General features: G+C 48.4%; 3 protein-coding genes and 1 non-coding gene across 7 annotated transcripts in view; 1 reads left to right on the top strand and 3 right to left on the bottom strand.

The window, feature by feature from the left end:
- Positions 1 to 58,210: 58,210 nt before the first annotated feature.
- Positions 58,211 to 100,341, bottom strand: stub1 (STIP1 homology and U-Box containing protein 1). 2 transcript variants are annotated; one of them, XM_038819259.1, is made up of 8 exons: positions 100,169 to 100,341; positions 89,181 to 89,231; positions 75,978 to 76,176; positions 73,539 to 73,704; positions 70,184 to 70,274; positions 67,925 to 67,981; positions 61,376 to 61,492; positions 58,211 to 61,264 (listed from the first exon to the last, which is right to left on the bottom strand). In XM_038819259.1, exons 1-8 carry the CDS (start codon positions 100,280 to 100,282, stop codon positions 61,139 to 61,141), a joined length of 921 nt encoding a protein of 306 aa, XP_038675187.1. In that variant the 5' UTR covers positions 100,283 to 100,341; the 3' UTR covers positions 58,211 to 61,138. The 2 variants fall into 2 exon arrangements, with proteins under 2 accessions (XP_038675187.1, XP_038675186.1); XM_038819258.1 differs by lacking the exon at positions 89,181 to 89,231 and having other exon boundaries at positions 100,169 to 100,338.
- On the bottom strand, positions 80,265 to 80,371 carry LOC119979148. Its single transcript, XR_005463654.1, has one exon. It is a non-coding gene; the product is annotated as a U6 spliceosomal RNA (small nuclear RNA).
- A 555-nt stretch (positions 100,342 to 100,896) lies between the features above and the next one.
- Positions 100,897 to 115,269, top strand: zgc:112496 (uncharacterized protein LOC541336 homolog). The gene is given in 10 exon segments (XM_038819260.1): positions 100,897 to 101,104; positions 103,755 to 103,914; positions 107,168 to 107,261; positions 111,037 to 111,048; positions 111,050 to 111,127; positions 111,130 to 111,199; positions 111,295 to 111,300; positions 111,303 to 111,389; positions 111,392 to 111,445; positions 113,780 to 115,269. Coding segments are annotated over 9 exon segments (741 nt in total). The 5' UTR covers positions 100,897 to 101,104; positions 103,755 to 103,780; the 3' UTR covers positions 113,986 to 115,269.
- Positions 115,270 to 137,260: 21,991 nt separating this feature from the next.
- Positions 137,261 to 144,179, bottom strand: part of rhbdl1 (rhomboid, veinlet-like 1 (Drosophila)) — a 230,785-nt gene continuing 223,866 nt past the window's right edge. For 2 of the 3 annotated variants that reach the window (XM_038820817.1, XM_038820816.1), the window contains exon 8: positions 138,131 to 138,402. In XM_038820817.1, the coding sequence (XP_038676745.1) occupies positions 138,131 to 138,402 (272 nt within the window). Of the gene's footprint in view, positions 138,403 to 144,179 lie in introns of all 3 variants that reach the window. The other variant, XM_038820815.1, reaches the window with a different exon arrangement.

Below are 144,179 nucleotides of genomic sequence, written 5' to 3'. Positions count from 1 at the left end.
GATAAATATTTGATTATTAATTGATGCAAGAAGTGGGTCACAACTTCTGCCAGGAGATGCCCTGCCTGCCACATTGAGAAAGGACAACAAACATCCACTGCTCGTGCCAGGTGCTGGCATCAGAACTTTACTGTTTGTCAATATTGGGCTGGATTTCATGCTCCCCAATCAGTGGGTTTGAAACCTGGAAGCTATCTACTACCCTCCAAATAAAAATCAAAGTGCTAGTGAATATGAGACCAAATCTCCAGTAGATTTTTATCTTGACTGATTAGAGCTGTGAGTACCAGGCTGGACAGTGAGCCTTCATAAAGTGATGATATTAAATGAAAATCACTTATTGTCACGAGTAGGCTTCAATGAAGTTACTGTGAAAAGCCCCTAGTCACCACATTCCAGCGCCTGTTCGGGGAGGCTGGTACGGGAATTGAACCGTGCTGCTGGCCTGCCTTGGTCTGCTTTCAAAGCCAGCGATTTAGCCCAGTGTGCTAAACCAGCCCCTATTACAATCCCAGACCAGACCCCAACAGTGGCTAAGATCCTGGACCGAAACTGCAATATTTTAGTTTATTTGAAAGAATGTGCAGAAAGAATTATTCACTCCAGGAGTGATTGAAGAAATATGACTTGGTTATTTTTGAAACAAAACTTTATTATGAATACAATATTAGACTTTTTAACTTCACACTCAAAAAGAACAGCTTACAATTATCCCTTAAACACTACTTCTCAATTTCCCATTGAACAACAAGAAAAGAAACATACAGCTCTCAATCTATCTTACTGTGGGAGAATTGTGGACTCAGCATCAGGCAGATCAGAATTCAACTCCTCGCTCCAAAGAAATCTGCCTCTCTAAAGCTTTTCAGCTTGTGTCTCTGCCTTTCTTGGCTCCACCCAGCAATGACCTCAACTCCCCAAGCTGAATATAAATTCTCTCTGCAGGCTGCAAAGGCACATTAACCCCCCCCCCCCCCCCCCCCCCCAACCAGGGCCTTTCCCAGTCAAACCACAGTCCATTAGTCCAGACTGAAAAACACATTCCTTTGTCAATTTCACCTTCTAAAAGCACCTAGGCCTTGCAAAACAGAATTTGAAAATAAAACATGACCACTGCAGTTAAACCTCACGCTTTTCCCCTTAAATTTCCCAATGCTTCAAATCCAATATTCCTGAAGTCTTCCAGTCGTCACAAACCACACAGTGTGGGATCTCCCTGTACAAATAGTTGGGCACTGATAGCACGAGATCCACTTGGGCTCATGTGTAGACAATGAACATCTCATTGGAGTTTCATAATAATAATCTTTATTGTCACAATTAGGTTTACATTAACACTGCAGTGAAGTTACCGTGAAAAGCCCCTAGTCGTCACATTCTGGGGCCTGTTCGGGTACACAGAGGGAGAATTCAGAATGGCCAATTCACCTAACAAGCACGTCTTTCGGGACTTGTGGTAGGAAAGCGGAGCACCCGGAGGAAATCCACGCAGACCGAAGCCGGGAATTGAACCCGGGACCCTGGTGCTGTGAAGCAACAGTGCTACCCATTGTGCTACCGTGCCGCCTCTAAGAAGAGTGAGAGGGGATCTCATAGAAACGTACAACATTCTAACAGGATAAGGGGTAAACCTTTTAGGACTGAGGTGAGGAGAAATTTCTTCACCCAGAGAGTGGTGAATCTGTGGAATTCGCTCCCACAGAAAGGGCGAAATTCTCCGACCCCCACGACGGGTCGGAGAATAGCGGGAGGGCCTTCCCGACATTTTTTCCGCCCTCCCGCTATTCTCCCCCACCCCCCGCCCAACTCCCGACCCGAATTCACAGCTGTTCGATGGGCCGAAGTCCCAGCCCTTTCCGCCGTTTTTACGAACGGCAAACACACCTGGTCTGGCCGTTCGTAAAAACGGCGTCACAAACTCGCTTTTCATAACCATGGCACCGATTGGCACGGCAGTACCACGGCCGTGCCAAGGGTGCCATGGGCCCGCGATCGGTGGGCACCGATCGCGGGCAGCGGGCCCGATGCCCGCGCACTATTTGTCCTTCCGCCGCCCCGCAGTATCCATTCGCGGGGCGGCTGAGGGGCATCCCGGCCCGCGCATGCGCGGGTTTCGCGCAAATACGCGATGACGTCATCCGCGCATGTGCGGGTTGGAGTCTTCCAATCCGCGCATGCGCGGCTGACGTCATATGACGCGTCAGCCGGCGCTAACTCCGGCAAGCGGGCTTAACGATATTCGTTAAGCCCGTCATGCCGGAGCCTACGGCGTCGGGCTGCTAGCCCCGACCGGGGACCAGAATCGGTTCCCGGTCGGGAAGGGGCGCGCTGGCGTCAAACCCGCCTGGGTTTGACGCCAGCCTTACGATTTCTCCCGTTTTGGGAGAATCGCGCCCAAAGTATTTGAGGCCAAAACGTTGCGTAATTTCAAGAAGGAATTGGATATAGCTCTCGGGGCTAAAGGGATCAAGGGGTATGGGGAGGGGGAAGGCGGGATCAGGGTATTGAACCTGATGATCCGCCGTGATTATAATGAATGGTGGAGAAGACTCGAAGGGCCGAATGGCCTCCTCCTGTTTCTATTTTCTATGTAGAACAAATATAAGTGGTTGATTGTAACAAAGTACAAACAATCTGAAGAGTTTTGAGGCCGGACCATTTATCACCTATTCATGAGAAAGGTAGGGAGATTCTCCGATGATGTTTGGGGATCTGATTTGGATCTGCACCCTGAATGTGCTTGTTGAAGGAGCCGGCAGTACATTGAACCTGATATCACAGGCTGCCCTCTGAATAATTAATTATTTTGCTGCGTGCGTGCCTGCACGAGTGTATTTCATTCATGCTCCTTTCAGACCAACTGTTCTTTATTCCTGGGGTCCACCCACTGTTTCCAAGTGCTGGATCAGCTTAATTCAAACCATTAGTGTCGGCACTTACACACACAGACCTGGAGTGGAGATACATGAAAGCAGACTCTGCTCAACCTCAGTGAAAATGATTGCTGTCCCTCCTCTTTGTTCATTTGTTTCTTTGAGAGACCAGCCATTGTCCCAGCTCTCTCTCTCTCTCTCTCTCTCTCGCTCTCTTAACAGCTCTGGCCTATTGAAGGTTCAGTATTTTCAGCTCTATCCATCTCCAAACAAATGATAACCATTAAACTGTCAAGTGTTGTGCGGGGACAAGAGTAGCGGGAGAGCTCGCTAGTGAAGGCTTCCTTCAAATCCACGCTTATTAAAATTTCATTCAGCCTCGTTGGCAGAAATTAAAAATGAATAAACAACAAGGAGAGAGTAGAGTAGAATATAATCGTCCCTTCCACGTTCTTTAATTATTCATTCCTTGCTGGGGCTGTCGTGAGATACAACAAAAGGTGAACAAATGAAGGGAAGGAAATATTACTTTGATTTTGTGAAAATTAAGGTTGATTCCTTTTCTCAATTGAGACAGGAGATGGATTGTCATTAATGAATTAACCCTTTATTAACTCGTTGGGAGCTGTAAACATTCCCAGGTCAGATGTACTGTGGAATAAGCAGGTTAAAAAAAAGCTGCTCGACACCGCCCACCAATTAGATTGTTGCAGAAAGCCATGTGCAGAGTTTGGCATTGTAACAACAACAACAAATTGCATTCATCTAATGCCTATTGTAAATTGTCCATTCAGCGCTTGATGTCATATTTGACTCTGGTGCAGACATGATGGCAGACATGTTCCGGCCGTTCTCGTCGTCTTGATCTTCAGTTCCCACCAACTGTCCATGTCCTAAATCGCACCAAGTCACGTTCTCAATTCCCCCTGTGCTCGCTGGCCTATACTGACTCCTGATTGAGCAATGCTTTAGTTTAAAATTCTCATCCTTGATCCCTCCATGGCCTCGCCCCTCCTTACCTCGGTGAGGCCGGGATCACTCAAGGGCAAAGCATTTGGCTGTGGATCACGAGGGCCTCTGGTTCAAATCCAGGTTGTTGCCTAACTACCATGTCCACCATTCAGGTTTGTTCACGTTGCACCAGCTCAGGAGTCAGAGAATAATGTAACACAGCAAGTGAAAGACAGAGATCAATAGATACAAATCAAGCGATATGGGGATAGTGCAGGAGAGTGCAGTTATGGATGGATGATCAAGCATGATCTAATTGAATGGCAGAGCAGGGATGATGGGCTCAATGTCCTCCAGGTCCTGTGAAATCTCCTCCCACCCTACAATGCTCTGAGATATCTCATCGTGGGCGGAACGGTGGCACAGTGGGTTAGCACTGCTGCCTCACAGTGCCAGGGACTCGGGTTCAATTCCAGCCTTTGGTCACTGTCTGCGCGGAGCCTGCATGTTCTCCCCGTGTCTGCGTGGGTTTCCTCCGGGTGCTCCGGTTTCCTCCCACAGTCCAAAGATGAGCAAGTTAGGTGGATTGGTTGTCCTAAATTGTCCCTTAGTGTCCAGGCATGTGCAGGTTAGGTACAGGAGTGGGTCTAGGTAGGGTGCTCTTTCAGAGGATCAGTACAGACTCGACGGGCCGAATGGTCTCTTTCTGCACTGTAGGAACTCTATGATTCTATGATCTGCGCTCCTCTAATCCTATCCTCTTGGATATCCTTGATTTTAATTCTTCCTCCAACATTGGCCATGCCTTTAAACTCTGGAATCACCTCTCCGCTCTCATTTCCGATCATCCAAAACTGCTCCCCCACCGCCCCCCCCCCCCCCCCCCGTGTAAATTTCAGCCCGTTGCTCTCTGATTGGATGACTGTCAAAAAAAAAACACAATTATTTTTTGCTGCCCTATATTTTTCTGCTGCATGCTCTCGAGATCAATCACTAATTCTTCGAGACTCCTGGACAGTTTTTGAAGGTTGGCAACCCTATCCTCGGCTGAACCAGACATTGGCTGAAACGGTTGTGTGTGTGTCTCTATTAGATATTAAAAATTACTTCTCACAGCGCAGCCAGGCCGAATGAAATGTGTTATTGAGGTCATTGGCACTGTAATATATCAGACAGATCTCCAAAATGGCATGTAGCCCAGGCGGTCCTGAATGAGAAGCTGCCCCCCTTCTGTCTTGGTGGACTGCTTTTGTCTTTGTCTATCTGTACCGAGCATCTCCTTCGAACTTGGCAACAAAATGGGGAGGTCAAATCCCGCTCTCGACGTAGGAGATGATAAAAGCTGAGGGGAGCCACTTCACAATATCCTGCGTCAAGTACATTAATGAGGACTGGGAGGAAGACTTAACTACAGGAGCCTTCTCTATATCAGGGCTGTTCACTTCGAAAGACTGGCCTAGTTCTCAGGGCCAGGGGACGCTGCCAGCAGCATATTTCTTTGCAAAAATGTCATTCAACTAAAGAGCATTCCCTAGAGTTCTGTTCAATGGGAGGGTTCCGTGGATTTCACGAACAGTCATTTGGATTTTCTACAAGGAATTAAAATCCCCGGGCTGGATTCTCCGGTCGCCGATGCTGAAATCGTGTTCGCCGATCGGGTGGAGAATCAGGGTTCCCGACCAAATCGGGGGAGGCGCCGCTTTCGCGATGCTCCGCCCCCTCCGAAGCGATGTACTCGGGAACATTGCCTGCGGCCTGCCCCCCCGATGCTGCGACCCCTGACCGGCCGGGTTCACGACGATGTGGGTCACGTGTGGGTCCCATCCTGTCGGGAACTCAGCGTGGCGGATGCGGGCTCAGCCCACTGCTGGGGGAGGGCTGATCGGCGGGCGGGGGGGGGACTTTACTCGGGGATGGGGGCATGGTGGGGGCTGGTCGGGGGGGGGGGGTGTAGGGGGTGAGCCGGCACTATTTCAGGGGGCCGGGTCCGCGTGTCGCCTCCGCCTTGCAGCAAGGCGTGGCTGCTGCAGGCCGCCGCCGTGCGCATGCGCGGCCACAGGCCCGGCAATTCTCCCGGCCGTATCAGCAACCAGAGCCGGGTGCTCTATACTGCCGGCATGCTAGCTCCCAGCAAAACGGGGAATTGGTGGCCGTTTTACACCATTGTTTCTGACCGCTTCCATCGCCCCAGAATCGGAGAATCCAACCCCCTATAAAATGCCAGGATCCAGGGGCAAGTGTCTGTGCTGGTCCATGTCCACACCCTATTGGCCAAGAGTTAGCTATGGGATCGATGCCATGTTGGACTGCCTACATGTGGATCATCAGGGGCTGGTTTAGCTCACAAGGCTAAATCGCTGGCTATTAAAGCAGACCAAGCAGGCCAGCAGCACGGTTCGATTCCCGTACCAGCCTCCCCGGACAGGCGCCGGAATGTGGCGACTAGGGGCTTTTCACAGTAACTTCATTGAAGCCTACTCGTGACAATAAGCGATTTTCCATTCATTTCATTTCATTGTGCGGAGCAGGGGGGTATGAATTGGTTTCTGGAAATCCCCTCATCGTATGAACCTGATCTCAGCTGGATTGTTTTCGGGATTCAGGGATGAGGTGGGGGGAGGCGGGATTTCTCCTTGAGGAAGGAAGCCAAGGGAAGGGGAGTAAAGTGAATAGCCACGTGTTAGTGTTGGCGTAATAATGGAAGCACGGTACTTTCAGAAGGCAGAGGCCTCATAGAAACATGGAGCACAAAATGAGGCCATTCAGCCCATCGTGATGGTGCCAGCCTTCCCTGCATGGCCACCTTCCCACTCGCTCGGCAGCACATTACATGGGGAAAGAAACCTAAAGTAAGAGAGAAAATGAATTGCCTTCTAAAATAGGAGGCTAGAAGTAAGATTCAATTATTCTTAACAATAGCTGGAAGTGGTCAATCGCACTGGCCCCGTGCAGGATCAAATAGCACCACAGGCTGGCTAAGGCAAACAGAGAGCTATTTCCCAGTAGAACCAGCAGCCTGGTGACAGGTGGCCTACATATATCATGTTTAGTGGAGGTGAGCTACAGCATTAGTCAAGGCAGACTGGGATATCTCGTGACAGGCTGCAATCTGGTTCAAAACGATTCCTAAACCCAGGAGACAGTACTTAGATCGCCAACCTTCATCATCTCAGAACTGAGTCAGATCTTTCACAATTAGCTTACACATGCCTTCCCAAGATGCCTTGCCAGCTAAAAGCATTATTACGCCAACTGGGTTAGCGAACTCTGATATGAATTTTATTTCTGTCCCCTGTGGTTACAGCCCCAGTCTCCACTCCTGCACTTAGAGGCACGGTAATTACCCCAGGAGGCCATCCTGGACGCTAAATAAAGGAACAGACCTTAAAACTGAATTGATTAAATGTTGCTAGGAATTCCTCCTCGGTCTCTGATGGTCTCCATGAGCATTATCGTTTTCAGTCCCGTAACCCTCTGGGATTATCCAATCTAGTCAATAAATTCTACATGTGTTTGTAATCATTCAGAGGCCACTTAACAGTCCAAAGTGGGAAGCACTAATATTTCATTTTCTGTATCCCCTACTTTCGATGTCTCGTGAGAACATAAGAACTGGGTGCGGGAGTAGGCCATTCGGCCCATCGAGCCTGCTAAACTGACTTTCGATACGCTCATGGCTGATCAGGTTGTGGCCTCGACTCCAAATTCAGTCCACCCCCGATAACCTTTGACTCCCTCATTAGTCAAGAATGTATCTGTCTCTACCTTAAAAATATCTATTGACGCCGCCTCCACTGATTCACTACCATTTTTTTCATCTCCATCTTGAATGGGAGATCGCTTACTTTTAAACTGTGTCCCCCTCGTCCTGGTCTCTCTTCCACAAAGGGAAACATCCTCTTAATCTTCTAAAGTCCACTGGATACAAGCCCAGCCCCTCCAACCTTTCCTCGTTAGACCCCGGCATGAAATCCCATTGCTCCAGAACGTCGCCTCACACCGGTTAGAGTTCGAAAAGCACTTTGTATAACTGCAGTCTGACCCTAACTCGCCAGGCAGGGTCCCCACAGGATTGGATGTAACATCTGTTTTAATCAAGAATTACATCAGGAGAGGGTGGAACTCATTCCCATCAGTTTCCCAACAGGCAGATTGGGTTAAAATTACCCCCACGGAATCTTACGATTGTATCCCAGCTGTATGGAGTGCATAGAAAATGATGATTGATTCTTCTGTCACTTCAACAGATGAGTGTTCCGCAGGTGAACAAAAAGACTGATTTGCAGTCTAGGTTTGATGTCGTCTCATGTGTGAGCACAGTAAGAAGTCTTACAACACCAGGTTAAAGTCCAACATGTTGGTTTCAAACACGAGCTTTCGGAGCACTGCTCCTTCCTCAGGTCTCATGTGTGACATTAGGCCATGTCTTGATTTGCATAACCGATTGCAAATACTCCATATGAGGCCAGTGTTGGAGGGATGGATGGAAGCATTGGCTTGTCCTCAAGGCACTCGTCTCTGTTCCCCTCAAATGTGGAATCCATGATGTTGGGGAGTTTAACCTCCCACCTGTAATCGCAAATACATCTCAGACAGCGAAGGTGGAATTCTTCTATCAAGAGTTATACGGACTCGAAACATTAACTCAGGGCGCGATTCTCTGGCCTCCCCACAGCGTCATCTGGGACTATGTCGACATTCAAAGCATTGTTTGTGACAAGTCCTTGTTGTCAGTGTTTGGGAGGCAAGCACTTAATGGGAAGAGGCAAACTGGTGGAGTTAAAAAGGGGAACAGAATTTTCAAGAGGTGATTCAAAGCAGTGCATGCCAGCCTGATAGTTATGTTAATAATGTAACGACCCAGAGATTGTGAGGCTGCAATCCCATTGTGGCAATTTACAAATTTGAGTGCAATTGAAAGAAACTGTGTATGTGTGTGCCTGTCAGCTACATTACAACACTTGCAAAAAGTACTTGATAATTCGAAGAGTGGATGTGGGAGATAGACTGGTGAACAACCAGAGGTAAAAAGCACGAGAGACATCGGTCATATCTTGGAAGGGGCAGCAGTGTAGTTTGATTTTCATCAGCTGCTTTTCACCTGTCTGTGTGATCCTGAAGATCAGGTCAGAGTTAACTGCTGCAAACTTACAGTTTAAATACTTCAGAGCACCAAGCGTCACAATATGGTTTGGTAACAGAAATCTGTGAAATCTCCTGAGTCATAGAATCATAGCATTTAAAGGGCAGAAGGAGGCCATTTGGCCCATCGAGTCTGGACCGGCCCTCAGAAAGAGCACCCCACCCAAGCCCCACCTCCACCCTACCCCCGTAACCCCTTCTAACTTTTTTGGACAACAAGGACAATTTATCATGGCCAATCCACCTAACCCGCACATCTTTGGACTGTGGGAGGAAACCGGGGCACCCGGAGGAAACCCACGCACACAGGGGGAGGACGTGCAGACTCCGCACAGACGGTGACCCAAGCCGGAATCGAACCTGGGACCTTGAAGCTGTGAAGCCACAGTGCTAACCACTGTGCTACCATGCTGCCCTCAAGTCAACCTTCAATAGAAGCCAAGATAATCTGACACAAAATTCAGCTCTGTATTGTCAGTGGTTTGGTTTATTCGCATCTTTGGCAAGGACATTAACAGAGGCATTATGGGCATGTGGTGAAAGTCTGCAGAGTCAGCGGATTGTGTGACCAGTCAGCACCTAACATTGAGTTGATAATTGGACTCAATTGGGATGATAGAAACAGCGACTGGGGTCATGAGCCTCCTTTTGGACTGCGTTCCAACTACCTCTCCACCCCACCAACACTGGGGCCAGGCAGCGTCCAACCCTTCCCCTGCTATGCCCGTCTCTCCGTCTCCCTCTCTCTCTCTCTGGGGATGGCATTAAAGGAAATTCGAGATGCATGTAACAAGGGTGGGCTACATGGATGAATTTACTGTGCTCATGGTTTGGGCAAATCGAATTAGCAACAATACTTTGGCAGATGAATTCCTGTACAAGATGGACATTTCGACCTGTATGTTGCGGAATCAACTAAGGAAGATGCTACCCTAGATTTGGTATTCTGCAATGAGAAGGGGCTAATTAATCATCTTGTTGTGTGGAGTCCATTAGGGAACAGTGACCATAACGTGATTGCAATAACAGGAGATTTAGAAAATGTGTGTCCCGAATTACGAGTGGCATTGATAGGGTAGATGGAAGAAACCTTTCTCCTCAGTAGAGGGGTCAATAACTAGAAGGATAGATTTAAGGCAAACAGCAGGAGATTTAGGGAGGATTTGAGGAAAGTCTTTTTCACCCAGAGAGTGGTGGGAGTCTGGAACTCGCTGCCTTAAAGGGCGGTGGAGGCAGGAACCCTCATAACATTTAAGAAGCATTTAGATGAGCATTTAAGATGCCATATCATACAAGACTAAGTGCTGGAAAATGGGATTGGAATAGATAGGTGCTTGATGGCCGACACTGACACGATGGACTGAAGGGCCTCTATCCATGCTGTAGAACTCTACGGCTCTACTAGGATATATCAATGGGATTAGACAAAATCAACATGGATTTATGAATGGGAAATCATGATTGACAGACCTACTGAAGTCTATTTGAGGATGTAACTAGTGGAATAGATAAGAGTAAACTAGGGTCTTTGTAGTTATAGAAAGCTTTTGATAAAGTCCCACATAAGGGACGGGGACTCTCCCCTACCCGGCGGGGCGGGGGCTCCCGGCGTGATGGAGTGGCGTGAACCACTCCGGCGTCAGGCCGCCCCAAAGGTGCAGATTTCTCCGCACCTTTAGGGGCCAAGCCCTAACCTTGAGGGGCTAGGCCCACGCCAGAGTGGTTGGCGCCCTGCCGGCCAGTGGGAAAGGCCTTTGGCGCCCCGCCAGCCGGGGGCGAAGGGACTTCGCTGGACGGTGGAAGCCGCGCATGCGCTGGAGCGTCAGCGGCTGCTGATGTCATCCCCGCACATGCGCAGGGGAGGGGGGGGTCACTTCCGCGTCCGCCATGGTGAAGGCTGTGGCGAACACGGAAGGAAAAGAGTGCCCCCACGATACAGGCCCGCCCGCCGATCGGTGGGCCCCGATCGTGGGCCAGGCCAACGTGGGGGCTCCCCCCGGGGCCAGATCGCCCCGCGCCCCCCCCCCCCCCCAGGACCCCGGAGCCTGCTCGCGCCGCCTGGTCCCGCTGGTAAGGTAGGTGGTTTGATTCCGGGACCGGCATGACAGCAGCGGGAATTCCTTCGGACCATCGCGGGCCGGAGAATCGCCGGGGGGGGGGACGCCGACAGGCGCAGCGCGATTCCCACCCCCGCCGAATCTCTGGTGCTGGAGACGTCGGGAGACGGGAGGGGTGGGATTCACACCGGCCCCCGGCAATTCTCCAACCCGGCGGGGGGGTCGGAGAATCCCGCCCAAGTGGTTAGTGTGCAAAATTAAAGAGCATGAGATTGGGGATAATATAATGACATGGATTGAAAATTAGTTATCAGGCAGGAAACAGGGAGCAGCAATAATTGTTTTTTTTTCCCAGGGGCAGCCAGTGACTAGCGGAGTCCCGTGGAGATCAGTGCTTGGGCCCCAGCTATTCACAATATTCATCAATGATTTGGATGAGGGAACCAAGGGAAGGTGAATGAGGAGGAGGATATTAAGAGGCTTCGAGGTGATTTAGACAAGTTGAGTGAGTGGAAAAATATGTGTAGAAGATGCAGAATTATAATAGATGCAGTATAACAGTAGAAGATGCAGTGGCACAGTGGTTAGCACTGCTATCTCACAGTGCCAGGGACCTGGATTCAATACTGACCTTGGGTGACTGTGTGGAATCGTAGAATCATAGAATCCCTACAGTGCTAAACGAAGCCATTCAGCCCATTGCGTCTGCACCAACCCTCTGAAAGAATACTTCACCCAAACTCACTCCCCCGCCCAATCTCATTAGCCCCTAATCTAACCTACACATCTTTTTGGAATCTAAGGGCAATTTAGCATGGGAAATCCACCTAACCTGCACAAATTTGGACTTGTGGCAGGAAACCTGAGCACCTGGAGGAATCCCATGCAGACACAAGGAGAATGTGCAGACTCCCCACAGACGGTCACCCGAGGCCGGAATTGAACCCAGATCCCTGGCACGATGAGGCAGCAGTGCTAACCACTGTGCCACCATGCCACACACTCCCCCCGTGCCTGCGTATGTTTCCTCCGGGTGCTCCAGATTCTTCCAACAGTCCAAAGATGTGCAAGTTAGGTGAATTGTGTTATGGGAGAGGTGTTTTCAGAACCCCAAAATGTATCATGGAGTTCAACCAACCCCCACCTTTAATGGATTGTTGCTTTTGAAGCACACGGCTTGTTCTACAGGTGTGGTATTACAATTATGGACACGTGGGTTTTTAAACACAAAACAATGTTTATTCCATGAATTCAACTTAACCTTTTAAATAAACATTGGATCACTTAACACCCCTTACTTCAAAGAACCCAAAAATAATACAACACTAAATAATCCCTCAAAATGTTCCTTCAAACTTCCAAAAGACTTCACCTTTAACAACAGACATGAGGTTACAGTATACTTATAGTCTTTGGATTTTCAGACATCAACAGACCAGTTCTGTGTTTTCTTCTTGCAGCTTTTTTCAAAACACACAAACACTCCCAGCTTTCTCCTCAAACCTGAAACCAAAAGCAGAAGTGAGCTCAGCTCAGCTCCCCCCACCCTCTGACATCACTTCAGTAATATGAGCTGCTCCATTTCTTAAAGGTACATTGCTTAAACATCCATTTTTTTAAGGTACACTCACATGACAATTGGCCATGCTACATTTCCCCTTAGTATCCAAAGGTTAGGTGGGGGTTACAGGGTTACTGAGACAGGACGGGGGATTGGGCCTAGGTTGGGTGCTCTTACAGAGGGTGGGTGCGGACTCGAAGGGACAAATGGCCTCATTCTGCATTGTATGGATTCTATTATTCCAATATGGATGAATGTGATGATATCCACTTCGGACGAGAAGCAGAACAGCAGAGTATTATTTGAATGGTGATAGATTGGGAAATGACGACATGCAAAAGGACATGGATGCCCTTGAACACCAGACTCCTTATTTAAGAAAGGATATACTTTCCAGAGAGAGAGAGCAACAAATGTTCACCAGACTAATTCCTGAGATGGCGGGATTGTTGGACGCGGAGAGATAAGGTCAACTGGGCCTGTATTTACTTGAATGTTGGAGAATGAGAGGGGATTTAATTGAAATGTATAAAATTGCTACAGGGCTGGGCAGACTGGATGCAGGGATGTTGTTTTCTCTGGGTGGCGAGTCCAGAACCAGAGGTCACAGCCTCAGGATACGGGGTAGCGCGTTTAGGACTGTGATGAGGGGAAATTCTTTCACTCAGAGGTTGGTGAACCTGTGGAATTCTCGGCCACAGAAGGCTGTGGAGGCCAAGTCACTGAATGTATTTAATGAAATGAAATGAAAATCGCTTATTGTCACGAGTAGGCTTCAATGAAGTTACTGTGAAAAGCCCCTAGTCGCCACATTCCGGCACCTGTCCGGGGAGGCTGGTACGGGAATCGAACCATGCTGCTGGCCTGCTTGGTCTGCTTTAAAAGCCAGCGATTTAGCTCAGTGAGCTAAACCAGCCCCAGCCCAGCTATAAGAAGGATATAGATAGATTTCTAGACCCTAAAGATGTCAAAGGGTGTGGGGAGAGTGCTGGAGTGTGGTGTTAATATAGAAGGTCAGCCATGATCATGTTGAATGGCGGAGCAAGCTCGAGGGCCGAATGACCCACTCCAGCTTGCATCGTCTCAGGTTCTATGCCTATTTCTCTGGAACATGGGTTCCTGTTCATGGCCACTTCCCTGAGTCTTGGAGACCTGCCCCGACAATGAACTCAGCTGCGAATCCTCTGCTGCTGAGCTGAAACCGTGCTGAGCCCAACCCCATCACCCTGAAGCTGCGGAACAACCTGGGCACCAAAAGGAGCCACCGAGAGGCCCTCAATCTGTGCTCCCCCTGCTTCCTGGCCCGGGTCCATGAGCTGGCGTGGCTCAGATGAAGTAATGGACTGGCGGGTGCATAAAATAATAATGTTTTTACAAAGTGCTTTAAAAAACAGATTTTCATATTTATATGATGTATCATGCAATAAACGAACTTCAATAATTATATACTGAAAGTTACGATGTTGCTTTATTGCTGCTTTATTTTTGTGAAAATCCTGGGTCATATTGGAAAACAGTTTGGTCTCGTTAATGTTCTCTCTTAAACATGGTCAACTGAAGATGCATTCAGCAACACAGAGGACCCATCCTTTTACCACCAATGATATTTACAGGGATCATCAACAACTAGCAGGTTAGTTGAAGATTACTTTCGACTGGTTCTGATTGAGTTTGTGAAAATGTTGAGTGTTTTGATGGGTTGTTTGCATTGATTAAAGACAGCAAGGAGTGCTGCTGCACATGGGCACGATGTGAGTTGTCACTGCGCGGGACCCTGAACACACCATTTACTAACAGTCCCAGTGTGGGTTGCAGCATGAAGGGGGAGAAGGGACAGAGGCAGCAAGTAAGAAGACAAGTTGCTGGGAGAGGGAGCAGGAGGAGGAGGAGGGGAGAAAGGCTCCCAGAGGGAGACCTTACCCATCCGCGGGAACCTCTCATACCGCCATCTCCAGCGGCAGTGTGGGCGTCTTCTGTACTTTACCGACCGAGCTGCTCACAGGACACTGGCACCTCTTGTAAGCAGCCCTGCAGCCTCAGAGCAAGATGAGGGCAATACTGTCAGTGGCCATGAAGGTGACTAAGGCCTTTGAACGCCTTCACATTGGGATCCTTGCAGGAAGGAGCAAACGATACCTTACCGCTCACTATTCTTTACTGTATTTGAGAAGAGGCAAATACTCTTTATGCCGTGAGAGTTCATTCATGAGGGGCTGGTTTAGCACACTGGGCTAAATTGCTGGCTTTGGAAGCAGACCAAGGCAGGCCAGCAGCATGGTTCAATTCCCGTACCAGCCTCCCCGAACAGGCGCCGGAATGTGGCAACTAGGGGCTTTTCACAGTAACTTCATTGACGCCTACTCGTGACAATAAACAATTTTCATTTTCATTACCGTCTCTCTGAATAGCAAGAAAGGATTACACCAGGCGGCGCTATAATCAAGGGATTCAGATAACATCACGGATTGTGAAACACAAACCGAGATTGGTTTACAATTATCCTATGCACATTGAAATGAAAATCCTGCCTGTAGAACATTGAAGTATTTGAATAATCAAGCTAATCTCCCGTGTAGCTTTTCTCACTGATATTTTGGGGTGGAAACACAGTTGGGATGTTCAGCGACTGAACTGGCGCTGAGCTTTGAGATAACCTATCCCTTCAGACCCATTGCACCGATGCTCCCTGTGGGGAAAGCAGCCAGGACTGTCAAATCCCAGGATGAACTGGAGGTTGGTTGTCATAAAAGGTTCTGGAGATTGACAGCCACACTGTGGAGAGGACTGCTCTTCAAGGTCATCACAACCAGCAAAAGGTGGCAGCTTTCTTTCATCATAACACTTACGACATTGTGGATTGTGATCATTCGAGGTGTGATTGACGTGTTGTAGGAACTCGTAGGTGGAAATACATGAAGAAATTAGGGAGACAGTGCGGCTTTTGTTCCTGGACCTTGATGATATCTCAAGGATTATCCATACTGACATAATCTATGGATATCCTGAAGCTGATTGGCAGAAAAAAGAAATGTTTCTTTGCCCATACACAAAAGGTGTTGCAAGATTGTAAACTTTATCTGCACAGACAAGACCAGGGGGCAACATGTACAACACTTGTGGCACTATTTTGCCTCCTTGATAATCGTGTTGGAATGCACCAATGATTTCAATAACTTTAAAAACTCTTATAGCTCTTTGTCCATTATCCATCAGCTATAGAATGGTCATTCCCTTCAAAACTTTAGTAATATCCTTTTGCTCATACTTCCAAAGTTGTCACACTTTCCATGATATCGCTACATATATCTACCAGTCCAATCCTTAATGCTTCTCGCCTTAACAACATTTTATATATTTGTATGTGACAGCGATCCGATTTCTTTTCAACAGGCAGCTTCAGTTGCTTTGTGACGATCATGGGTTCAATCCCTGTACCGGCTATGGTAGTTCATGGAGGACCCTGCCCCTTCGCCTTGAGTGGCGTCCCTCAAGTTGTAATAATAATAATAATAATAATCTCTATTATTGTCACAAGTAGCCTTACATTAACACTGCAGTGAAGTTACTGTGAAAAGCCCCTAGTTGGCACATTCCGGCGTCTGTTCGTTGCAATTTGTTGCCCATCCCTAAATGCCCCTGAACTGCGTGCCATTTCAGAGGGGGCAGTTCAGAGTCACACATCTTTGTGGATCTGGAGTCACATGTTGGCAAGCCCGGGTAGGGATGGCAGATTTCAAAGAACAAAGAACGAAGGGAACAAATAACAAAGAGAACAAAAAGAACAAAGAACAATACAGCACAGGAACAGGCCCTTCGGCCCTCCAAGTCTGTACCGACCATGATACCAACCTTTGCCAAAACCCTCAACTCTTCCTTGTGCCGTATCCCTCTATACCCGTCCTATCCATGTGTTTGTCAAGATGCCTTTTGAACGCCGTTAATGTATCAGCTTCCACAATCTCCCCTGGCAACACGTTCCCTAAATTACATTAACGAACCAGATGGGGTTTTTTACGACAATCGATGACTGGTGTCATGGTCGCCATTGCTGAGACGCTCTTTGCATTCCCGATTTATTAGTTTAATTTAAATGCCATGAGCTGCCTTGGTGGTATTTCAGAGCATTAGGCTGGCCCTCCGGCTTGCTAGCCCACCGGCATAGCCACTTCACCCCTCTCTCACCTTCGGTGAGGTAAATTCGGAATAAGGTAGAAGGGTATTTCATGGCAGCGAATCAGCGTTCCTGGAAGTGACTGAAAATTGGGCAAGCTTCCTGATTTGGCCTCCTTCGGAGTCAAGTTCCAATAAAGGTCACACAAGATGAGATAAACGGCTCCTCAATGGTTTTCTTCTGTTGCAACTGAAAACCACGGTCATCCCTGTCACGTGTTGGCAGCCTTTCATTTCCTCCTGCTGGTTTTCTTTCACTTTCTCTCCTCGGGATGGGCTGACACAATACCCTGGGAATACTCACAATAAAGCCGCTTTGCTTCATTCATAAATTTACCCATTCGTTGGCACAATTCAGAATGGCAGAATCGTTTATGCAGCTTTCATGGGATACGTTTCATAGGAGATTTTTTTTTCTGGGTTTTTTTTTTCTTTTCCTTTGTGAAGGTTATTACAAATCCCTTCATTCTTGTCGACAACGAAATGCGGTTTCTGCAGGAGCCCCTGTTCCTCGGACGATCGGAATGGTATACCATATAGATTTTTGCAAGCAGGAAGTAGGGCGGCGAAGCATCAACAATTACCCCTTTTACTGAGTATTACCACTCCGGAGGTTGCACGGTTTATTCACCGTACACTTCAAAAAGTAGCGCCCTGAGAAACCCGTATCTGGCAGGCTAAAACGATAAGCTGAATTTACTGACAGAGGTTAAGATTACAAAGATGCAAGAAATGGCAGTGAGACTGATGGAGGTAAATACATGCAAAAACAGCAATAACAGGTATTTACGTAGCACCTTTAAAACAGAAAAAAATAATCATTGCAGTTGACACAAACACCATCAAAGATTGTTGCTAAGCCAGCAAAAAAAATAATGGTTCGGGAGGTAGTGGGTTGAGGCGAGGGGGGGGTGCGGTCACCAAATGTTTAATTATAAAGATTGATTCAATGTCGAAGTGTTTAAAAATCTCTTCTGTGGAACATAATTCTTACCCAGGCAGTGCACAGAAATGATTCGCGGTGTCTATACTTGTACATGTGAGGTGATGACTTTGCTCAGAACCAAGCCGAATCTTTAGAGACAAAGATAAATTGAATCGCAGAATAAAGCAAGCTTGCTGCTCTTCTGCCGAGCAAGCAAGCATTCAATGATACAGATCAAAGGAGGCCCTTTATGCTCAGCTTATTCCTTTGAAGGAGCTCCTGCTTCTTTCTTAACAAACCAGTAATATGTTAATTATCTTTATTAGCTGAGCAGTTAGGGGACAGGGAAGGGTGGGGGGTGGAAGGGATGTTTGCTGGAGGGTTATTCAATTGAACTTGAAACAAAGCTTTCTAGAATTTCCATCTGTCACCGCATTCCTTTATTCATTGAAGCAATCATAGGAACATTGGGGCATAGGAGCAGGAGTCGGCCATTCGGCCCCTCGCGCCTGCTCTGTATTTTAATTAGATTGTGGGTGGCAAGGTAGCACGGTGGTTAGCACTGTTGCTTCACCGCGCCAGGGACCCGGGTTCGATTCCCGGCTTGGGTCACTGTCTGTGCGGAGTCTGCACGTTCTCCCCGTGTCTGCGTGGGTTTCCTCCGGGTGCTCCGGTTTCCTCCCACAGTCCAAAGATGTGCTGGTCAGGTGGATTGGCCATGATAAATTGCCCTGTCGAGTCCAAAGGTGAGGTGGGGTTATGGGGATAGGGTGGAGTTGTGGGATTAAGTAGTCTGCTCTTTCAGGGGCCGTTGTAGACTCGACGGGCCGAATGGCCTCCTTCTGAACTGTAAATTCTATGATTGTATGATTCTAGATCATGGCTGATCTTCTAACGCAACACCATCTTCCCACACTACCCCTGTATCTCTTGCTGTCAGTGGCGTCTGAAAACCTATTGACCTCTGCTTTGAACATGCTCAATGATTGAGCTTCCACAGCCCTGTGGGATAGAGAATTCCACAGGGTCTCCACCCTCCGACTGAAGAAAACCCTCCTCAGCTCCCTTTAAGGGTCATCCCTTTAGTCTGAGATTGTGTCCTCTGGTTCTAGTTTTTCCTACAAGTGGAAACATCCTCTCCACGTCCACTCTATCCAGGCTTTGCAGTATCCTGTAAGTTTCAATAAGATTCCCCCCCTTATCCTTCTAAACTCCAACGAGTACAGACCCAAACGTTCCTTATGCGACAAGTTCTTCATTCCAGGGATCATTTTTGTGAATCTCCTCTGGACCCTTTCCAAGGCCAGCACATCCTTCCTTAGATACGGGGTCCAAAACTGCTCACAAATCTCCAAAAGGGGTCCATCCAGAGCCTTATACAGCCTCAGAAGTACATCCCTGGTCTTGTATTCTAGTAAAGATACCAAAACTGCACACAAAACTCCAGATGTTACCTCAACAAAGCTGCTTGAAACTTACTCATGTACTCGAATCTCCCTACTATAAACACTAATTGCATGTTGCACATATTTGTTAACATCAGTGACTTATGAACAAAAACTCCCGGGCCCCTTCGGTGATTAACGCTTCCCAATCATAGAATTATAGAATTTACAGTGCAGAAGGAGGCCATTCGGCCCATCGAGTCTGTGCCAGCCCTTGGAAAAAGCACCCCACTCAAGCACACACCTCCTCCACCCCTTCCCCTTAACCTAGTAACCCCAATTAACCTTTTTGGACACAAATGGGCATCCACCTGGCAAACGTGCATACCTTATCATTTTAAACAATGGACGTGCCTCAAATTCAGCAACATCAACCCTGGAGCCATGTCAGATTTTGAATCTTCATTGATTTTTTTTGGATTATCCATTCAAATCGCACATTTTTGCCATGGTGAGGTCATAGTAAAAAAACTAACATTTTGATCAGTTCATCTGCAAACCTTTTTAAACACTTGCCCCTATGACCAGCTAGAAGCAAATATCTTTGATCGTGGTCTTGATTGACAAGCTTGACAAGATACAGGCAGGGACTCTCCGAGGTTGCTGAATTGGGCGTTGGGCCAAAAAAACGGTCTCACGCCAGACGCAGAACAGGTTGCAGGCCTCCCAGCCTGCCCCGCCGAGCCCTGACAAACTTCCCGACATTCCCAACAAGGTTCCTGCCCAGGCCTGGCAGCAGCATGCAAATAGCTCATTAGAGCTGCTTTCAATGTATTTTAGAAGCAGGACTCCGATTCACCTGCCTCACAGGATGCTCGGGTTTCCCGAGTAGAGTGTCCGGCTGGCGTGAGTTGGTGCAAGTCCTGCAAAAGCAGGGATCTAGGGGCCTGCAGTTCCCTGGGTGGCAAGGAGGTGAGTACCCTCCCTACTATTGCCTCTGGATTGCCGAGGTGGGGGGTCCTTCATGGGAGGTGAGAGTCAGGGGGGCTTGGCGGGGCTGGAGGGGCTCAGGTCGGGGTGTTCCCTGGTATAGGGGTCGTTTGGCTGCTCTTTCCATTTGCAGCCTTTAAACCCTTTAAACAGTCAGTATCTAAAAAAGTTCTCTCATAATAAGGTGAAAGTGTTCCATCTGCAGCCTTAAACCCTTTAAACAGTCTATCGGTATGCCAAGTTCATTGATCTGGGAGATGCAGGTAAAAGGTATTCCCTTTAATGTGGTGGAAAGCTGTGAAGTGGTTTTCTCAAAGTCAATTCCATTGCACTTTGAAGTATTGAAGCCTGTTTGTGTGCCTCGAAGGCTAAAAGCTTTGAACTGCATTGTTTACATTCAATTTCATGCACCATTGTCTCTTAATAGCTTTTTGATTGACGGGTTGGCAGTATTAAAGGAAGAACTAAGATTGTTTAAGATCCTGATCCCATCTCACAAACTCTACCCCCCCCCCCCCCACCGTGGACCCCCAACCCCATCACAAACTGTCCCTCCTTCCTAAAAGCAACTCGGCCCTCAGACAATTTCCCTCTCTGCAAAGTCTGCCACCCTGGCTAACCCCCGCACACATTCTCCACCCCCCACAACCTCACATTCTCTCCCCACCCCTCATACTCTCCCAGTCTCACAATCTCACGCACAACACTCCCCTGGGGTCTTGAAAGCAGCCTCCTGCCTCACTCGCCATCTCCTCGTGGCTGTGGCTCGATTCCAAGCCTTGTGCCTTGTGTCTCACTGTTGCTGGTCAGCCCTGGGTCGAGTCACGAACCAGCTTGTGCGTGCATGCCGCAGGTTAACCATTCGGACCAGTGTTTTCCCGCTCTTTTAGACTCACCAATCAGAGTCTGATTTCGCTCTGCTGTAGCCATGCTGGCCACGCAAAATGGACACTGAGCCAAACTAAAATGGAAGGCTGCTGAGAAACAGACAGTTCAGCCAGAACAGCAGTCTGCAAAGAGCAGTTTGCATTCTGCAGCAGCAGAAACCAGTTTGGGCTCAGGTGAAAAGACCTTAGCTAGGTGCAAATGGCAAAACGCTTTGCATGCTAATGAGGCCATCAGACTTGAACACTCACACAATAGATACATTTGGTTCTGAATGGACACATTCCAATCAAGACCCAGACATCGAGGCACCAGAAACCTCCGAACAAAAGGACATAAGAAACGCCCCCTCCATCACGGAGACCCCCTCGCATTGGGGAATTAATCCAGTATCGATAAGAAATTGATCCAATAGGTAGAGCCCGCCCGGGAAGAGGGAAGGACAACGGAACCCCTATAAAAGATAGGGACCTCGTGTTGTCCGGTCTGTTAAACCCGTGCTCCGGCCCCGACTGACACCTGGTATCCTGACTCCAGCCGTTGAGCACCAGCCGCCGAAACCGTAAGTTCAACGCTCGCTACGCGATCCAAGCCCGCTAGACTCCCAAGTGCCAGAACGCTTGCTGAAGGCTGCAGACAAAACCAGGACGAAGGCCTCGTTCTCTGACCTTGCCTGTTCCTGTTAGATAAGTATTCTGTTTGCTTATGTTTAGTTGTAGCTTAGTCTCTTAGTGTGTGTGCATGAGTATTTATTATTAACTGTATAATAAATATTGATCGTTTGAACTTGACTAATCGGTGTATCGTCTTTATTACTTTGAACTTGACCTTGGAATACTTGTGACGTTGCCTATACGGCAGCTGGCGACTCCAGAGCTAAATAATTACATAGAACAGAGCCTAGCAGTGTTAAGCACACGTCGAACTCGGAGGCGTGTTAATACACTCCAATAAACGCGTTTTACGCCCATAGTAAAACGTGCAACACTGCCTTGCCTGCCGATAGGCTCAACAATGAGCCTATCAGTAAATGCAGAGTAATCAGGCTCTGATTGGATGCCTGGTGCATTGGCTGGCACAGGGCGTCCCCATTGGTCGATGTGTTTCATTGTAAATCTGCCTCTGAGGACAGCTGCTGACTGCTGGCACTTCTGCTTCATGTTATTTGATGTGGCAGCTTACAAAGGGTCAGGTTAAATTAAAGAAATGTTGAGGTGTGCCCTACAGAGTGCAAACTGTTTGGATTTTGGACAGTTCCAGACAGTGCTGTACCTGTATTACCTAAACAATCTTGAACTGATTAGAGTCCACTCCCACGCTATGAACTCTCTGCAGCTGACAGCTATTTAAGTGCAGAATGCTGGCCCAGTGCTGCTCAGACGGATAATGAGAAATCCTGGCGCTGGCTGATGCCATCTGCCTGTTGTGATGTTATATTGCGACACTGTGTGCTACCGTACAATGTAAAGGATCCCATTTAGAATCTGAAGAACACTGTGGTTCTTGCCAAAACTTAATCCATGGGCAAATATATTTACACCAAGAAGACAGGAATTAGGAGCGGGAGGAGGCTGTTCGGCCCCTCGAACCTGTACCACCATACGATAAGATTGCGCTGTTCTGGGCAGCACGATGGCGCAGTGGGTTAGCCCTGCAGCCTCACGGCGCCAAGGTCCCAGGTTCAATCCCGGCTCTGGGTCACTGCCCGTGTGGAGTTTGCACATTCCGTGTCTGCGTGGGTTTCGCCCCCACAACCCAAAGATGTGCAGAGTAGGTGGATTGGCCAACCTTAAAATTGCCCCTTAATGGGAAAAAATGAATTGGGTACTCTAAATTTATAATTAAAAAAAAGATCGCACTGTTCTGATTGTGGCCTCTATTATTGCGGGTTTATCTTGTGGCTCTTGGGCTTCTTACTCAGGAAGAGATCTTGCCAGGGTCAACGGTCTTTTGTTCGAAAACACTTATTCACCTGCTAACGACTTACAATTGTTAAATAAGACCTAGATTTGCTGGAGCTGCTCTCTGAGATAGTTCGTACTTATCTCCGCTCAGTGACATCGCTATGACACAGAAAAAACAAAAAATCCAAGATGGCGCCGAAGCCAGGCGACTTCTTGAAAGCTGTGCCCAGCATTCCCTCCAGTTCTATCTTTTACTCTCGTTCTATGCTTCTAAAACTTCATTCCAACTCTTTTAAACTCTTTATGGACCTACCTTATATTAAGTTGATCTTTTCTCTACACCCCTGCCATGACTGTAACCTTACATTCTGCAGTCTCTCCTTCCTTCCATATGTACGGTATGCATTGTTTGTACAGCATGCAAGAAACAATACTTTTCACTGTACACTTATACATGTGACAATAATAAATCAAATCAGCTCCACACACACATGCTCAGTAGCTTTCATTACAGTTGACCCTTTACTCCACGTCACCCCTCCCCTTCCACCCCACCGAGTTTTTGTCCCGAAACTATTACAGACAAGTTCTTCTACACTCCCCCATATAGTCTCTCAGAATCATTGAATCTACAGTGCAGAAGGAGGCCATTCAGCCCATTGAGTCTGCCACGGACCTTGGAAAGAGCACCCTATTCACACCCCACACCTCCACCCTATCCCCTTTATCCCCGTAACCCAACCTAATCTTTTTGGACACTAAGGGCAATTTAGCATGGCCAATCCACCTAACCTGCACATCTTTGGACCGTGGGAGGAAACCGGAGCACAGTGACCCAAGCTGGAAATCGAACCTGGGACCCTAGAGATGTGAGGCAACTGTGCTAACCACCGTGCTACCGTGCTGCGCCAGTGACTGTGTTCTTGGCTCGTTTTTGAGTTGTGGGGAATGTGTGCTCCCCAGAATGTTTGCATCAAAGGTATCGCCCTTCAGACAGAGATTTCTGTCTCTGGTCCGCAGTATAACGGCAAAGAACAGAGAATTTCCTTTCCTTCTCCTTTGCTTTTTTCTTTCTCTTCTTCTTGATAGTTTGGGGAAAGGATGGACCGCTGGCTGCTCTTACTCGAAAGAGTAAATTTTGTTCAGCTCCTGTGAAGATTTCTACAGCTGTAGAAGGTCTCCAAACCTCTCCGGTAGTAAAGAGCAAAGTTTAATGTATCCCTCTTCCATGATGGAATCATATGTAGAATATTCCAAAGAAATACTTGCTAATAGCGCTGGAACGTTTCTTTTAATAATAATAATCTTTATGGTTGTCACAAGTAGGCTTACATTAACACTGCAATGAAGTTACTGTGAAAATCCCCTAGTCGCCACATTCCGGTGCCTGTTCGGGTACACAGAGGGAGAATTCAGAATGTCCAATTCACCTAAGAGCACGTCTTTCGGGACTTTGTGGGAGGAAACCGGAGCACCCGGAGGAAACCCACGCAGACACGGGGAGAACGTGCAGACTCCGCACAGTGACCCAGGCGGGAATCGAACCCGGGACCCTGGCTCTGTGACACAACAGTGATAACCACTGTGCTACCGTGCCGCCCATGGTAAATGTTCAGCTTACACACTCTCTTCGGGTGCATTTGCCTCTCAGTGAGCCAGAGCATCTCGACAGTTCATCAGAATGTGTGCCATCTTCAAAAGGTTCAGGATCTCCTCCTGCGACGAACCATCGATGTCAGTGGCAACGTGGTTATCCTCTTCCACTCTTTCCTGCAACGGAAAATGAAGGTTTAGAATGTCACCTTGGGCCTGGTCACCTTCATCCCCGGCGGACCTGTCACTATCCAGCCTCTGCTCAGAGAAAAATAAAAGATCTACAATGTCCTCCTGTGGTGGTAGGTAGGGATGGAGTTGTATCTTTGAGGATCCATTCACAGAATTCTGAGTCAACTCGAATTTCTCGACTGGAGGTTCCTTTGACAGGTTTCTCCTTTGTACTCTGAAAGAGATCTTGCAGGGAGAATGGCTATTCTTTCAAAAACATTTATGTACTAAGGTTAAACAAGACATGACACAGCTGGAGTTGCTTCCAGAGATGCTTCACATTCACCTCCTCAGTCTGTGACATCACTGTGATATAGTTCTTTACACACATGTTACACTTCAATGCGAGGAGCATCAGGAATAAGGTTGGTGAGCTTGAAGCATGGATTAGTACCTGGGACTACGATGTTGTGGCCATTACAGAAATGTGGATAGAACAGGAGCAGGAATGGTTGTTGGAGCTTCCGGGGTTTAGACGTTTCAGTAAGGTTAGGGAAGGTGGTGAAAGAGGTGGAGGAGTAGCATTGTTAATCAAGGATACTATAATGGCTGCAGAAAGGCAGTTTGAGGAGGATCTGTTTATATAGAATATAGAACAGTACAGCACAGAACAGGACCTTCGGCCCTCAATGTTGTGCCGAGCAATGATCACCCTACTCAAACCCACGTATCCACCCTATACCCGCAACCCAACAACCCCCCCTTAACCTTACTTTTTAGGACACTATGGGCAATTTAGCATGACCAATCCACCTAACCCGCACATCTTTGGACTGTGGGAGGAAACCGGAGCACCCGGAGGAAACCCACGCACACAGGGGGAGGACGTGCAGACTCCGCACAGACAGTGACCCAGCCAGGAACTGAACCTGGGACCCTGGAGCTGTGAAGCATTGACGCTAACCACCATGCTACTGTGCTGCCCGTTTACTGAGGTAGTGTGGGCTGAAGTTAGAATTAGGAAAGGAGCGGTCACTTTGTTAGGAGTTTTCTATAGGCCCCCAAACAGTAACATAGATGTGGAGGAAAAGATTACAATGCAGATTTTGGATAGGTGCAGTAGTCACAGGTAGTTGTCATAGGTGACTTTAACTTTCCAAATATTGATTGGAACCACTATAATTCAAATAGTTTGGATGGGGCTGTTTTTATCCAGTGTGTGTAGGAGGGTTTCCTCACACAATATGTGGATAGACCGACAAGAGGCGGGGCCACATTGGATTTGGTACTGGGTAATGAACTGGGCCAAGTGTTAGATTTGGTTGTGGGAGAACACTTTGGAGATAATGACTGCAATTCGGTGACTTTCACTATTGCAATGGAAAGGGATAGGGCCATACGGCAGGGTAAGGTTTATAACTGGGGGAAGGGTAATCACAATGCGATTAGGCAAGAATTGGGGAACATGAGATGGAAACAGGAACTGTCAGTGATAGGCACGATTGAGATGTGGAGCTTGTTCAAGGAGCAAATATTGTGTGTCCTTGTATGTATGTCCCTGTCAGGCAGGGAGGGAATGGTCCAGTGAGGGAACCATGATTTACAAAAGAGGTTGAATGTCTTGTCAAGAGGAAGAAGGGGGCATATGTAAGGATGAGAAAACAAGGTTCAGTTAGGGCACTTGAGGGATACAAGATAGCTAGGAAGGAGCTCAAGAAAGGACTTATGAGAGCTAGGAGGGGGCATGAGAAGTCCTAGGCGGGTAGGATCAAGGAAAACCCCAAGGCTTTTTACACTTATGTGAGGAATAAAAGAATGACCAAGGTGAAGTTAGGGCTGGTCAAGAACAGTAGTGGGAACGTGTGCATGGAGTCTGAAGATATAGGAGAGGCCCTAAATTAGCTTTTCTTCAGTGTTCACAAAGGAGAGGGGCCATGTTGTTGAGGATAGTGCGATACAGGCTGGTAGGCTGGAGGAGGTAGATATTCGGAAGGAAGATATGTTAGAAATTTTGCAAAGCCTGAGGATAGGTAAGTCCCCTGGGCCTGATGGGATATATCCTAGGATTCGTTGAGAGACGAGTTATGAGATTGCAGAGCCTTTGGCTTTGATCTTTATGTCCTCACTGTCTACACGAATAGTACCAGAAGACTGGAGAGTGGAGAATGTTGTCCCCTTGTTCAAGAAAGGGAATAGGTATAGCCCTGGGATTTATAGGCCGGTTAGTCTCATCTCGGTCATTGGTAAATTATTGGACAGGGTCCTGAGGGATTGGATTTATGGTCATTTAGAAAGATACAGCTTAATCCAGGATAATCAGCACGGATTTGTGAGGGGTAAGTCTTGCCTCACAAGTTTGATTGTATTCTTTGAGGAGGTAACTAAGTACATAGATGAAGGTAGAGCAGTTGGTGTTGTATACATGGATTTTAGTAAGGTGTTTGATAAGGTGCCCCATGGTCAGCTCATGCAGAAAGTAAGGGGGCCTGGCATAGAGGGAAATTTGGCCAATTGGATAAGTAACTGGCTATCACATAGAAGACAGAGGGTGGTGGTAGATGGTAAATTTTCATCCTGGAGCCCAGTCACCAGCGGTGTACCACAGGGATCAGTGCTGGGTCCTCTGCTATTTGTGATTTTTATCAATTACTTGGATGATGGAGTTGAAGGTTGGGTTAGTAAATTTGCTGATGACACCAAGAATGGTGGAGTAGTGGATGAGGTGGAGGGCTGTTGTAGGCTGCAAAGAGACATTGATAGGATGCAGAGCTGAGTTGAAAAGTGTCAGATGGCGTTTAACCCTGATAAGTGTGAGGCGATTCATTTTGGTAGGACAAATTTGAATTACAGTGTTAACGGCAGGGTTCTGAAGAATGTGGAGGAGCAGAGAGATCTCGGAGTTCATGTCCATAGATCTCTGAAAGTTGCCATCCAAGTGGATAGAGCCATGAAGAAAATCTATAGTTTTTATAGTATTTATTAACAGGGGGATTGAGTTTAAGAGTTGTGAGGTTATGCTGCAACGGTACAAGACCTTGGTTAGACCACATTTGGAGTATTGTGTGCAGTTCTGGTCACCTCACTATAGGAAGGATGTGGAAGCATTGGAAAGGGTGCAAAGGAGATTTACCAGGATGCTGCCTGGATTGGAGGGTAGGTCTTATGAGGAAAGGTTGAGGGAGCTAGGGCTTTTCTCATTGGAGTGAAGGAGGATGAGAGGTGACTTAATTGAGGTGTATAAGATGATGAGGGATAGATAGAGTAGATGTTCAGTGACTTTTTCCTCGGGTGGATGTAGCTGTTACAAGGGGGCCTAACTATAAGGTTCATGGTGGGAGATATAGGAGGGATGTCAGAGGTAGGTTCTTTACTCAGTGAGTGGTTGGGGCGTGGAACGCACTCCCAGCTATGGTGGTGGAGTCGGACACTTTAGGAACGTTCAAGCGGTTATTGGATATGCATATGGAGTGCACTAGAATGATTGGGAGTAAGTTGATTTGATCTTAGTTTCAGACTAGTTCGGCACAACATCATGGCTGAAGGGCCTGTACTGTGCTGTACAGTTCTATGTTCTAAGAGAATTCCACAGACTGACAACCTACCGAGTCTAAAAAAACCCTCATCTCCGTCTTAAATGGGAAACCCCTCATTTCTAAACTGTCTTCCCTCGTCATGGGCCCTGCCACAAGGGGGGAACATCCTCACAGAATCCACCCTCTGTCAGGAATCCCTCAGGATTTTATATGTTTCAATAAGATCACCTCTCAGTCTTCTCAACTCCAAAGTGTTTAGGCCCAACCTCCTCAACCTTTCCTCATAAGATAAACCCCCTTCATCTCGGCAATCAGTCGAGTGGACCTTCCCTGAACTGCTTCTCCTGTAATGATATCCTTTCTTAAATAAGGATTCCATAATTATACACAGCACACTAGGTGTGGTCTCATCATGGCCCTGTACATCTATAGCAGCACTTCTCCACTTTCATATTCCATTCCCCTTGCAATAAACACCAACATTCCATTTGTCTCCCTAATCACTGGAGCTGTATATTATCTTTTTGTGATTGATGTACCAGGACACTCAGATCCCTTGCACCCCAAGGTTCCGCAATCTCTCTCCATTTAAACAGTATATTCCTTTTCTATTCTTCCTGTCAAAGTGGACATATTCTCACACATTAAGCTCCATTTGTCAAATTTTTGTCTGGTGCCTTAACCTGTCCATGTTCCTTTGTAGACTCTTGACAGCTTACTTTCCGTGTGGAAAAATAGGCATACCGGACTGTATGAGCGGGATTCTTCCACCTCGCCTTCCCCACGACCGGAGAATCCCGCCCTACGCTTCACGAGTGCTTCATTGGTTGTGAAGTGGTTTGGGAATGTCCTGAAAGGTTTCATACAAATAGAAGTGAGGAAGCGTGTTTTTGTGGCTTGGCAGCATGTTCGCGTAGATCCACAATATGAAAGTACTGAATGGGTAAAATAACAGATTGGAATTGCTACGCTGCTCAGCATGGTGAGATCTAACATCAAGGCCGCCACCAGCAGGCATCCAATGGTACTGCAGCAGTTTGAAATGATCCCACAATTTTATTTGGTGTTTTGGCCAATAATTTATCACACATCAGTCCAACGTTTTACGCTTCAGAGATTGTTTGGGCATGATCAGTGTTTGACTTCCCTGCAGCATTGTTGGCTAGCATTCAGCAGAGAATTCACAGGCATTAACGTGATGGAGCAATGTGAGATGGCTAGTCGTAGAGTGGCCACTGTCCAGGGGCGTCATCTGAATCCGGAGCGGCCAGGTAGGGAAGGTGAAGGAGGATCTGAGGAGGTTGGATAGTCTCCCTTTGTCATTGGCTGGCCGGGTGCAGGCAGTCAAAATGAATATTTTACCGTGGTTTCTGTTCCTCTTCTAGCGTCTACCGGACTTCTTGCCAAAGGCATTTTTTCGAGGGCTGGACAGTTTGGTCTCATCATTTGTGTGGGCAGGGAGGGCAGCACGGTGGCCTAGTGGTTAGCACAGCTGCCTCACGGTGCCGAGGTCCCAGGTTCGATCCCAGCTCTGCGTCACTGTCCGTGTGGAGTTTGCACATTCTCCCTGTGTTTGCGTGGGTTTCGCACCCACAACCCAAAGATGTGCAGGATAAGTGGATTGAACACGCTAAATTGCCCCTTAATTGGAAAAAAAAATGAATCGGGTACACTAAATGTAAAAAAATAATTTTAAAAAGAGGGAATCATGGGTTGGAGCCAGAGATGATGGATGCAGGGTTACGGGGGTGGGAGGAGAAAGGGGTGAAAGAGATGCAGGATCTGTTTCTGGAGGGGAGAGTCTAGAGGAGTTGGGGTGAAGTTTGGGTTCAGCGTGAGGAAGGTTTTAGGTATATACAGGTGCGGAGTTATACAAGAAAGATTTTTCCTAGTTTCCCGATGGCGTTGCTCTCCTTGCTGTTGGAGGAGGTGCCAATGGTGTAGGGGGCTGGAGAATGGGGTGGTCTTAACAATTTGTAGGATTATAGAACATAGAACATAGAACAGTACAGCATAGAACAGGCCCTTCGGCCCTCGATGTTGTGCCGAGCCATGATCACCCTACAAAAAACCCACGTATGCACCCTATACCCGTAACCCAACAACCCCCCACTTAACCTTACTTTTTTAGGACACTACGGGCAATTTAGAATGGCCAATCCACCTAACCCGCACATCTTATGGAAGAGGATAAGGAATCTATGGAAGGGATTAAGGCCAAGCGGGAGCAAGAGTTGGGGATGGTGCTGGAAGAAGGGTTATGGTGTGAAGTGCTGTGAAGGGCCATGGCCATGACCTCATATGCGAGGCTGGGGCTGATTCAGCTAAAAGTGGTGTTGAGGGAGCACTTAACAAAGGTGAGGATGAGCCGGCTGTTTGAGGGAATGGAGGATAGCAGCGAGCGGTGTGGAAGGGGCCCAGCCAACCATGTCCATATGTTCTGACCCTGCCCAAAGTTCGTGGGATATTGGGGGTTGTTTTGAGCACCATGTCTGAGGTTCTGCATTTGGAATTGGAGCCGGGTCTCGTAGAGGTCATATTCGGGGTGTCAGACCTGCCGGAGTTGCTAGAGAGGGGGCCGACGTCTTCACCCTTACCTCATTGATTGCTCGCAGGTGGGTCCTGTGGCGTGGAGGCCAGCTTCTGCCCCCAGTGTCTCGGAGTGGCTGGGAGACCTGTTGGAGTTTTTGGCATTGGAAAAGGTAAGATGTGCCCTGAGAGAGGCGGACGAGGGGCTCCATCTGAAATGAGGGTTGTTCATTTTGTACTTTGGAGACCTGGTTGCTGCCAAGGCGTGGACGGGGTGCGGTTTGGGTACTGTGTGTAAAAATGTTCAAATGTTCAAAATAGCGAATACAAATATTGTTCACAAAAAAATGAATTAGGAGCAGGAGGAGGCCATTCAGCCCTATAAGCCTGCCCAGGGGGCAAGGAAAAAGGGAAAATGTTTGAATCTATTAGGTAAGGTGAGAGACGGGTGAGAGAGTTTGAGCACAAGGTGTTAGCTGCCGTGGTCCTTCCACCGTGGCTTGTGTTTCCCTTGAAGTGGGTGTATGCAGCTGATCTTAACTCTGGGCAAGTGGGTTTCGAATCAGTTAGAATCTCACACATATGGAATTCTGAAATGTGAGGTTGTCACCCAGTCAATGGAATCTTGGCCTGGTGCAGAGTGATTACACAGGCTCAGTGCAAACATATGCCTGTGTCGGCTTCCATAATTACAGTGAGAGATGACAATCGACTCCAGTATTGCAGTGAGCTCGCAAAGAGCAACGATGCTGTCAGAACAAGGTGTAAATTACCCAATGGCCACGTCACCACCAAATGCACCAGTGTAGAAATGTAAAATTAGTGTTGCACACTTACTGGTGCACAGAATGGCAAATCGAATTAGCCTGGAGCATTAAGGATGAACGGGTATCAGGAGTTGCAGGGTCCTGAACTTTCTTGTTGAAATTGGCCAGCTTGCAGTGCACAAGTATAAATCTTGTAAAAATTCTTTAATGGGATATGGACATTGCTGGCCGGGCTGGGCCATCGTTTGTTGCCCATCCCTGGCTGCCCTTGAACTAAATGGCTTGCTCGACCATTCCAGAGGGGCAGTTAACCACATTACTGTGGGGTCTGGAGTCACAGGTAGGCCAGACCAGGTAAGGACGGCAGATTTCATCTCAAGGTCATTAGTGAACCAGATGGGTTTTTTAACGACAATGGTTTCATGATAACCATTAGACTTTTAAATTGCTTTATTAATTCCTTTTTAGTTTGTTTATTGAATTTAAATTCAACCGTGGGATTCAAACCCAGGTCCCCAGAATATTACCCTGGGCTGCAGGATTAGCGGACTAGCGACAATACCGCTACGTCACCACCTCCCCATGATAATGCAGCAAGGATATCTACCTCTGAATGCTCAGTACCAGGGCTGGCTCTCTCTCTCTTCTCCAAATAGAACATTTTCCTTTGTGGAAAAGCCTAACCCAAACAGACTAAATGGACACAAAATCAAAGCTTGGGTCACTGTCTGTGCGGAGTCTGCACACTCTCCCCGTGTCTGCGTGGGTTTCCTCCGGGTGCTCCGGTTTACTCCCACAGTCCAAAGATGTGCAGGTTAGGTGGATTGGCCATGCTAAATTGCCCTTAGTGTCCAAAATTGCCCTTCGTATTGGGTGGGGTTACTGGGTTATGGGGATAGAGTGGAGGTGTGGGCTTGGGTAGGGTGCTCTTTCCAAGAGCCGGCACATCTCGATGGGCCGAATGGCCTCCTTCTACACTGTAAATTCTATGAAATCTATGAAATCTCATTACCTGGTCTACAAGAAAGATTAGCAGCAGTGACAGTCTTGTAATACTGAAAGAGAATTCCAAAATTCTTTCTTGATCAACGAAACTTGTGTAAGTGCCACCCATGCAGATATTGTGGATTGGAGGATTGAGAAACTTGGAGAGGCCGCACCTTGAGTGTCTCCTTGTCGAGGGAAGGATAATTACAGGGGCTGTTCAGCTCACTGGGCTAAATCGCTGGCTTTATAAAGCAGACCAAGGCAGGCCAGCAGCACGGTTCAATTCCTGCACCAGCCTCCCCGAACAGGCACCGGAATGTGGCGACTAGGGGCTTTTCACAGTAACTTCATTTGAAGCCGACTGGTGACAATAAGCGATTTTCATTTTATTTCACTTGCCCACAGGAGAGTGAAACGAAGGTTCACTCAGTGATTCCTGGGATTGGAGGATTGAAGGTTCACTCAGTGATTCCTTGGGATTGGAGGATTGAAGGTTCGCTCAGTGATTCCTGGGATTGGAGGATTGAAGGTTCGCTCAGTGATTCCTGGGATTGGAGGATTGTCCTATGAGAAGAGATTGAGTTGGCCAGCCCTACGTTTCCTAAAACTTCGAAGAATGCGATCTTATACAAAGGTACAAAGATATGAAAGGCCATTCGGCCACTCGAGCCTGCTCCACCATTCAGCATGATCACGGCTAGTCTCTTTGTGCTTCTAACTCCACATTTCCTCCTGCCCCCTATAACTTTTGATGCCTTTGCCTAACGCGAATCTATCTCCCGCCACCTTCAGACTATTTAATGGCTCCGCCTCCGCCACCTGCTGAGGCAGCGAGTTTGAAAGTCGCACAACACTCTGAGAGAAAAAGATTCTCCTCATCTCTGGGGCAACAGCTAAAACAGTTCCCACTATTTCTGGAGTCATCCACAAGAGGAAACATCCTTTCCACGTCCACCTTGTCAAGACCATTCAGGATGTTATATACTTCAATCAAATCACCCCACACTCTTCTGCAAGCAAGTCATGTAATAGCATATAAAATTTTCAGTGTGATTGACAAGGACGATCCTGGGAGGGTGACATAACTGTTCCATTCTGGTCCTGTGCCACTTAAGTGACACCATTTGTCCTTATTTCTATGACAGCCTGTGGGAACTGCCTCCTTTTGCCTTTGCCTCTTTGGTTTTTTTGTGAGCATGTGTCAAGGTGAACTATGATCATCACACCCGCCACCCAAACTGTGCCACCCCCCTTCCCACCAACAACCCCCCTCCCTTCGCTCTTATGCTCACACTACCACCCCCCCCCCCCCCCCCCCCCCCCGTCTTCAGTCCCATGGTCAAAGTGCCTCCTGGAGAATGCTTCCTCTCAACTCAGGAGTCCTGAAATAAAGGAGCCATTCAATAAGTGCCCAGTAATTTAATACATTCAAGACAGAAATGATTAAACATTTGCCAGCCAAACAAATTTAAAGTGAATAGGGATTGAGCAGGAAGAGAATCAGCTGATCATATTAACTGATGGATCAGATCTGAAGGGCTGAATGGCCCACACCATCACAGCAAACCTCTGAAGAAATTTCTAATTTCGGCTCCGGTTCTTTCTTAATTGCTCTGGTGGCTCACTTGCTTCAGCAAAACCCCTCAGAGTTTTGAATAACTCTCAGGGTTTCTCCTTAATCTTTTAGATTAGTTTGCAAGGGGAGGCCAGAGGCAGTGCTGAAGGGTATTCTTCAAAGTGTAATATGACAGGGGAGATGAAAGTGCTGGAATTATTTAAGTCGCATTAGTAGGATGAAGTGAGCAAGATATTGCCAGCCCTTCAGGGTTGGCCTGGGATCTCCAGGAATTGAAGATCAATCTCCAAGACACTGCTGTGTGCGATCCTGGAGAAATAACATAAAGACATGAAAAAATTGCTTATCTGTCATTTTCATAGAACATTGCTCTTTATTAGATAGAAAAATATTGAAAGTGGGAGGAAAAAGCTGTTTGAATCATAGAATCCCTACAGTGCAAAAGGGCGCCATTCTGCCCAATCCTTTGAATAAGCACCCTACCCATATCCACCCCACTCTATCCCCATAACCCATCCTGCACATCTCTGGACACTAAGGGGCAATTCAGCATGGCCAATCCACCTAGCCAGCACATCTTTGGACTGTGGGAGGAAACCGGAGCACCCAGAGGAAACCCACGCAGACACGGGGAGAACATGCAGACTCCGCACAGACAGTGACCCACGCCGGGAATTGAACCTGGGACCCTGGCGCTGTGAAGCAACCGTGTTCACCACTGTGTCGCCCCCAGCTGTGAAGCATCATCCAATCGGGTAATGAATCTTTGTGCTTTCCAATTGTGTCGGAAGGCAGTGTGTCCCAAGGGTGGATGTGTTAGTGACTAATGGCTGGAGGGGGGTGGGGGGTAGGGGGGTAAATCAAGTAAAATCTCCAGGAAGCCATTTAATCAAAGTTGGCAACCCTAATAAACAAAATTATTTTAAAATTAATCAGGTGCCAAATGGTCCTAATTTATCATACCTAAGCATTTTCATTCCAGTCTGCGGAATGATTATATGAAAGGCAATTAAAGTGTTCCCCTGATCCTCCTGGAGGTTGGTGAAACTGTTGCAAAACTATTCTGGTGGCCTGAGCTACTCTCAGACACCTACCCAATGGACTACAATTCCCATGATGCCACTGCCCGCGCGGTGTGCGATGGGAACCCAATACCGCAACAGGCAGGTCAAAACCGCCCCACCTGACGCCAGGTAACGCCCCTTCACGCGCGGTGCGCCATGGGAAGTGTAGGCTGGGCGCCGCCCAGAGGAGGGGCGGAGGGACTACAACTACCGTCGTGCCTCTCGGGGCCAGCGCTCCCCTTCTCTTCCGGCGACGCCGCGCCGCGGGTGCCCTGGCAACCGGCTTGCCGGCAACGCGGCCCCGGAGAGCGGCCGACACATGGAGCCTGGGGTCCGGCTCGCACTCGCTCTGCCGGCGGCGGCGGCTGGTGAGAGGCGCAATCCGCCCTTCCATTTCCCAGCCAAGGAAGACTTGCATTTCTGTAGCGCCTGCCACCACTTGGGTGCAGCTGGGATGATGCGGAGTGAGGCCCCTGGGGGGTTGGGGAGTGAGGCCCCGGGGGGGTTTGCGGAGTGAGGCCCCGGGGGGGGGGGGGGGGGGGGTTGCGGAGTGAGGCCCCGGGGGGGGGGGGGGGGGGGTTGCGGAGTGAGGCCCCCGGGGGGGGGGGGGGGGTTGCGGAGTGAGGCCCCGGGGGGGGGGGGGGGGGTTGCGGAGTGAGGCCCCGGGGGGGGGGGGGTTGCGGAGTGAGGCCCGGGGGGGGGGGGGGGGGGTTGCGGAGTGAGGCCCGGGGGGGGGGGGGGGGGGGTGCGGAGTGAGGCCCCGGGGGGGGGGGGTTGCGGAGTGAGGCCCCGGGGGGGGGGGGGGGGGGTTGTGGAGTGAGGCCCGGGGGGGGGGGGGTTGCGGAGTGAGGCCCCGGGGGGGGGGGGTTGCGGAGTGAGGCCCCGGGGGGGTTGCGGAGTGAGGCCCCCGGGGGGTTGCTGCGGAGTGAGGCCCCGGGGGGGGTTGTGGAGTGAGGCCCCGGGGGGGGGGTTGCGGAGTGAGGCCCCGGGGGGGGGGGGGTTGCGGAGTGAGGGCCCCGGGGGGGGGGTTGCGGAGTGAGGCCCCGGGGGGGGGTTTGCGGAGTGAGGCCCCGGGGGGGGGGTTGCGGAAGTGAGGCCCCGGGGGGGGGGGTTGCGGAGTGAGGCCCCGGGGGGGGTTGCGGAGTGAGGCTCCCGGGGGGTTTGCGAGTGAGGCTCCCGGGGGGGGGTTGCGGAGTGAGGCTCCCGGGGGGGTTGGGGAGTGAGGCTCCGGGGGGGTTGGGGAGTGAGGCCCCGGGGGGGGGTTGGGGAGTGAGGCCCCGGGGGGGTTGCGGAGTGAGGCCCCCGGGGGGTTGCTGCGGAGTGAGGCCCCCGGGGGGTTGCTGCGGAGTGAGGCCCCGGGGGGGGGGGGGGGGGGGGGGGTTGCGGAGTGAGGCCCCGGGGGGGGGGTTGCGGAGTGAGGCCCCGGGGGGGGGTTGCGGAGTGAGGCCCCGGGGGGGGGGTTGCGGAGTGAGGCCCCGGGGGGGGGGGTTGCGGAGTGAGGCCCCGGGGGGGGGGGGTTGCGGAGAGTGAGGCCCCGGGGGGGGGTGCGGAGTGAGGCCCCGGGGGGGGGGGGTTGCGGAGTGATGCCCCGGGGGGTGGTTGCGGAGTGAGGCCCCGGGGGGGGGGGGGGGGGGTGCGGAGTGATGCCCCGGGGGGTGGTTGCGGAGTGAGGCTCCCGGGGGGTTTGCGAGTGAGGCTCCCGGGGGGGTTGCGGAGTGAGGCTCCCGGGGGGGTTGGGGAGTGAGGCTCCGGGGGGTTGGGGAGTGAGGCCCCGGGGGGGGGGTGGGGAGTGAGGCCCCGGGGGGGGGGGTTGGGGAGTGAGGCCCCGGGGGGGGTTGGGGAGTGAGGCCCCGGGGGGGGGGTTGGGGAGTGAGGCCCCGGGGGGGGGTTGGGGAGTGAGGCCCCGGGGGGGGGTTGGGGAGTGAGGCCCCGGGGGGGGGTTGGGGAGTGAGGCCCCGGGGGGGGGGTTGGGGAGTGAGGCCCCGGGGGGGGGTTGGGGAGCGAGGCCCCGGGGGGGGGTTGGGGAGTGAGGCCCCGGGGGGGTTGGGGAGTGAGGCCCCGGGGGGGTTGGGGAGTGAGGCCCCGGGGGGGTTGGGGAGTGAGGCCCCGGGGGGGGTTGGGGAGTGAGGCCCCGGGGGGTTGCGGAGTGAGGCCCCGGGGGGTTGCGGATTTTTTGAAAAAAATCAAGAGGTTTGCCCTCAAACTCGCCATGCTTGATCTTCAAATGCTTTCGAAATTTTGAGGGTTTTGACCTTTCATTTAACGGTACTTCCCTACACACACCACACATGGGCTTTGCATTCTGATTTGCATGGGCACAATCAATAAAACCACGCCTCAATATAATCATTTTTATACTCTTTTGTTCCCGATTTCAGTTTTTTCTTTGTTGGGTGTTCACCAGAGGCCCTGGAGCTCAAACCAGCACTGCTTTGTCCTGCTATGGGCACTCAAGAACAGTTCTCTCCAGCAGATTTAGTTGTGTGATCCTGGCCTGTTTGTATTTCTGGCCCTCTCTTCCATGTGACGAAACACTCCAGCTGCATGGTAGCATAGTGGCTAGCACTGTTGCTTCACATGGCCAGGGTCCCGGGTTCGATACCCGCTTGGGTCACTGTCTGTGTGGAGTCTGCACGTTCTCCCCGTGCCTGCGTGGGTTTCCTCCGGGTGCTCCGGTTTTCTCCCACAAGTCCTGAAAGATGTGCTTGTTCGGTGACTTGGACATTCTGAATTCTCCCTCTGTGTACTCGAACAGGAGCCGGAATGTGGCGACTAGGGGCTTTTCACAGTAACTTCATTGCAGTGTTAATGTAAGCCTACTTGTGATAATAATAAAGATTATTACAAAAATTCTTCAGTCCGGGTTTTTGCTGGCAGCTACGAAATGGAGGAAACAATCCATTTCGCCCAGGGCACGTGACGTCCGGGTACCTGCTTCTGGTGAGAAGACTCCATCGATTTAAAAACAAAAAATTCTGTTCTTGGGGCAGCGCGCTGACGTACAGAGGAGACGGTCTGCCTCGCTCGGCTCCGGGCCTGCGCACTGCTACATCCGGTTCAGGAGCCACCCATGCAAGGAATGGTCGGCATTCCTGAAAGCCGATGGCGGCCGGCATTTTAAAAAGCCGGTAGTGACTGTTGGGCACTTCTTCCCACAATCGGGAACGCTGTGACCAATCACTCCGCAGCTCTCCAGACACCCGCCGAGGGTGGCATCCCAGTGAGCAGCAACAGATGGCGTCTCGGACAACTCAATAATAAGAAGTTGACGTCCTACCCCACCACAAAAGATCCATTCTTAGCCTTCCTTCCTATTTTCCATCTACTTTGTGTCTCCGCAACATAATCCAAAATGTGATTTCTGTTGTGCATTTCTGGAAATGACACCTAACTCTACCTTGCCACTGCACCGCACTGCTTGTTCAACGTTTAGTACTGTGTTGAGCAGAAACTTCCACCAATTAATTATTAGAAAGACAGGGATCGATTGACTGTCACAAACTCTGATTTTGAGGCACAGACTCCATGTTTCACCCTGAGCTGAGTTACCCATCCCAGATCGTCTCCACCATCAAAACTGTACTTCTATTTCCATAACATCTCTGCCTCAGCCCATTTGTTGCTGAAGCTCAAACCCATACCATTGTTACTAGATTGTCTCACCTCTGAGAACTCTCCAAAACTCTGCTGCACCTCTCTTAACTCGCACCAAGTCCTGTTCACACCTTGCCCCAGTGCTTGTTGACCTAAATTGGCTCCTTATTAAACAATGGCTCCTTTGAAATTCTTATTTTTGTTTTCAAATCCCTCCATGCTCTTGACTTCTCTGTAACCTTCTACAGCAGTCATTTTCAAACTCGGTCGTGACCCGCAGGTGGGTCGCGGGCGGGTGTTGGGAGGGTAGCGGAGCGATTGGCTGGGGCGCTCCCAATTGCGGGAAGTGTCCAGCGGCGGCGACCAGCTTTTAAAATTGTCGGCTGCGACAGGCTTTCACTGCTTTACCACTGGTGGCTGAATCTTCAGCTGCCTCTTCGCTCCATAAATCAGTCTACCTCTCCTCCCTTATAAAGAATGAACGGACATTGCGTGACAATCACCAGGCAGGAATGTTCCCTTCCAGCCGGGAAACACTTCAGCAGTCAAGGGCGTTCAGCCTCTGATCTCCGGGTAAGCGGCCTTCAGGACGCGCGACAATGCAGAATCCTGCCCAGACTGAGCTCCGCTCCTGCCCAGACTGAGCTCCGCTCCTGCCGGGATAGAGACAGAGACTGAGCTCCGCTCCTGCCCGGATTGAGACTGAGCTCCGCTCCTGCCCGGATTGAGACTGAGCTCCGCTCCTGCCCGGATTGAGACTGAGCTCCGCTCCTGCCCGGACTGAGACTGAGCTCCGCTCCTGCCCAGACTGAGCTCCGCTCCTGCCCAGACTGAGCTCCGCTCCTGCCGGGATAGAGACAGAGACTGAGCTCCGCTCCTGCCCGGATTGAGACTGAGCTCCGCTCCTGCCCGGATTGAGACTGAGCTCCGCTCCTGCCCGGATTGAGACTGAGCTCCGCTCCTGCCCGGACTGAGACTGAGCTCCGCTCCTGCCTGGACTGAGACTGAGCTCCGCTCCTGCCGGGACTGAGACTGAGCTCCACTCCTGCCCGGATTGAGACTGAGCTCCGCTCCTGCCCGGATTTAGACTGAGCTCCGCTCCTGCCCGGACAGAGACAGAGACTGAGCTCCGCTCCTGCCGGGACTGAGACTGAGCTCCGCTCCTGCCCGGACAGAGACAGAGACTGAGCTCCGCTCCTGCCCAGACAGAGAATGAGCTCCACTCCTACCGGGACTGAGACTGAGCTCCGCTCCTTCCCGGACTGAGCTCCGCTCCTGCCCAGACTGAGACTGAGCTCCGCTCCTACCGGGACTGAGACTGAGCTCCGCTCCTGCCCGGACTGAGACTGAGCTCCGCTCCTGCCGGGACTGAGACTGAGCTCCGCTCCTGCCCGGACAGAGACAGAGACTGAGCTCCGCTCCTGCCCAGACAGAGAATGAGCTCCACTCCTACCGGGACTGAGACTGAGCTCCGCTCCTTCCCGGACTGAGCTCCGCTCCTGCCCAGACTGAGACTGAGCTCCGCTCCTACCTCGCCTGGCACTTGTGTGGTGCAAATGGTACTTGCCACTTGTCAGCCCAAGCCTGGATATTGGCCCGGGTTTTCTGCATTTGGACATGGACTGCTTCAATATCTGAGGAGTCGCGAATGGTGCTGAACATTGTGCAGTCATCAGGGAACATCCCACTTCTGACTTTATGATGGAAGGAAGGTCATTGATCAAGCAGCTGAAGATGGTTGGGGTCGAAGACCCTACCTTGATGAACACCTGCAGTGATGTCCTGGAGCTCAGATGATTGAACTGCAATCGCCACAACTATCTTCCTTTGTGCCAGGTATGACTCCGACCAACTGAGAGTTTTCCCCCTGATTCCCATTGACTCCAGTTTTACTTTGAGTCTTTGCTATCATACTCCCATCAAATGCTGCCTTGAAGTCAAGGGAAGTCACTCTCTCCTCACTTAGAACATAGAACATTACAGCACAGTACAGGCCCTTTGGCCCTCAATGTTGCGCCGTCCTGTGAAACCCTTCTAAAGTCCCTCTACACTATTCCCTCATCGTCCATATGCCTATCCAATGACCATTTGAATGCGTTTAGTGTTGTAATCCTCTGATAATCTTGTATGCCTCAATTAAGTCACATCTTAACCTTCTTTTCTCTAATGAAAACAGCCTCAAGTCCTTCAGCCTTTCCTCATATGATCTTCCCTCCATACCAGGCAACATCCTGGTAAATCTCCTATGTACCCTTTCCAATGCTTCCACATCCTTCCTATAATGTGGCGACCAGAAATGCACGCAATACTCCAAATGCGGCCGCACCAGAGTTTTGTATAACTGCAACACGACCTCATGGCTCCGAAACTCAATCCCTCTACCAATAAAAGCTAACACACCGTACGCCTTCTTAACAACCCTCTCAACCTGGGTGGCAACTTTCAGGGATCTATGGACATGGACACCGAGATCTCTCTGCTAGTCCACACTACCAAGAATCTTACCATCAGCCCAGTACTCTGTCTTCCTGTTATTCCTTCCAAAATGAATCACCTCACACTTTTCTGCATTAAACTCAATTTGCCACCTGTCAGCCCAGCTCTGCAGCTTATCCATGTCCCTCTGTAATTTGTAACATCCTTCTGCACTGTCCACTACTCCACCGACTTTAGTGTCATCTGCAAATTTACTCACCTATCCTACGCCCTCCTCCAGGTTATTTATAAAATTGACAAACAGCAGCGGCCCCAAAACAGATCCTTGTGGTACACCACTAGTAACTGGACACCAGTCAGAACATTTCCCATCAACCACCACCCTTTGTCTTCTATCAGCTAGCCAATTTCTGATCCAAACTGCTGAATCACCCTGAATCCCATGCCTCTGTATTTTCTGCAATAACCTATCGTGGGGAACCTTATCAAACGCTTTACTGAAATCCATATACATCACATCAACTGCTTTACCCTCATCCACCTGTTTGGTCACCTTCTCGAAGAACTCAATGAGGTTTTTGAGGCACGACCTTACCCTTCACAAAACCATGTTGACTATCTCTACTCAAATTATTCCTTTCCAGATGATTATACATCCTATCTCTTATAAATCTTTCTAAGACTTTTCCCACAACAGAAGTAAGGCTCACTGGTCTAGAGTTACTGGGGTTATCTCTACTCCCCTTCTTGAACAAGGGGACAACATTTGCTATCCTCCAGTCCTCTGGCACTAATCCTGTAGACAAAGATGACTTAAAGATCAAAGCCAGAGCTCAGCAATCTCCTCCCTAGCTTCCCATAGAATCCTAGGATAAATCCCATCCGGTCCAAGGGGACTTATCTATTTTCACACTTTCCAGAATCACTAACACCTCCTCCTTATGAACCTCAAACCCTTCTAGTCTAGTAGCCTGTATCTCAGTATTCTCCTCGACAACTTTGTCTTTTTCCTGTGTGAATACAGACAAAAAAATACTCATTTAACACCTCTCCTATCTCCTCGGACTCCACGCACAACTTCCCACTACTGTCCTTGACTGGCCCTACTCTTACCTTAGTCATTCTTTTATTCCTGACATACTTATAGAAAGCTTTAGGGTTCAATAACACTCAGGAAATGCTTCACAGAAGTGAAGTCACTGATGTAATATAGGAAATATGAGAGTAAACTAGCCAGGAATATAATCAATTGTAACAGTTGGTCCCTGAGACACCGAGGTAGGAGACATTAACATGGGGGATGAGGAACAGGCAGAGATACTGAACAAATGTACAAATATTTTGTTTCGGTCTTCACACTCAAGACACAAATTGTACACCAGAAAAACTAGGATAGCCAAGGCGTGAATAAGAGCGAGGAACTTAAATTAATTAATACAGGCAGAGAAAATATATTGGACAAACCTAAGGGACTAAAAGCTGACAATGGCTGCACTGTGAGTGCTATTTGGATGACCGAGACTGCTTTTGGAGTTGGGTGAAAATGAAAACAGGGAGTTAGGTGAAACTGGAAGAAAGTGAAGCTAAAAGACTTGAGTGCGGAGCTCATTCTCTGTCCAGGCAGGAGCGGAGCTCATTCTCTGTCCAGGCAGGAGCGGAGCTCAGTCTCAGTCTGGGCAGGAGCGGAGCTCAGTCTCAGTCCCGGCAGGAGCGGAGCTCAGTCTCAGTCCCGGTAGGAGCGGAGCTCAGTCTCAGTCCCGGCAGGAGTGGAGCTCATTCTCTGTCCAGGCAGGAGCGGAGCTCAGTCTCAGTCTGGGCAGGAGCGGAGCTCAGTCTCAGTCCGGGCAGGAGCAGAGCTCAGTCTCTGTCCGGGCAGGAGCGGAGCTCAGTCTCTGTCCGGGCAGGAGCGGAGCTCAGTCTCTGTCCGGGCAGGAGCGGAGCTCAGTCTCTGTCCGGGCAGGAGCGGAGCTCAGTCTCAGTCTGGGCAGGTGTGGAGCTCATTCTCTGTCCGGGCAGGAGCGGAGCTCAGTCTCAGTCCCGGCAGGAGCGGAGCTCAGTCTCAGTCCGGGCAGGAGCGGAGCTCAGTCTCAGTCCCGGTAGGAGCGGAGCTCAGTCTCAGTCTGGGCAGGAGCGGAGCTCAGTCCGGGAAGGAGCGGAGCTCAGTCTCAGTCCCGGTAGGAGTGGAGCTCATTCTCTGTCTGGGCAGGAGCGGAGCTCAGTCTCTGTCTCTGTCCGGGCAGGAGCGGAGCTCAGTCTCAGTCCCGGCAGGAGCGGAGCTCAGTCTCAGTCCGGGCAGGAGCGGAGCTCAGTCTCAGTCCCGGTAGGAGCGGAGCTCAGTCTCAGTCTGGGCAGGAGCGGAGCTCAGTCCGGGAAGGAGCGGAGCTCAGTCTCAGTCCCGGTAGGAGTGGAGCTCATTCTCTGTCTGGGCAGGAGCGGAGCTCAGTCTCTGTCTCTGTCCGGGCAGGAGCGGAGCTCAGTCTCAGTCCCGGCAGGAGCGGAGCTCAGTCTCTGTCTCTGTCCGGGCAGGAGCGGAGCTCAGTCTAAATCCGGGCAGGAGCGGAGCTCAGTCTCAATCCGGGCAGGAGTGGAGCTCAGTCTCAGTCCCGGCAGGAGCGGAGCTCAGTCTCAGTCCAGGCAGGAGCGGAGCTCAGTCTCAGTCCGGGCAGGAGCGGAGCTCAGTCTCAATCCGGGCAGGAGCGGAGCTCAGTCTCAATCCGGGCAGGAGCGGAGCTCAGTCTCAATCCGGGCAGGAGCGGAGCTCAGTCTCTGTCTCTATCCCGGCAGGAGCGGAGCTCAGTCTGGGCAGGAGCGGAGCTCAGTCTGGGCAGGAGCGGAGCTCAGTCTCAGTCCGGGCAGGAGCGGAGCTCAGTCTCAATCCGGGCAGGAGCGGAGCTCAGTCTCAATCCGGGCAGGAGCGGAGCTCAGTCTCAATCCGGGCAGGAGCGGAGCTCAGTCTCTGTCTCTATCCCGGCAGGAGCGGAGCTCAGTCTGGGCAGGAGCGGAGCTCAGTCTGGGCAGGAGCGGAGCTCAGTCTCAGTCTCAGTCTGGGCAGGAGCGGAGCTCAGTCTCAGTCTGGGCAGGAGCGGAGCTCAGTCTCAGTCTGGGCAGGAGCGGAGCTCAGTCTGGGCAGGAGCGGAGCTCAGTCTCAGTCTCAGTCCCGGCAGGAGCGGAGCTCAGTCTCAGTCCCGGCAGGAGCGGAGCTCAGTCTCAGTCTGGGCAGGAGCGGAGCTCAGTCTCAGTCCCGGCAGGAGCGGAGCTCAGTCTCAGTCCCGGCAGGAGCGGAGCTCAGTCTCAGTCCCGGCAGGAGCGGAGCTCAGTCTCAATCCGGGCAGGAGCGGAGCTCAGTCTCAATCCGGGCAGGAGCGGAGCTCAGTCTCAGTCCGGGCAGGAGCGGAGCTCAGTCTCAGTCCGGGCAGGAGCGGAGCTCAGTCTCAGTCCCGGCAGGAGCGGAGCTCAGTCTCAGTCCGGGCAGGAGCGGAGCTCAGTCTCAGTCCGGGCAGGAGCGGAGCTCAGTCTCAGTCCCGGCAGGAGCGGAGCTCAGTCTCAGTCTGGGCAGGAGCGGAGCTCAGTCTCAGTCTGGGCAGGAGCGGAGCTCAGTCTCAGTCTGGGCAGGAGCGGAGCTCAGTCTCAGTCCGGGCAGGAGCGGAGCTCAGTCTCAGTCCGGGCAGGAGCGGAGCTCAGTCTCAGTCCGGGGGAGTGGAGCTCAGTCTCAGTCCGGGCAGGAGCGGAGCTCAGTCTCAGTCCCGGCAGGAGCGGAGCTCAGTCTCAGTCCGGGCAGGAGCGGAGCTCAGTCTCAGTCTCAGACCCGGCAGGAGCGGAGCTCAGTCTCAATCTGGGCAGGAGCGGAGCTCAGTCTCAGTCTGGGCAGGAGCGGAGCTCAGTCTCAGTCCGGGCAGGAGCGGAGCTCAGTCTCAGTCCGGGCAGGAGCGGAGCTCAGTCTCAGTCCCGGCAGGAGCGGAGCTCAGTCTCAGTCTGGGCAGGAGCGGAGCTCAGTCTCAGTCCCGGCAGGAGCGGAGCTCAGTCTCAGTCCCGGCAGGAGCGGAGCTCAGTCTCAGTCTGGGCAGGAGCGGAGCTCAGTCTCAGTCCCGGCAGGAGCGGAGCTCAGTCTCAGTCCCGGCAGGAGCGGAGCTCAGTCTCAATCCGGGCAGGAGCGGAGCTCAGTCTCAATCCGGGCAGGAGCGGAGCTCAGTCTCAGTCCGGGCAGGAGCGGAGCTCAGTCTCAATCCGGGCAGGAGCGGAGCTCAGTCTCAGTCCCGGCAGGAGCGGAGCTCAGTCTCAATCCGGGCAGGAGCGGAGCTCAGTCTCAGTCCGGGCAGGAGCGGAGCTCAGTCTCAGTCCGGGCAGGAGCGGAGCTCAGTCTCAGTCCCGGCAGGAGCGGAGCTCAGTCTCAGTCCGGGCAGGAGCGGAGCTCAGTCTCAGTCCGGGCAGGAGCGGAGCTCAGTCTCAGTCCGGGCAGGAGCGGAGCTCAGTCTCAGTCCGGGGGAGTGGAGCTCAGTCTCAGTCCGGGCAGGAGCGGAGCTCAGTCTCAGTCCCGGCAGGAGCGGAGCTCAGTCTCAGTCCGGGCAGGAGCGGAGCTCAGTCTCAGTCTCAGACCCGGCAGGAGCGGAGCTCAGTCTCAATCTGGGCAGGAGCGGAGCTCAGTCTCAGTCTGGGCAGGAGCGGAGCTCAGTCTCAGTCCCGGCAGGAGCGGAGCTCAGTCTCAGTCCGGGCAGGAGCGGAGCTCAGTCTCAGTCCCGGCAGGAGCGGAGCTCAGTCTCAGTCCCGGCAGGAGCGGAGCTCAGTCTCAGTCCCGGCAGGAGCGGAGCTCAGTCTCAGTCCCGGCAGGAGCGGAGCTCAGTCTCAGTCCCGGCGGGAGCGGAGCTCAGTCTCAGTCCGGGCAGGAGCGGAGCTCAGTCTCTGTCTCTGTCCGGGCAGGAGCGGAGCTCAGTCTCAGTCTGGGCAGGAGCGGAGCTCAGTCTGGGCAGGAGCGGAGCTCAGTCTCAGTCCGGGCAGGAGCGGAGCACAGTCTCAATCCGGGCAGGAGCGGAGCTCAGTCTCAATCCGGGCAGGAGCGGAGCTCAGTCTCAATCCGGGCAGGAGCGGAGCTCAGTCTCTGTCTCTATCCCGGCAGGAGCGGAGCTCAGTCTGGGCAGGAGCGGAGCTCAGTCTCAGTCTCAGTCCGGGCAGGAGCGGAGCTCAGTCTCAGTCTGGGCAGGAGCGGAGCTCAGTCTCAGTCCCGGCAGGAGCGGAGCTCAGTCTCAGTCTGGGCAGGAGCGGAGCTCAGTCTCAGTCCCGGCAGGAGCGGAGCTCAGTCTCAGTCCCGGCAGGAGCGGAGCTCAGTCTCAATCCGGGCAGGAGCGGAGCTCAGTCTCAATCCGGGCAGGAGCGGAGCTCAGTCTCAGTCCGGGCAGGAGCGGAGCTCAGTCTCAGTCCGGGCAGGAGCGGAGCTCAGTCTCAGTCCGGGCAGGAGCGGAGCTCAGTCTCAGTCCGGGCAGGAGCGGAGCTCAGTCTCAGTCCGGGGGAGTGGAGCTCAGTCTCAGTCCGGGCAGGAGCGGAGCTCAGTCTCAGTCCCGGCAGGAGCGGAGCTCAGTCTCAGTCCGGGCAGGAGCGGAGCTCAGTCTCAGTCTCAGACCCGGCAGGAGCGGAGCTCAGTCTCAATCTGGGCAGGAGCGGAGCTCAGTCTCAGTCTGGGCAGGAGCGGAGCTCAGTCTCAGTCCCGGCAGGAGCGGAGCTCAGTCTCAGTCTGGGCAGGAGCGGAGCTCAGTCTCAGTCCCGGCAGGAGCGGAGCTCAGTCTCAGTCCCGGCAGGAGCGGAGCTCAGTCTCAGTCCCGGCAGGAGCGGAGCTCAGTCTCAGTCCCGGCAGGAGCGGAGCTCAGTCTCAGTCCCGGCGGGAGCGGAGCTCAGTCTCAGTCCGGGCAGGAGCGGAGCTCAGTCTCTGTCTCTGTCCGGGCAGGAGCGGAGCTCAGTCTCAGTCTGGGCAGGAGCGGAGCTCAGTCTGGGCAGGAGCGGAGCTCAGTCTCAGTCCGGGCAGGAGCGGAGCACAGTCTCAATCCGGGCAGGAGCGGAGCTCAGTCTCAATCCGGGCAGGAGCGGAGCTCAGTCTCAATCCGGGCAGGAGCGGAGCTCAGTCTCTGTCTCTATCCCGGCAGGAGCGGAGCTCAGTCTGGGCAGGAGCGGAGCTCAGTCTCAGTCTCAGTCCGGGCAGGAGCGGAGCTCAGTCTCAGTCTGGGCAGGAGCGGAGCTCAGTCTCAGTCCCGGCAGGAGCGGAGCTCAGTCTCAGTCTGGGCAGGAGCGGAGCTCAGTCTCAGTCCCGGCAGGAGCGGAGCTCAGTCTCAGTCCCGGCAGGAGCGGAGCTCAGTCTCAATCCGGGCAGGAGCGGAGCTCAGTCTCAATCCGGGCAGGAGCGGAGCTCAGTCTCAGTCCGGGCAGGAGCGGAGCTCAGTCTCAGTCCGGGCAGGAGCGGAGCTCAGTCTCAGTCCGGGCAGGAGCGGAGCTCAGTCTCAGTCCGGGCAGGAGCGGAGCTCAGTCTCAGTCCCGGCAGGAGCGGAGCTCAGTCTCAGTCTGGGCAGGAGCGGAGCTCAGTCTCAGTCTGGGCAGGAGCGGAGCTCAGTCTCAGTCTGGGCAGGAGCGGAGCTCAGTCTCAGTCCGGGCAGGAGCGGAGCTCAGTCTCAGTCCGGGGGAGTGGAGCTCAGTCTCAGTCCGGGCAGGAGCGGAGCTCAGTCTCAGTCCCGGCAGGAGCGGAGCTCAGTCTCAGTCCGGGCAGGAGCGGAGCTCAGTCTCAGTCTCAGACCCGGCAGGAGCGGAGCTCAGTCTCAATCTGGGCAGGAGCGGAGCTCAGTCTCAGTCTGGGCAGGAGCGGAGCTCAGTCTCAGTCCGGGCAGGAGCGGAGCTCAGTCTCAGTCTGGGCAGGAGCGGAGCTCAGTCTCAGTCCCGGCAGGAGCGGAGCTCAGTCTCAGTCTGGGCAGGAGCGGAGCTCAGTCTCAGTCCCGGCAGGAGCGGAGCTCAGTCTCAGTCCCGGCAGGAGCGGAGCTCAGTCTCAGTCTGGGCAGGAGCGGAGCTCAGTCTCAGTCTGGGCAGGAGCGGAGCTCAGTCTCAGTCCCGGCAGGAGCGGAGCTCAGTCTCAGTCCCGGCAGGAGCGGAGCTCAGTCTCAATCCGGGCAGGAGCGGAGCTCAGTCTCAATCCGGGCAGGAGCGGAGCTCAGTCTCAGTCCGGGCAGGAGCGGAGCTCAGTCTCAATCCGGGCAGGAGCGGAGCTCAGTCTCAGTCCGGGCAGGAGCGGAGCTCAGTCTCAGTCCCGGCAGGAGCCGAGCTCAGTCTCAGTCCGGGCAGGAGCGGAGCTCAGTCTCAGTCCGGGCAGGAGCGGAGCTCAGTCTCAGTCCGGGCAGGAGCGGAGCTCAGTCTCAGTCTGGGCAGGAGCGGAGCTCAGTCTCAGTCTGGGCAGGTGTGGAGCTCAGTCTCAGTCCGGGGGAGTGGAGCTCAGTCTCAGTCCGGGCAGGAGCGGAGCTCAGTCTCAGTCCCGGCAGGAGCGGAGCTCAGTCTCAGTCCGGGCAGGAGCGGAGCTCAGTCTCAGTCTCAGACCCGGCAGGAGCGGAGCTCAGTCTCAATCTGGGCAGGAGCGGAGCTCAGTCTCAGTCTGGGCAGGAGCGGAGCTCAGTCTCAGTCCCGGCAGGAGCGGAGCTCAGTCTCAGTCTGGGCAGGAGCGGAGCTCAGTCTCAGTCCCGGCAGGAGCGGAGCACAGTCTCAGTCCCGGCAGGAGCGGAGCTCAGTCTCAGTCCCGGCAGGAGCGGAGCTCAGTCTCAGTCCCGGCAGGAGCGGAGCTCAGTCTCAGTCCCGGCGGGAGCGGAGCTCAGTCTCAGTCCGGGCAGGAGCGGAGCTCAGTCTCTGTCTCTGTCCGGGCAGGAGCGGAGCTCAGTCTCAGTCCCGGCAGGAGCGGAGCTCAGTCTCTGTCTCTGTCCGGGCAGGAGCGGAGCTCAGTCTCAGTCCGGGCAGGAGCGGAGCTCAGTCTCAATCCGGGCAGGAGCGGAGCTCAGTCTCAATCCGGGCAGGAGTGGAGCTCAGTCTCAGTCCCGGCAGGAGCAGAGCTCAGTCTCAGTCCGGGCAGGAGCGGAGCTCAGTCTCAGTCCGGGCAGGAGCGGAGCTCAGTCTCAATCCGGGCAGGAGCGGAGCTCAGTCTCAATCCGGGCAGGAGCGGAGCTCAGTCTCAATCCGGGCAGGAGCGGAGCTCAGTCTCTGTCTCTATCCCGGCAGGAGCGGAGCTCAGTCTGGGCAGGAGCGGAGCTCAGTCTCAGTCTCAGTCCGGGCAGGAGCGGAGCTCAGTCTCAGTCCGGGCAGGAGCGGAGCTCAGTCTCAGTCCCGGCAGGAACGGAGCTCAGTCTCAATCTGGGCAGGAGCGGAGCTCAGTCTCAGTCCGGGCAGGAGCGGAGCTCAGTCTCAGTCCCGGCAGGAGCGGAGCTCAGTCTCAGTCCCGGCAGGAGCGGAGCTCAGTCTCAGTCTCAGTCCGGGCAGGAGCGGAGCTCAGTCTCTGTCCGGGCAGGAGCGGAGCTCAGTCCGGGCAGGAGTGGAGCTCTTTCTCTGTCTGGGCAGGAGCGGAGCTCAGTCTCTGTCTCTGTCCGGGCAGGAGCGGAGCTCAGTCTCAGTCTGGGCAGGAGCGGAGCTCAGTCCGGGCAGGAGTGGAGCTCTTTCTCTGTCTGGGCAGGAGCGGAGCTCAGTCTCTGTCTCTGTCCGGGCAGGAGCGGAGCTCAGTCTCAGTCCGGGCAGGAGCGGAGCTCAGTCTCAGTCCAGACAGGAGCGGAGCTCAGTCTCAGTCCCGGCAGGAGCGGAGCTCAGTCTCTGTCTCTGTCCGGGCAGGAGCGGAGCTCAGTCTCAATCCGGGCAGGAGCGGAGCTCAGTCTCAGTCCCGGCAGGAGCGGAGCTCAGTCTCTGTCTCTGTCCGGGCAGGAGCGGAGCTCAGTCTCAATCCGGGCAGGAGCGGAGCTCAGTCTCAATCCGGGCAGGAGTGGAGCTCAGTCTCAGTCCCGGCAGGAGCGGAGCTCAGTCTCAGTCCGGGCAGGAGCGGAGCTCAGTCTCAATCCGGGCAGGAGCGGAGCTCAGTCTCAATCCGGGCAGGAGCGGAGCTCAGTCTCTGTCTCTATCCCGGCAGGAGCGGAGCTCAGTCTGGGCAGGAGCGGAGCTCAGTCTCAGTCCGGGCAGGAGCGGAGCTCAGTCTCAGTCCGGGCAGGAGCGGAGCTCAGTCTCAGTCCGGGCAGGAGCGGAGCTCAGTCTCAGTCCGGGCAGGAGCGGAGCTCAGTCTCAGTCTGGGCAGGAGTGAAGCTCAGTCTCAGTCGGAGCAGGAGCGGAGCTCAGTCTCTGTCAGGGCAGGAGCGGAGCTCAGTCTCTGTCAGGGCAGGAGCGGAGCTCAGTCTGGGCAGGAGCGGAGCTCAGTCTCAGTCTGGGCAGGAGCGGAGCTCAGTTTCAGTCCGGGCAGGAGCGGAGCTCAGTCCGGGCAGGAGCGGAGCTCAGTCTCAGTCCCGGCAGGAGCGGAGCTCAGTCTCAGTCTGGGCAGGAGCAGAGCTCAGTCTCAGTCCGGGCAGGAGCGGAGCTCAGTCTCAGTCCCGGCAGGAGCGGAGCTCAGTCTCAGTCCCGGCAGGAGCGGAGCTCAGTCTCAGTCCGGGCAGGAGCGGAGCTCAGTCTCAATCCGGGCAGGAGCGGAGCTCAGTCTCAATCCGGGCAGGAGCGGAGCTCAGTCTCAATCCGGGCAGGAGCGGAGCTCAGTCTCAGTCCCGGCAGGAGCGGAGCTCAGTCTCAATCCGGGCAGGAGTGGAGCTCAGTCTCAGTCCGGGCAGGAGCGGAGCTCAGTCTCAGTCCGGGCAGGAGCGGAGCTCAGTCTCAGTCCCGGCAGGAGCGGAGCTCAATCTGGAGAGGAGCGGAGCTCAGTCTCAGTCTGGGCAGGAGCGGAGCTCAGTCTCAGTCTGGGCAGGAGCGGAGCTCAGTCCGGGCAGGAGCGGAGCTCAGTCTCAGTCCCGGCAGGAGCGGAGCTCAGTCCGGGCAGGAGCGGAGCTCAGTCTCAGTCCCGGCAGGAGCGGAGCTCAGTCTCAGTCCGGGCAGGAGCGGAGCTCAGTCTCAGTCCGGGCAGGAGCGGAGCTCAGTCTCAGTCCCGGCAGGAGCGGAGCTCAGTCTCAGTCCCGGCAGGAGCGGAGCTCAGTCTCAGTCTGGGCAGGAGCGGAGCTCAGTCTCAGTCTGGGCAGGAGCGGAGCTCTGTCTCAGTCTCAGACCCGGCAGGAGCGGAGCTCAGTCTCAATCTGGGCAGGAGCGGAGCTCAGTCTCAGTCTGGGCAGGAGCGGAGCTCAGCCTCAGTCCGGGCAGAAGTGGAGCTCAGTCTCAGTCCGGGCAGGAGCGGAGCTCAGTCTCAGTCTGGGCAGGAGCGGAGCTGAGTCTCAATCCCGGCAGAAGTGGAGCTCAGTCTCAGTCGAGGCAGGAGTTGAGCTCAGTCTCAGTCTGGGCAGGAGCGGAGCTCAGTCTCAGTCGGAGCAGGAGCGGAGCTCAGTCTCAGTCCGGGCAGGAGCGGAGCTCAGTCTCAGTCCGGGCAGGAGCGGAGCTCAGTCTCAGTCCGGGCAGGAGTTGAGCTCAGTTTCAGTCTGGGCAGGAGTTGAGCTCAGTCTCAGTCTGGGCAGGAGCGGAGCTCAGTCTCAGTCCGGGCAGGAGCGGAGCTCAGTCTCAGTCCGGGCAGGAGCGGAGCTCAGTCTCAGTCCCGGCAGGAGTGGAGCTCAGTCTCAGTCCCGGCAGGAGCGGAGCTCAGTCTCAGTCCCGGCAGGAGCGGAGCTCAGTCTCAGTCCCGGCAGGAGCGGAGCTCAGTCTCAGTCCGGGCAGGAGCGGAGCTCAGTCTCAGTCCGGGCAGGAGCGGAGCTCAGTCTCATTCCGGGCAGGAGCGGAGCTCACTCTCAGGCCGGATAGGAGCGGCAAACACAACCTGAGTTTCATAAAGAAGGTTGGATTCCTGGTCTCATTGACCTCGCAGTCAGCATCACAGTGAAGCATTCGTGAGTTTAAACAGTTTTTTCTGGGGGAAAGGGATTAACTTTGAATCAACAGAAATAAGTGAAAGTCAGGGTCATTATAATAAGTAATATAAGTCAACAAGTAGGGTAAGGGAAGTAAAGTTAGCATAAGGGAGGTAAATTAATAGTATTCTTATATAAGCATAATCTTTTGTTAAAAATGCAAGCCATTGGGGAGGGTTGAAACTAACTTGGCAGGGGGCTGTGATTCTGAGAGATGGTTCAGCAGGGATGGATGCACAACTAAAATTAGAAGCGACATTGAGTGAATGAGGAAGGCATAGAATGTCTGCACCAGTTTACTCACCAGGGAGTTTGGCAAGATTGGATGGTATTTATTTTAATGCAGGGAGTCTGATGAACAAGGCAGATGAGTTGAGGGCACAAATTAAAATGGGGGTATGATGTCATTGCTGTTACTGAGACATGGTGGAAAGAGAGCAGGATTGGCAGCTCAATATTCCAGGATATAGGGTCTTCGGGTGAGACAGGGAAGGAGGTACAAGAAGAGGCGGTGGTGCACTTCTGATCAAAGAATAAATTACAGCAATCAGGAGCGATGGCATTTTAGAAGACTCTTCAAATGAAGTATATGGATAGAATTTAAAAACCAAAGAGGAGCAATCACATTGCTGGGAATGTTTTATTGGCCCCCTAACAGTCCGAGAGAAATAGAAGAGCAAATATGTAGGCAAATTTCAGAGAAATGTAAAAGTAATATGAAGTGGGAATTTCATCTTCCCCCAACATCAACTGGGGTAGTCATAGTGCGAAAGGTTTAGAAGGAGTGGAATTCTTAAAATGCATCCAAAAATGCATCCAGTACGTAGAAGGTCCTGCAAGAAAGTGGGTGGTCCTGGGCTTAATTTTAGGGAACAAAGCTGGACAAGTCGTTGAAGTATCGGGGGTGGGGGGGAGCATTTTGCAGACAGCGATCATAACTGAGTTAGAGTTAAGATTGTTATGGAAAAGGACAAGGATGGGCCTGAGATCAAAGTCTAAACTGGGGGAAGGTTGATTTTAATAAATTCAGATATGATTTGGCCAGAGTGGAATGTAGAGGAGTATAGAACGTGCAAGAGAGAACTTAAAAAGGAAATTAGGAGAGCACAAAGGGGGACTTGAAAGGATACTGGCAGGTAAAATAAAGGAAAATCCTAAGTTGGTTTACAAGTACATTAAGGGTAAAAGGATAACTAAGGAAAGCGTAGGGCCCATTAAGGATCACAGTGGTCATTTGTCTGTGGAGTCAGAGGACATAGGTAGGGTTCTAAACGAATACTTTGCATCAGTGTTCACCAGTGAAAGGACCGGTGTGGGTATAGAAATCAGGGAGAAGGACTGTGATAAAATTAAAGGAATTAACAGACAGGAGCTTCTGAGTGGTATGGGAGGCTCAAAAGTAGACAGATCTCCAGGGCCAGATGAAATGTATCCCAGGCTGTTGAGTGAGGCAAGAGAGAAAATAGGCACTGCAATGGCAATCATTTCCAATTCCAGGGCAGCACGGTGGCACAGTGGTTAGCACCGCTGCCTCACGGCGCCAAAGTCCCAGGTTCGATCCCGGCTCTGGGTCCGTGTGGAATTTGCACATTCTTCCCTTGTTTGCATGGGTTTCGCCCCCACAACCCAAAGATGTGCAGGCTAGGTGGATTGGCCACGCTAAATTGCCCCTTAATTGGGAAAAAATGAATTGGGTACTGTAAATTTTTGTTTTAAAATTTCCAATTCCTCTCTGGTCATAGGAGAGGACGACTGGAGGATAGTCAATGTGGTACCATTATTCAAGGAGGAAGGGATAAACCAGGCCAGTCAATCTAACCTCAGTGGTGGGGAAACTATTGGAAACAATTCTGAAAGACCAAATTAATCTACATTTGGAGAGGCAGGGATTGGACTTGAGCAAGGCTTTTGATAAGGTCCTACATGGGAGACTGATAGCGAAGGTAAGAGCCCAAGAAAATGTAGCAAATTTCATTCAGAACTGGCTGAGTGGCAGGAATTAGAGGGTGATATTGTTGAGGGTGTGTTTTCAAGACTGGCAACCTATGTCCAGTGGGGTCCCGCATGGATCAGTGTTGGGGCTCTTGGTGTTTGTGGTTATATAAATGTTTTAGGATGTGATGGCACTGGAAAGGTTGGATTTACCAAGATGTTGCTTGGGCTGGAGAGTTTTAACTATGAAAAGAGATTGGATAGACTGCGGTTGTTTTCCTTGGAGCAGAGGAGACTGAGGGGGGGGGACATGATCGAGATGTATAAGGTTATGAGGAGCATAGATAGAGTAGACAGGAAGAAACTTTTCCCCTTGGTGGATGGATCAATGACTAAGGTGAGGGGCAGGAGGTTCAGAGGGAATGTGAGGGAACACATTTTTTACCCAGAGGGCGGTGGGAGTCTGGAACTCGCTGCCTGAAAGGGTCATGGAGACAGAGACCCTCATGACATTTAAGAAGTATTTAGATGTACACTTGCAATACCAAGGCATACAAAACTATGGGCCAAGTGCTGGGAAATGGGATTAGAATAGTTAGGTGGTTGCTTTTGACTGGCGCAGACGCAATGGGCTCCTTCTGTGCTGTAGACCCCTATGACTTTATAATCCTCAGGACCTGTGGCCTACATCCTAGGGTTCCAAAAGAGGTAGCTGCAGAGATGGTGGATACACTGCTTGTGATTTTCCAAAATTCCCTAAATTCCAGAACTGTCCCTGTGCGCTTGATATTAACAAATTTAACACTGAGCGTCCTGAAAGGAGGGAGAGAGAAAACTGGGAACGGCAGGCTAGTTAGCCTGACAGCCATCATTAGGAAAGTGCTGGAGTCTGTTATTAAGGAAATCTTAATCCACTAGAGAAAATCTCATTGTAATCAGACAGTGCCAACCTGGACGTTTAAAAGGGAAATTCTGTTTGACAATTTTTGTTTTTAGAGTTTTTTGCTGATTCACCTGGTAGGGTAGATAATGGGGAGCTAATGTACATCGTATATTTGGATTTCCAGAAGACATCTGATAAAGTCTACACAAGATAAGGATTGAAGGAGTTGGGGGTGACACATTAGCATTTTTAGAGGATTGGTTACCGGATAGGGAACGGATATGAATGGAACATTTTCAAGTTGGCCAGTAGTAATAAATGGAGGGTACAAAGGATCAACACTGGAGCATCAACTATTTACAGCTGACCTTCTTAAGGGCAATTAGGGATAGGCAATAATTGCTGGCCGAGCCAGCGACGCCCACATCCAATGAATAAAAAAGTTGACAATTTAGATGAAGAGACAGAGTGTAATTACCAAAGTTTGCTGACAATGCAAAGCCAGGTGAGAATGCAAGCTGTGAGGAGAACACCAAGAGGCTGCAGAGAGACAGGTTACCTCATTGGGCAGAAAAGGCTGAAGGGAGAGGGAGAGGGAGAGGGAGAGGGGGGGGGGGGGGGGGGGGGGGGACCTGACTGAAGTGCACAAAATTATGAAGGACATAGGGTAGATAGGAAGAAAACTTTTCCTCTTAGTCGAGGGGTCAATAACCACAGGTCATAGGTTGAAGGTAAGAGACAGGAGATTCAGTGGGGATTTGAGGAAGCGAGTTTTCACCCAGAAGGTGGTGGGAATCTAGAACTCACTGCCTGAACGGTGGTCGAGGTGGGAACCCTCACAACATTTAAGAAGCGTTTAGATGAGCACTTGAAACGACATTGCATTGAAGGCTATGGATCAAGTGCTGGAAAATGGGATTAGAATAGACAGGTGCTTGATGGACGACACAGACACGATGGGCCGAAGGGTTTCTTTATGCTGTCAGATGCTGACTCGAGTGAATATACCAACCAAGTCGCCAGGAGCTGTCTTATATGATGGATTCTACAAATATAGAATGCCTGGTTTGAATGTTATCGGACCTTGATTGAATTATTGCCTCTAATTTCTTACCCACTGTTTATTATGCGATTGCATAATAAATACTGAAGAGCTGCTGCTAACAGATCCCCACAGGAAGACAGACCAGTTTGCCTGATATCATGTGGTAGTTTTTGGTCTGACAATCCAATCCATTAACTCTGCCTCAGTCTCGTAATGAACACTTGGGTAGTATTCAAATAATGGTTAGTAGCCAGGTTTTGATTTACATCATGATCAATATTAACCAGATCGCAAACTCACGCTGCATAATGATATAGTATCTCTTTCCATTCATCAATTTACCATTTTGTATTCTCTTTAAATCATGTGTTGTGTAAACATGAGGCGCAAATTTGGATCTATTTTGATGATTAATTTTAGTTGATGTAGTTGTAGGGTGAACTTTAATACCTCTTGAGTCTACTCAAAAATATTTTTGTCATTGAAATGGCTGAGTTATCATTAGAAATTGTGAGCAAGTGTAGCCCTAGCTGCTGTGTATTTTGATCAACCACCTTGGCGTTATTTCAGGTGTTTGAACTGTTCTTTCTGATGATTAAGAGCTTGCAAACATTGGTGTTTTGTTGGGTTTCAGGAACAAACTGCTTTCCCTGCTGAAATGTCAGTTTTAAAGATAATTTTGCTTTCTGTACCTGTTAGTCACAATGCTAGAAATATGGACCCGTGCTATGGCTGATTATTATATAATGGTGCTTTGGGAACCTTGCCTGCTTGCTTGGGTATAGTTCAGATATCATGGAAATCATTCACCGCTTCAAGTCCTTGAGAATCTAATTAGAAATAATTATTTTCGGGTGGCTTGTGGCACAGTGGTTAGCACTGCAGCGCTGAGGACCCGGGTTATTGCACATTCTACCCATGACTACGTGGGTTTCACCCCCACACCCGAAAGAAGTGCTGGTTTGGTGGATTGGCTATGCTAAATTGCCCCTTAACTGGAAAAGAAAAATAATTTGGCACTCCAAATTTATTTTTAAAAATTATTTTCAATCATTTTTGTTTGTTACATTTAGAGTACCCAATTATTTTTTTCCAATTAAGGGGCAATTTAACATGGCTAACCCACCTAACCAGTGCATCTTTGGGGTGTGGGGGTGAAACCCACGTAGACACGGGGAGAATACACCGGATAAACAAAATCCAGACATCTTAGCAAGTTATTCCTTTTGTCTTATCCATCACTAGCACTCAAACAGCATTTCACCAAGGATTTTTAGAACCCACTCAATATTATTTTAAGAGGGAAGAGTAAAATCACACAATTCCATTTGTAGTTGGTACAGATCAACGTTTGGTTGCCTGATAACACTCTAAACATGGGTCCAAAGTGTTCTGCAGCTTCATTTGGGCCGTACACCCGAGGTGGAGTTTCAGCAGTTTGCACAGTCCCAGAAGGACAACGTCTTTCATTCAAACAATGACAGATGGAAGATCTCATCTCCATGCGTCACAGGCAGGATTCTCCCATCCCCCAGCCGCGTTGTTTCTTGGGTGACGCACCATTCTCTGGCAGCTGGTTTCTCTCCGCGCTTGTCAATGGGATTTCCTATCGAGGCCCCCCCCCCCACAGGAAACCCATGGGCAGGGGTATGCTGCCAGCAGGAAAAGATTCCCAACAACTGGAGAATTCTGGCCATGCTATCTCCACCCCAGCCTAAACCATGCTCGACAAGCCCAATTTAAGTCTTTAAAAATCTAACAGTGCTCCCATGCGTTATGATTGATGTGGTCAGTCAAGAATAGGTAGGGACTGAAGAATACCCCCCCCCCCCCCCCTAGCATTTGTGTATGCCGGTTTAGCTCACTGGGCTAAATTGGTGGCTTTTAAAGCAGATCAAGCAGGCCAGCAGCGCGGTTCGATTCCCGTACCAGCCTCCCCGGACAGGTGCCGGAATGTGGCGACTAGGGGCTTTTCACAGTAACTTCATTGAAGCTTACTCGTGACAATAAGCGATTTTCATTTCATTTCATGCGTTGGCATATGGGTTAGCTTTATTAGAGCCTGGGAAGTTATTTGCCTGTCTCCATCTGGGATGATGGAAAGGGCAGTGATGAAAGCACACCCAGGCGCAAGTTCCCTTTTTGGTTCAAAAAATAAACAAGACTCCTTCCAAATATACTTTTCACATACAAGAAAAAAAGTCATGGAACAATAAACACAAATTAATTCCTCCCATCAACATGTAGAAGAAACTCCTGTTACTTTATTAGATCACATGGTTGTACTCCGAGTCAGATGTTGATCAGGTAACATTGTCAATCAATTTCTGGAATTCATTACAGAATGTAAAACTTCCTCAACTATTATGACTAGTCAACACACTGTTAATCAAACACCGACTCTTGAAGTCTTAGACATAGTTTAAATCTGATTCAGGATGGGAGGATGGTTTCCCATCTCAGGCAGCTAATTGGACAGAGGCCTCAAACCCACGGCAAGAGGTGACTTGAAGACATCTCATTCAGAAAGTCTAGGATGCAATTCATGAAATGTTTGAGTAGCTGTAACAGTGGAGCAATACACTCAAGTTTGTTCCATACTTGACTAGGATTCATACTCTAGATTCCTGTGCCAGCAATGTTTCCTAGTCGTGGCCAAGTCACCCGAGGATCATTAACCCCAGACTGTGATCAATAGTCCTGGACAGCATTCAGAAAACCTGTTGCAAGTTAGGCTGCCCTCCTTTCTGGACAGTAAGAAGTCTTACAACACCAGGTTAAAGTCCAACAGGTTTGTTCCAAACACTAGCTTTCGGAGCACTGCTCCTTCCTCCCTTTCTGGAGGGACTGGGTGAGAGGAATGGATAAATGAAGTCAGACCAGACACATTCTTTGGCCGCAGGAGGAGCTCACAGAAATGACACACATCTTGAACTGACGTTGGTGCAGTGGAGTATTCTCTCTACAGTTCGAGGCACACAAGAGTAATTTGAGCCATGCTTCAGACTATCCAGACCATCCTACTCACAGTACGCATTAGCAAGTGCATTGCAAACTGTGAATTTGTGCAAATGTTCCATTTTGTGCCTATTTAGTAAAGCATACGCAAAAGAGACTTTACAACCACCTAGAAATCCATAGATAAAATATTTAATCTTCAAGGTAAAACTGAACAGAAATCATAACAGTTGCAAGTCTCCAGTCATTTTTTTACCCACACGTGAATGGATTGAAAGAGAGTTTACATATATTATATACAATGATCAACTAAAACCAAATGAACCATGAAGCTGATGGAGCAACTGCATATGAAGTTAGAATAGCCCATTCCACCAAAACCATGTACACAAAACAAAACTTATTTCTTGGACTGGAGTTCCTGATTGTATTCAGGGATATCATACAGACATTCACTGGCCACGGACTTATCAGTGACCAAAATTCCACTGGAAGCAGATGCAAACCAAAGCTATTACACCCGTAGGGTGGACACCAGTAGAACAACTATCTCCATCTCCCATCACTCCTTCAATGCAACAGGATACCACCCGTACTGAAACCCATATTTTACTGTGGTATCTCACCACCATCTCCATTTACAAGATCACAGGTAAGCAGGAGGGGGGGGGGGAGGGATGGGAGATGTCTCAGTATTGGCAGTTACAGAGCTGAATAACTTACAGAATAATCAATATCCCAATTATTTATAATTTTATTAACATAATGATTACCGTCTTTAAAAGGGACCTAACACCCGGGAAGTGGGAAGATTTCAGTATTCAGATTGTGCCAGATATAATCCGATCTTCTGAGAAGTATCAAAGAAAAGAAAATTGATGGGAATCAGGCTGCTAAGTGAAATACTGATAGAAATACACCCAAGACGGCAATCTCCTGGGCAACAGCACACTTTTCTCTGAAAGCTTTGTAAGATAGAACAAAAACGCCGCATGGGGAAAATAAGTAAGATTTTCACCAACAATTATCCTTGTGTTTAAAAGAGGGAAGGGTAAATTGAAAATATCTATGGAATGGGTTACATACCTGCTTTAGTATTCAGTTACTGCATGTAGACATTTCATACAGATTTGCAGCAAGTGATTAGTTTGTCCTTTCTAATGGACAAAGCTAGTATCTATGTTATTTTCGGCACAAGTCAGCATGTTGCTTCAGTCGCTGATCTAAAATGATCCATGGACACTTGCAAAAATAAAAAGAAAGGAATTTGCACTGAGGTCACAACTTTCTAAAACGTAATCACGGGCGTTATCCTCGATTCACAGATGGCAAGCACTTGCCCTTGTAGCTCCTGGTGTGATGTGCATCGATTAGTTAGGAACTTTTTAGGAAAGAAGGGAATTAAACCACTCAACTAATTCCACGGGGGAGGCCACACAGATCAGCTCCAAAATTTACTGGCTCACATTGACCCCACGCTCCCTGGAGCAGACCCAGGACTAGCACTGAACACAGTCATACATTCCGCTGCCCAATCCTACAATGTCCTCTTGAGATACACCAGCTGATGGTACCTCCATGCAACCATGGAGGACTCTGCAATCTGGATTCTTCCTGAACCAGCCTTCCAACTGAGAGGCAAAGCATTATGGGTGGCAAGCAGATCTAATGGGGGGGGGGGGCAAGGAATTAAATATGAACCGCGCATGAAACAAGTTTAGATCTGCCCTCAAAAGTAAACGCAAGAGACAAATGACACATTCAGTCGCACAGGCTGCTCAAGTGCACATGGATGTCAGGAGCTTTCATTTTTCAATGCGATCAGGTACCAATATTTCACAATCAAAAAACTCATCGCAAAGGTCTGCAGGGCTGAATTCAATTCATCTATCTCTCATCCTCAAGACTAAAATAGACAAAGAATCCAAAACGGTGTGACGGAGACCCCCCCCCCCCACTGCACCAAGCATTATCAAAGAGCCTGTAACACTTTAATAATTGTTCTAGGTTCAGATTTTCTGTGGCAAATGAGATTTATATACATGCACGTAAAGAAACTTAAACACAAGCAAAATGATAAGTGACCCCACAGGCACATCTCCTTTCTCTCCCTCGCTCGGTCTCTGTGGCTCGCTCACTCATCTGGTTAGTACACGTCATCGAGTTGCCTCTGCAGTGCAAATGTGCAAGTCCTGATGATGTTAAATCCAGTTCAGTACTCTTCCACCCAGCCATTTTCTGATATAAACGCGTCGATTACCTCCTTCATGGCCAGATTTGGAATCAGCTGTTCTTGGGTCAAAGGGCTTCGAGTTACAGGATCAAAGTGACCCACCCGCTGCAAAAAAAAAAGAGAAATATATGGATTAAATGCGTTTGCTTTGTTACACAGCAGAGGATCATAATACTCGATAAAGGTCACAATTCATCAATTTTTCCCTTTCTGGACCTGAAGGTGTTCCTCTATATCTTTCCTGTCGTACGTGATCCCACTTGGCGTGATGCACGGCTCCCTCATCAATTCAAAGCTGATCTTTCCACAAAGGTAGTCAGGAATATCCCGCTTCTACACAGAACAGAGTGGGTCACATTAGATACATTATAATAATAATAATAAGAGGAATTTCTGCTCATTTAATATATATTGATTAGCACTCAGTAATTATTCAATGAGCGATGATTGTCATAATTAATACCCAGATTGAAGAATTAATTATGGTACAATTATATTTAGTAAAGTGGAATTAATTTACAGCTTTTACATTCTTCCCAGTTTCAATTATTCACTACATAAATGAACAGAATCCTTTGATTAATTTGCCACAATGTAAAAACTCAAATTATACATAATTCAACTACAGCACTCTGAAAACAGAAATGTTTTAAAATTAAAATAAAAAACACAGGTTGGTTAGCTCAGTTGGCTGGACAGCTGGTTCGTGATGCGGAGCGAGGCTAACAGTGCGGGTTTAATTCCCGTACCGGCTGAGGTTATTCATGAACCTTCTCAACCTTCTCAACCTTGCCCCTCGTCTGAGGTGTGGTGACCCTCAGGTTAAATCACCGCCAGTCAGCCCGGTCTCAAAAAGGGAGAGCAGTCTACGGTCCGCTGGGACTGGGTTCAAATCCCACCATGGCAGATGGTCAATAAATAAACCTAGAGATGACCATGAAAGCATTGCCAATTGTGGTAAAAACCCACCTGGTTCACTAATGTCCTTCAGGGAAGGAAATCTGCCATCCTTACCCGGTTTGGCCTACATGTGACACCGGACCCACAGTAATGCGACTGACTCATAACTGCCCCCTCACTGAAATAGTTGAGTAAGCCACTCAGTTCAAGGGCAATTAGAAGTAGGCAATAAACGTTGGCCCAGCCAGTGACGCTCAAAACTTTTAAAAAGCGCATTTAAAACCAAATGATTTGCATCTATTATAATCACATTAATCACAGTCATGTTGCATTTTACCCAATTGGATTCTCATGTCCCAGTTATTAACTTGAACAGCACAGAACACTCCAGAAGACAATAATACCTGAAGACAAGTTTGATCCATTCTGGTTAAACAACAATCCACTCATAATTAATCTCGAATTTGGCACAGGGTTTATTAATTTATATCAGTGGTAGCTGCAACTTCTAACTATTTTGCTCACCCAAAATTCAGAAAATTGTGGTTTTCAGGGGTTGTGATCCTTACCACACCTCTCACACCACAAGACCTCCAACAGGATTCTGGACCTGAAATTATTCTCCAGTTGCAAGTATGAATAGGAAACCTACCTCCAAATGTCTAGCAATGGTGTTGTTGATCTGACTATTGGGTAACAGCCCAATTTTTTTATTATTCGTTCGTGGGATGTGGGCATCACTGGCGGGGTCAGCGTTTGTTGCACATCCCGGAGGGCATTTAAGAGTCAACCACATCGCTGTGGGTATGGAGTCACATTTAGGCCAGATCAGGTAAGGACGGCAGATTTCCTTCCTTAAAGGACATTAGTGAACCGGATGGGTTTTCATGACAATGGACAATGGTTTGATGGTCATCATTAAGACTTTTTATTTCCATTCCAGATTTTTATTGAATTGAAATGGGATTCGAACCCATGTCCCCAGAACACTACCCTGGGTTTCTGGATTACGAGTCCAGTGACAATACCACTACGCCACTGCCTCCTCTAACTAGAAGCATTAGACAGTCCGTCCTCCAATCTGTGCATGAGTGCCAGCCTAGACAGTCCAGGCAGCAAACCACATCTCCCCAAAAGACTAGACATTAAAAAACAATGTAAAATCAGTTACATGATGCAGCAAGACACAGTCGCACCACCAGCACAGGTGGTTGATTGCCACATTATGGGAGGAACCCCACCCCCCCACCACCTCCTCCCCAAAACTCGCCAATGGCCATCGGCAGGATCTTGTAGCCGCACTATGTCTACGGCGTTGAGTGTGGCTCACCCTACCCGCCATGGGGGGGGGGGCATTGCCTTCCCGCCTTTGGGAAAGGCAGTTTAGTGACCACAGAAGAGTCCAAACCAGAGGCGTAGAGAAACGCTTTTATTGTTTTGTTTTTTTAAAATAATTTTTATTCAAAATTTTCATAAAATATCAAAAAGTAATTTTTTTTTACAAAGAACAGAAAAAAAAGAAAAAAACAGTACCCTCCCCCCCCCCCCCCCCCCCCGCGCATACACAAAGGAAGAGGTAAATTAACACCCGCCATTCGCACAAACCCCCCCCCCCCCCCCCCCCCGTGTATACGTAGAGAAATTAATAAATAAATGCCCGCCATTAGCATAGAGCAACTATGCCCGTCCCTCCGGTCCAAAACAACGTAACAACCCCCCCCCCACCCCGGCTGCTGCTGCTGCTGGCCTTTTCCTATCGTTCTGCCAGGAAATCCAGAAATAGCTGCCACCTCCTGAAAAACCCCTGCACTGATCCCCTTAGGGCAAATTTCACCTTCTCTAATTTAAGGAACCCCGCCATATCATTGACCCAGGCCTCCACGCTTGGGGGCCTCGCATCCTTCCACTGAAAAAGAATCCTCCGCCGGGCTACTAGGGACGCAAAGGCCAGAACACCGGCCTCTTTCGCCTCCTGCACTCCCGGCTCTACTGCAACCCCAAAAATTGCGAGCCCCCAGCCCGGATTGACCCTGGATCCTACCACACTCGACACTGTCCTCGCTACGCCCTTCCAAAATTCCCCCAGCGCTGGGCATGTCCAGAACATATGGGCATGATTTGCTGGGCTCCCTGAGCACCTGATACACCTGTCCTCACTCCCGAAGAACCGACTCATCCTTGTCCCCGTCATGTGAGCCCTATGCAGCACCTTAACGGTTTTATTGTTAAGTAAACTATATACACAGCACAGTTCAGGTCCCAGCCGGGACCATCTATGCTCGGCTCCCACCTGGGCCGGCTTTTAGCGTAGAGTCCATTTGCTCCATTGGTGGACCCCTGCCCCTCCGCGGTGAAGCTCTTTTTAAACGAGGCTCATGGGAAGACTAACTGATCCACCCCAGTAGGTCTCATGCAGATTATAACATCTCCCCCCCCCCCTCCCCAAGTCAGAAGACCGGTCAGAGGAAGGTGGAGTAGGAGGGCATCGCTCTTTTTCTCCTGCAGGACCGGATCAGGGCGTATACCTGGACGGCGAACACCGTCTCCTTGCCAATCGCCCCGGGGGAGCAGTTGTACACCACCCGTTTTATCATCAGAAATCGGAGCCCGAGTCCTCGACCTCTCACATCTCTGCGTTCGGTCCCCCAGGGAGCAACGCCCTAGGATTCATTGGTATCGTGGCTGTCTTGATTTGCAACCAGTACCTCAAGAGGAGGTTCGCGTTGAGCTGGTCTCCTGTGTGAGGTGGTCTACGTGTTTCTGCATCACTCGGTCCTGAGCTCGAACCTGGCATGACACTAGCTCTGCCTGTCGAGCTACCATTCCTGGAACCCACTTGCCGTCATCCCCGAAGTTTCTAATATAAACTGCATCACCTGGCCCAAACAGCCTGGCCCACTTCTGGGCAATGTCCCTCCTGCTCCTGACTGCGGCATACTTTCCCGACAAAATCTGGGAACGCTCAGCTGAGGCGAGTTCGGAGACTTCAACCCATTAAAAGGTAAGCCGGTGCTACGGCATTTGGGGTGGTACTGTAACAAAATTAAAATCTGGCCAGTCGTGTGTCGAGAGACCCCGCGGTCTGTTTCTTCAAGCCTCTTTTAAAGCAAAGTCAACATGCAGCCACTCCCAAGGCCAGCCCAGCCATTCCCATGGGTGAAGGAGCACGGTGGGTGGGTGGGAGCCTCTGTTACTCCAGGCAAACGCCACATTGCTGAGCCAATCTCTCTATATTCGCATCCAGGCCTGACCACCAGACATAGCTTCGGGCAAGCATTTTCATTTTGGATACGCCTGGGTGTCCGTTGTGCACTCGCAGTATAAAATTCTGACCCTTGTGTGGGGCTCCATAAAAGAATGCCATCTTCAACTTTAAATTCTGATATTTCTGTCGAAAAAACCTTTAACTCATTGAGCAGTTGGCAGTGTTGACCACCGTATAGCATAATATGGTGGATTTTGGACAATAAAGGATCTGTTTGTGTCCACTCACCTATTTGGGCCGCCATGGCAGCAGGCAACGTATCCATGAATTTCAAAGTGGCTACTCCTTTGTCGGCTCTGGGGGAGTCGGGGGTCGTGTCGGCAGCAGAAGTTTACTCAGTGCATCTGCGTTTGCAATCTGTGTGCCTCAAATCTGTACTCGTATGCCGACTACAATAGGGCCCATCAGTTGATACAGGGTGGCGCAATGGGCGGGATAGCTTAATCATTCTTGAAGAATCCCAAAAGCTGTTTGTGGTCCACCAGTATTGTAAAACAACGCCCGTACACGTATTGATGGAACTTTGGGACTGTGAAAACTACGGCCAATCCTTATTTCTCGATTTGCGCGTAGTTCCAAAGAATCTGGTTTCAAATTCTGTTGCTCTGTTCTCAAGATCAGTTCCCTTTGGCTTATCTGATGTATCTTTGGTAGTCTTGTACATCTCACCTGGAATCAACTTCTCCAAGGTGTCTCTAGTTTCCTGCTGGCTGTTCACAATGGATCTGCTCTCAACTGATTAGTTGCCCACTCATTGTCAGCCTGTGCACAGTCCAGCTGAGAACCGTCAGTCTTGCCGGTGTCCTGCACAGCTTGTATGCTACTTGTGATCATCTCCTCACTACTTGCAAATAAATAGACCTCCATAGTCATCCTCGTCTGGCTCATCACCAGTCAGATTACAGATATCCGATGTCGCCCCGGTATGCAATTTCCATCTGTTTATCGGTTCCGCCAATCTTTATTTGAATTGTCAACTCATCATGATTGGTCGCGATTGGTGTTTAGCTTCAGAAATTTCCTGTCGACCCGTGTCTACACTTTCCATTGTGTCATTACAGAATGGAGCATCTAATCTGAATATATCTTCCAAATCTACTTCATCTTCTACAATGTCGGGTTTATCCGCTTGATTTTTATATTTGGTTAAATTTACTTCTTGTTTCATGCTGTATACTTCTTGTACAGCTCCTCGTGGAGATTTCCTCACTGCGAGGCAAAATGATTTCGTTTGCTGCATCTCGCGCAGGCTTTGTCGAAGGCTGGGCATTTTATTCTTGGGTGTGCGTGGCCACAACGCGTGCACGTCCGGACGCTCGTGATGTCATGCGCATGCGCAAAACAGTCGACTTGCGGAGCGTGCAGTTTTTTCCAGTGCGTCTGCGCAAAATGGCCGCCGTCCAGATCGCGTTGATTTTTTAGCTGCACCAGATTCAATGGCGTCAGCCACGTTGCGGACTTTCGCACCACATTCCCGGCTGAATATTTCAAAACATTTATTTTTAGCAAGTTCGCTCGCACGGAACATTTTAGCAGGATCTTCTAGCGTTATCTTTTGTTGCCTTTGCAATCTTTCACAAAATTTTTCATTGCTTTTAACCTCACAATGTCTAACAAACATTTCAATAACTGTGTTATAGTGCTTTTTAGCAACTTCATTCTCAAAGTAGAACGAGTTATATATTTCTAAAGCCAGTAGCCCAGCCATTAATAAGAACAGCGCAACCTTTTGCTGATCACTCTCCGCATCGAGGTTAAAGGCTGAGAGGTACAGTTCCAACTGTTTGAAAATTTTCCAGTTCATGTTTACTTTACCCGATGTCCTGAATGGCTTTGGAGTCTGCAGACCCTCCACGAAGCTTCGACTGGGTATTTCTTTTTCAACACTGCTGGTTGTTGCGATCGGAGTCTGGTTGAGATTTGTTTCCCTCCCCCCCCGATCTTTGAGATTTCTTTCTTTCTCTCTCTAAATCTAACCTTGGTGACCATTCCTGGTATCATGTGAGAACCTGGTACCTTAATATTTCCACTCCTGGTAGCATGTGATGTTCTCCGTTGTGTCTATCAGGATGTCTTGAGAACATAGTGTTAACAAAGAACATCAAGCTATGTTACTGAACAAAGCTGATTTATTTACACTACTTAAATAAGATTCAAACAAGTCAACAAGGTAGAAGTTATAAAATTAAACTATACGATATCTCAAACTACATTTGTATGACTGATCCTTATCTCTGGTGGTGAGAAGTATTAACATCAAATTGTTAACCCTTTATATTCCTTACAATACACATTGTTACACGCCCCTCAGCGGTGAAGCTCTTATTGAACGAGGCTCATGGGAAGCTAATTGGTCCGTCCCTGTAGGTTTTGTGCGGGTTATAACAGTTGGAATATTACTTTCCTTTTGTCATCCAGATTCGGCACCATATATTTTCTCCGCCCTATCTCTCCCCACACCTCCTGCTGTCTAGTGCAAGCGTACATTAGAGGAATAGGGTTGTATGAAAAATAAATGTTTTGATGCCAATGAAAACTAGAACCAGTTTGACCTTTATGGTTGGAGCATCAACCCTTAATTTTCCCATTCAGTAACCCACCTTTCTCTTTTCATCCACCTGGGAGAATAAATCATCCATCTCGTTCATGTATTTGTCCTGTGAAATACAAGTAAAACAAATAGTTAAAACAGGAGCATGGGCAGCACGGTGGCCTAGTGGTTAGCACAACCGCCTCACGGCGCTGAGGTCCCAGGTTCGATCCCGGCTCTGGGTCACTGTCCGTGTGGAGTTTGCACGTTCTCCCCGTGTCTGCGTGGGTTTCGCCCCCACAACCCAAAAATGTGCAGAGTAGGTGGATTGGCCACGCTAAATTGCCCCTTAATTGGAAAAAATAATTGGCTAATCTAAATTTAAAAAAAAAAAACAGGAGCATGAACACGTCGGGCGCTCAGTGGCACAGTGGTTAGCACGGCTTCCTCAGCGTCAGGGACCCGGGTTCGATTCCGGCCTTGGGTCACTGTCTGTGTGGAGTTTGCATGTTAGCCCCGGGTCTGCGTGGGTTTCCTCCGGGTGCTCCGGTTTCTTCCCATAGTCCAAAGATGTGCGGGTTAGGTGGATTGGCCATGCTAAATTGCCGCTTAGTGTACAAAGGTTAGGTGGGGTTACAGGGATTGGGCCTAGGTAGGGTACTCTACGGAGGGTCGGTGCAGATTTGATGGGCCGAATGGCCTCCTGCTGCACTGTGGGGATTCTAAGAAGCATTTTACCCACGTTTATAAATACTATACTACTTTGTTTGTGCAGAAAATCTTCAAGTTTGTTTTTCTTTCATTTAATCCTTCCACCGTCATCAAGCAAACAATAGGAATGTGGGACACAATCCAACTACGAGGAGAAAATAATGGGCAGGGAGGCAGAGGACATACTTACTTTTATCTGTCAACAACATACGCTCAACTTGACAGTTTTTTAAAAAAAAGATAGCAGGTGAAGGTTGATCCAAATCTCAGTAGTATTAAAGCCAATGAGGTTGCCAACAAAAATGGAGCACCTCAGTTCAACATTTGATTTGGTTTTGGTATATTTTATTCTGTCACAATCGATAGAGGACTAAACTCAGCATCACCACAGAAAGTGTATCCCAGCTCAGCCGGTACGGGAATTGAACCTGCGCTGTTGGCTTCGCTCCGTATCGCAAATCAGCTGCCCAGCCAACTGAGCTACGCGACCCCTATTTTAGCTCAGTTGGCCGGACGGCTGGCTCGTGATGCGGAGCGAGGCCAGCAACGCGGGTACAATTCCTGGACCGGCTAAGGTTATTCATGCCTTCTCGACCTTGCCCCTCACCTGGGATGTGGTGATCCTCCAGTTAAGCCACCACCAGTCAGCTCTCAAAGGGGAGAGCAACCTATGGTCATCTGGGACTGTGGCGATATTTATAAACTACATTTTGAATGATGAAACTGAATAGGGAGTGCCACCAGATTCAATTTTCCAAGAAACAATGTGATGAGGGTGAAGTCTTGGATCTGGGGTACTCTATTCATGGCAATGTCTGGTTACAGAACATGCCATTAACACAAGAAAAATGTGCTAGAAAAACTGAACTGTAACCCGCATTCAATTTTCTACTGGTTAAAATAAATGAAAGAGAATATAATCTCCATAGCTATGAAACAACAGGGGGAGTTTACAAAGGCAACGGAAGTCTCGGTTGCGGACACTTTGCGAAAGGGCCACCAAACTACAAGCCAATCAGGCAATTCACGGGCCACCAGTGGGCCTTCCAAGGGATCAGAACCCTTGGATGGAAGTCCCACCCACCGAATTCTGCTGGCAAATCAGAGGCCAGCAGCTCCACTGAACAGCAGCGCACACCAGGTAGGCAATAGCTGCTGCCAGAACACAATCCACTGAAGGCCAACGATTGCGGAGTGACTCAAGCCAAAGGTAAGTGATGGTGGGAGGGTTTGAGAGGGTGGAGTTGATAGATGCATTTGCTGCTGGGTTAATGTGTGCAGGAGCGGCAGGAAGAGGCACTCAATTGTTCACTGAAGGAGGTGGACAAGAGGTGGATAGGCTGACCACGGGCCTTCCCAACATGGATTTAATCAAGGTTTCACCACAATCAAACATCCTCCTCGCCTCCGAACTCACCACAGGGGAGCACATAAAATAATGTCTGAAAAGGAAAATAACCTGTACGGAACTGATCCAATTCTCAGTACCATTCAAATAATTTTAACAATGAACAGCATTCCCTCACTGGACTCCTGAAGACCAGAGATTGTACAGCTCTGTTATTCCATTTTAGCACGCAACCAGTGTAACATTCACCACAGTGAAAACAGGCCTTACATGCTTGGCTTCTATCTTTGCAATTTCCATTCGGATTCGGCAATCATCCATGTTCTCTTCATAGTGTTTCCGTTTACATTGTTCCACTTCCCTAGTGAATGAAAAGAATGAATACTGTAACGACCTGTACATCCCTGTGCCACGGAACCTGACACGTTACACTTACTGCAACAGTTTATTTCCTGTCAGCAGAGCGGCAGAACTGCTTTGATTTTGGAGGGTTCTGAAGTCAGAGGCCAAAGATCACAGGATCCTTACTGTGCAGAAGGAGGCCATTCGGCCCACCGAGTCTGTACTGGTTCTCTGAAAGAGCATTCTACCTAGTCCCACTCCCTGCCTTATCCCTGTAACCTTGCACATTCTTTTCAGATATCAATCCAATTCCCTTTTGAATATCCCGATCAAATCTACCTTCCAGGATGTTTGTTCCAGACTCCAGCCACCCTCTGGGTGAAAACATTCTTTCCTCGCATCACTTTTACCCCTTTTGCGAAGTACTTTGAATCTGTGCCCTGTGGTCCATGATCCTCTCTTGTGCAGGATCGGTTTCAGTATTCACCCTGTCCATACTCCTCAGGATCATGAATACGTCCACCTCAGCCTTAATTTCCCCAAGGAAAACTGTCCCCACCTGACCAATCTATCCTCGTAGCTACAGTTCTTTATCTTTGGAATCATTCCTGTGAATTTCCTCTGCACTCTGCCCAATGCCTTCACCTTCTTTCTGAAGTGTGGCCCCAGAACTGGACGCAGTACTCCAAATGAGGCCGAACTAGTGTCTTGTACAAGCTTCAACATAGCCTCCTTACGCCAGGATCCTTCCTACACACACTTACCATAGTACAACCTGAAACGTATCAGAAGAACTCAGTCATTCCTGGATTTGCACTGAGGATTCTAGGAGTTTGTAAAGGCAGCGACGGAAGGTCTTGTGGCGCAGTGGGCATGTCCCTACCTCTGGGCCAGAAGCTCCCGGTTCAAGTCCCACTTCAGAACTTGATGGCAACAGAAGGTGCAATCATCACCTTCAAATAATTATCAACCTGTAAATTCGTCCAATACACAGATGGTTAAGAGGAGAGTTTCCTGGTCAGCCATACTCCATAATGCAGCGGCAAACCACAGCAGTACTTTGCAGTGCTATGGACCAATCCAGTGGGAGTCCATGGGCATCCTCATGGCAGGGTACCCGAGGAGCCTCCGCCCAATACTTACAGGATAGGCTATTCAAGCTGGGGTGAGACCAAAGATTCCCATTACAAAGAGCTCACAATCTAAGGTGGCCATCAGCTGGCACATTGACGGTAGCATGCCAGGCAAGCAGGCTCCAAATGGCACTCACTGAAGTGTCCAGGCTAACACTGGACCGTGAAGATTTAACTCTTGCAATTTTCTTGGAAAATGTGTTTTTGAAAAAAACACATTTGAATTACATAGGGATCAGAGATATCACTTTACCCATCGGCTGTTGGGAAACCTCTGCGTTTAATGGGCACAGTATGGTGCTGTTGGAGGCACAGGCAGGTAACCTTGTTTAAACTACTCCCCGACTTCACCCTCCCCAACTCTGTAACTTCGGGTACCACAAGTATCTTCCCACCATCCCACAAAATACATTGCCTCATGCATTCCCCTGAAATTCCCACCATTAGCTACAGCGCCTTCCTCCTCCTAGGCCCATCACTATCCAAAATTCACGACCTTCCGATTTCACTGACCAAATTTTTGTTCAGCCCTCCCAATATTTTGCTTTCGTCTTGTCACACATTCAGAATGCCTTTGGACGTTTTCACTCCGTTAAAAGATGTGAGATAGATTCACGTTGTCATTGTTGTTGAGTGCTTAAACAACGCACAGCCACAAATGCAAACACATTCCTGGTCGCTGTTCAAACTGCTTAAACCTTTGACACAATGTGCAAAATTAATGCCAAAAGTGCAACGAGAACCCAAACTGAAACCTTTGAAATCTGAACCGGAGGAAAATAAAAACTGCGAGCGTGAATTTGAACAGTTATGGTCGGGCAGATACAACCCGTACATGAAGGGCGCAATCTACCCGAATGGGGACAGAGTCCAATGGCACATGAGATTAGCCGGGTATTTCCCGGCGCTCGGAGTGCTGGGAATCACCCCGCTATCAAACTCCCACCCGGGTAGATATGGGGCTTCAGCGGGAACTCAGTGCAGAAGGAGATCGGGACGCCATTTGTAAATGGCTCCCCACCTCTCTAGCCCTGAACATGACGCCCAAACCCCTCTACCCCAAGCCCCAACTCATTATAAGGAAGTCCCCACCAAGCCACGCCCGCACTCACACGCAGGACACATCCCGGCCCGATCGCCGCCACGCAAAAAATGTCAGCTTGGCAATGTCAGCCTGGCACTGCCCCAGCCAGCTGGCAGTGCCACTTGTGCACCTTGGCAGCTCCAAGGCAAGTGGATTAGGTCCCACGCCTTGGTTAGATCTCGGGAACGTATATTACAGTGAGACTAGCTGTCTCACTCTGAATATGCAGATTTGCCAGAAAGTGATCCCACCATCGCAACATCTTGCGAGACAGCCTTAGGTCTCGTGGGGTGTGGAGAGCCGGGTAAATCCTGGAAATGGGATCTCCTGGCATCTGCTTGTCAGATTGCACCGCGCTGCCTTTCCGGCACAATACGACCGGTAGATTCCGCCCTAAAACTGCAAAACTAAATCACAAACTTAATTCGTTTTTTGTGATTGCCAAGATGATTATCGTCAATGAATATAGGTTCACACTCCTTTAGTGGCACACCCCAAGCAGCAGAATTCCTCACGTAATTCCACCACTAACAATCTGTGGAATGAGTTGGTTAAAAAAAAAGCCAGGAGCAATGGTTTCTCTGCCCCATATTTAATACAGCTTAGACATCTACCTTTCAGATGGTTTCTCTGCCCCATATTTAATACAGCTTAGACATCTACCTTTCAGATGGTTTCTCTGCCCCATATTTAATACAACTTAGACATCTACCTTTCAGATGATCCATTTTCCAGACAACAAGGGTGGCAAAAGCACCCAAAAAAGTCAACAGAAATACTGAGGTCAGAAGTGAAATTGTCACAAAGTGTTACATTCGGGATTAATGTTATTCCCAAGTGTCAAGGATGTTTTTCCTTTCCTGGACCCAATGCCGCACCTTGTCCTGAGAGCGCAGGCTTCTGACAAGGGACAAAAGTGCTCCATTCCACCCCCCGCCTTCTTTGCAATACCCACAGCTTCAATGAATATAAAATTAAACATGCCCTTTCAAGGTATTTGCGACTTCAGCCGTTTAGTTGTTCTCTGTCCGATAAATAGAGGCAATCAAAACAATCCATTGCATACCTTTCCTTTTCTGAGAGGATCAATTTCGTGAGGTAGTCGTGGAGGTCATTCTCCTGTTGAATTCTTTTATCTTCAATGCTGTTCCATCGCTTTTTCTTCGCTATCCTCAGAGCACTTGGAATATCATCCCCAAAATTCAGTCTTTGTTCTTTTGCTAAATTATAAGCTGGGGAAAAGAGAGTTTTTACACAAGCTATAAAAACTGAAAGCAAGAAGTCACCCAAGCCTCCCAAGAATGAGCAGGGCTCAAATAAAGGTAGCCATGACTTAACAGATAGCAGCCCTTTTCATACTTTTAACCAAATATAAACCACGCAACTGCATCAAACGTTACCAAGATCAGAAGTGGAATGGTCAGAAAGTGCTATATTTGGCATCAATATTGCTCGTAAGCAGACAGGAAGTTTTTTTTAATGCATGCAACCAATGATGGACCTAATCTGAGAGTGCACATTGCTGCTGAGGGCAGCTAAAAATGTGTAACCCACCCTCCACCATGCCCAGACTTCTCAGTAACATCAGCTAGCTTAAATGAGAAAACGTACTCTGAACAGAACAATGACGAATTATAATAACTTTTTGGGATTAACATCACCTCAAACTATTATCTCTCTTTAATTTCCATTAATAACAGCAGCCTGTTGGGGTCGGCACGGTGGTTAGCACTGCTGCCTCACAGTGCCGAGGACCCAGGTTCGATCCCGGCCCTGGATCACTCTCTGTGCAGAGTTTGCACATTCCCCCTGTGTCTGTGTCGGTCTCACCTCCACAACCCAAAACATGTGCAGCGCAGTAGATTGGCCACGCTAAATTGCCCCTTAATTGGAAAAAATACTCTAAATTTATTTTGAAAACTGACAGCAGCCTGTTAAAGATTGCAGTACACGCCTATTTAAAATCTCAGGAATACAATCACAACAGCGTCAATTCAGAGGTTTTTTTAAAATTAGAACCCCATGGTCTCTCAAATTTAATCCCTGCAAAATAGTTACGAAGTTTCTCTGTTTTACATTCGCCACTTATGCGCCCAAATCGCAGTGAAATGTCTAAATAAGAAAAGTCCGTGCATGTTTACACACGCAAAATATGTGCATCTAAGTACTTAAAAACAAACGTATTTAGTAGAAACCTTTATCAGTCCGACAATAATGTGACTCCATATGTCAAAACCAGATTAAAGCACCAGGGTCTTGACATAAATAGGACTTTGGCAGCTTGTATATGGCACCCAACTGTCAGTGATAAGGGATTTGCAAAGACAATAAATTTAACCCTTAGACTCCTTGCACTACTTAGCCTGGTCACCAAATTTAAGGCTTCAGTTCACACGCAAAGGCTGGATAAAACCCGGTTACACTGAGAATAACGTGTCTGAAGTAACTTCATTATAACGTTGTCAAAGTACACTTCTGTTTTGTTATATTTTTCTCTAGTTGTTTTCTCCAATTTTTGTTTTAAATGTTGCATAATTTATTACTTTTTTTAAATATGGACTTGGTTTCCTTGCCTCATTCCAGCTTCCTTCCCAGACCCAGTTGGAAAAATCCTGGCTATTCCTTCAGCATCAATATTTGACTTGGTCACATCGCTGAGTGACATGGTGTGGGAGCCACCATAAGTGCAGAAGGGCCTGATGAGATAACTTGTCGGTGGCCTTGAGGAGCTACCCAATGAATTCTGTCCTTTCCCACCCTCATCCACCAATCTGATGGGATAAACGTCATCTGCTAGCGCCGTTCACAGACATCCGGCGACAGCTACTATAGAAAGTGATGTACTTGGATTGTGAGGACGAGCAAAATTGGCAAGACAGAACACAAGGAGCTCTGCACCGAATCTGCCCTGTACTACAGAAGCTCTTGGAAATGCTGGATATTACTGTGAAAAAGTGAGCAAGCACTTGATTCCACATTGCTGATATCCATACACTTATTGAACACAGCAAACTGACTGCACTTATCCAAAGCAGAACTGTATTTTGATCATCACACTTTGATCAAGGTCACAGTGGGAATATTTACAAAAAAGGTTAATGTATTTATAAAAGTCTTGATTGGGGCATGGAGGTCCAATTAATTTAAGTGAGTGCAGATATATTCTTACCCTTACAGACACCCGAATTCAAGGGAGCTACATGGTCGCCACTTCCCAAGCTCATTGCTCAACAGCACTTAAATTGATTAGAAAGTTTCCTTAAAAAGTTTAATGCAATTAAATTATTGTTGGGTCAATAATCAAGGACACACGTTCATGTCAAATGACCAGCTCTATGCAGTGGTACAATCTGCATACATAATCACTGACATGCTGAGTTCCAAGTCGCTAGCAGCTCTTATCTGTAGACCTACAGAGATAAGATTGCTCGTCATTCCTATTGACGTATTTCAGTAAACACTTGCATGCGGATCGGCTAGGAAGAGGAAAAGCAGGACCCCTGACCTCGTTGCAGATTGCCAATAGCTTCGTCGTAATTCTCCATTTCCAGTTGGCACTGTCCCAGGAAGAAGTGGGCTTTAACAGACTGGCTGTCCAACTCCAGGGCATGTTTACAGTCTGCCACCGCCTTATCAAACTGCTGCATTTTCACATAACACAGGGCACGGTTTGTGTAGTACACGGCCACAGATGGGTTACGGTTCTGAAAAACAAAAGCCAAAGAGATGGAAGTAAATACCATGAGGGTGAAGAGGTAAAGTGGAAAGTTACAGTTCTAATTAGCAAACTAAACAGTGCTAACAAAAGGAAATCAGTGTTTTGCTCAGAACAATATTATTAGAAGACGGCGAATTCCCTTGAAATCTTAATCAGGAAGAACTGCAAGTCTTTTGATACTTCCCTGTTTGTTAACTGCGAAAATTGATTTTTCTGTAACCTCTTGTTTCTCATTCTGCCTTTTAAGGCAACAGCAACAGTATAAATTATGTTCTTTGTTTTTAATCAAAGCACAGGAAAACGTTGGAAGTTTCCAATGACTGACAGAGTAGTGTCTTACAACATTGAGTGGAGCCTCTCCAAACCAGCTGCATTGGGTCCCACCTCCGTACACTTCCGCTGGATTTTTGCTTTGGGAAAAGAGAAAATATGGAAAAGGGATGGAAAAAGAAACCTTTTCTCTTTCTCCTGGGCTGAAGATATTGCTTCCCAGGGTGGCTTTTGAGTGAAAGCCTTCATTTCCATCCAGAATTTTCTGTCAAGAACGCATCATCTTACCTATTTCAAAGGACCCAATGATCTTTGGACTGGGACAAAATCCTGAGATACGTCCAACGATAATGTCTCTTCGCTGCATTGCAAATTTGGTAAAGACAACCTCACAAAGTGCCCAACTGCTGCAAGATGTGTGAGAAAAGTCACGGCATCAGGAAATCGGGTACCAGGTTGTATCCGAGACTGAAGTCTACAAACGGCCGGGCAGTAGACACGGTGCAACCTGGACTGACTCAGCAGCCCGGGCAGCATCTGAGACAGACCTGAAACATTAAACTCTGCTTCTCTCCACAGATGCTGCCTGACCAGCTGAGTATTTCCAGCATTTTCTGTTTGTACTTCAGATTTTCAGCAGCTGGCGTGTTTGCCTTTTGAATGGTACAGTCTGGAATGCCTGAAAATAAAAGCTGAACATGTGGTTTGGGATAGGGGGAGGCCACTCGGCCCATTCGAGCTGAACATGCGGTTTGGGATAGGGGGAGGCCACTCGGCCCATTCGAGCTGAACATGCGGTTTGGGATAGGGGGAGGCCACTCGGCCCATTAGAGCTTGTTCCGCCATTCAACAAGATCATGGCTGATCTGACTGCAGCCTCCTGCCAACTCTTAATAATCGCAAGTAACTACACCAGATCCATTCTCGTATCGCTCTCTATATTGGACATAACCAATGTAATTGTTTCTCCGGCACCCAAATGTGTATGTACCTCCCCAGTTCCCCACCAACCCCACAAACAGGTGCCTACTTATGTGTAAAAATAACATTGCTAATTGTACAGAGTTGCTGTTGTTGAGCTAGTGCATAATAACACACCAGTTTTTAAAAAGTTTTCTTCTCTTCTATGTATATAAATGTTATTCTATGCACACAACTGTAAATATACTTTGTTCAAAAACCCAATAAAAAACATTTATTAAAAAAAACTCTTAATAATCTTTCATCGCCTTGTTTATCAAAAATCTATCTAGCTCCACCTTGAAAACATTCAAAGAGTCTGCTTCCACTGCCTTTTCATAGAATCATAGAATTTACAGTGCAGAAGGAGGCCATTTGGCCCACTGAGTCGGCACCGGCCCTTGGAAAGAGCACCCCACTTAAGCCTCCACCCTATCCCCGTAACCCCACCTATCCTTTTTGGACACTAATTAATTGGCAATTAAGCATGGCCAATCCACCTAACCTGCACATCTTTAGATTATGGGAGGAAACTGGAGCACCCGGAGAAAACCCAGACACGGGGAAGAAGTGTAAATTCCAGGCAGTCACTCGAGGCTGGAGCTGTGAGGCAGCAGTGCTAACCACTGTGTTGAGGAAGGGACTTACAAAGATCCCATTCCAGAAACTCTCAGTGAAAAAATTCTTCTCATCGCTGTCTTAAATGGGTGACCCTTAATCGTTATACAGTGACCCCAGCTCTAGATTCTTTCATAAGAGGAAACATCCTCGGGATCTTGTATGCTTCAAACAAGTCGCCTCTCACTCTTCTAAACCCTAGCGGATACAAGTCTAACCGTTCCAATCTTTCCTCAGAAAACAGCCTGCCCATTCCAGTTTATTAATTTAGTAAATCTTCTCTGACCTGCTTCTCAAGCATTTACATCCTTTCTTAAATAAGGAGCACAATACTGTACACAATACTCCAGATGTGGTCTCAAGTCTCCCATACAACTGAAGCACAACCTCCCCACTTTTGTATTCAATTCCCCTCGCAATAAGCAAGAACATTCTATTAGCTTTCCTAATTACTTGCTCTGTCTGCATAAAAATCTTTTGCGTTTTATGCACGAGGTCTCAGAGCTCTGCAATCTCTCACCATTTAGATATGCTTTTTTATTCTTCGTGCCAAAATGGACAATTTCACATTACCCACATTATAGCCCATTGCCCAGATCTTTGCCAACTCGATCAACCTATCTATGCCTCCGTGTAGCCTCATGTCCTCTTCACAATTTACTTTCCGACCTACTTTTATATCATCAGCAAATTTAGCAACCGTACCATCTGTCCCATCATCATCGTGAACACAGTCCAGTCCATTACACGAACACGCCTCCCATCCATTGACTCGGTCTACACTGGATAAAAGCAAATTACTGCTAGAATCTGAAACCTAAGAGAAAATGCTGGAAAATCTCAGCAGGTCCGGCAGCATCTGTAGGGAGAGAAAAGAGCGAACGTTTCGAGTCCAGTGATCCAAGCCGGGAATCGAGCCCGGGATCCTGGAGCTGTGAAGCAACTGTGCTAACCACTGTGCTACCGTCTTTCACGTATGGAACAATCTGTCTGGACTGTACGCAGAATAATACTTTTCATTGTACCTTGGTATACGTGACAATAAATCAAATCAATCAATCCAAGTTGTAAGAAGTTGCGACCCCAGCACTGATTTCGCTGGCACAACACTCGTTACACCCTAACAACAACATAAAAGACTCAGTCATGGCTACCCTGTTTTCTGTAGCTAACCAATCTTCTTTCCATGCCAATATGCTACCCCCTACCCATGAGCTTTTTTCTCAGGAATAATCTTTGATGCGGCACCTTATCTGCTGAAACACTAATAAACAGAGGTGTTTTCTACCGACTTGTCACCCAATCTTACATGCTGAAAAGGAAAATATGTATGCACTCACTGGTACCGCTCAGTAAACCCTTCTCAATTATTCTGTAGACCTTCCTGTCGCTTGCCATTTGAACTCACTGCCCTGCTCTCACATGTCCGTCCTTGGCCTGCTGCAATGTCCCAGTGAAGCCCAATGCAAACTGAAGGAACAGCACCTCATCGTCCCATTAGGCACGATACAGCCTTCCAGACTTAACATTGAATTCAACTTCAGACTGTGAACTCTCTCCTCCACCCTAGCCCCATTTTTATTTCTATCAATTATTTTTCATTCCTCCCATCAATCTGTTTTTCCCTCACCTTGTTTCCCTTCCTTCCATACCACTTCACTAGGCCATCTGCTCCCTGTTCCAAGTTGTCTTTTGATACACTGCTTACCTCTGTTCCGCCATTAACACATTCTGATCTCTTAATGTGCCACAATCAGCATCCTTCTTAGTTGTCATCACCTCCAGTTACATTTCCTTTATCTTTCTGTCCATGACATCTTTGTCAATCTCCACCTCATCACTGGCCCCCTATCCAGCCCCACTGCTTCACAACCCCCCCCCCCCCCCCCCCCCCCCCCCACTACAGTATAAATCTCGTCCCTTTTCCAGCTTTGACAAAAAGTCATCCAGACTGGAAAGGTTAGCTCTATTCTCTCGCCACAGATGCTGCCAGATCTTCTGTAATTGTCCCGCATTTTCTGTTTTTGTTTTAGATTCGAGCATCCGCAGGAATTTGCTTTTATTTTGTATTAATGCTGTAGAACTGGTCGACATGTACAGATTGGACCAGACAGATATCAAAAACTTGAATTGAATCCCACAGACCATTATTCCAATTTATGCCATCAAGGGGACAATTCTCCACTTGTTTTTCCCATTTTAGTAGACCTGTAGATATCGGACACCAAGTATATGGAACGCTTCACAAATTTGCGTGTCATCCTTGCGCAGGGGCCATGCTAATCTTCTCTGTATCGTTCCAATTTTAGTATATGCGCTGCCGAAGCGAGCACTCGGAGAGCAAATATAACAGCAATTCTAATATTGAGGAAAGGAACAAGACAAAAGAAAGGAAATTGTACACCTGCTCCACCACCATCAACAACTGGCATTTAAGGGCAGTACGGTGGCCTAGTGGTTAGCACAACCGCCTCACGGCGCTGAGGTCCCGGCTCTGGGTCACTGTCCGTGTGGAGTTTGCACATTCTCCCCGTGTCTGCGTGGGTTTCGCCCCCACAACCCAAAAATGTGCAGAGTAGGTGGATTGGCCACACTAAATTGCCCCTTAATTGGAAAAAATAATTGGGTAATCTAAATTTAAAAAATAAAAAACAACTGGCATTTAAATCATGACTTTAAAATCACGAATGACCTTCCAAGTGACTGGGACAAAGTGAAATATCGCTCCTTGCCCCCCCCCTGGCCTAGCTACAGGCTTCAACATGACAACTCCACCCTCCTCCAACACCTCCCCACTGTTATCCAACTGGGTGAGACTGCATCCATTCCTTTATCTATCCAGTTGTAACCTGAGAATCGTCTGTAATTATTTCAGTACTCTTCCTGCTCCTGCTATATCATCTCTGGTGACCCCCAAAGATCTATACTTGGCTCCTTCTATTTGTCATCTGTTGATTACTCCTTGGCGACATTATCCGAAAACGGTGTGCCCACTTGCACACCGATAATACCCAGCTCTACTTCCTCTTGACCACTCTACTATCCCCATGCTCACCTGACATCTAGTCGTGTGATTCCATCACAAATCAGTCCTTAGCACTGATTCCATCCCACTCCCTGGCAGACTCAACAGTAATATTCAATAGAGAACTGTATAAATCGCTGGAAAAAATACAAGATTATTGGGAAGGTATGGGAATAACTGGATAGCATTAGGATATCAGCCCAGATCCCAGTTTTTTTTAGGATGCCGGCAATTTGCAGTTTGTAAAACTGTGAGGAATGGATACTTAACCCCAGAAGTGATGACTCCAATAGATATCTTTTATATTAAAACAAAATTTAATTATACACAGAATTTACCACATTATCAAAGAAATAACTTTACAGTTACCAGTCTTAAATAAAAGGAAAAACTTTAACTCACTATCTACACTTGCCACTATATATGTTCCAACCAAGCAACTCAATACAGTTCAAATGCCACTCATAAATAAAGCTAGCAATAAGGGTTCCTTGCTGTTCTTTATGCAGACTTTTGGAGACCCTTGAAAAAAATGAAAATCGCTTATTGTCACGAGTAGGCTTCAATGAAGTTACTGTGAAAAGCCCCTAGTCGCCACATTCCGGCGCCTGTCCGGGGAGGCTGGTACGGGAGGAACAACCGGAAAATCCTCCTTTCTTTTCACATTAAAAGCCCATGGCAAACTGCCAAAAACGGCAGACAGACCTGGCTCCTCCAATGACCTGCTTAGCTAGAACTAAACACCACTCCCTCACAAATTATCTACACCCCAGGGAATCTCCTTTCTATAAACAATATTCCATTAGCCATCTTTATGTAAACAATTAAATGGTTAGAATCACGGTGGCACCACAGTGGCACGGTGGTTAGCACTGCTGCTTCACAGTTCCAGGGACCCGGATTCAATTCCGGCATCGGGTGGCTGCGTGGAGTTTGTACTTTCTCCCCGTGTCTGCGTGGGCTTCCTCCGGGTGCTCCGGTTTCTTCCCACAGTCCAAAGATGTGCAAATTAGGTGGATTGGCCATACTAAATTGGCCCTTAGTGTCCAAAAGGTTAGGTGAGTTATGGGGATAGGATGGCGGCGTGGGCTTAAGTAAGGTGCTCTTTGCAAGGACAGGTGGACTCGATGGGCCGAATGGCCTCCTTCTGCACAGTAAATTCTATGAATGATTCCCTCACTTTAACGTCACCTGAATTACAACTTTAGCAGACACAGAGTTTGTATGTATTTTCAACTAGAGTTTCCAATAACATTACTACCCCAAATATAAAATATAATATACAACAATTTCTTACATTCATCACAATAGGTGTATCAAACAGCCCCGACAAACACTTTGGTGTTGTATCAGTCTATGATTCCAGGCATTAAAACATCTATTGGGGGTCAGTCGGATTTTACAACATCAATCATCATAAAGCCAAACTAAAATCAGTATGGCCTGGATAGAAAAAGCATACATTGTGCTTACATTATTATAGGGTATTCATAGCTAACCATGCTCACTCATCGTGTGAATCCATATCAGAATTCCCCCAGATTTTTATTTAAAATAAGTTCAAGTGACAGTGCCCATGTCACCATTACGTCATCTTTCCTCCTAACCTCCAATATAGTGATAACTTCCTGTTTAGCAGACTAATCATAAATTAAAGACAAAGTTATTATTATGTTTTCCCACTGATGCAGCTACTTTAAATATATAAAACTTTGCACATTTAAAAGTTATATTTAAAATAATGTTTGTGCCAAATTTCATGCTGATGTGGAAAGGAAAGAGATGGAATTTTTTTTAATAAACATTTTATTGAGGCATTTTTGGTATAGTAACAACAAAATAAACAATATACATGAAACCATAAACATAGCGTAAAAGCCATTTACCTCTCATACAGGTCCCACCCTTATTACCCCCCTACACTAATCTAAACTACTCCCCCCCAAAAACCCGGTCTGCTGACGATTAATTTTCCGCAAAGAAGTCAACGAACGGTTGCCACCTCCAGGCGAACCCTAACAGTGACCCTCTCAGGGACGAATTTGATTTTCTGCAAACAGAGAAAGCTAGCCATGTCCGATAGCCAGGTCTCTGACTTTGGGGGCTTTGAGTCCCTCCAAGCTAATAGTATCCGTCTCTGGGCTACCAGGGAAGCAAAGGCCAGAACGTCTGCCTCTTTCTTCTCCTGGATTCCCGGGTCTTCTGACACCCCGAAAATCGCCACCTCTGGACACAGTGCAACCCTTTTTTTTAACACTGTGGACATGACATCTGCAAACCCCTGCCAGAATCCCCCAAGCTTCGGACATGCCCAGAACATGTGGACATGGTTCACTGGTCCTCCCACACATTTTGCGCACCTGTCTTCCACCCCAAAGAACCTGCTCATTCGGGCCACTGTCGGGTGAGCCCGGTGAATGACCTTAAATTGTATCAGGCTGAGCCTGGCACATGTTGCGGACGAGTTGACTCTAGTCAACGTGTCCGCCCATAGACCATCCTCTATCTCACCCCCCAGCTCCTCCTCCCACTTGCACTTCAGCTCCTCGGTCTGCGTCTCCTCCGACTCCGTAAGCTCCTTATAAATGTCCAAGACACTCCCTTCTCCTACCCACTCTCTGGAAAGAGATGGAATTTTATCCAGTAAAATCTCAGCTCAAGTAGTTATGATGTGGTGATTATAAAGTATTTATATATTTAGTCATGGAAGGCACTAGGAATGTTCTTATCTTTAAATCAATGCTTCTTCTTAAATAGGGAGAACATGACAACCAAACTCAAACCAATGTTAACCATTAAAGACAGCAATATTTCTACAGTACACAGGATACAGACACCACCAGTCTCACTGAAATAGTAAACACCAGAAAACGTTATGCAGAAACCCAGACTAGGGTGAAGTCCATTCTGGTATGGCATTAAATGACCTTTGTGAGATTATTAATCATTCGCTAAATGTAATTAATTAAATACAAAATCGCCATCAGCAAGGTTATTCATATACTGACACATTTTCAAGGATACATGATTAAACAGAACCACGCTTCTTTGAAATCTTATAGATCTATCAGCAAGGACAGATTGCAGCATTGTTTCAAAATGTTGGTCACATTACCTTCAAAAAGGCTAATTGATGTTTTAGAGAAAATTCTTAAAAGAGATTGATTCCAATATACAAATGATTATAATAATGTGGCAGAATGTTTTAGAGAAATTTATTAAAAGAGATATTTTAGAGAAAATTATTAAAAGAGAAAGTTGTAGGGCGGCACGGTGGCGCAGTGGTGAGCACTGCTGCCTCACGGCACTGAGGTCCCAGGTTCGATCCCAGCCCCGGATTACTGTCCATGTGGAGTTTGCACATTCTCCGTGTCTGCGTGGGTCTCACCCCCACAACCCAAAGATGTGCAGGGTAGGTGGATTGGCCATGCTAAATTGCCCTTAATTGGAAAGAAAAATGTACTTTAAATTTATTTTGAAAAAAGAGAAAGTTGATTCCAATGTGCAAATGATTGTAACAACGTGGCAGAATGTATTCGGTGGAAGAGTGAGAGGATGCGATCTAGGTATTTAAAACGGGATGCTGTGAATATAATCTAGTTATTTACCTTAAACTGCACTCATAGGGCTAGAGTATGTGACGGTGAAAATAACCTGCTCCAAAACAAAAATAAGGCGTATATATCGGAGCTTCCGCTTATCATTAGACACAAGGTTTCACTAATAAAACTCCTTAAAACAGAGCGAGATAAGAGCTTGTCAACGAAATGGACTGTTGTGTTATGAGGATAATGCAGAGCAGAATTATTAAAAACTCAATGCAACCTCAAGTGTTAATCCTGGGATCACAGGAATGCCATCTCATCAAATAGTCATTAGTCACCAGTCAACATGCCAACCACATGTCAAACTGCTCAAGTAAGGTTTGGCCTAGAGCTCCGAAATCAAATCTGATCTCTCGAACCAGGTGTAAATCTGTAGCTGACAATTCCTCTATTTTCAGACCAGCTCTACTTTTTTGGGTCAATGTTTCAATGACAAGTTACAAATAAAAACCAGTTATGCGGGAAAATTTGACCCCGGCCACAGTGCCACAATAATGGGGTATTAATTATCCATATAGAAAATCACTGGATGCCAGCATTCACCTAAACCAAATGCCAGAAATGTGTCAACATTTTGGGGTTACCAGTAAGAATACGGAAGTATTATATCTGGATGCAGGAGGAGGTTAATACAGAGTACATTTAGTTGGAGTAGAAATCGCAGAAGAGGACCACAGTGATCGCCAGAGGATGGAGTGTCAGCTTAAGTAAGTACTGTAATCTGGGAGTGTGCAACACAGCCCAAATCAGACACTTCCCATTCATAATCAGCCCAGAATCCTTCCTTTCAACCCTTCCCACCAGGAATAACAGTTGATCTGCAGGTGGGCTTGTGGCAGTGAAATAAAATTATCAGCAGTGTTGCCAGCTTAGCCATCACTGGATGAACATGCAGCTCTCATTCACAAGACTCTGACTTTCTTACTTCACTTATACTTTGCACCCCCCCTCAGGAATCTCCAATACTGCAAGTCTCTACTGAGGGAAGAAACCATTGTACCCAAGGTGGCAGCCATTCATTTCATTCTTTAAGGAGTTAGTCATTGCCAGCTGTTATGGGCTTTAGGTTAGTTTTTGTTTTAAAATTAATTAGGTGTTGTGTACGTTGTTGTTTTGTTTTTTCTTGTCTATTGCTTTTATCGGTTTGATTGTTTCGATTAATGTGAAAAATGTTCAATACACATCTACACAGGATTTGCAGCACAGGAACGGGTCTGTTGGCCAAACAAGCCTATGTTCCACACAAACTTACAAGCCTACTTCCCTCAAGTGTTACCTAGCCTCCCCTCAAATGCACCTCTTCCACTTTCTAACCACTCGAGTAAACCAACTTTCTCCTGAATTTCTCATCAGGTTCGTACGGCTATTTCATATTTCTGACACTTATTATTGGACACCCGCAAGTGAAAACACCTTCTTTGTGTCTGGCCCATGAAATCTCTTCCTTATTTTAAGGGCCTCTATTATAGGGCCTCTATTATTACAGCCTTCTCTTTTCAGGGGTAGAGAGCTCAAATCTGTTCAGTCTTCCCCGATTATTATAATCTCTCAATTCCTGCAACAACCTCTTTCGCACATCTTTCCTGCACTTTTTACAGCATCTGATGCTCTTTTTGCAACTGCCCTTTTTGTGTAGATTTGCCTGCAATAGCTGTAGTGCCTGCAGACAATTCTGCAGATAAAAATGTAAAATGTTCCACTTGTGAGCATTATGTAAAGATATATACAAGTTAAATATATCTTGGGGTGAGTAGAGAACATGGTCAGCAAGAGTTGGAAAAGAGCTGTGAAAAATGTGCGGTTTTTTTAATGTCAATTTCAAAATGGACCTGTTTAAAAATCAGGCTAGTTAATAAAGCTCTTTAAAATAATGTCTCCAAAAATAATTGAAGCCAGTAATTCTCTGTAAAAAGTAGCAAGAGTTTATGTTAAGAAAAATCACACCCAGAGGTTTTGAAAAATCTGCAGCACCAAATAAGAAACGCTCCCGGCAAAAAGGTATTTAAACACAGACGGAATAAAAGTTGCCGTGAGCAAGAAGTGGAATAAACCTGAAAAAGTAAAAGATCTTTGCAGTTAAGGTTAAGAAACAAAAAAATCAAGGGTAGCACAAGGTCCGGTAAATGAGGTTGTGTAAAATAAGCGAAGACGTTCAATGAAAGTACCGTCATTAAGTTCCCATTATTAACATTCTACTGGAATCAGCACTGATCAAAAATCTGAACCAGTCACGTAAATGCCATGGTTGCTGGAGACTGCATATTTTGTAGCAAGTGGCTCACCTCCTTATTCTCCAAAGCCTCCACCACTTTAGGAACACAGGAACGGTGGCACGTCACTTAGCCCCTCGAGCCTGTTCTGCTACTCAAGTGGGACCATGGCTGTGACCTAACTCCATGTACTCACTCGCTTCATACCAACGACATTAAAGGACAAAGCAGTCTGCTCGATTGACACCCAATGGATCATAGAATTTACAGTGCAGATGGCCATTTTGCCTCATCAAGTCTGCATCGGCCCTTAAAGCACCCTACTTAAGCCCACACCTTCACCCTATCCCCGTAACCCAGAAACCTCACCTAACCTGTTTTTGGACACTAAAGGGAATTTAGCATGGCCAATCCACCTAACCTGCACGTCTTTTGGACTGTGAGAGGAAACCTATGCAGATATGGGGAGACTCCACACAGACAGTGACCCAATCCAGGAATCAAACCTGGGACCCTGGAGCTGTGAAGCAACTGTGCTAACCACTGTGCTACCATGCTGCCCATATTGTGGGATTCCCCCACATTAAATGCTGCAGGACATCGGCTCGATATAATTATTTTCTCAACATATTATTAGGTGCTAGAAATACACTTTACACCTTTTTTCAGCAAATTTGTAGACGGTGTTCATTAAATAGAGAATCTGTCAACTAATTACTGAACATTGTAGTACTGGAATATCGATAATAGACACTTTGGAGTAATGTTTTTTAAAAAAGAGCATTATCTATTGCAATGAGATATTCGCATTGGTCCAGTTTGTGGCAGTAGCAGGTGGTTATGCTGAATCATGTCAAACAAGCAGACTAACTGCTGTACAAAGCACATCTGGCTTTTACTCAAAGGACACAACTGCTTACCTCGGGTAATTACCCAATAAGTAAGAGCAGCTTCTGTTGAGTACAGTAATATCTGATATATTCACATGCATGACGTAATCTACATTTGATTCATCTGCCTGCCTCTGTCTAGTACTGTCATTGTTATACTGCTTGTAAAAAGGGGTGGGTTACCATCCTAAAATCTATTTCAAACCAGAAAGATCAGAAATTATTTTAAACCCTGGAAGGCTTTAGAAATTTAAATGGCGGGGAAAGTAGACTGACATCTTGGCCAAAGCGCTTTCTCTTTCTATATTGGGAAATAATACTCTTTCCTGATGCAATGTTGCGTTTAGGAGGGCATTCCCCATGCATCGCAGTGCAGCTGCAGTGCAAATGACAAGAGGAAGGGCTGTGATGTTAAAACAATCAGGATCTCTCCAAACCACATCCGTGGCTGGACTGCCTATGTATTCGACGTCAGGGGAGCAACCTTGCAAGATGAGAGACGGTGCTTGGAGGTCCCCATACCAAACACAAAAATTGTCAACTGAAAGTAAAACAAACTAAAGGTGTTTGAAATATCCTCCCTTTTGATTTCCCTTCCCCTTGGAGAGGAGGCCATTCAACCTCTCAAACCTTGTCTGCCATTCAGTCAGATAGTGGTTGATCTGGATCTTAACTCCATCTATCCACCGTGGTTCTGTAACCCTCAATACCCTTGCCTAATAAAATTAAGATAATGAATGTCATCAGGCACATTTAGTTCACCAAAATGGGCTAAAGAACGGAGAGAAAAATCTTCTTGCCAGAGTTGGTATGGGCCAAACGAGGTACATTCTGATATTGTATGAGGTTCCTAATTTCCAAACGATACAGGCTGTAATTATCTTGCAGCCCAGCACTGGCATTTGATATCAGTGCTGTTGGGTGATGCAGGTACTACCCGTGAGAAGAATCACCAAGGAGACTACACAGCAAGTGGCCCTGATATGGATTAGTTCCAACAGGTTGTGCAAAATTCTGCTAACAATCTGTAATCAATAGTGTACTATTGGCCAAGTGGGGATTGTGTAAACATTATGACCGCATTCAGTTCCATCCTGTGCCACTGCCGATCTTCACACCCCCAGTGTGTGTGTGTGTGTGTGTGTGTGTGTGTGTGTGTGTGTGTGAGAGTGAGTGTGTGTGAGTGTGAGTGAGTGAGTGAGAGAGAGTGAGAGACTCCTCTCCCTGGCCCTCCTGAAGATTGTGCACACTGGATAAAAACATCACAGCTAGGATAAACAGTAAGCACACAGAGCCAAAACCTTGCTGTATATTTTCATACAATACATATACTGCGTTTCCGGCTGTGACTTTCTACTCTAAATACAAGAGAATAATAGTAATATTTTATCAGTGCTAGCATGCAGCCTTACCGATCTCCACCAGCAACAGGGGCACTCTCTCCGCTTCAGTTCCTTCCTGACCTGCCGATTTTAAAAAATATTTATATTTATAGTGCCAGGGAGATATAACCTTAGACTGACTCCATGCCAAATCATTCAATGCACACAGTTTGAGAGCACTGATGAGACGGCCTAGGGAAGACCACCTAACCTGGATTATACAAATAAGATGCCACTGAACAACAATGTAGTGGCCCACAAGCGCTCCAAAAGTTGACATCCTTATGTTATCTATTTAGATCCCGATCATACAGTCTAGGATCACACCAGAGCAGAATTACCAAGACATCTAACAATGTTAGCATTCATGTCAAGAGGGCTAGAATACAAGAGCAGAGGTGTACTGTTGAGGCTGTAAAAGGCTCTGTTAGAGCCCATTTGGAGTATTGTGAGCAGTTTTGGACCCCGTATCTAAGGAAGGATGTGCTGACCTTTGGAGAGGGTCCAGAGGAGGTTCACAAGAATGATCCCCGGAACGAAGGACTTGTCATACGAGGTGCGGCTGAGGACTGAGGGTCTGTACTTGATGGAGTTTAGAAGGATTTCATTGAAACTTACAGAACACAGAGGGGCCTAGGTACAGTGGATGTGGAGAGGATGTTTCCACTAGTAGGAGAAACTAGGACCAGAGAGCACAGCCTCAGACTCCTTTAAAACAGAGATGGGGAGGAATTTCTTCAGAAAGAAAAAATGAAAATCGCTTATTGTCACGAGTAGGCTTCAATGAAGTTACTGTGAAAAGCCCCTAGTCGCCACATTCCGGCGCCTGTCCGGGGAGGCTGGTACGGGAATCGAACCGTGCTGCTGGCCTGCTTGGTCTGCTTTAAAAGCCAGCGATTTAGCCTGGTGAGCTAAACCAGGCCCTTAAAATGAAATGAAAATTGCTTATTGTCATGGTTAGGCTTCAATTAAGTTACTGTGAAAAGCCCCTAGTCGCCACATTCCGGCGCCTGTTCGGGGTGGCTGGTACGGGAATCGAACCGTGCTGCTGGCCTGCTTGAAAAGCCAGCGATTTAGCCAGCAGCACGGTTCGATTCAGAGAGGGTGGTGAATCTGTGGAACTCTTTGCCGCAGAAGGCTGTGGAGGCCAAATCACTGAGTGTCTTTAAGACAGAGATAGGGAGGTTCTTGATTAATAAGGGGCAGGAGTTATGGGGAGAAGGCAGGAGAATGGGGATGAGAAAAATATCAGTCATGATTGAATGGCGGAGAAGACTAGTTGGGCCGAGTGGCCTAATTCTGCTCCCATGTCTTATGGTCTTACCTTATCAAAACAGATCACATTTCTGTTCCTCCCCTGCCAAAGGGATTCTGAGGTGTTCACACAGTATTTGCTGCCAGGTTTTGGCAACAAATTGAGTTAGACTTAAACACGCAGTCCAACTAAAATAGGTGGTGGAAACAGCTTTCTAAAAACATTTGTTAAAATGTAGAATTGAGAGAATTTGGGCTGCCACTTTCACTGTGGGACAAGATTATGTTTGGAGACAAAGGGACATAATAAGACGGAGTGGTTAGAACGACGGCAGATGATGATCAATGTGAAGAACTGTGAAGACATTCACTTTGGATTTGAGCAAGACAAATCAGAATCAAGACACTGTCCAGCATTAGATGTGATTCTGCAATCGGACAACACTTACTAAACAATCCTGATTGTGCTAAGAATTACACTGTGGCTCACTTACACATGCTAGAAGCTGCATATATATTCACACAATGCCCTGTCCTTTATAGGCAGAAGGAACATGTCCACACTTGCACTTTTTTTCAACTAAGCAAAGGCTTGGGAACAGTCATTCCATGGCTCATTTCCCCCAGGGCAATGCCTTGACAAATCAGAGTCGACCTGCAAGGTTTGGATTTGAACAAAGCTGCGCAGCTAGCTGTTCCATGCTACATTCTCCATGGCAACACCTCCACCAATCAGAGCCCACTTGCTAACCTATTCAGCACTCTTTTGTCATGCAGTATAAATGGTTGTTCTCCTTTTCTGCTGGTTATTTCTTGCAAGGCGTCCTGATGAGTGCAAGGTGAAAAACTTTGGCAACCTGTCTCTTTATTACAGCAATACTCAAGTTCTGTACTATTAAACAACTCTCTGACAATTTTGTTAATGGTGAGACTTGGAGTCGGGGAGACCAAAGCAATTTGATTTTCCATGTACACAAATCAGCAATAAATTCCACATGCAGGTACAAAGAGCAATCAGAAAGGATACTGGAATGTGGAGAATTACCTCAAAGGGGTGGGAAAACAAAGGATGCTCCATCAGTACAGAGCTATCCGCATTCAGGTTTGGGCACGGAATTTCAGGGGAGCTAGATTTGCCCTGGAAACATTACAACGCAGGTTCAACAGAATGAGACCACAGGCAATATCGTGGAGTAGGTTGCATAAATCTGGCTTGTATTCATTTTAACAGACGAATTTGGGACAGGAGTCGGAGCCAATTCTGAAGCTCTATAAGACATTAGTTCAGCCATAGCTTGAGCACTCTGCCTGGGTAATGGACAACTCATTACACTATCAAGGGTACAGAGGAGGTTTATGAGGATGTTGCCAGGACTGGGATTTGGGGCTATGCGGAAAGATTGGATAGGATGGGGTTGTTCTCCTTGGAACGGAAGAGGCTGAGGGGAGATTTGATTGAGGTGTACAAAATTGTGAGGGGCCTGGATAGTGTGGATGGGAAGGGCCTGTTTACTTTAGCTGAGAGGTCAGTGATCTCAGTGAGGAGAGATGATGTAATATTCTTTCACCCAGTCTGGAACTCACTGCCGAGAAGGGCAGTAGAGACAGAGCCCCTCAGCTCAGTTAAAAGGTGTCTGGATCTGCACCTGAAGTGCCACAACCTTCAGAGCTACGGAACAAATGCTGGAAAATGGGATCAGGCAGGGTGGCTGGTTTTCAGACGGCACAGATACAATGGGCCGAGTGGTTTCTATCTATGCCAAAAACTTTCTATGATTCTAGCTTGGGCGACTCGGCCCCTCGATCGAGCCTGTACCACCATTCAAAACGATCATGACTGATCTGACTATGGCCTCAGCTCTATTGCCCTGTCTGCCCCTGTCGACGGTTGAGGGTCAAGAGATTGAATGTCCTCTTCCTGTTCTAAAGCAGATGGCAACAAAAGCTTCATTCTCACCTAATCCTATGCCACAAATTGCCAAGGGGCAGTAAAATGTAGAAATGTATTACAATCCAGAGGGAAAGAGGAACATTTGAAAAACATAGACGGGACCGGAAGGTCCTCTTACGAGACTGGAATAACCCCCCGGCGAGACTGGAAGACCCCGTCCCAGCGGGACTGGGAGACCCCCCCCCCCCCCCCCCCGGCGGGACTGGAAGACCCCCCCCCCCGGCGGGACTGGAAGACCCCCCCCGGCGGGACTGGAAGACCCCCCCCCCCGGCGGGACTGGAAGACTCCCCCCGGCCGGACTGGGAGATCCCCCGGCCGAGACTGGGAGATCCCCCGGCCGAGACTGGGAGATCCCCCGGCCGAGACTGGGAGATCCCCCGGCCGAGACTGGGAGATCCCCCGGCCGAGACTGGGAGATCCCCCGGCCGAGACTGGGAGATCCCCCGGCCGAGACTGGGAGATCCCCCGGCCGAGACTGGGAGATCCCCCGGCCGAGACTGGGAGATCCCCCGGCCGAGACTGGGAGATCCCCCGGCCGAGACTGGGAGATCCCCCGGCCGAGACTGGGAGATCCCCCGGCCGAGACTGGGAGATCCCCCGGCCGAGACTGGGAGATCCCCCGGCCGAGACTGGGAGATCCCCCGGCCGAGACTGGGAGATCCCCCGGCCGAGACTGGGAGATCCCCGGCCGAGACTGGGAGATCCCCCGGCCGAGACTGGGAGATCCCCCGGCCGAGACTGGGAGATCCCCCGGCCGAGACTGGGAGATCCCCCGGCCGAGACTGGGAGATCCCCCGGCCGAGACTGGGAGATCCCCCGGCCGAGACTGGGAGATCCCCCGGCCGAGACTGGGAGATCCCCCGGCCGAGACTGGGAGATCCCCCGGCCGAGACTGGGAGATCCCCCGGCCGAGACTGGGAGATCCCCGGCCGAGACTGGGAGATCCCCCGGCCGAGACTGGGAGATCCCCCGGCCGAGACTGGGAGATCCCCCGGCCGAGACTGGGAGATCCCCCGGCCGAGACTGGGAGATCCCCCGGCCGAGACTGGGAGATCCCCCGGCCGAGACTGGGAGATCCCCCGGCCGAGACTGGGAGATCCCCCGGCCGAGACTGGGAGATCCCCCGGCCGAGACTGGGAGATCCCCCGGCCGAGACTGGGAGATCCCCCGGCCGAGACTGGGAGATCCCCCGGCCGAGACTGGGAGATCCCCCGGCCGAGACTGGGAGATCCCCCGGCCGAGACTGGGAGATCCCCCGGCCAGACTGAGAGATCCCCCGGCCAGACTGGGAGATCCCCCGGCCAGACTGGGAGATCCCCCGGCCAGACGGGGAGATCCCCCGGCCAGACTGGGAGATCCCCCGGCCAGACTGGGAGATCCCCCGGCCAGACTGGGAGATCCCCCGGCCAGACGGGGAGATCCCCCGGCCAGACTGGGAGATCCCCCGGCCAGACTGGGAGATCCCCCCGGCCAGACTGGGAGATCCCCCCGGCCAGACTGGGAGACCCTGTCGGTGGGAAAGGCGGAAAACTTTGGCCAAACATTTTTGGAGGGACGAGGGTGTAAAGTAAATATATATATTTTTAAAGCTGCTCAAATAATGCATGTTGAAGCATAGTAATATTGCAATGCTGTGGGGAAAGCAGGGCCAGAAAGATGACCAACATTTTAATTAAAGGGTCAAGACATTACAAGAGGTCTTCAAACTTATACTGCCAGCGTTGAAGAACGAGGATTCTATCTGTTCTAATAATGAAAAGAAATGAATAATGAGCTTGCATCCAGAAATAAAGAGGCAAGATTTTCAACAACAAATGCGGCGTACTTTGTTCTGGGTAGAATGACCATGTACTCTTTGTTAAAAAAATGCAACTGTGCACAATTGGCATTGATAACCTAAAAGACTTGTCAAAAATCTCAATGCACTGAGCCTTTTAAACGTATAGCTTTAAGGCTGCACAGTCTTTTGGCATTCTGTCAAGTACTGATTCAGCTGATTTAACAATCACTGTAACAAAGGCACAGATTCTGAGTTCCATGTGGAAATGATGCAAAATGAATCATTCCTCTTTTACATTATTGTCACACACACACACACACACACACAGTCCTGTCTGCCCCCCTCTCCCCCCCCCCCCCCCCCCAAAAGCCTTAGCTCCTTTGCCCAAAAACCTATGTGACTCAGAATTGAATGTAGTTAATGATTCAGCCTCCACTGTTCTCTGGGGTTGAGGATTCCAAACATTAAGAACACTCCGAGAGAAGAAATTCCTCATCTTCCTCTTGAATGGGAGACACCTGGGGTTGGATTCTCCAGTACCCCTGCTGTGTGGTTCTCAGCAGTACGCCATTCGCTGGTGGCGGGATTCTCTCTTCCAGTTGCTTGTCAATGGAATATCCCATTGTAACCACCCCAGGCTGCCGGGAAACACGCACTGGCGACGTGAGAGGAGAATCCCAACAGCCAGAGAATTCCGACCCTGATTCTTAAACTGTGCTAGATTCCCCCAGGAGGGGAAAAATCTTCTCAGCATCGACCCTGACAAGGCCCCCCAGGATATTAGTTTCAGTAAGATCGTCTCTCATTTTTCTCACAACCATTGTATATTGGTCCAAACTGCTTAATCTTTCCTCATAAGACAACCCTTTCATCCCAGGAATCAACCAAGTGAACCTTCTCTGAACTGCTTCCAACCACAAGACCAAATCCATGAACAGTGCTTAACTGTGGTCTAACCAACTGTTGCAGCAAGACATTTTATACTCCGCCCTTTTGCAATAACGTCCAACATTTTATTTGCCTTAATTACTTGTTGTACCTACATGCTAACTTTCCAGTTAAATAACATTCTCTTTTTCTATTCTTCTCACCAAAGTGGGTAACCTCACATTTTTCCACATTATACTCCATCTGCCAATTTTTAACCCACTCAAGTTAATCTACCTACATCTGGTATAAAAGACAGACAGACAATGCACACAGTAAGCGAGCACTTTTCCAGGAGACTCATCCGGAGTGAGACTCATCCAGAGTGGGGGATTGAAACTTGGTAATTTGGTGCAGTGAGGTAATTCGGTGCAGAGTGTGAGCAGGTGCTTTTTAACCCTGGTAAGTGACTGGTAAGTAGTCTCTCTTTTTCTTTTCATTGTCTAATTTATTTATTTTTATTTTGAAATTCTAGTTGTTTAAGTTTACCAAGGGTTTAAGACATGGCAGGAGATCCCAGACCCGTGTCATGCTCCTCGTGTGCGATGTGGGAGCTCAGGGACACGTCCACTGTCCCTGGCTCCTTCACGTGCAAGAAGTGTGTTCAGTTGCAGCTCTTGTTAGACCGCTTGACGGCTCTGGAGCTGCGGATGGACTCACTTTGGAGCTCTGCGATGCTGAGGAGGTCGTGGATAGCACGTTTAGCGAGTTGGTCACACCGCAGGTGAAGGTTACTGAGGGAGATAGAAAATGGGTGACCAAAAGAAAGAGCAAGTGTAGGAAGGCAGTGCAGGTGTCCCCTGCGGTCATCTCCCTGCAAAACAGATATACCGCTTTGGATACTGTTGAGGGAGATGGCTCACCAGGGGAAGGCAGCAGCAGCCAGGTTCATGGCACCATGGCTGGCTCTGCTGCACAGCAGGGCAGGAAGAAAAATGGCAGGGCTATAGTGATAGGGGACTCGATCGTAAGGGGAATAGACAGGCGGTTCTGTGGACGCAATCGAGACTCCAGGATGGTATGTTGCCTCCCTGGTGCAAGGGTCAAGGATGTCTCGGAGCGTCTGCAGGACATTCGGGGGGGGGGGGGGGGGGGGGGGGGGGGGGGGGGGGGGGGGGGGGGTGAACAGCCAGCTGTCGTGGTGCACATAGGCACCAACGATATAGGTAAAAAACGGGATGAGGTCCTACAAGCGGAATTCAGGGAGTTAGGAGTTAAACTAAAAGTAGGACCTCAAAGGTAGTAATCTCAGGATTGCTACCAGTGCCACGAGCTAGTCAGAGTAGGAATGTCAGGATAGATAGGATGAATGCGTGGCTCGAGAGATGGTGCAAGAGGGAGGGATTCAAATTCCTGGGGCATTGGGACCGGTTCTGGGAGAGGTGGGGACCAGTACAAACTGGACGGTCTGCACTTGGGCAGGACTGGAACCGATGTCCTAGGTGTTTTCTAGAGCTGTTGGGGAGGGTTTAAACTAATGTGGCAGGGGGATGGGAACCGATGCAAGAAGTTGGAAGGTAGTAAAACAGGGACAGAAACAAAAGGAAGTAAGGGGAAAAGTGCAAGGCAGAGAAGACATAGTCAGAAATCCATAAGGGCGACAGTACAAGGTACAGTGACTGAGGGGAGCACAGTGATTAGGCCCAGTAATAACAAAAGGAATAAAACTGGAGATGTTAAGAGTCAAAACAGAGGTAAAAAAACCAACATAAGTGTACTTACCTGAATGCTCGTAGTATTCGGAATAACGTAAATGAGTTGATGGCACAAATCATCGTAAATGACTATGATTTAGTGGCCATTACTGAAACATGGTTAAAGGATGGTCACGACTGGGAGTTAAATATCCGAGGGTTTCAAACTATTCGGAAGGACAGAGTGGATGGTAAGGGAGGTGGTGTTGCTCTGTTATTTAAGGATGACATCCGAGCAATAGTAAGGGATGACATCGGTGCTATGGAGGATAAGGTTGAATCCATTTGGGTGGAAATCAGGAATAGTAAGGCGAAAAAGTCACTGATAGGAGTAGTCTATCGGCCACCAAATAGTAACGATATGGTGGGGGCAGGCAATAAACAAAGAAATAACTGATGCATGTAGAAATGGTACAGCAGTTATCATGGGGATTTTAATCTACATGTCGATTGGTTTAACCAGGTCGGTCAAGGCAACCTAGAGGAGGAGTTTATAGAATGTATCCGCGATAGTTTCCTAGAACAGTATGTAATGGAACCTACGAGGGAACAAGCGGTCCTAGATCTTGTCCTGTGTAATGAGACAGGATTGATTCATGATCTCATAGTTAGGGATCCTCTCGGAAGGAGCGATCACAATATGGTGGAATTTAAAATACAGATGGAGGGTGAGAAAGTAAAATCAAATACTAGTGTTTTGTGTTTTAACAAAGGAGATTACAAGGGGAATGAGAGAAGAACTAGCTAAGGTAGACTGGGAGCTAAGACTTTATGGTGGAACAGTTGAGGAACAGTGGAGAACCTTCCAAGCAATTTTCACAGTGCTCAGCAAAGGTTTATACCAATAAAAAGGAAGGACGGAAGAAAGAGGGAAAATCGACCGTGGATATCTAAGGAAATAAGGGAGAGTATCAAATTGAAGGAAAAAGCATATGAAGTGGCAAAGATTGCTGGGAGATTAGAGGACTGGGAAATCTTTAGGGGGCAACAGAAAGCTACTAAAAAAGCTATAAAGAAGAGTAAGATAGAGTATGAGAGTAAACTTGCTCAGAATATAAAAACAGACGGTAAAAGTTTTTACAAATATATAAGACAAAAAAGAGTGGCTAAGGTAAATATTGGTCCTTTAGAGGATGAGAAGGGAGTTTTAATAATGGGAAATGACTGAGGAACTGAACAGGTTTTTTGGGTCGGTCTTCACAGTGGAAGACACAAATAACATGCCAGCGACTGATAGAAATGAGGCTATGACAGGCGAGGACCTTGAAAGGATTGTTATCACTAAGGAGGGAGTGATGGGCAAGCTAATGGGGCTAAAGGTAGACAAGTCTCCTGGCCCTGATGGAATGCATCCCAGAGTGCTAAAAGAGATGGCTAGGGAAATTGCAGATGCACTAGTGATAATTTACCGAAATTCACTAGACTCTGGGGTGGTCCCGGTGGATTGGAAATTAGCAAACGTGACGCCACTGTTTAAAAAAGGAGGTAGGCAGAAAGCAGGAAATTATAGGCCAGTGAGCTTAACTTCGGTAATAGGGAAGATGCTGGAATCTATCATCAAGGAAGAAATTGCGAGGCATCTAGATAGAAATTGTCCCATTGGGCAGACGGAGCATGGGTTTGTTAAAGGCAGGTCATGCCTAACTAATTCAGTGGAATTTTTTGAGGACATTACCAGTGCAGTAGATAACGGGGAGCCGATGGATGTGGTATATCTGGATTTCCAGAAAGCCTTTGACAAGGTGCCACACAAAAGGTTGCTGCATAAGATAAAGATGCATGGCATTAAGGGTAAAGTAGTAGCATGGATAGAGGATTGGTTAATTAATAGAAAGCAAAGAGTTGGGATAAATGGGTGTTTCTCTGGTTGGCAATCAGTAGCTAGTAGCAGAGGATACTGGAAGTCTGCAGAGGGATTTGGATAGGTTAAGTGAATGGGCTCGGGTCTGGCAGATGGAATACAATGTTGACAAATGTGAGGTTATCCATTTTGGTAGGAATAACAGCAAACGGGATTATTATTTAAATGATAAAATATTAAAGCATGTCGCTGTTCAGAGAGACTTGGGTGTGCTTGCGCATGAGTCACAGAAGGTTGGTTTACAAGTGCAGCAGGTGATTAAGAAGGCAAATGGAATTTTGTCCTTCATTGCTAGAGGGATGGAGTTTAAGACTAGGGAGGTTATGTTGCAATTGTATATGGTGTTAGTGCGGCCACACCTGGAGTATTGTGTTCAGTTTTGGTCTCCTTACTTGAGAAAGGACGTACTGGCGCTGGAGGGTGTGCAGAGGAGATTCACTAGGTTAATCCCAGAGTTGAAGGGGTTGGATTATGAGGAGAGGTTGAGTAGACTGGAACTGTACTCGTTGGAATTTAGAAAGATGAGGGGGGATCTTATAGAAACATTTAAAATTATGAAGGGAATAGATAGGATAGATGCGGGCAGGTTGTTTCCACTGGCGGGTGACAGCAGAACTAGGGGACATAGCCTCAAAATAAGGGGAAGTAGATTTAGGACTGAGTTTAGGAGGAACTTCTTCACCCAAAGGGTTGTGAATCTATGGAATTCCTTGCCCAGTGAAGCAGTTGAGGCTCCTTCATTACATGTTTTTAAGGTAAAGATAGATAGTTTTTTGAAGAATAAAGGGATTAAGGGTTATGGTGTTCAGGCCGGAAAGTGGAGCTGAGTCCACAAAAGATCAGCCATGATCTAATTGAATGGCGGAGCAGGCTCGAGGGGCCAGATGGCCTACTCCTGCTCCTAGTTCTTATGTTCTTAGCAAACAACAGCTTTCCTACACATCTTTATATCGTATGACAATACTACTGCGTTAAAACACCCAAGTGAAACTGGACAGCTACAGAATTTAGAGCCTGTCACAACAGTGCGATCCAGTAACGATTTTGATGACATTATCAACATCCAATTAGAAACCTTGGGTAAGTTTATGATCAGCGCTTATGATCAGCCTGCCAGAGCCTTCGGATTTCCAAAACCACACAGCCTTCAAATCACACACCCTACAATGATGCAGACAGATCTTTCGATTGGTACCCACTTTGGATCAGGCACAATATAATTTCTGTTGTCATTTAGAGCATGGATATTTCCCTATGTGCACATAGGTACAGAATAAATCTTCTGCTATCATCACTAGACCTCTCCGAAGTCCATGTGCTGGATTTTGAGCTGTCAGCTTTTGGTTACACCTCCACTGCAGATGGCAGAACTAACTGGTGGACTGTAGATGGGAATATCCAGCGCCTGAATGTTAATGTCAAACCAGCACGAACCCTTTTACCCTGACGTTTGACATTCAATTGCTGCAAGGCGGGGGTGACAGGCGCCAGCCACCGCGTGTGCTGGGAGCTGTGTAGCCAGCCTGCCCGGGGCTGAGGGAAATACTCACTATGGCCTTGCTGTAAGAGGCCGCGGCTTCCTGGTACTTCCTGCTGAGGAACAGGCGGTTCCCTTGCTCCTTCAGCTCCTGGGCCGTCAGGCTCTTCTCAGGGCTCCCAGACATGTTGTTATTCTTCCTTCTCCCCGGGGTGAATGCTGGCTTTGGGGGGGGGGGGGGGGGATTGGGGGGAGGGGGACGGGGAGAGGAAGGCGGCGGCTTCCAGCAGCAGCTAAGGGGACTGTAGTCAGTGGGAGAGTCCCAGGCTGGGGCCTGCAGTCAGTGGGAGAGTCCCAGGCTGGGGCCTGCAGTCAGTGGGAGAGTCCCAGGCTGGGGCCTGCAGTCAGTGGGAGAGTCCCAGGCTGGGGCCTGCAGTCAGTGGGAGAGTCCCAGGCTGGGGCCTGCAGTCAGTGGGAGAGTCCCAGGCTGTGCGGGAGGGGAGCAGGCCCGGTGTGTGAGGCGGGGTCTCCGGGTGATCTCAGGCCGGGAGGGTGGGGGATCGGGCCTGCGGCCTGGGCAGTCCTGTCGCCGGGGGGGGGGAGAGAAGCTCCAAAGCGGCGGTCGCTGTTTGTGTACAAACCGCAGGTAACCAGCCGCGTCATCCGCCGGCGCCCGCCAGTGACGTCACACGACCGCCGACGCCATCTCCGTGCGCCGACGCCGGCGGGCGAGCCGGCTCAGGCCCGGGGATGTCATCTCCCAGCGCCCGAAAGGGTGAGCGAATCAGAACGCGACGCGGCCAGTGAAGCCGGGGCGCCGCCATTTTGATAATGGAGCCTCTCTCCCCTCCCTCCCTCCTTCTCAGATTGCTGGCTCCGGAAAGCTCGGCAGCCACTTTGCATTAGGCGCGCGATTTTTGTTTTGTTGTGTACCCGGTGAATTTATGTTGTGCAAACTCTTCATTGGGAGCAGCTCAGATCAAACCCCATCCCCTAATTTTAACCTGAGGTTGGATTATGTTTATTGGTGTTTTTGGCGCAATTTTCAAACCTTCAGTATTGTGTTGGGGATTAAAAATTGAGGCCCCAATAAAGAAAGTGTTGTTGGAGCGCAGTCAGGGGGAGGGCGGGCTGGCACTGCCAAACTTTAGTAACTACTACTGTGTGGCAAATATAGGAATGATTAGGAAGTGGGGGAGGGGGGAGGTGTGGGAGCGAGTAGAGGCGGCCTCATGTAAGGGCACAAGTTTGGGGGCATTGGTAACGGCACCTCTGCCGTTCTCGCCGGCCCAGTACTCCACAAACCCATTAGTAGTGGCGGCTCTGAGAGTCTGGAGGGAGCGTCGGTGTGGACTCCAATTTGTGGTAATCACCGGTTTGTTCCGGGGAGACTGGATGGGCTGTTTCGGAGGTGGCAGACAGCAAGGATTGAGAGGATGGGAGATCTGTTTATTGATGGGAGCTTTCCCTGTTTGGAGAATTTGGAGGAGAAGTTTATTGCCGGGAGGGAATGAGTTTCGATGAGTGCAGATAGGGGAGCACGGTAGCATTGTGGATAGCACAATCTCTTCACAGCTCCAGGGTCCCAGGTTCAATTCCGGCTCGGGTCACTGTCTGTGCGGAGTCTGCACATCCTCCCCGTGTGCGCGTGGGTTTCCTCCGGGTGCTCCGGTTTCCTCCTACAGTCCAAAGATGTGCAGGTTAGGTGGATTGGCCATGCTAAATTGCCCTTTGTGTCCAAAGTTGCTCTTAGTGTTGGGTGGGGTTACTGGGTTATGGGGATAGGGTGGAGGTGTTGACCTTGGGTAGGGTGCTCTTTCCAAGAGCCGGTGCAGACTCAATGGGTGAATGGCCTCCGTCTGCACTGTAAATTCTATGATAAGGGATTTTGTGCAAAGGCAGGTTTCAACCTTCCCGCTCCTACCGCCACAGGGGATACAGGACAAGGTAGCTTCTAGAACGGGGGCGGGGAAGGTTTCAGATATCTACAAAAAGCTTATTGAGTGGGAGGAAACTCAGATAGTTGATCTAAAGGGTAAATGGGAAGATGAGCTGGGAGGAGAGGTAGAGGCGGGTCTATGGGAGGATGCTCTGAACAGAGTCAACACGTCCTCATCATGTGCCAGGCTCAGCCTGATACAATTCAAGGTGGTTCACCGGGCTCACATGACGGTAGCCCGGATGAGCATGTTTTTTGGGATAGAGAACAAGTGTGTGAGGTGTGCGGGAGGGCATATGTTTTGGGCATGCCCGAAGCTTAGGGGATACTGGTACGGATTTGCGGATGTCATGTCCACGGTACTTAAAACAAGGGTGGCGCCGAGTCCCGAGGTGGCGATTTTTGGAGTGTCGAAAGAACTGGGAGTCCAGGGGGCGAGAGAGGCTGATATTTTGGCCTTTGCCTCCTTGATAGCCTGGAGACGGATATTGTTGAGCGTGGTGGGACTCGAAGCCCCCGAAATCTGAGGTTTGGGTAAGCGACATGGCTGGGTTTCTTAGACTTGAGAAAATTAAGTTCGCCCTGAGAGTGTCAACATTAGGGTTCATCCGGAGGTGGCAGCCGTTTATCGACGACTCCAGGCAAAGCTAAACTGTCAGCAGGGGCAATAAGGGGGCGGTCGCCTACTTTGTGTTTAGGGTAGGCGGGATTAGTGAGAGATGGAGAGGTGTTTTTTGCACTATGTTTATATTTGTATTTGTACTGTTTATTGTTCTAAAATTATAAATGCCGTAAGAAAATGTTTTCTAAAAGAAATTAAATTGAGGGAGGCCCCGGGGAGGGGGGAGGATTCAAAACCAACGAAAACCTACGATTTGGCAGTTCCAAAGAAAAATCCTGTTGGAATTGCAGAAAATACAGCGCATCAAGAGGTCCTTCAGCCCATCCAGTCTGCACCGACACATGAAAAACACCTGCCTGGATTCTCCGCCGGCAGGGTCCTTCCGTTTCGCCAGCAGCGCACTCGCGCCCGCGGATTTCCCGATGGCCTGTGGGTGGCCACAATGGGAAACCGCCGGCTGCCGAGATGGAGAAGCCCGCTGCCAGTTTGGGGGGGGGGGGGGGGGGAAGCCATACCTGAAAACATGTGCAGCGTGACGGAGAATCCAGCCTCTTATTTTTACCTACGTAACCCCATTTGCCAGCACTTGACCCATGGCCTCCGAGTCGAAGCCCTTCACTCTGCTTCTCCCTTCAGGGAAGACCTTACCCAGCAGTTTATTCAGATTCCCAACGGTATTTTGGCTTCTATTGCAGTTCATCTCGCTGAGTCACGTCACTCTCCTCACTGACGACCGGCTCGTTTGCTTGCAGTCCTGCTCTAATCACTTCGACTCGCCTCTGGGGACTCCCAGGGTCAGTCTCCCACAGGGTGTCCTCGAAATGCGGGTCAAATGATGCCCCTTAACGGACACGTGGACTACAGACAAAAAATGGACCCCCCAAAAAAATATGGGACAGGTGGTCATCCGGCAAATTCCACATTGAATGAAAAAAATGATAATTTCATAATTGTCGTCTCCCCCCCCCCCCCCCCTCCCCCCCCCCCCCCCCCCGGGGCAAACCTTTAATGTTTTGGGTCTGAATGGTGATTGATACAGCGGTGTTTAAGCATGTCAACCTAATTTGGAATCATTTTAAATGGCAACATTCTTTGTAGGTTAAAAGTGCTTGGCAAGTGAAGCCATGGGTGAATTATATAACTGCAAGGATCCTGCTGTATGGAGGTCTGTGTTTGCTCTTTATTCAGATGTGGTTGAAGAAAAGACAACAACATCCAAAGGAAGGAAAGCAGGCAAACTGTCTGCACTGGATAAATGGTGAGCGCTCGATCTTTTATAATTTAGGAGAAGGCAGCAAAGACAGAAAAACAAAATATACCAGGGGATATACCTTTCCTGTTTTGACTGATGCACTCAGGTCTGAAACCAAGGGCTGGATATTCATCCTGGAGGTGGGAATCAGGCCATTTCTTGATGTCATGATCCTGCCTCCTGCCTTGCGGTGTTCACTGGCACATTGTCAAGGTGGGTAGTCTGGGATAATAATCTTTATTATTGGCACAAGTAGGCTTACATTAACACTGCAATGAAGTTACTGTGAAAATCCCCTCGTCGCCACATTCTGGCGCCTGTTCGGGTACACAGAGAGAGAATCTAGAATGTCCAAATTACCTGACTGCATATCGTTCGGGACTTGTGGGAGGAAACCCACGCAGACATAGGGAGAACGTGCAGACTCCGTACAGACAATGACCCAAGCTGAGAATCAAACCTAGGACCCTGCCGCTGTGAAGCAACAGTGCTACCCACTGTGCTACCGTGCCGCCCTGGGCTCGAGTCGGGTCCGAAGGCATGAAGAGGAAATGGAAGCAGGCCAGTGCCGAGGCGGACGTGTTAAAGGCCCATCGCCATTCATTTTTCAAATATTAATTTATAGTACCCAATTCATTTTTTTCCAATTAAGGGCCAATTTAGCGTGGCCTATCCACCTACCCTGCACATCTTTGGGTTGTGGGGATGAGACCCACACAAACACGGGGAGAATGTGCAACCTCCACACGGACCGTGACCCAGAGCCGGGATCGAACCTGGGACCTCTGTGCCGTGAGGCAGCAGGGCTAACTCACTGCGTCACTGTGCTGCCCTCCCATTGCCATTCATGAGGACATGGACCCAGTTCTGTAGATATGTGTGAGACCTCATCCTCACCCTCTCCATACACCGTCGCCCCCTCTATTTACCCATCACACCCACTCACCAGTATCAACCATGTACAGAACTCACCAACCCTATTGGGAAGTAATTAAGATGCTCATAAAATTGTCAAATAAAAACAGTACTTAAAAATGCACTTGAAACAAACTATCAGAGTCTTATAAAAGTGGCAATGATAAACAACGGGCAGCACGGGTAGCATGGTGGTTAGCATAAATGCTTCACAGTTCCAGGGTCCCAGGTTCGATTCCCGGCTGGGTACTGTCTGTGCGGAGTCTGCACGTCCTCCCCGTGTGTGCGTGGGTTTCCTCCGGGTGCTCCGGTTTCCTCCCACAGTCCAAAGATGTGCGGGGTTAGGTGGATTGGCCATGCTAAATTGCCCGTAGTGTCCTAAAAAGTAAGGGGGGTTGTTGGGTTACGGGTATAGGGTGGATACGTGGGTTGAGTAGGGTGATCATTGCTCGGCACAACATCGAGGGCCGAAGGGCCTGTTCTGTGCTGTACTGTTCTATGTTCTAAAGTCATTCAGCTAGCACGTCGTGGTGGGGGGGGGGGGGAGTTTATTAATTATAGTTATTCTAAATCTTTCGAAATAATCAAGCTCTCACTCCTTGACAGCTGTAGCAAAACCCCTGCTGAGCTGAATCCATTAACAGGCATGGAGTGTAGCCAAACAATAATCAGACTCCATTGCACAACTGAACCAAATAATTAAGCTTTTGAAGTAATTCAAACAGCACAGCCAACTGCTCAAGCCTTGAAGTAGTAAAATAAATGAAGGAACTGAAATTAAATTTTAGAAAATAAAGCAAGGGGCAATCTGACAATCTGAATTTGAATATTGTTCTATGCACAAGAACATGTTATCTAGTGGATAACATACTCTAAAGCATCTGATAACTTTTCCACTTTCACAACGCTAGTTAATTGAATGGTCACTCATTTTTATGACCCCTATCATCAAGCACTGTATTAAAACATATATAACTAATACAGCATTTCACTATGACATGTGAAACATGTCTGTCAAAAGGTTCCGACGTCCAGAATCCCATGGTTCACGGCGCCTCTGAGTTGGTGTGAATCACACCGTCTTCAAAAGACGTCCATGAAAATTACGAGCGATCTGAAATACCCACTCCCGCAATGGAGCTGGCACAGTTGGTCACTGATCAATTTTGCCGGAATGTCAGAATCGGGTCCTACCCACCAGTTGTAAAGCCTGTCCTAAGGAGGTTAGTCCCTCCTTGGGATGGCAAAATCCATCCCTAAGACTGTTCTAGATTTAGAAAACTGCAGTTCATTTATTTGGACCAGTAATTTTAATGTTTAATTTTTTGTTTCATTACTTCCTCGATATCCACATGTGATGGGTAAAAAATGAAGGGTGAAAGTGACCTTCACACAAAAGATGTAGCTTAACTTAAAACTGCCAGGAGTCAGTGTTATGATGAATAACTTCCATTGCTATAACACCTCCTAAAACAGGAAAATATTCAAAACCCACGTGCCCATGTGGAAAGATACATCTCCAAGCAGAACAGATGGTTTTGCACAGTGGGCTAAACAGCTGACTTGTAATGCAGAGCAAGGCCAGCAGCGCGGGTTCAATTCCCGTACAAGCCTCCCCGAACAGGCGCCGGAATGTGGCGACTAGGGGCTTTTCACAGTAACTTCACTGAAGCCTACTTGTGACAATAAGCGATTATTATTATTATTAAATAATAGACTCAGGAAATAGCAAATTCACACTCAAAAGAAAATATCCAAAAGGAAGTTTTGAAACAGCTAGGGACGTGGGAGATCGGAGATTGCAGTGAATCGTAGAAAGGGGGGAAGTGAAACGTTTCTCGGGCCTGGAGGAACCACTTATGCTCCTCCCAGCCCACAAGCAATGCTGTAAATTGCACTTACCCCATGGATTCCAGCATTTCCCAGCTCATTTACCTGCCAGAATTCCTGAGGCCCAGGAAATGCCAGCAATCATTGTTTAATAATATAAAAAACATTCAATGCTTTAAAATATTTCAGTAACCAGCCCACGTCCCGAGAGTGAATTGCTCCCTTGACCCATCTCTGTTTCTTCCCAAACTCACTTATTTTTAGGGATTTAAATGGGATAATTGACCGATGAATGTGTTTTGATAGTGTTCATTGAGGGAAGACTATTGGCCAACACACAGCAACAGAACTCCCTAACCTATTAAAGGGCCATCAGCCTAAAAATAAATGGCTAGGACATCTGTTTGTGTAAATAGTGTGTGGCCTATAATATGAACGTTCCTTAAAACACTTGCTCACTCAGTCTGATGGGTATTGATGGACAATTTGGCCAATACTTCCTTTCCTATTTCAGGTATCAAGAAGAACTGCCAAGAGCCGTTTCTGGTCGCACAGAAAAATACCTCACACATGCCGAGCTGGTTCAGTTGATGGAATGGAAACTGACAGTAAGTCTGCTGGGCAGGGATGGATTTAAGTGCTAAATGTCATAAAAATCCAGTTGTTTCAGGATGTTTGTGTATCACCAAATGCCATTCAACAGTTTATCTTCCCTCCTCCATGCCTTAGGGAGCAGAGTTTAAGATTTGTTCCTGGTCTGAGATCCACTCTCTTCACTCGGGCTTGGATTGGCACTTTTGAGTCTGTGGTTTAATGTTACTCGGGTGTTAACCTTCTGACCAGGCCTCCGGAAGAGCTCTTTTCATGTTTATATCTTGGAAGACTTATTACAGAGTGGCGGGGAGGTTTTGTGCGTAAGCAACCCCTGCCTCTGAGTCAGAAGCTCCAGGTTCAAGTCCCTGTTCTGGATTTGTTGGCAATGCAAAGATCTTTTATGATGTAGCCGTACAGGTTGATAATGAACCTGCTAGTCCTTCCAACGTGCCAATGACAGGTGGCAAGAGCGGGAGAGATTCCTGATCACTATAATCATTTGTCTCTCTAAAGAGAGAGCTCTTTCACAGACTACAGCTAATTATGGACAGAGTGACAGTGAAGGTCCCATCTTTTAGTTGTCGTTAATGTTTGTGGTGGGATTAAAATCTGATATAACTTGTTTCCGGTCTACAAGCTCTTTAGCGACATTATTGTTCCTTATTATTTGTTGCTTCTCGTCCCCCTAATGTCCTGAGGATATCATAAGCTGCACTGTGAATAAAAAATTTCCATTGTGGAAGGGACCCCACAGTCTCCATGAAAACAAAATGACGACTTTTTGTATAGACTTATATGCTGTATTATTGTACAAATGGTGTTTCGCTATGGGCTTCCCTTCTGCCCTTCCCCACTTTGTTTCTAGATTTCAGAAAACCCACATTTGCAACTGCGCAAAAGTTATAGAGCATGTGACAATACCTGAAGTTTGCTCATTGGAGTCATATCCGGGTACTGTATACATGACAGGCAAAATAATCCATGCAGCAAACATGCCCTACAGATTCTACCATGTAATATCCAGAGAGAACCAAATTAAAAACCCATGGCAATAAGGGAACAAGATCTGGAAAATTCTTTTGCCAGTCGACTACATAGCCAGGGGGTTAGGTACGTTTTGGCGCAGCCGTTTTGGCGTCAACATGAGGGAGGTGTGTTCATCAAATTTAGTAGTCGCACAAACTTTGTTACATTTGTTTAAAAACCAGTAGTCCCCCTTTATAACGCGGGTGTTTGGGGTCCAAGACAGCCACCCGCGTTGTATCCGAGCCGTGGATATCCATGATGGGTGTTTTAAATTTATTTAAAAATCTATACATGCGCTTCCCATTGTGAGTCTACGGGGGGGCGGGGGAGAGGTCAGACCCCTGTAGACTCACAATGGGAAGCGCTAGCATAGATTTTTAAATAAATTTAAAACCCCCATCGTGGATCCAATTAAAATTTCAGCGGCCGGCTCACTTTGATCCGGAGAGGGAAGCTGCTCTCACTGAAATCAGTCGGCCGCTGAAATTGACACTGCCCGCTGCTCTCTCCCTCCAATCCAACTTTTAAGTTTAATGTTTTGATTGGAGGGAGAGAGCAGCCGGCAGTGTCAATTTCTTTTTTTTTCCTCCGGCTTGCCCCCTCTCCCCCCACATCCTCCAACTAACCCCTCTCCCCCCACATCCTCTGGCTCGCCCCCTCCCCACACCCTCCGGCTCGCCCCTCCCCCCCCCCCCCCCCCCCCCCACCCCGCCCCCCTCCCCCCCCCCCCCCCCACACCCCCCCTCCTCCCCCCCAACACCCACCCCCCTCCTCTCCCCCCAACCCCCCCCCCCTCCTCCCCCCCAACACCCGCCCCCCCCTCGGCAGTGTCAATTTCAGCGGCCGGCTGATTGTTTCAGTGAGAGAGCAGCTTCCCTCTCCTGATCAAAGTGAGCCGGCCGCTGAAATTGGACCACTGCCCACTGCTCTCTCCCTCCAATCCAACTTTTAAGTTTTATGTTTCTGATTGGAGGGAGGAGAGCAGCCGGCAGTGTCAATTTCAGCGGCCAGCTCACTTTGATCCGGAGAGGAAGCTGCTCTCTCCACTGAAGCAATCAGCCGGCCGCTGAAATTGACACCGCCGGCTGCTGCTCTCCCTCCAATCAGAAACATTAAAACTTAAAAGTTGGATTGGAGGGAGAGAGCAGTGGGCAGTGTCAATTTCAGCGGCCGGCTGATTGCTTCAGTGAGAGCAGCTTCCCTCTCCGGATCAAAGTGAGCCGGCCGCTGAAATTGACACAACTGACAGTTCAAAATAGTAAATTGAATGTTTCAACAACAAATACAATAGTTTTCTGAATACAAGAATTTCTGTCGTCTGCGCCCAAACGGCCGCGCCAAAACGGCCGCGCCCAATTGTCCCATCCCCTAGCCAGGAGACCGTGCTAACCATTCTTGCATTACCTGATATCTCACACAGCTCTTTAAAAGAGGCAATCTCTTCCCAACCAGGAACAAGTTCAGCCCTCTCCTGAAGGGTGTTAGCAAGTGAACAATTCATTACAATGGGTCTGCTATCACCTGGGAAAGAGTAACTATCTAAAATAATTTACATGGATGAACACTGGTCTCCCCTAATCCATCTATCGGAATACAATCTGCTGCTTTAACTGTTTTATATCTTAAAATGAATAGACTCAGCTTTTTAACTTATTTTATAAAGTTAACTTTTAAAAATAAAAGCTAGGAATCATTCTAGTGGACCTCCTTCTGAACCTTCTTCAAAATCTCTACAAGCAGTGTGGAGGGACCAAACCTGGGTTCAATATCCGACTAATCAACGTCTTGTTCAATGACAAAATCGTTTCTTCCATTCTATATTGAATCGTCCAATTGTTGCAACCCAATAGCTTCTTCAATTTGGTTTGTGGCATCTTGGCACTGGTCACATACCTTTGGAGAATTAGGTTCTGTAACGTAAGATCCTCTTCTCTCTCAACTGATTTTCCGTTCTCTTTGTGTCACCTCTCTTGGTTGGATACTCATCACAGAGTTTGGCCCAGTGCATTCTTCTCGGTGCGCTGTTTGCAGTCTGCTACCGAATGTCAATCTCCTTTGCAGTGAAAAATGTACACAAGCCTGAATATTTTCACATTCAGATATTGCACCCTCTGCAACTACCTGTTCTTGTGTCTGTCAGTGCACCTTCATAAAATAAATTATCTGGCTGTGCTAGAATACTTAGGAGAGTCAATGTATGTAGATATGGAGGTGGACAGTGAACAAGAACAAGAAAAGTACAGCACAGGAACAGCCCCTCCGAGCCTGCACCGACCCAACCTGCCCGTCTAAACTAAAATCTTCCATACTCCAGGGTCCCGCATAAAGAACAAAGAAGAATAATACTAATCGCTTATGTCACAAGTAGGCTTCAATGAAGTTACTGTGAAACGCCCCCTAATCGCAACCTTCCGGCCCCTGTTCGGGAGGGCTGGTATGAGAATTAAACCAGCATGCTGGTCTTGTTCTGCATTACAAGCCAGCCTGTTTAGCTCACTGTGCTAAACCAGCCCCTCAACCAGTGGTACATGTAGTGTCCCAGGATGTCGGATTGTCATAAAATGAATGCACCGTACGCGTCTAATGTCACCAGGATGGGAACCTATGTTGACTATAGGTGCAGCTGACATATGGTCGAAGGACTCGATATCTGAGATGACCCCAGTGGCTCATTAATTTAAAATATTTAAGCTTAAACTAAATCATTCAACTTGAATCTATTTTAATTGCATTCTTTTTTCTACTTTCCCCCTATACTTGCAGAGAGGCAAGTTCCCGCCCAACGCTGCAGCAGATGGTAAGGAGTAATTCTAGTGACGCTGGGGAGGCCTGCACACGGAGAGCTTTCAAGCTGCTCTTCCTGACATCTCAGCTGCCGATCGCAGAGATCAGTAACTGAAAGCTGTGGGACCTGCTACTGCATCAGGTCGCAAAGAAAAAATCACCATTGATTATTTGCATTACTTATTTGTGCAGTATGTTTGTATTCTAATGGAAACCCTTTCTCTCAATCCTGCTTAGCTGTGCTGTGGCTGGTGCACCACAGCTATCTGCGTTCATGGCTGATGAAGCGGTGGAGTCAATCCCAGGCTTGGTTCCTATCAAGTACACACTTAAAACTACATCCTATACTTGGATAAAGTGAGGGAATGTGCAAAACGACTCAACAAGTGTAAGTTTCTCGATTTTCACAGCTGTACACTTTCCTAAAGACATTCATTCTCTTGCAAAGGCCCCTACTTAGTATATGGGATGGAGTACAGGGACAAGCGAAAAGAGATTGATGGTTGAATGATAGTGAGAGCAGGCTGTTGTACTGTGGCTAAAGTCGCCCTGCATGAAGTCGAAACTGTGTGGTGCTGAAATTGCTTCTCTTGTGTTTCGGGTCTTGTTCAGTGTGTAGTGCTGTTTCTCCTCTGTGGTACAACAGTGATTGCTTCAAAAGTAATTACACTCGTCTTTCGCTGAGGTTGTGAGAGATATTCTATAAAATACAGGCTCTACCTTCTCTACCTTAGCCACATCTCTGACAAGTCAGCCTGTCCGGATATGATATTGTGGTTTCATTGGATCCATTTGGGAAAAGTGGGGCTAAGGTTGGATCTTCTATTGCAGTAGGCTTGTATGGTAGAATTGCCATTGCATTTTCAGTTGTCTGTGGATTTTCTAAATGTGTTTGATAAAGTACCACAGATTAGGCTTGTTAGAAAACTGGAGCCATGGAATAAAAGGAACAGTATCAGATTGGATACATAGTTGGCTACGAGAAAAAAAACAGGCAGTTGTGGTGAATAGCTGTTTTGAACACTGGAAGAGGGTGTGTGGCAGACATCCCCAGGGTTCAGTACCAGGACCCACGCTTGTTTTTAATATGCATCAGTAACGTGAGCTGTGAGCTACAAGGCACAATTTTGAAATTTACAGCTGACACTAAACTTGGAAGTTTAGGACAAAGCCGTGACAAAGATGGTGATAGACTTGAAGAGGGCCTAAAACAGACTGGTGGAATGGGCACACACACGGCCGATGACATTCAGTGCAGAGGACGTGAGGTGTAGGAAGAATGAGGAAAGACAGCTGCAGCTAAACAGTAGTTTGAAAGGGAGTGTGAGAACAGAGAGGACCTGGCGGTGTTTGTGCGCAAATGTTTTGAAAATTGCAGGACAGGTTAACAAAGCGGTTAGAACCATAGAATTCCTGCAGTGCAGAAGTAGACCATTTGGCCCTTCGAGTCTGTGCTGACCTCTGAAAGGGCACCCTACCTAGGCCCACTCCCCCGCCTTATCCCTGTAACCTTGCCTGTACATCCCTGGACACTGAGGGACAATTTAGCATGGCCAATCCACCCAATCCGCCACATCTTTTGGACTGTGGGAGAGGAACCGGAGCACCCGGAGGAAACCCACACAGACACGGGGAGACGTGTAAACTCCACATCGACAGTCACCCGAGGTCAGAATCGACCTGAGTCCCTGGCGCTGTGGGACAGCAGTGCTAACCACTGTGCTGCCCAATTAAAAAAGTATATTTGATTCTTGTCTTCATCAATGGAGACATAGAAGTCAACAGGTTGGAAGTTATGGTAATCCTTTGTACAATATTAGTTTGGCTCCCTCTAATCTAGACATCACAATTTAAGAAAGTAATGGAGGCTCCGGAGAGGGGACAGAAGACATTCACTAGAATGTTTGAAGGAATGAGGCATTGCAGCTGTATGGATAGACTGGAGAAGATGGGGCTGATTTCCTTGGAGCTGAGAAAGCCAAGAGGGGATTTGACAGAAATCATGAAGATAGAGTGAACTTCAAACAAATAAGAAATTATTCAAATGGCTGAATGGTAGATAACTAAAGATGGGTCACATTGAAGGTGATTGTCAGAGAAGCAGGATTCAGAATGCTACGGTGGTGGATGCAGATCACCAAAGGAATTGGGTAAATATTTTTGAAAAAGTGCCGGAATGTGGAGAAGGAGCAGGGCAGGCGGGCTAACTGGATGTAGGAGACTAAATGACCACCTGCACTACACTGTTATATGATTCGTCACACATTTCCGGGGGCTAGGTTGAGCAAGCTATCCTATCGGTTCTTTCATAATCAGACAACTCTGATGACAACTTGGACATCTCCAGATTTACAGAGTAAATGGTGTTTGTGTAAGTAATGGCTGTTGATTACAGGCCTGCTTTTCACAGTAAACCTACCAGAATTCTACAGAATACAGGAAGTAAATGTGAGGTGTATTATATGTGCAGTTGCTGTTGATTTAATAAGATTCAACTCTTGGTGTGAGGTTTTATAGCTTCCATTTCGAGACATGCAGCACCTACTGGTGGGAATCTATTAGAAGGGACTGCATTTTGCAGTGATGGCTTGTCCTGTATCATGTTGGTTCTTCCAGTAGATAACGGTGGGTTCACCTTTTCAATAGGTTTTCCATAACTTGTAAGCTGCTGCCCCCCATTTATAACATTCAGGATAATTTATTATGGGTTCACTGTTTACAGATGATTTGGTGAAGGACTGGACCCCTCACAGAATCGAGCAGTGCCTTTGGACCTGGGCTGTGGCCCAGCAGATTAAGCCCTTGTTGCTGAAGGGAATCGTGCTGCTTCAAAGCAAAACAGTGGACAAAGAAAAAAGTGCAGCAACAAGACCTGTGAAAAGGCAGAAAAACACAATGATGGGTTCATCGGGCCTTGTCAAAGCCTGATTGGCTTTAAACATGGTAAAATAACCCCAGTGAGCAGATGTGTTACTTAACCATGAGCCAGGGGCAATTGTGAAATAAAGCTGAAGAAAGCCAGTAATTTCCGCTGCCCCTTAGTAGCCCGCCTACCCTTAACCGACAGAGCTTTATAAGGAACTACACACTTGGCTGAACCAACAATGTGTAACCACTAATTGACTGCCCGACACGGCTGTTAAGAAATTTGACATGTGGTCTTAATGGGGCCAACCAGGTTAAACATATCCCCACCTTGACAGAAAGTAATGCATTGCATGTTGCATGACATATGCTCCTGTCCGTGTCCTCCAGTTCACCTCAAACAGCCCTGATGGAAGATCCACTTGTCCAGATAAGAAAACAGAGATGAAATAGGGACACAAAAAAGGTTAAATCAGAGCTGATTGTCTGAATGAATGATGTGATTTCCAACAGAATGGGTTGACTGTTTCCTGTTTTGCCGCAGCTTCTATAGATGTTCCGGGTTTGTGTGCAAAATGACAACGATGAAGTGATGGTTGCAGAAATCCCTGATTCCAAATACATAGTTACAAATAAACTTAAGATTCTGAACTACATGGTGCACAAAATGTAAATATAAAAATTTAACCCTATCACCGTGTAGATTTTTAACCGAAGTGTCATCAATACAATGTGATGAAAACACAAAGAGGGTTTTGACGACTTTTATGTAGAGCTGCCTATAATGGGACCAAATATTCTGCTTTATCGAGCAGTAAATTGTATCTTCACTCATTGATAACTGATGGCCCCACTTCACAAAGTACACCATGGTTCCATTGATCATTTGTTGCTCATGATTTATACTTTTTAAAGGGTTTCACTTCAGGTGAAAACTGTCAGAAACTCAGAGCCTCGACTTTTAACTCGCCCAAAACCCATTCACTGAGTGTTAAAACCGGGCCGCAATTTGAAGTCCTGGTTGATTATTTAACTGCAGATACGTGTAGGTGAAATGTGCAACCTGAAGCAGTGAAACATCCCCTTGTTTGGATTATGTGCTCGGGGATGAATTACCAGGGGGATTCTCTCAGTTTTGTTTATGTCACTCTTTTCGGTGTTTCCATAATGTTGCTGCGAGGGCCGGGTGAAACCCTGGCGAAATTCACTGCCTTAGTGTTACTAAGCATGCAGCAGGGTAGCATGGTGGTTAGCATAAATGCTTCACAGCTCCAGGGTCCCAGGTTCGATTCCCGGCTGGGTCACTGTCTGTGTGGAGTCTGCACGTCCTCCCCGTGTGCGTGGGTTTCCTCCGGGTGCTCCGGTTTCCTCCCACAGTCCAAAGATGTGCGGGTTAGGTGGATTGGCCATGCTAAATTGCCCGTAGTGTCCTTTAAGTAAGGTTAGGGGGAGGGGGGGTTGTTGGGTTACGGGTATAGGGTGGATTCGTGGGTTTGAGTAGGGTGATCATGGCTCGGCACAACATTGAGGGCTGAAGGGCCTGTTCTGTGCTGTACTGTTCTATGTTCTATGTTCTATCCCTGTGCAACGTGCAGTTTTCAACTGAACTGTTTACTGTGATCAAATGTGCTGTGCCCCCCCCCCCCCCCCCCCCAATTCCTGACCTGGTAATGCTTTACCATTCCAGATTCTGCAGCTGTCCTATTACTTATGCTTTGCTTTATAGCACAACATTTTTCCCTTGTTGAATACTCAGTTGTATGATCATTTTGTTCCTGACATCTTTAATAATTTGAACATTCAAATTGGTATTACTCCATGTAACTGAGCTGTCACCTGTGACACACACTATCTACAGTGGGGTCGAGCACTAAAAATGCCATAGTTAATGGTGACCTTTAATAATACAGATTCATAAATATTTCCCTAGCTGACTTCTTTCAAATTAATTTTTTTCAAATTTTACCAGCCTTTTCATCTCACTCATATCGTAGTAGTTTTTCAAAATAAATCGTGGAGGTTTTATGTATTCTTTTCTAATAAATGCTGTGGTTGAATAAAAAGTGTAAGTTTGTGCTTCTGACAAAAGCTCAGTAAAAAGTTTTCAAACCCATTCATGTCCACCTAACTCATTCAACCCATTGTGGAACCGTCAAGAGTCATCCAAAGTGAAGCTTGCAGAAAGTGATTTTAATTCAAGGTTTGTCGTGGATGAAGAATCAATTTCAGATTGTGGCACAGTCTATTAGTGCATTGTAGTGGAGTTACAACAACAGCACTTCTGTATACATCTCTAATGCAGTAAAATGTCCCAAAGCATTTCATGGAAGAACCATCAGACAAAACTGACACTCACTGAAGAATATGTAGAACTGGTTGTGATTAAGTGACTGTTAATGTTAAATGAATAGTAGCTGGTAGTTTCCACTTCTATCCCTTGTGTGGGAGTGAGCCTTTGATGCGCTGTCCAAATCTGAGTTTGAGGTTTCAGCATTCGAACCTCATGCTAGAGCGTCCCAGTGAGTTCCAGCTGTCAATTCTAGGTCAACATCCAGCAAGACACTCTCCTCCACTGAATGTACCTGGCATTCTCTCTCATTGTGTGAACTGTGGGAGTCTATGAAAGCCGAACACTATTGGCTGGTATGAAGATGATTTGGGCTGCCTTACAGCTGTTAATTGGCCTCTAAATTTTTTTCCACCACTTTACACTATTCTCCGAGGGAAAACTGAGCAGATTTAGAAACTTAAAGCCAGGATACACGGTTAAACTCTGGACTACAGGTCTGCATTGCCACGGAACTGGAGTTATTTCAACAGGTTACAAGAAATGGAAATAAGTGTAGGGTGATGCATTTTGATAGGAAGAACATGGAAAGACTAGAAAAAGTGGTAAATTCTTAAAGGAGCACAGGGTCCTGGGTGTATATGCACGTAGACCATTGAAGGTGGCTGGGCAGATGGAGAGCAGTTAATAAAGCAAATGTATTCTGGGCTTTATAGGGACACAGAGTACAAGAACAAGGAGGTCATGCTAAACTTGTACACCAGTTAGACCTCAGCTGGAATATTGTGTACAGTTCTGGGCAGCACACTATAGGAAGGATGTGAACACATTGGAGACAGTGCAGAAGAGCTCCACAAGAATGGTTCCAGGGATAAGAAACTTCAGTTATGCAGATAGATTGGAGAGGTTAGGACTGTTCTCCGAGAAAAGAAGGCCAAAAGGAGATTTGACAGAGATGTTCAAATCTCGAGGGGGCTGGACGGAGTAGACAGGGAGAAAGTATTCCTGCCCGTAAAAGGATCAAGAGGGCAAAGTAATTTGCAAAAAAAATATAAATTATGATGTGAGTCAAAAGATTTTCACAGTGAATGGTTCAGGTCTGGAGCGTGGTGGAGCCAGGTTCAATCTCAGCATTCCAAGAGTGCGTTAGATGATTATTTGAATAGAAACAATGCCAGGGTTACTGGGGAAAAGCATGGCAATGGCGTCATGTCATGGTGCTCATTTAGGGAGCTGCTGCAGACACAATGGGCCAGATTTTGAAACAATGGCCAACAAATTCCGTTACCGTTCAGGGACCGGCAGAAAATTGTGACACCCTGAACCACACCTGAGGTTTGAGGCCTGGAGCTGGCGCATGTTAGGCCTTGAGCTCCATTGGCAGACTGCAGACACCAGGCATCCAGATCACTGCTCCGAACATTACCAAAATCATGGAACTGGTTAGCAGACAAGCTCTGCCAAATTTGATCCGGGTCCTGTAACCAGCATTGAGTATCATATCCATTAAAATCAACGATGGTCACCATTGTCTTGGATTAAAGGCTTTCTTCACAGCACTTCCAACTAAATTGAAAAATACTAATGACCGTGATAGCTTAGCAGCATCACGTGGATAACTTCCTTGCGTTTTCCAGTTGACCTGAGTGTTTGAGCTTCTCAGTAATTTGCACAGAGCAAGATTTATTTCTGTTCGAAACTATTCTTTTGTGTTTAATTTACCAGGAATCTTTTGTAAACCAAGATGTAGAACATGGAAATCTTTATGCTAAGATAATTTTAAAAAATGATATTCAATAGTTCAAAGTGGGGTAGGGGAGCATGAAGTTCTCCCCCATACAGTGACCTTACTGTGTCAGATTGAAATTGATAGCAAATTGAGCAACATTTTATTGTCTAACGTACAGTCCCCCTCCACTGTCTTAAACTTAAGGTAGTGTTTCTTCCAGTTCAGAGCCATTCTACCAGCCTGATCACAATTGAAACTGATACTCAGAGGTTGAAAATGTCAGCTAGGGAACGTGTGGCAGAACAGAGCAGGCGATACGTTGCGCTGAGAGACATTCCAGGCAGAAACAGCAGAACAATTACAACGAGCAGGATATAGAGGACAGCGTACAAAGGAAAAGAAGTATCGCGCAGCATAGGGACAGCAGTATGTTATGGCAAGAATCTGAATTTCATCAGTCTGACGAAAGATTATACACCGTACAGTAGGTTGGTGCCGCCAAGTCTATGGGTGATAAATGTTTTGTGACTGTTGGAATGACGACTGCAGAGGGAGAGTATCAAGTCAACAAGAGATGCCAGATAGACACTGGTGCAGCATGCAACATATCCCTCACAGACCTGTGCAAAGTGGATCAATGTGGCGATCCAAGAATGAAGCTCTCAAAAGAGGCGATAGAACAATGTTCACACCGAGGCTGCTTTCCGCTCAGTTGGCTGGATGGATGGTTTGTGATGCAGAGCGAGGTCAGCAGCGCGGGTTCAACCCCCCGTACTTGCTGAGGTTATTCATGAAGGCCTCGCCCTCTCAACCTTGCTCCTCGCCTGAGGTGTGACCCTCAGGTTAAATCACCACCAGTCAACTCTCCCCCTCATAAAGGGGAAAGTAGCCTAGGGTCACCTGGGATTGTGGTGACTTTATGTTTACTTACATACCAAGGGGACAAATTAATCTTGAGAGCCCAATGCAATGGCAAGAATAAAAATGTGGAGTTCCAGATCGTTGATGACCAGCAACAGCCACTCGTCTCCACCGGAACAAGTCGAAAGCTTGGACTGGGAACCATAAATGTGCAAAGAGCGATTTACAATGTGTCGCAGCACACAAACCATTGACTGCTGAACAGATCCTGGAGCAGTATAATTACCTGTTCGCAGGGTTGGATGTCTACCTGGAGAATATCATCTAAAGGAATAAGATCAACTCAGGAGCTGCCAAGAAGAGTTCTAGCTGCCTTCAAGTTAAACCTAAAAAAACAAGATGGAAGAGCTGGAAAGGAAAGGAGTAATCAAGAAACACCTACAGACTGGATTCGCAGTACGGTACGAAGAACAAAGAAAAGTACAGCACAGGAACAGGCCCTTCAGCCCTCCAAGCCGTGCCGACCATGCTGCCCGTCTAAACTAAAATCTACAGTTCTGGGGTCCGTATCCCTCTATTCCCATCCTATTCATGTATTTGTCAAGATGCCCCTTAAATGTCACTATCGTCCCTGCTTCCACCACCTCCTCCGGCAGTGAGTTCCAGGCACCCACTACCCTCTGTGTAAAAAACTTGCCTCGTACATCTCCACTAAACCTTGCCTCTCGCACCTTAAACCTATGCCCCTAGTAATTGACCCCTCCAACCTGGGAAAATGTCTCTGACCATCCACTCTGTCTATGCCCCTCATAATTTTGTAGACCTCTATCAGGTCGCCCCTCAACCTCCTTCGTTCCAGTGAGAACAAACCAAGTTTATTCAATCTTTCCTCATAGCTAATGCCCTCCATACCAGGCAACGTCCTGGTAAATCTCTTCTGCACCCTCTCTAAAGACTCCACATCCTTCTGGTAGTGTGGCAACCAGAATTGAACACTATACTCCAAGTGTGGCCTAACTAAGGTTCCATACAGCTGCAACATGGCTTGCCAATTTTAATTCTCATATGCCCCGGCCAATGAAGGTAAGCATACATTCTACACCTGTATTGCCCCTTTCAGTAACGTATGGATCTGCACACCTAGATCTCTCTGACTGTCAATACTCTTGAGGGTTCTACCATTCACTGTATATTCCCTACCTGTATTAGACCTTCCAAAATGCATTACCTCACATTTGTCCGGATTAAACTCCATCTGCCATCTCTCCACCCAAGTCTCCAAATGATCTAAATCCTGCTGTATCCTCTGACAGTCCTCATCACTATCCACAATTCCACCAACCTTTGTGTCATCCGCAAACTTTCTAATCAGACCAGTTACATTTTCCTCCAGATCATTTACATATACTATGAACAGCAAAGGTCCCAGCACTGATCCCTGCAGAACACCACTAGTCACAGCCCTCCAATTAGAAAAGCACCCTTCCATTGCTACTCTCTGCCTTCTATGACCTAGCTAGTTCTGTATCCATCTTGCCAACTCACCTCTGATCTGTGTGACTTCACCTTTTGTACCAGTCTGCCATTAGGGACCTTGTCAAAGGCCTTACTGAAGTCCATATAGACAACATCCACTGCCCTACCTGCATCAATCATCGTTGTGACCTCCTCGAAAAACTCTATCAAGTTAGTGAGACACGACCCCCTCTTCACAAAACCGTGCTGCTTCTCGCTAATACGACCACTTGCTTCCAAATGGGAGTAGATCCTGTCTCGAAGAATTCTCTCCAGTAATTTCTCTACCACTGACATAAGGCTCGCCGGCCTGCAGTTCCCTGGATTATCCTTGCTACCCTTCTTAAACAAAGGAACAACATTGGCTATTTTCCAGTCCTATGGGACATCACCTGAAGACAGGAGTCAGTCCACCTGGCAACTTGGGGCATAATACACGGTGGCAGTGAAGGATCAATATACCGGCATAACCACAGGAATCTGTGAACAGTTAGAAACCCTCTTCCTTCACTGTAAACAGCCAATCAGGAAGATGGGATCCCATCAGCTGTACAGAGTACAGATTAACCATCACTCCCAGAGGTCTGTCATTATCCAGCAATAGAAATGAAACAACAACATTAACACGGCAACAAGTGCCACAGGAAGGACACTCCCCAGAGAAGGAACAGCATCCAGACCAACAGCCAATGACAACACACATGTGTATCATTATGAGGCCTACATGATTTCACTTTTTAAAAATGTATTACATTTATTTTTATCCTATTATTCTTACAAAGCCATTGAGCAGAGCAAGACCTTAATCCATCTCATGCTTGCTCCAAAAAACAATTCAGATTCAAATTGAAGCCAATCACGGTCTCCACAAGAGAGACATCCAGGATCTAATTTGATAAGAAAAGACATTGCATCTTGTGATGATCGGTATTTACCTTTAATACCTTGCCCCTTTAAGAGGCTTGGAACCCTGGGGGACTCCACCTCTGGCTACGCCCCCCAGGAAACAGTATATAAGATAAGACCCCATGTTGCGAGCACACGTCTCTCGAATGCAGTCCTGTTCTCTGTATATTAAAGCCTTTGATTACTGACCTCGCTCTCGCATCGTAATTGAGGGTACCTCAATTTAATATACAGAACATCAAGATGGACAGGGCTCTAAAACCGGAGAAGCTCAACCTGGACGCCAGGTCGCCGGACGCCCGGAAATTTTTAAACATTGGCTCCGGTGTTTTGAGGACTATCTGGCCTCCTCAATGACTGATGTCGACAGCACTCGCAAGCTGCGCTTCCTACATGGCCGGGTGAGCCACCGACTCTCCGCCTGTGATCGAAACCGCTACGACCTATGAGGCGGCGGGTCGAAATATTGAAGAACGCTTCATAAACCTACTAACGAGGTACACGCCAGACATTTGCTCTCAGCCTGCCAGCCTGCGTTCCGGGGAAACGCTGGACGAGTTCGTGGAAACGACTCAATGCACTGGCGCAGGAACAGCGACCATAAAGCAGTGACGGCAGAAGAACACAAGAACTTTGCCTATCCGCGACGCCCTTGTGTCTGGTATCAGGTCCTCGCTACATTCTGGCAGCGGCTCCTAGAAGACGGGGCAAAGGATCTCCAGGGCACGGTAACGCTCGCCTCTTCTCCTCGAAACGGACCACCGTAACCTCCGTACGTACTCCGCGGACCTTGCGAACCCTCTCGATCCCCTCCAGACTCGGCCACGCTACAGGCCTGTGCCACGCGATGATCCACTCACTCCGGGGGTTCCCCATGCTATTTCTGTGGGCAAGGCCAGCACCCACGTCAGCGTTGCCCGGCCCGCTCCGCGATCTGCAACGACTGCGGGAAGAAAGGGCACTTCGCGAAAGTCTGCCTGGCTGGGCCCAAAGGCCACAAACAAAACCCTCATCAGGCCCAGAAATCAAGCTCCCGTTCTCACAGACCCCGCAACGTGGCCGCGCTGCGGCCGGGCACGCCCACGTCCGACGCGTCATCGACCTCGTGCGAGCCATGGGAGCGGCCATCTTGGCGGCGGCTATCTTCGAAACCCGACACGTTCGACTGGCGGTGGCGGCCATCTTGTGACTCCGGGCGGCCATTTGTGAGTTCGACTCTGTCGGCCCGCCACTAGGAGCGATCACACTCGATCATATCGCGGCCGAAACACCTGCGAAACTCAATGATGCGGGTGCGAATCAACGGCCACGACACTCCCTACCTATTCGACTCCGGGAGCACGGAGAGCTTTATTCCATCCAGACATGGTATGGCGCTGCTCCCTGCGCACCCACCCCGCCCTCCCAAACTATCGCCCTCGCCCCTCAGGGTCCCATTTGGTTCAAATCACGGGGTATTGTGTCGCTGACCTCGCAATTCAAGGCGCTAAATACTCCCGTTTTAAACTTTACATCTTTCCTCACTCTGCGCCCCCCTGCTGCTCGGCCTCGACTTTCAGTGCAGCCACCGGAGCCTGACACTGAAGTTCGGCGGACCCCTGCCCCCACTCACGGTATGCAGCCTGGCGACACTCAGAGTTGCGCCACCCCGCCTCTTCGCGAACCTCACTCCCTACTGTAATCCCGTCGCCACCAAGAGTCGCCGGTACAGTACCCAAGACATGACTTTTATCAAGTCAGAGGTTCAGCGGCTACTAAAAGAGGGGGTCATAGAGGCCAGCAACGGCCCTTGGAGGGCTCAAGTATTGGTAGTGTCCGCTCCGGGGAAAAAGTAACGAATGGTAGTGGATTATAGCCAGACCATAAACCGCTTTACGCAACTCGATGCGACCCACTTCCCCGCATAGCAGAAATGGTGACACAATCGCCCAGTATCGGGTATTCTCCACGGTTGACCTAAAATCGGCCTATCATCAACTCCCTATCCGCCCAGAGGACCGCCCCGACACGGCTTTGGAAACAGCCGGTCGGCTGTTTCACTTCCTCAGGCTCCCCTTTGGTGTTACAAACGGAGTCTCCGTTTTTCCAGGCGGCGATGGATCAAATGGTGGACCAGTACGGCTTACGGGCTACCTTCCCGTACTTGGACAACGTCACCATCTGCGGCCATGACCAGCAGGACCACATGCAAACCTGAGGAAGTTCCTCCAGACTGCCCGGGCCCTAACCTCACGTACAACAAAGAGAAATGCGTGTTCCACACAACCCGGCTCGCCATCCTAGGCTACGCCGTGGAAAACGGGGTCCTAGGCCCGGACCCGACCGCATGCGTCCCCTTAAGGAACTCCCCCTCCCCCGTAGCCTCAAGGCACTTAAACGGTGCTTGGGGCTTTTCTCCTATTACGCCCAGTGGGTCCCCAGATATGCGGACAAAGCCCGGCCACTCATTAAGACCACGGTTTTTCCCCTGACGGATGAGGCCCAGTCGGCTTTCGACCGTATCAAGGCAGGCATCATCAAGGCCGCCATGCACGCGGTGGACGAAGCATTCCCTTCCAGTAGAAAGCGATGCATCAGACGTCGCCCTGGCTGCCACCCTCATCAGGCAGGCAGGCCAGTAGCGTTCTTCTCCCGAACCCTCAACGCCTCGGAAATTGGGCACTCTGCAGTCGAGAAGGAGGCACAAGCCATTGTGGAGGCCGTGCTGCACTGGAGGCACTACCTAGCCGGTAGGAGGTTCACCCTCGTCACCGACCATGGTTGGTCGCCTTTTATGTTCGATAACGCACAACGGGGCAAAATAAAGAACGACAAGATTCTGAGGTGGAGGGTAGAGCTCTCCACCTATACGTACGATATTAAATATCGCCCGGGGAAGCTCAAAAGTCCCCAGATGCCCTGTCTTGCGGCACGTGCGCCAACGCGCAATTGGACCGCCTGAGATCCATCCACGATGACCTCTGCCACCCGGGGGTCACCCGGCTTGCCCACTTCATCAAGTCCCGCAACCTACCCTACTCCACAGGGGAGGTCAAGACCATGACTAAGGCATGCCAGATCTGTGCGGAATGCAAACCGCAATTCTATCGACCAGACAAGGCCCGCCTGATAAAGGCCTCTGGGACCTTTGAGCGACTAGCGTGGACTTCAAAGGGCCCCTCCCGTCCACCAACCGCAACATCTATTTCCTCACCATCATCGACGAATTCTCCCGCTTCCCTTTTGCTGTCCCCTGCCCCGATACGACCTCGGCCTCTGTGATCAAGGCACTGCGCAGCATCTTCACACTGTTTGGTTTCCCCGTTTATATTCACAGCGACCGGGGTACATCGTTCATGAGCGATGAGCTGCGTCGGTACCTGCTCAGCAAGGGCATCGCCTCGAGCAGGACGACGAGCTATAACCCGCGGGGAAATGGGCAAGTGGAGAGGGAGAATGCGACAGTTTGGAAGGCTGTCCTCCTAGCCCTACGGTCAAGGAGTCTCCCTATCGCCCGCTGGCAGGAGGTCCTACCCGATGCCCTGCACTCCATTAGGTCGCTCCTCTGTACGGCCACGAACGAGACCCCTCACATCGTTTGTTTGTCTTCCCCAGGAAGTCCACCTCTGGGGTCTTGCTTCCACTCTGGCTGATGACTCCGGGTCCAGTCCTACTCCGGAGGCACGTGAGGAGCCATAAAACGGATCCAATAGTCAAGAGGGTCCACCTGCTGCACGCAAACCCTCACTATGCCTACGTCGAGCACCCCGATGGCAGGCAGGATACTGTCTCCCTGTGAGATCTGGCACCCGCTGGCTCTCCCACCGACCCCACTGACTCTCCCACCGACCCGAACGTTTCCCCCCACCGACCCCCCCCCCCCCCCCCCCCTTCTACCGACGCTCCCCGCCCCGCACCGACCGGCGGACTCCGACAGTGCCCCCCCATAGCGCCCCCTGCCCCCCAGCCGGCGGCGGCATCCGACCACCCTAATCACCCCTGATAGCCCCCCCCCCTCCAAGGCGGACAAAGGCTCAGTCAAACCGTGCTTCCGGATAGACCACCATCGGAACCGACCGCATCCATTGCGCCACCACCGGAGCAGCAAAAGTCAGCACGGACGATCAGACCGCCACAAAGACTGAACTTATCATTTTAAACCACTTCACCCCCGACGGACTATGTGTTTTTTTTTAAACAGGGGTGAATGTGATGATCGGTATTTACCTTTAATACCATGCCCCTTTAAGAGGCTTGGAACCCTGGGGGACTCCGCCTCTGGCTACGCCCCCAGGAAACAGTATATAGGATAGGGCTCCATGTGGCGAGCACACGTCTCTCGAATGCTGTCCTGTTCTCTGTATATTAACATGGGCGGTTTAGCACAGGGCTAAATTGCTGGCTTTGAAAAGCAGACCAAGCAGGCCAGCAGCACGGTTCGATTCCCGTAACAGCCTCCCCGAACAGGCGCCGGAATGTGGCGACTAGGAGCTTTTCACAGTAACTTCATTTGAAGCCTACTCGTGACAATATGCGATTTTCATTTCATAAAGCCTTGATTACTGATCTCGCCTCTCGCGTCGTAATTGAGAGTGCCTCACATCTCATCTTGGGTTTGATGTGAGCTAAAAGGCTGAGAAGCAATACCTGCGAGATTTACAACTGTTGTGAAATACCTGTATAGAGACTGATGCGAACAGTTCGCTAATGCCTGCAAACAGTTGTGGTTTAGTGGGTAACTTGGGTAACTCACAGTTACACATGGTAGTGCATGCAATGTTGTCTGTTGTTCATTATGAAAAAAGGGGTTGTTTGGGTTTCAAATACAATCATTACTAACTGTCTTACCTGGCTTGCCATAGTAATGTGCCCTCTGGCCGTGAGTGAATGTCTGGGGGCTGCTACTTTATACTTCAGTTCAAGAAAGACATTGCACGAGAAAGACAGTAACCTTTGAGCTCGTGACAGGTTAGGATTTGGAATGGTATAAATGCTTAAAAGGTTAAAAAATTGCAAGCATTGTTGAAAGAGTGAGGGAATGGGGCTGACCGAATTAATCAGAAGCGCCCGTACAGACCCAATGAGCTGAATGTCCTCTGTCTGCGCTATACTCATCCATGATTCTATCACAGAAGCAACATTATGCCACAGAATACAACCTGTGTTATCCTGCTGTGAAACTGTATGAAGTATACATAATTGCTTTGCATTGTTGAAATCAATGCTGGGTTAATTACAGGTCGGACTGGATTTTTCTTCTTCTCAATGCATTGACTAGATAATTAGAAGTTATGCACATTCCCATTCAAGGGTCAGTAAGTGGTAACCTGTGACTTGGAGAATTTCTCCGCAGTTTATCTATAGATTCCAACTAATTTTGTAATTATTCCTCTTAAGATGCTTTACTTTGAAGTGTGATACAGAACACACTTTGCACAAGAGCAAAATATGGCAGACGTTGGAAAGAAAATTAGAAGATGCTAGAAATACTTAGCAGGTCAGACAGCATCTGTGGAGAGAGAAACAGAGTTTAAACGGGCACAACACACTGGACATGCAAACGGACAGATCTCCCATGGAATTCAACAGAGTGAGCGGAAAGGAATGCTGTTCCGGGGCAAGGACCGGTTGCCGTTGTGTGGAAGTTGGGGAGATCTGGACATTGTCAGTGAAAGAATTTGGAAAGAGGTTTGTGAGAAATCAGTTAAATGAAATTCGCCACAGTCCCAGGACGTAAGTCTGCTTTCTCCTTTGAGAGGGGAGAGCTGGCTGGTGGTGATTTAACCTGAGGGTCATCACACGCCAGGCAAGGGGTGAAGTTGAGAAGCCTTCATGAATAACCCCAGCCGATACGGGAATTGAACCCGCATTGCTGGCTGCGCTCTGCATCACGAACCAGCTGTCCAGCCCACTGAGCTAAACCAACCCCGTTAAGTCGGTACACAAATAGCGAAATAAGTTGTTTTCGATTCATGCCTGGAAAGCTATTTGGTTCAATGCTCACCGCAAGCAGATAAATGTTCCACAGATCGATAAATATATCCACTTGAATGAACGTCATTGCTTTTGATTTGGAATAAAGGCAACTGATATGATAATTGCTGAGACGTAAGAAATGCTGCTTTGCAATTTGACATTCTTTTAACATTTAATTTGTCACACGTTACATGCTGCCAACTACCTCACAAAGGGTGGAAGAGTTAACGTGTTACCTTGGCAGGTACCTTTGAAAAATTCCAAGTGTTCATTCACTGCCGTACTTTGTGGTTGTTAAATGAACACGAATGACAGACATTTGGGTTCTTCTATCACTGGACTGAAAAACAAGAAAGTTCAATTTGTGCTCCAGCCGTGACCAAGTTCCGAATAAAACAGTTGATTCGTGAACCTCAGTAAGGGTGACTGTGATGGTATCAGGCATGAACTGGCTATGATGGACTGGGAAACAGTACTGAAAGGAAGGACAGCGGACAGGCAATGGCAGCATTCAAGGAACGAATAGGTGAACTCCAAATGTTATTTATTCCTATTTGGCGCGAGTAGAGAGAACTGTGGCCAAGCCATGAACTTAAAAGGGACATTAGAAATAGTATTAGATTCAAAGAAGAAGCATTAAAATTAGCAAGAAAAAGCAATAGACCTGAAGATGGGGAACTGTTTAAAATTCAGCAAAGGCGCACCAAGGGATTCCTTAAGAAGGGGAAAATACAATATGAAAGTAAGCTAAGATGGAACATAAAAACTAACTAAAGTGTTCAACAGGTGTGTAAAGAGAAAAATATTGACAAAAAAATGAATGTTTTCAGTCAGAAATGAGGAACAAAGAAATGGCTGAGCAACTAAATTAATTCTTTGCTTCTGTCTCCACAAGGAAGACATCAATGATGTACCGGAAGTTCTTAGAAGCACAAGTTTTAGTGAGGAGCTGAAGGAAATTAGTATTAGTAGAGAAATGGTTTTGGAGAAATTAATGGGATTGAAGGTGGATAAATCTCCAAGGCCGGATAATCTACATCCTAGACTACTTAAAGAAGTGGCCGTAGAAATAGTCGATCCATTGGTGGTTATTTTCCCAAATTCTTTGGACTCAGGAATGGTGCCTACAGATTGGAGGGTGGCTAATCTAAGCCCACTAATCAAAGAGGGAGATAGAGGGAAAACAGGAACTATATGAACCAGCGGACGTGATCTATTTAGATTTCCAGAAGGTCTTTGACAAGGTGCTGTATAAGAGGCTGTTAAATAAGTTAAGAGCCCATGGGGTTAATGGTAAGATACTGACATGGATAGAGGATTGGCTGACTGGCAGAAGGCAGAGAGTGGGGATAAAGGGGTCTTTTTCAGGATGGCAGCCGCTGACTAGTGGTGTGCCTCAGGGATCTGTGCTGGGAGCACAACTTTTCACAATATACATTAATGATCTGGAAGTAGAAACTAAGGCACTGTTGCTAAGTTTGCAGATGATACAAAGATATGTAGAGGGACAGGCAGGTATTGAGGAAGCAGGAGGGCTGCAGAAGGACTTGGACAGGCTAGGAGGGTGGGCAAAGGAATGGCAGATGCAATACAATGTGGAAAGGTGTGAGGTTATGCACTTTGGTAAGCAGAATGGAGGCATAGACTATTTTCTAAATGGGAGAAGGCTTAGGAAATCAGAAGCAGAAAGTTACTGAGGAATCTTAGTTCAAAATTCTCTGAAGGTTAACGTGCAAGTTCAGTCAGCAGTTAGGTCGGCAAATGCAATGTTAGCATTGATGTCAGAGGGCTAGAATACAAGAGCAGGGATGTATTTCTGAGGCTGTATACGGCTCTGGTCAGACCCAATTTGGAATATTGTGAGCAGTTTTGGACCCCGTATCTAAGGAAGGATGTGCTGGCCTTGGAAAGGGTCCAGAGGAGGTTCACAAGTAGATCCTTGGAATGAAGAGCTTGTCGTATGAGGAACAGTTGAGGACTCTGGGTCTGTACTCGTTGGAGTTTAGAAGGATGAGGGAGGACCTTATTGAAACTTACAGAACACTAAGAGGTCTGGATAGAGTGGACGTGGAGAGGATGTTTCCACTTGTAGGAAAAACTGGAACCCAAGTCCACAGCCTCAGACTGAAGGGACGATCCTTTAAAACAGAGATGAGGAGGAATTTCTTCAGCCAGAGGTTGGTGAATCTATGAAATTCTTTGTTAATAAGGGGATAAGGGATTATGGGGAGAAGGCAGGAAAATGGGGATGAGAAACATGATGGAATAGTGGATCAGACTCAATGGGCCAAATGGCCTAATTCTGCTCCTATGTCTTATGGTCTAATGATCTTATAGACCAGTGAGCCTAACATCGGTATTAAGAAAGTTGCTGGAGTCCAATATCAAGGATGTCATAGCCCAGCATTTGGATAGCAATGGTGTAATCAGACAAAGTCAGCAAGGATTTACAAAAGGGAAATCATGCTTGACAAATCAACTAGAATTCTTTGAATATGTAACTAGTAGAGTTGACCAGGGAGAACCGGTAGATGTGGTTTATTTGGACTTTCAGAAGGCTTTTGACAAGGTCTCATATAGCAGTTTACTATGTAAATTTAAAGCACAAGGGATTGCAGGTAGTGTCTTGAGATGGATTGAAAGTTTGTTAGGAGACAGGAAGCAAAGAGTTGGAATAGTGATGTACCGCAAGGATCTGTGCTAGGATTTGGGCAAGGGAACTAAATGTATTATCTCCAAATTTGCAGATGATACAAAGTTGGGTAGGAAGATGAGCTGTGAGGAGGATGCAGAGATGTTTCAGTGAGATTTGGACAGGCTGAGTGAGTGGGCATATGCATGGCAGATGCATTATAATGTGGATAAATGTGAGGTTATCCACTTGGGTAGCAAAACTAGGAAGCCAGATTATTATTTGAATGGATGTTAATTGAGAGAGGTGGATACTCAGCAAGACCTTGGTGTCCTTGTGCATCAGTCCCTGAAAGTAAGCGCACAGGTACAGCAGGCAGTAAAGAAGACAAATGGTGAGAAGATTTGAGTATAGGAATAGGGATGTTTTACTGCAATTGTATAGGGTATTGTGTGCGGTTTTGGTGTCCTTACCTGAGGAAGGATATTCTTGCTTGGGAGGGAGTGCAGCGAAGGTTTACCCAGGCTGATTTAGGGATGGCCTGGACTGCCATATGAGGAGAGACTAAATTGGTTAGGATTATATTAATTGGAGTTTAGAAGAGTGAGAGGGGATCTCACAGAAACGTACAAAATTCTAGCAGGATTAGACAGGGTAGATTCAGAAAGAATGTTCCCGATGGTGGGGGAGTCCAGAACTAGGGATCATAGTTTGAGGATAAGGGGTAAATCTTTTAGGACTGAGGTGAGGAGAAATTTCTTTACCCAGAGTGGTGACTCTGTGAAATTTACTACAACAGAAAGTAGTTGAGGCCAAAATGTTGTGTGATTTCAAGAAGGAATTAGATATAGCTCTTGGAGCTAAAGGGATCAAGGAATATGGGGGGAAGGTGAGATCAGAGTATTGAATTTGACTATCAGCCATGATCATAATGGATGGCTGAGCAGGCTCGAAGGGCCGAATGGCCTCTGTGGTGATCTCTGTATGTGCATGTACATAAGGGGTTAATGTGTAATCAGTAGCACCACATGATCACTAGAGGGCCGGACTAACAGGGGTATAAAAGAAACCACATTGGGTCTTTCTCCCTCTCTCTTGGGTGCACTGTGACCAGGGCAATAGCAGACTAGTTCAGATGGCTAGTGGAGTTACGTATAGTTACTGTAGTTAGATCTTGTTAACCTTACCACTAGTATCAAAGTTAAAGTAAAGAACTCATGCAATTATTGTTATAGTTACTCAATAAACCTTTTGCTACTACTTGACAAGTTCGAGTCTTCTTCATCGAGATTCAGAAGATCTCATCATTAACCAAGGACTGAGTAGCACATGTTACCTACCACACAGGTAACAAAACATGGTACCAGGCCTGTTGGCTTTAACAGAACTAGTTAGATTAGGTTAGACAAAAAAAAAAGAGAAGAAAATTCAGACAGATATTTGACTTCGGAGCAGATGGCTCCTCAACAACTAAACGATTCGATGAACCACGTTCAAGTATCAATGCAGCTGAAAACTGACGGTCACTTAAGTAATAACTGGAAAATGTCTATACAAAAGTTCCAAGTATATATGGCAGTTAATAATTTAAACACGGGGTTGGATTCTCCGTCGGCGGGATGCTCCATTTTGCCGGCAGCCCGGGGGTTTCCCGACAGCGTGGGGCTGCCCCCCAATGGGAAACCCCATTGACCAGCTGGCGTAACGGAGCATCCCGCCGGTGGGGTGATACTGAAATGTGGCACGGCGGGGCGGAGAATCCAGCCCACGGTCTCTGAAGAACGGAAAATAGCAATACTATTCGGAAGAGCAGGACATGAAGCTATAGAAATTTATAATTCCTTTAATTTCTTGGAAGGTGAAGACAAAACTAAATTTAAAGTGATTATCGCAAAATTTGAAGAACGCTGTAAAAGTCAGTCTGGTGAGATGCTGGAAAGATTTATCTTTTGGCATAGATGCCAGAGAAACGGTGAGCCCATCACTTATTTTATTACAGATCTCCAGGTACTAGTACAAGGCTGTAATTATGCTGATTTCAGAGATGCTATGATATTGGATCAATTAGCTTATGGACTGACTGAAAAAATTTGAGGGAAGAACTTTCACAAAAAAAGTATATAACATTAGAAATCGCTATACAAGAATGTCTTGCTTATGAACAAAAACAAAATCAACACTTTGAGTCTTTACAAAGACAGAATCATTATCTAGAAAACAAAATCCGTACAAATGGCGCAAATGCTCACCACGAGGCAGAGGCAGAATCTCACTCGATGCAACAGCACTTTTTGATTGGCAGCCATCTTGAGCGAGAGCGGTCCAGCCAGTACGCACATGTGCACTACCCTAAAAGACGCAAACCGGCGAAACAGTGTTCTGCACATGCGCAAGAAGCCGAGCATGCGCAGTTGCGAAACGAGCGCACAGTAATGGAAACTCGGATTGCTAATGAGAGACGCATTTGTTACAGGCATAGACTCTGACTACATCCGCCAGCGCCTCTTAGAGGGGGGCCACACTCGACCTTGCGGCGCCAAAGAACCAGCGCTCTCACTTACGGTCACATCACGCAACATCCAGGCCCCCCCCCCCCCCCGCTCTGCATCGTGGACTCTGCAGGCGGCCGCCCCAACATGGGACCACATCAGCGGCCACCCTCAGCCAATCCCACGCCTGTGACGCTCGGCAGCCAACCAAACCCGGGGGCACAAATGCTATTTCTGTGGGCAGTCAAAACACCCCCGACGGCAGCTGCCCGGCCGGAGCGCTCTCTGCAAGGCCTGTGGCAAGAAGGGACATTTCGCTGCAGTGTGCCAGGCCCCGCTCAATCGTCGCCATTGTCCCGGCACCCACCACGTGCAGCCCGTGGGCGCCTCCATCTTCACCTCCTCGGACCACGTGCGGTCAGTGGGCGCCGCCATCTTACCCGACTCAGGACCCCTGCCCGTCAGGCACTTGATCCGGCCGCTCATTGCCTGCAACTGCCGATGACCAGCCGCATCTCGCCTCGGTCACGTTTGACCAGTCTTGAACACACAACCTCGCGACTGCTTCAACTAAAGGGAACTTCAACGGACATGAGATCTCCTGCCTGCTGGACTCCAGGAGCTCTGAGAGCTTCATTCACCCCGATACGGTACGGTGCTGCTCCCTCGCGGTACACCCTGCTAACCAGAGAATCTCCCTGGCCTCCATATCCCACTCCGTGGCGATCCGGGGGTACTGCATCGCCACGCTCACAGTCCCGGGCATGGAGTTTAGCGGCTTCTGCCTCTACGTCCTCCCCAACCTCTGCGCTGCCCTGCTACTCGGCCTGGACTTCCAGTGCAACCTCCAGAGCCTAACGCTAAAATTCGGCGGGCCCCTACCACCCCTTAGTGTGTGCGGCCTCGTGACCCTAAAGGTCGACCCACCTTCCCTTTTCGCAAACCTAACCCCAGATTGCAAACCCGTCGCCACCAGGAGCAGACGGTACAGCGCCCAGGACCTTCATCAGGTCTGAAGTCCAGTGGCTGCTTCGGGAAGGCATCATCGAGGCCAGCAACAGCCCCTGGAGAGCCCAAGTGGTAGTGGTCAAAACTGGGGAGAAAAACAGGATGGTCGTCAGACCATCAATTGGTAGACGCAGCTCGACGCGTACCCCCTCCCACGCATATCTGATATGGTCAATCAGATTGCACAGTACCGGGTCTTCTCGACAGTGGACCTGAAATCTGCCTACCACCAGCTCCCCATCCACAAGGTGGACCGCCCATACACTGCATTCGAGGCAGACGGCTGCCTTTACCACTTTCTTAGGGTTCACTTCGGCGTCACCAACGTGGTCTCGGTCTTCCAATGGGAGATGGACCGAATGGTACGGGCTGCGGGCCACTTTCCAGTACCTGGACAATGTCACCATCTGCAGCCATGATCAGCAGGACCATGACGCCAACCTTGCCGAATTTCTCCACACCGCCACTCTCCTCAACCTCACTTATAACAAGAACACATGTTCGACAAGGCCCGCCCACTCATTCAAGCCACTGTTTTCCCACTAACGACCGAGGCTCACCAGGCCTTTAACCGTATCAAGGCCGTCATCGCCAAGGCCGCGATGCGTGCTGTCGACGAGACGTTACCATTCCAAGTCCAGAGCGTTGCATCAGACGTCGCTCTGGCCGCCACCCTCAATCAGGCAGGCAGGCCCGTGGCATTCTTTTCCCGCACCCTTTATGCCTCCGAAATTCAGCACTCCTCTGTTGAAAAGGAGGCCCAGGCCATCGTTGAAGCTGTGCGGCATTGGAGGCATTACCTGGACGGCAGGAGATTCACTCTCCTCACTGACCAACGGTCGGTTGCCTTCATGTTTAACAACACACAGCGGGGCAAGATCAAAACGATAAAATCTTGAGGTGGAGGATCGAGCTCTCCACCTACAACTATGACATTTTGTATCACCCCGGTAAGCTCAATGAGCCACCTGTTGCCCTATCCCGAGGTACATGTGCCAGCGCACAAGTAGACCGACTCCGGACCCTGTACGACAACCTCTGTCACCCAGGGATCACATGTTTTTACCGTTTCATCAAGGCCCGAAACCTGCCCTACTCCATCGAGGAAGTCAGGGCGATCACCAGAGATTGCCAGGTCTGTGCAGAGTGTAAACCACACTTCTACCGGCCAGACCGTGCGTGCCTGGTGAAGGCCTCCCGCCCCTTTGAACACCTCAGCATGGACTTCAAAGGGCCGCTCCCCTCCACCGACCGAAACACTTTCCTTTCTTCAGTGTGGTCCGATGAATATTCTCCCGATTCCCCTTTGCCGTCCCATTGCCCCGACAGGACATTTACCACACCGTCATCAAAGCCCTCAACACCATCTTCGCTCTGTTCAGCATCCCTTTTCCCCCCGCCTACGTCCACAGCGACCGGGGATCCTCATTCATGAGCTGGATGAGCTGCGCCAGTACCTGGCATTCACAGGGGCATTGCCTCGAGCAGGCCGGACCAGCTTACAACTCACAGGGGGAAAATTGGAATGATGTGAGAATGGGGACTGGTCTGGATGGCAGTCCAGCTGGCCCTATGGTCCAGAAATCTCCCGGCCCTCCTGCTGGCAGGAGGTCGTCCCCGACCCTTCACTCCATTCGGTCACTCCTGTGCACCACGACTAATGAAACCCCTGATGAACGTCTCTTTGCCTTCCCCAGGAAGTCCACCTCTGGGGTTTCGCTCCCAACGTGGCTGGCAGCTCCAGGACCCGTTCTGACTGGACAAGGCGGACCAGTTGGTTGAGAGGGTACAGCTACTTCACGCCAACCCGCAGTACACCTACGTAGCGTACCCCGATGGCCGCCAAGACACAGTCTCCCTCAGGGACCTGGCACCAGCTGGTTCCACACAACCCCCCCCCCCCCCCCCCCCCCCCGACCCAGTGCCCACCCTCCCTTCCCCTGGCGCATCCCATCGCAGCCCCCGCTCCAGGACGATCCGTCCTCCCCTTGCTCACAACCCGGGGTTGAAGAGGAGTTTCGACACGCTTCCCGGAGTCACCGAAGACCAAGCCAGCCGCCGGAGTCACCACCAAACACTGCGGCGTTCTCGACGGACAGATCAAGGCACCGGACCGCCTGAATTTGTAATATCATCTGTACTTTTAAAACACAACTTTCTGTATATAAGATCTCCACCACCCCCTGCCGGACTCAGTTTTTAACTGGGGGTGAATGTGGTAGTCACCACAGATGTATATATTGTATATGTAGGATGTTGACATAGGTGCTTTATGGTAAGGCCCCTGTACTACAGGTACAGGTGTAGAATCCTGCCTGCTGGCTCCACCCAGTAGACGGAGTATAAATATGTGTGCTCCCCGTACAGCAGCCATTTGGTCAGCTGCTGTAGGAGGCCACACATCTCAGTGTAATAAAGCCTCCATTACATCCTACTCTCGTCTTTGTGTAATTGATCGTGCATCCAGTAGGCCGCAGCGAACCTCCGAAATGTGCGGGTATTGAGTTACCAATGTCTGTGGGAATATTCAACTCTGCCTATCCCAGTGCGGCCAGGCCGAGCACCTAAGCTCTACATTTAGTCAAACGGGTGCAATGAGGGAGCATCAACTGTTACAAGACTATTTGAAATAAGTGCTCAGAACTGGAGATGGTGGAATTTACTGTTGGGGGCCATTATCCCAAGATAGGACCATACTTCATTTATTTGTGCTGCTATTTGTTTTCAGTCTTCAATGGTCAAATTAAGTAAGGGGATTTAAAGGTCAGTGGCTGTAGGCTTTTTTTAAAAAAAGCACTGATATAGAGGCAGCCAATAACTCCTTAACATGCTGTTTGCAATCAATGGTGTAGTGCTGAACACCCTCGGGCATTGTGCGCACCAAACCAGGTGTGTGAACTATATTAGAGATCATTTATTATCCCATTAGATAAAGGTTTTCGCCAATTACCTATTCACCGTAACCTTCACATTATTGTGCCTGAAAATATGATGGGCCATGGTAAACAATAAGTTTAACGACATATTTGGACTCCTTTCACGTTTAACTGTATCTAAATTTTACATTACTTGTATATTCTTTGAGTAGACAGTAAAATTTAGATGTAGCTAAAAGTGAAATGGGTCCAAACGTGATGTTAAGCTTACTGCTTAATATGGCCCATCTTGTTTTGCCTGTGCTTATTTGTATTACATTTCATTTGCAGTTTCTGCTCATTTGCAGCTTCCATCAAACCGTTTTTTAAAATGTCCCTGGGTACTTCCCCTCCTCCAAGTTTAGCGTCATCTGCAAATTTGGCCAGTTTGCATATGAATCCTGAATCTAACTCACCATTGTATATCTTGACACCACCCCTGGTCTCTCCAGTTAGAATCTCCTTGGCACACCTCAAACAAGTTGCACTGTGAAAATCCCACTAATTTATTTCATGCACTTGTCGTTCAAAAGAAACTGAAAGGTTCTTTTTTGGATATCTAAGTGCATCGCACAATGCGGTTTCCCATTGCCCATCTAAGACACTGTTTTCGCAAAAAAGTCAAGTAGGTTGATTTAGGCAGAATCTTGCCCTTTTTGAAACCATGTTGGCTGTTACCAAATTACTTCTGCTGAGGCAATCATTGAGTTTTCTCCTCATAATTGATTTCATTTTATTAGTTATTGATGCAAAACACACGAGTGTGTAGAATGCCAATTTAGATGTGTCTCCAGTTTGAGTAACAAGTACTCAGCTCGCTTATCCAGAGTCTTGAGGAACCTCCCTTACATTCAATTTTGTATGCAGTTACAAAATAAATTTAGAACAATTGTTAATTCCACTGTTATGGAATTATGATCATTAATGATGTAGGTATCGAGGAAAACATCCAACAATGGTAATCTTAATTCCTGGTACCATTGCTTCCTCTTCATGCAGCACTGATGAATCTAGATCTTATTTCAAACATGTACAAAAGTCTTTCGTGATCAAGGTCAATATTTATTGAGACATTTTAGCTTGAAAACATCTGTATGAAATTTAACACATCAGACTTAACCAGTTTAACCAGACTTTACAGGTCAAAGGAAGGATGATGGAGGTCATTGTTCACAATATAATTTTTGTCACTTAATTTTTTTTTTCAATATATCTTCACATCCATTTGATGACATGTACACAAAATACAGTGAGGTTCTTGAGAAAATGGAGAACGCGTAAAATGATTTTGTGTGTGTTTAAATTTGGGCTTTCTAACCTATTCCTGTTTAGACCATCGTACCAGATAAGGATGGTCCTAGATAGACGGGCAGCAGGAAGCTTACCGATGCTGGGTGTTTTGTAACCTGTAAATTGGTTTAGCTGCTAACACACCGGCTGTATTCCTGTGCACACTTGGTTCCTAAGAGTTGGCCTGTTCCAACCTACACTTAAATTATCTGGGCTTATGCAAGTCGGGAGCATTCCCACAGGAAATGAATGTGCCCCTCCACGTCAGATTAAACAGAAGCACCACTTATACAGATGTGTTAGCGGTTTGGTTTGGAGACTGTTGAGCACAGTGTTAGATTTCCACAACTGGATCACCAAATAAAATTCTTTCATCCATCTACATTCTCAAAATCCCATAATTTGCACGTGATGTCTATCGCTTCTGCGGTGTTTACGCATTGTCTAGTTGTTGAGATATAAATCCTGCCAATCACAATGATGATAAAAATCGGTAGTCAAAAGGTCAGTTTTAACAGTTGTTCATTAAAGGTCCACCTCACGTTTCTTCAGCCGCAAAGTGGCTCGACAGCCATATAAACCTCTCAGTTGGGACAGGTTGCAAAGCCGAGGTCTGGCTGCCTACGGCGGAGGCGGGATCTGCACACCTAGGAGATCATAGGCAAAGATATTCCAGAAAATTGCGAAGACGACAAAGATGGCGTACGAGAAAACCATGACCCACCAGGCACACTGCTGGTGCAGATTCTCCTCGTAGCTGCGCAAGATGATGAGTCCCATACTGATACCCACCACTGCACCAGCCAGGTGTGCCATAAAGCTGGGCTGGGGGCCAGAAGAAGGAAGCGGAGGAGAGAAACGTAGCCACACAGCACGGCCAACCTCAGAGCTCACTGCCAAAAGGAAGAACAGGAGTTTACAAATTAAAAACGTGGGGGGGGGAAAAAAGACAATCTAAACTACAACACCGTGCTTTACTACCGATATACATTTTACAAATGAATCATGAATGATGTGAATCCAGTCCTTTCCATGTGAATCTGAAGACGTTTAGCACTCTTCTATTTTAACTCGATTGGACAGGAGGCAATCTGGATTGGTTGGCGATAACCCCTGGTTAGTTGAGGCTCTGTGCAGTGGGAATGAATGAGATTTTCTTTGCCGTCCCATGTCTGGATCGGGGGATGTTCACATGAAGCTGGGGGGGGGGGATTTTGAGGCATCGCGCTTTGCTGAAACATGATGGGAGTATACTGAACGTAGCAGGCTATGATTACCTCCCTATTCAGGAAATGGCCTGGCCAATCTTCATTCCCAAGGATGTACTGCTGGATGATTGGGGCTCCTTCCAGAGTCAGGCTGTAGGCTTTTTTGTGGCGATGGACGTGGAATCTTGTCTGCTACTTTAGGACTTAACTGTGTGGAGCATGCACCATGCACACATTGCACAGCTTCTGCAGGTGGTCGCACCACAGAGGAGTCCAGAAGGTAGGTTTTAGTTCATTTTTTTACTTTCAGGAGTCCTGGCTGGGCTCCACAAGAATGACTTAGTTCTCCCATACCCAGACCTATCTTACATGGGCCCAGAATAAGCTGGCTGAACTGGTAATGGAGGGAGGGGGGGGTGCTCATTCAACACCCATAGACTGCCAAGCTGTGCTATTAGACAAATTTGATAACAGTTTTCCAATGATGTAACCAGTAGGGAAGATAAGGGGAACCCGTTGATGTAGCATACTTGGATTTCCAAAGTATTAAAACGCCAAACTAAAGGTTAATGTGCAAGGTAAGGGTTCATGGTGTGATATATTATGGATAGAGGATTAGTTAATTTTTTTTTCATAGAATTTACAGTGCAGAAGGAGGCCATTCGGCCCATCGAGTCTGCACCGGCTCCTGGAAAGAGCACCCTACCCAAGGTCAACACCTCCACCCTATTCCCATAACCCAGTAACCCCATCCAACACTAAGGGCAATTTTTGGACACGAAGAGCAATTTGTCATGGCCAATCCACCTAACCTGCATATCTTTGGACTGTGGAGGAAACCGGAGCACCCTGGAGGAAACCCACGCATGCACAGGGAGGATGTGCAGACTCCGCACAGACAGTGACCCAAGCCGGGAATCGAACCTGGTACTCTGGAGCTGTAAAGCAATTGTGCTATCTACAATGCTACCGTGCTGCCCTAATGGCCAGGTAGCAGGGTGCACGGATAAATTAGACATTTTCAAGTCAGCAGACTCTGGTAAGCAGAGTGCCACAAGGATCAATGCTGGGGTCTCATTGATGGACAATCTATATTAATGATTGGGGCTGGTTTAGCACACTGGGCTAAATCGCTGGCTTTGAAAGCAGACCAAGGCAGACCAGCAGAACGGTTCAATTCCCGTACCAGCCTCCCCGAACAGGCGCCGGAATGTGGCGACTAGGGCTTTTCACAGTAACTTCATTGAAGCCTACTCGTGACAATAAGCGATTTTCATTTTTCATTTGATTTCATTTTCTTTCTTTATTCCTTCATGGGTTGTGGGCATTTATTGTCCATCCCTAATTGCTCTTGAATTGTGTGGCTTGCTCGGCCATTCAGAGAACGGTTCAGAGTCAATAACATTGCTGTTTGTCTGTAGTCACATGTAGGCCAGATCGGGTAAGGATGGCAGATTTCCTTCCCTGAAGGACATTGGTGAACTGGATGGGATTTTACTATCAATAGTTATCATGGTCACCACAGTCATTATTGAGACTAATTTTTAATTCCAAATTTCTTATTAATTGAAATCAAATTCCAACTGCCATTGTGTAATTTGAATCCATGTCCCCAGAGATTTAGTCTGGGCTTCTGAACTGATTCTCAGTCCTGTCAGGTGAGAGTACCTTTAAGAAATGGGTGTTCATCAGTGATGTCAGAGTGTGGGTGGAGCTGAGCTGTCAGTCAGCTTTTTACTTTCGTTTTAGGCTGTTTGTTGCAGGGTGTGTTTTAGTTTTGTTTTCAGTGTTAGAGCTGAAACCAGACCAAGCAGGTCTACTGTTGTTGTCTCTGCCATGAAAAGACTATCTCTTGATCATTTGGTGAATTCAGAATTAGAAATGTTCTCAGTAGTGAATGTAAACCTAATGTGCTCCTGTTAAAAGGTGTTTATTTTGTCTTCTGGATGTTGTTTGCGAAGTTATTAAGCATTACTTAGTGTTGCATTCTTTGGGGGTTGTATTTGAATTAATGGTTGCTAAGATGTTCACTGTATGTTTTAAAAAGGTTAACTTGAGTTCATAGAATAAACGTTGTTTTGCTTTAAAAAATACTTTTCCATTTCTGCTGTACCACACCTGTAGAGTGGGCCGTGTGCTCCCCATACCACAATCTATTAAAATTTGTGGGTCAAGTGAATTCCATGATACATTTTGGGGTTCTCTAAACCCTGGCCCATAACAGTCCATCACCATTACTACAATGCCACCATCTCCCCACTTTGACAAAGCCACAGAGTAATGTATCCAAATTTGCTGAAACAAAGCTAGGTTGGAATGTAAGCTGTGAGGAGGACACACAGAGGCTGCCGAGAGATGTCGACAGGTTAAGTGAGTTGGCAATAAGGTAACAGATGGTATATAATGTGGAAAAGTGTGAAGTTATTCACTTTGTTCATAAGAATGGAAAATCAGAACACTTTCTTGAAAAGTATGTGTAATAACTCGAGGAGACTCGATGTGGCAAGTAATGAGTTAAATGATTTATTGATCAAAAACAACTATATACACTGAAGATTTTGAGAGCACAACTATATCGGTCTACTCCTAACAACGCCTTGGCTTCAACTGCCAACTTCCAGCCCTGGGTTCCACATTCACGCTCCGGCATCTCCAACTGCCACGTGACCCATGAAGGATCGTCCATCAAAGGGGCCACATCGCCACCCTTCCCCCCACTAAACTCCTGAGACTATCTATGACAAATCAATAAAAAACAGTTGACATATAGGCAGACAAACAGCAATATTACAGAAGGGACACCAGGAAAAGACAATGTCAGTCTGCCCCGGGGCTTGCAGATCCTTGTGGAACCCTGAAACTCTGTCAGCTGCCCACACATGTTCCCTCGATGTAGCAGATGTGATGGCCACCTCTGGAGCTAGGCCTTTGCCGGCCCCTTCTTCTGCCTCAGCCACCAAAGCCTATAGCCTGCCTTGGCCCCATCGAGGGCAAGGAAATCTCTGGTTCAGGGTACATGTTTGGTACATAGGAGCTTGATGCGCGACACACTAAGTGGTCTCCTGGAGTTTGCTTGATTCTCTTGCGTAGGTGGCGATCATAGTTCTTTACTCAATGACCACATATAAGACTGACCCTGCCTTCTCCACAACTCTCCCTGGCACCTAGGCAGCTCCACCACCAAAACGCCTTGCCAAAATGAGGTCTTCAACATCTGTCCCTTTTTTGAGACTTACGATACCCTTTCTAAGAGGCTTGCCTGGCCTCCATCCTCCCTAATAAATTTGGGAACACAAGTCTAAACTGGAACACAGGTGCTGACCCATTAGCAATCCTGCAGACGTGACCCCGCTGGTGACATGAGGTGTGGTGTTTGAAGACAACCAAAATATTTGCCAATGGCAACAGCCTATCAGTCTGCTTTTTTATGGAAGCTTTGAATGTCTGCACTGCTCTCTCTGCCAACCCATTCGAGGCAGGATGGTAGCACGACAAATGCATCGAATCTTGACAAAAGTCTGAAACTCGTCAGCCGTGAATGTCGTTCCATTGTCTGATACCAACACTTTGGGAAGACCATCGATTGGGAATATCGGCCTTAGTTTGTCAAGAGCGGGTGTAGCTGTGGTGGATCTCATGAGCTGAACGTCCAGCCGCTTGGAATGGGCATTGACTGGGATGAGGAACATGTGCCCCAAGAAAGGGCCCTGGCAGAATCTCTGTGAAGCCATGCCCAAAACCGACCCAGCCACTCCCAAGGGGGCATGTTCGCTGGTGACAGCAATGCTTGCTGGGTCTGACAATTCTCAAACCGCCCAAACGCTTGCTCACTTTCTCTGTCATGCCAGGCCATCAGACATGGCTTCTGGCCAACGCTTTCATCCTGCTCTGGCCCGGGTGGACATCATGTAGCTCCTGGAGCAGTGGTCATCGCCCTGCCGGTGGTACGGGTCCCCCGCAATAATACCCCGTCTTCGCAGGTTATCTCGTCCCTGCCTTGAAAATGTGCCACCCTGTTAGCACCAATTTCTTGACCTTCAAGAGCAATGGATCCCCACCTGTCCACAATTTAATGTGGGCTGCTGGGGACAGGGAGGGTGTCCAAAAAATGCAACGCAATGTTATCTCCTGCGGAACAGGCGGTGACGGTATGGCCTGTGGCAATGAGGGACAGCTAAATGCATCAGCATGTGAGATCGGTGTTCGTGGCCTATGATGGAACGTATGCTGCCAACAGCAAGGTCAATCTCTGTTCCATGCCCAAGGCACTAGGCGGCACTGGCTTATCCTCCCAAAAAAACCCAACAATGGCTTGTGGTCTGACACGATAGTGCAGTGCCATCTGTAGATGTACTAGTGAAATTTCTTCACCGCGTAAATAACTGCTTGGATTTCTTTGTCGATTTGAGAGTAACTTATATTAGCCTTTTCTTCGCCTTGAAGAAACGCAATTGGTCTCTCCCCCCCCCATCTCTCATTCTCTGGGATAGAACTGCTCCAACTCCAGATGGTGAGGCATCACAAGTGACCACTAATGGTTTCCTCAGGTCAAAGTTCATGAGCAATGTTGGCGCCAGAGAAGCCTGTTTGGCTTGGGCAAACGCTTCTTTCTGCAAGCCTCCCTACTTCCGTCACTGATGTTTTTTTATAAAAGCTGGTGTAAAGGGGCCAGAATTGTTGTTATGATCGACAGGAATCTTCCGTAGTAATTGACCATTCCCAGGAAGGACTTCTGTTCTGTCCCATTGGTAGACACAGGCACTCCCTGAGTAGCTTTCACTTTGTCTTCGAGGGATGCAAACCCTTTGCTTCCACTTTGAACCCGAGGGATGTAACCTCATCAGATTTCTCAGGTTTTAAACATAAGTCAGCCTGAGGTCCTCCTCCAGGTTTTCCCCACGCTCTTTGGGAGAAGCACGTAGACATCGTCCAAGTACTCCACCACTTTGGGGATTCCTTGGCAATCGAGTATACCGGTGTAACCCCTTGGTGTAACGTATCTGGCATTGGTTGGGCTCGGAAAAACCTAGGTGTAGCCTTGGGGTTTAGATAAACCCCTTTTACCCGACCCAGTTCTCTCTGGAAAATATCCAAATATTTACACAGAAGCTCTTGGAATCTCCAAACTCGGAAACTAAATAATTAGAGGAATTTCAGTTCTATTTTCCCATGAGACTGGGCCTCTGTCCTTCAATCACCATAATGGTAGCTGAGCTGACTAGTTCCTTTCAGATACAGGCACAGAGGTTGTCTCTACAGTGGCTCTAATGTATCTCCCGTGCACATGGCTAGGGGAGTCTCAGAATGGCTCAGACTTGAGGCTTGCAGTCCCTTCTGGAGATGCTTGAATATTCTTTCATCGATGACAGTGGCTGCGGCGCCAGTGTTGACCTCCATTGGGATGGCCATTGACCATTAAGACAATCTCAGTGGGAGGCACCTTGTTGAATTGGACCTGATTG

The sequence above is a fragment of the Scyliorhinus canicula genome, chromosome 15 (genome assembly GCF_902713615.1).
Source record: "Scyliorhinus canicula chromosome 15, sScyCan1.1, whole genome shotgun sequence".
NCBI classification, from domain to species: domain Eukaryota; kingdom Metazoa; phylum Chordata; class Chondrichthyes; order Carcharhiniformes; family Scyliorhinidae; genus Scyliorhinus; species Scyliorhinus canicula.
Note: the sequence above shows the minus strand (reverse complement) of the source record. Positions and strands in the feature narration are given on the sequence as shown.

Bases quoted from the DNA above. Each gene is read 5' to 3' on its own strand.
- stub1 (XM_038819259.1), bottom strand. From the start codon at position 100,282: ATGTCTGGGAGCCCTGAGAAGAGCCTGACGGCCCAGGAGCTGAAGGAG. The intron at 76,177-89,180 runs GTAAGGCTGCAT...TTTGTTTTTCAG, and splicing joins CCTGTTGCTGGTGGAGATCG to AACCGTAACCCATCTGTGGC. The intron at 61,265-61,375 runs GTCCAGAAAGGG...TTTTTTTTGCAG, and splicing joins ATATAGAGGAACACCTTCAG to CGGGTGGGTCACTTTGATCC.